At 38.3% G+C, this 144,179-nt stretch overlaps 2 protein-coding genes and 1 long non-coding RNA gene across 15 annotated transcripts; 2 read left to right on the forward strand and 1 right to left on the reverse strand.

Moving 5' to 3' along the window:
- Nucleotides 1-216: 216 nt before the first annotated feature.
- On the forward strand, nt 217-33,834 carry CEP78 (centrosomal protein 78). 12 transcript variants are annotated; one of them, XM_032212792.1, is made up of 17 exons: nt 217-300; nt 696-806; nt 4,036-4,097; nt 6,436-6,719; nt 7,220-7,549; nt 8,742-8,845; nt 10,240-10,414; nt 11,334-11,447; nt 13,653-13,717; nt 15,317-15,422; nt 18,357-18,492; nt 19,773-19,818; nt 20,015-20,155; nt 24,201-24,281; nt 24,996-25,162; nt 25,717-25,867; nt 28,430-29,840. In XM_032212792.1, exons 4-17 carry the CDS (start codon nt 6,467-6,469, stop codon nt 28,922-28,924), a joined length of 2,364 nt encoding a protein of 787 aa, XP_032068683.1. In that variant the 5' UTR covers nt 217-300; nt 696-806; nt 4,036-4,097; nt 6,436-6,466; the 3' UTR covers nt 28,925-29,840. The 12 variants fall into 12 exon arrangements, with proteins under 12 accessions (XP_032068683.1, XP_032068684.1, XP_032068682.1 ...); XM_032212793.1 differs by lacking the exon at nt 217-300 and adding an exon at nt 456-537; XM_032212791.1 differs by lacking the exon at nt 217-300 and adding an exon at nt 533-586.
- Nucleotides 13,727-35,131, reverse strand: LOC116505528. 2 transcript variants are annotated; one of them, XR_004254954.1, is made up of 4 exons: nt 34,770-35,131; nt 33,750-33,891; nt 28,512-28,583; nt 13,727-14,759 (listed from the first exon to the last, which is right to left on the reverse strand). It is a non-coding gene; the product is annotated as an uncharacterized LOC116505528 (long non-coding RNA). The 2 variants fall into 2 exon arrangements; XR_004254953.1 differs by lacking the exon at nt 13,727-14,759 and adding an exon at nt 25,126-25,211.
- Nucleotides 35,132-35,230: 99 nt separating this feature from the next.
- On the forward strand, nt 35,231-62,363 carry PSAT1 (phosphoserine aminotransferase 1). The gene is given in 13 exon segments (XM_032212803.1): nt 35,231-35,382; nt 42,784-42,844; nt 44,754-44,823; nt 46,440-46,645; nt 50,169-50,246; nt 50,249-50,294; nt 50,296-50,338; nt 50,561-50,730; nt 55,263-55,291; nt 55,294-55,347; nt 55,350-55,389; nt 58,192-58,329; nt 60,190-62,363. Coding segments are annotated over 13 exon segments (1,098 nt in total). The 5' UTR covers nt 35,231-35,322; the 3' UTR covers nt 60,293-62,363.
- Nucleotides 62,364-144,179: the final 81,816 nt, after the last annotated feature.

Below are 144,179 nucleotides of genomic sequence, written 5' to 3' on the forward strand. Positions count from 1 at the left end.
TACGCTTTTCCTATTTCCTCAAGTCGTAAAACAAAACAAAAAAGACTAGGGTTAAATACAGTCCCGAGAAAAACACCCTCTGGAAAGAAGAAGAGAGGAACCGACCCCTGAACGGGAAAAGATTGCCTTCTCTTCTGAGAACGAAACCAGGAACTGCGGCTGCGCGCGAAGTATTGTGCAGGCGGAGGAAGGCCACGCGAAGGCCTTAAAAGAAGGGGGGGGGGCGTGTTTCACGGAAGAGTAGGATTGCTCGGCGTTAAGAAGAGCGGCGGGTTAGGACTAGGATACTCGCAGGCGTGGGTGAACGCTAGGAGAAAGAGTGAGCTCGGCAACCTTTATCCACCTTCCCGGGTATCGATACCCCGCATTGCCCGAAAAAAATCTGTAACTAAAACGCCCAGAGAGAACGTTAATATGGAAAGAGGGGCGACGTTGACAACTACCGCTGCTTGAGCTGTTGGGCCAATAAGCGAGCTCGCTGATGGGGCCACGTGAGGGAAGTTTATGTGGAAAGACGGTTGGGAAACCAAGGAAACGGTTAGCGGGAGTGCAGCGGGGAGAGGGCGGGGCCGAGCGCGCGCGGCAGGTGAGGGGCTTTGTGTGAGAGTGTAGACTTGGCTTTCTTGCTTCCCTTCGCGCGTCGTCCCGCCGCTCAGTTTCTTGTCAGGACGTATCAACCTTTCCCTTTTTCTTAGGTGCCTAATACCTAACAACTGGCTTCCTCCTGAGCCTCTGTTTTTTCTGAAGTGAATGACCGACTTTTGAGCGTAGATCTTCGTTTCGGATATGTGTGTGGTGAGTCCAAGGTAAATAGGAAGGCGAGTGAAAGCGGGGAGGGAGGTGGAGTCCTGGGTTGTACAGAGCGCTGAAACCCCAAAGGCCAACGAAGGGGGTGGTTTAATCTGCATATGTTTGCTTTCATGACTATTTTAATGTCTTAATTGTTAATTGCTTGTATGCCGCCCAAAGCCACGTTCAGTATGTTTACATTTGCTCAGAGATCTTTCTTTTAGTCTTGGCTTTTAAACGTCACGGGTTAAAGAGTGGGTGGTGGATGGGTGGCAGTCTTTAGCCCTCAATCAAATTTTTATTTTTTATATTCTTTATACATATCAAAGCGTGAATGGTGTGGCATCTGGGTATCGTACATTTCAGTACACGTAAACATAGTCTTATTACTCCTAAATATTACATTTTATTTCCATTATTTTATATTATTTATACATGCCTTTCATTATCGCCCTTCATTTCTAAACCTTCATTCTGTCCTTTTATATATCTTAACATATTAATATATAATTACTATCATTCCCCTCTATTTTCTATCCCCATTTTAACTTTTCTCCCCCCTCATATCGCCATAATATTCAAAGATATGTTTTTCACCTATTTTGTTATTCATATTTCCTTAATTAAATCAAAATTTCATCCTTCATTATTCCATTATTCAATATCTCCATCTACAGTGTGTGTGTGTGTGTGTGTGTGTGTGTGTGTGTGTATGTATGTATGTATGTATGTATGTATGTATGTATGCAGGTCTTGGCGTATTCGGGTCTTTTCCTGTGTAAGATTGACAGTATCTTGGCGACGTTTTGACAAGGTCACACTCGTCATCTTCAGGCTGGTGCCTTTGGCTTTGTGCTTGTGCGAGCAAAGCATGATCGGAGCTGCTGTTTTTCTATAAATATAGGTGTGTGTGTTTGTGTGGAATGTTGGCTTTGTTACTTTAAACGGATTGGTTGGCTGTGTTATCACATCTTGATTGGTTGATGGAATTGATGTTTGGTGAGGGTGATTAGTGATGGTGTCCTGTGTTGTTCTGGGTCCTGTGTTGGTTTTTGTGGCTGGGACTTGTTTATTGACTAGAGCCAGTTTCCAGATGTCTGGTAGGCGGGAGATATCGTCATGTTTATTCATGTTGTGGGTGTGTTTCTCTATTTTGATAGCTTCCATAATTATTCTCTTGTTGAAGTGTTCAGTTTTGGAGATTAATTTGGAAAAGGGAGGAAGTTTTTCCTTTTTTTCTTACTGCAGAAATGTTCTGCAACATACATAGGACAAACGAATAGGAGAATAAATGCACGCATCACAGAACACAAGAGCACAAGAACGCAGTAAGAAAAAAGGAAAAAGCTTCCTCCCTTTTCCAGCACCTTAAAGCTACAGGACACGAAATTAATTTTGAAGGAACCAAATTAATCTCCAAAACGGAACACTTTAACAAGAGAATAATTATGGAAGCTATCGAAATAGAGAAACACACGCACAACATGAATAAACGTGATACCTCCCGCCTGGTTTCCAGACATCTGGAAACCAGCTTTAGTCAACAAATGAGCCCCACTCACCACCCAGGACGTTGCAACACAAAACAACAATGGGGACACAGCCAGCACCAATCTACCAATCATGATACAGCCACACAGCCAATCAATCCACTTACTGAAATAACGCCAGCACTCCACACCCACCCACCAAGATTTATAGAAAGACGGCAGCTCCGATCACACTTTAAGCCGAAAACACCAGCCTGAGGATGGAAAATCTCAATCTTACACGGGAAAAGACCCGAATACAACAAGACCATTATACCTACACCCGTGAAAATCTACGAGTGTGTGTCTGTGTGTCTGTGTGTTTCTGTGTCTGTGTGTATGTATGTATGTGTATACATACACCCATCCACACACACACACTCACCCATTGTTTAATTCTAACATTTCACTGCTATTCATATTTTTATACATATTTAGTACAATCATTCAAAGTCTGATTTTCTTGGGTTGGCTTTTAAATGCCATGGGTTAAAGAGTGGGTGGTGTATGGGCGGCATTCTTACATATACATAACGATAACTGCAGGTAGGGGGTAAGAAACAATGATATCTGAGCATCTTATCTCAGGCTGTGGTGCTGGCAAATATACATTTTGTGCATGGTGGGCATGGGTATTTGTTATTGGTAGAAAAAGGATTTTGCTGGAAAAGCTTGATTAGTTCTCTACTAAACGCAATGGTAGGTTATATAAAAATCATATAAGTTCTAAAATAGGCACAATATTAAAATGTATAATAAATGAGAAATATATTTTGCACAATTTTTGCATAAATAGTGCAAACGATATTGTTACAAAATAATATATTTTGCAATATGTTGTTATTGCAAAATATAATGCCGTATGGTGGAATTTTTCTTTGGGAAATTTGGTGACCCCATGTAGTCTCTGCCATTTGATAGGAATAGCTTTTAATATAGATTTTCTATGTTGCTGAATTGCCTGGGAACCTCAAAGGTGCTTTTTCAAAAGACAGCTGCACTGTTTTTTTTTCTTGAAGATGTTGTTTTGCTTTCATCCCAAAGCTTAATGACTTGAAGAATGAGTTGAAGCTTCTTGGATGAGAAGTAAAATGTATTTTTCTTTCTCAGGGAAAAAATAGTCCAGTTGCCTTTTGAAAAATACTTTTGAGAAAACTATGACATGGATGTCTGAGAATCTCCACAGACAATTGCCTTGGAAAGTCTATTATTGGTATTAGCCTCAACAGTTCCTTAAAATGTCTAAATAATGTGGAGCAGCTGTTAGAAGATAAGATGATTCTGTCTGCAAGGTCAAGTGGATTCAAAGCAAAAGCAAAATAAATGGATGTTAGGAAAGAGGAGAGGAATTAAACTCAGATACTAATTCTTCCATAATCTTGTCAACATCATCTAATTGGCGGCCTGTTGCTTTGAAAATGTATATTTACTAACAGTTTTTACATTTCTAGCTGATGAATAGAAATTAAGACTTAATATTTCTAATTTAAAAACAGAATAGCTCCAAAACGCATTGTTAAAATAAGCACAATAATTTTTTAGTACATTTGATGGTCACAGTTGCAGGCATGCATGCCACTTGCACAAATGCACTTTCGTGTGCTCATCCTGTGGTATTATTAATAATAATATTGGTATTCTCTGATGCTACAGTTTCTCTGGATGTTGTTTCTAATCACTTGGCTTAATCCCTTTTATCCTTATTTTTTGTTTTCAGAAAACCTGAATATTTACACATAGTTCTCACTTTTATTACAGCTAGAAGACTTCCTTCCTACCATAAGTTTCTTTCTTATTCATAAAATATTTTTATTCATGATCGTATTAGAAATAAACATTTTTGGTTGTAACATTCAATTTCTATTTTAGGATGGTTCTGATAAAAGAAACATAGCCAATATAAAAGAAAAATGATTTATCATCTCTTTATTACTGCTTCCAAATCTTGGTTCTGTCTCTGTCCAACTATGTACTAATAGTTGGTAGTATAGTGATTGATAAAGATTTAAATATCTTTGGTAGCAATTCAGTTATAAACAATAGCAGAATGTTATGAAGAGCAAAAAGTCTAAATAGTATCTTATATAAAGACGATAATTAGATATCAAAAAAGGAGAATATTTGTAGCTCAGGGTTGAAATGAGGGGTCCTTGGTGCTCTTTGATCTTGCTTGTTTTCTTCTAGACGTTTTCATTACCCTAACTAGTAACATCATCAATGCTAATAAGGAGAACTGTTTTGCTGTCAGTTTATATTGTGGTGATTTGTCTGTCTGTGGGTGTGGGTGTGGGTGTGGATACCAAAGAATCTCTAAGACCAGCCCCACCCACACTGATAGCACTGATGATGTTACCTTGCAGAAATGTCTGCAAGAAAACATGCAAGCTCAGAGAGCACCAATAAAGACCCTCATGATAATTAGATTTTTATCCTAACATTTTACTTTTATTTATTTATATATATATATATATATATATATATATATATATATATATATATATATATATATATATATATATATATATATATATATATATATAAAAACTCAAAGTGGTGAACATATCTAATACTGCTGCCTTCTATTTTCTCTACAACTACCCCAGTGAAGTTTTTGGGCTGAAAAATATGTTCAAAGGCCTAGAATTCGGTCTTAGATTTCTAGGCCACTTCTTGTAATAGTTATAGGCCACTTCTTGTAATAGTTAAGGAATATAGTTTGGTTAGATTTCAGATTTCTGTTTAAAGTTTTCTTTCTTTCTTTATATTATATTATATTATATTATATTATATTATATTATATTATATTATATATATATATATATATATATATAGATAGATAGATAGATAGATAGATAGATAGATAGATAGATATAGATATAGATATAGATATAGATATAGATATAGATATAGATTAGATATAGATATAGATATAGATATAGATATATAAAATTCCTTAATGAATAATAAACATTTTCTTTTTGACAACTTTATAAACTAAAGGAATAAAATGTCATATATTTGCTTTTATAGTAACATATATGAATACCTTGTACTTTTATTGGGCAAAGCAGTATCTTTAAAAGATAAATGAGAATATTACATCTTTTAGAAAGAAATAGTCCACTTAAAGAAATAGAATCAGCTTTAAAGAAGTTGTTTTTTGATGGTTAATAAGCTAGGAACACTTGAGTATTTGCTTTATTGTCTGCTTCCAAATATTTAATTTTTCATTTAAGTATAAAATGAATTAACAGAAGAAAATGCATGTGTATATCACAGTATTGATAATACTTCAAATTAAGAAACATAGTCATAATATTCTAAAATTATACTTTAAAAACTGCAAAAAGAAAATAATTGATTGGTTAAACATAGAAATTCTAAAACTGAGCTGCAAGTTTCAAAGGATTGCTGTTCTGCCTTTAAAATATGTATATTTATGGTAATATCGAATCTATTCTTTGAGTGATCTAAGAAACTAGTTACTAAGTCTATATTTGTAATCACCCAAAATGAATAGTTACTGGATGTTTTTTTTTTTTAACTTTTCAGGCTAAATTTCTAAAAATGATCCATTATACAAAAACTAAATATAGAAAAACTCTCTGTAGAATAACAGAATTGGAAGGTCATCTAGTCCAACCCATCGTTGAGCATTTCTATGCATTTAGAAGTCACTTTTCCATATATCATTTTAGTTTGTCCTTTGAAATGATTACTTTTCAAAAAATATAATATTTAGGACAGTAGTTTTGTAAAACATCTTTTATATATGTATACCTATTCATTAAATTATTGTATTTAAAGACAAAGAGTCACAACCTATTCAATGTTTGTAGGATTTCCTAAAGAAAATTGTGAGTAGATTCTGTAATCTATTTTGCATTTATTTCAGCTGTCTATCCATTGAGATTATCTGTAGTTTAATCCATTCTGCAAGGTAGAATGTATATTGGCTTCTGCAGGAACATAGCATTGGAAGCCAAGTCCTCTTTACAGTCTGGGTTTTGATCTTGAAAGAAAAAATAGGCATAATAGGGCTATGGTTTTGATAAATTTTAATTGGTTAGATTATGTGTAGCTGTTAACAAAAATTTTATATTTTTTCTTTTTGTAGCTCTGGATCATAGCTCAGTACATAACTGAAAATGATTGATTCTGTTAAAGTAAGGAGACAGTGCAGTATGGATTTTTATGCTCATTATGAGCAGCTCTGTGCTTTAGAAGGCTCTGCCCCTTTAACATCTGTGAAAGCCAAAAAACTTTATAATATTCTTGATATTAATGCGGATCGTATTAAAGCTGCTGATTGGATACCTCTACTACGTGCAGTCAGACATAACAAGACTTTAACTTTTATTGCAATAAAGAGCTGTCACCATCAGGGTCCTGGGGACTCAGGTAATTAGCCTTTCAAAATGCTATTATATTCTTAAAACTTGAAAAAATGTCAGTTTTTATCACAAATGTGGAATGTAAAATGGTTTTCTTAGCTTTGGTAAACAATGTTAAAATATATTAAGCATTGTCTTGTTTTGTTAAAAAAACAATTGAGCTTAAGAATGTGGTTGTTTCTTTTGTTTTTAATTTTCTAATTGCATTTCTTTTATAACTGCATCATTTCCCTACTCAACATTTCAGCTGGAATTTGTTCTTAGTTTTTATGTTATCTAAAGAGGGAGAACAATGTCTTTTTGACTTCTACTTAATTTGAAATGTCTTTATTATTATCTAATACAGAGGAAATCCGATTTAATTATAAAGTTAACAAGTAGCACATAGTTAACATAGTATATGAATAGTTTGTCTCCTGACACATGTGTTTACTAATACTAAAGCTGTTTTTGTATCTATTTATTAATTTTCTGTTTACTGATATTTAAGCTATTTTTGTTTGTTAGGTCTTGAAAAACAGGGAACAGGTATAAGAAGAAGAATTCCAGCAATTCGATCCAAAGACTTAACTGGACAATTGTCTAAAGCTATCAAAGGTTGTCTGATGGTATCAAAGGCCCTGGGAAAGCTAGAACTACATGGGTTGCTTTTGAGGGAAAAGGACTTAATATTATTGACAAAAGTAAGATTATTAAATTGCAACATATTTTTGATTTCAAGATGTACTTGCTTTAAAAGATTATTAATATTCTTTTTTTTAAAGGGGTTGGCTAATACATCATCTTTGGAGAGACTATCTTTAGCCCACTCACCAATAGGTGATGGAGGTTTAGAAAGTAAGTATTGCTTTTTCTAAAGAAAAATATATGTCTGAAAAATATATTCTCAAAATAGCACAGTTTGGGGTAAATCCCATATATTTGTTAAGTGTCTATTTATTTGTTCATTTTACATGGCCACCTGCTAGCAAGACAACTCTGTTAACTGTTAAAAAACTGTAAGATGTATATTTAATTTAATACTTTGTTTTAATCTTGTTTTATTTCATTGGCAGAATAAGGCCTTTTACATATTTTTTTGGTAACATTTCACATGATCTGTTGATAGTTAATTAAAATATTATATTGGTTGAAATAGTAAATACTGAGATATACAATAAACTAATATGTAAGGAATAAATGTTTCTTTGACAGCATCTTGCTAGTGGCTGATGCTAACTTAATTTCTCTATAATATTTGATGCTATCAGGTGCTATCCCCTTGCATGTTTAGAGATATTAAGGGAACAGGGTTATCATATGTAGAAAATCTATTGGTGCTGTTAAAAATTCACCAATTTCATCATTCTCTTCCTCTTGTGGCAGTAAATTTTCTATTCATAACTAAGTTGTCTGTGATTTGAACCATATGCTTGAGATCAATTTTGCCTAGGTAAACATGAGAGTGATCAGTTGATTTTTGTCTTGATTGTAAACTCTCCTATTTATTTATAAGCTTAATTTTAGTAACAGATTTGCCACCAATATTTGCCATATACTGCTAAATACTATTTCTTTAAGGGATGGAGAAATATTATTTTATAGGGAATAAAAAAGACATGATTGATGTAGAAGAGATACTTTAATTTCCCCATTTTTCATGATATGCATGTTGTCTGGCATATGTGGTTCATTTAAATTGGATTCATTTTTTATATGCAAGAACAAAAGTTGCTGTACAATAGGGTTTTAAAATTCCAGTTTACTATATGATGTGAAATATATGTAGCTAAGTCTGAGATGATAAGTGTAAGCCAAATATAATGTTTTTATGTAGAAGTACTTTCTTCCCACTTGTACCACCACCCATCCTGCCAGACTAGACGTTAAAGGCATGGGTGGAGATACTGGAGGAGGGAGCTTCTGTCTTCCAGTGATAGAAGAATGTTCCATCAGCAAACATGAACTATTAGAGCCTTTAAATGAAGTACTGTCATTTTACTTTTAAAAACTACATTTAAGATGAATAATGGAGTTTGTTTGTTTTCAGTAATTTGTCAGAGTGTGAAGAATTCGGCTTGCATCAAATCTATAGATTTTACAGGATGCAGTTTAACCTGGCGAGGAACAGAACACATGGCCAGCATCCTGAAAGTAAAAAAAAAAAAACTTTGTATAAAACTTACTTAAAGTTTGATTACAGGTAGTCCATGACTTACAACCACAATTAGGACTAGAATTTACATGGTAAGTCAGTGTGGTTGTAAAGTGAGTCATCATATGATGACTCAGTTTTACAACCATTTGTATTGTAAATCAAATCACTGAGTTTTTTAAGTGAATAATGAGATCATTAAGTGAATCTAACTTCCCCAATTGACTTTCCTTATTGGAAGACGGCTAGGAAGGTTACAAATTGTGATCGTGTGACCACAAGACTGCAACCATTATAAATGTGAACTAATTGCCAAGCCTCTGAATGGCAAGTACCTATTGAGTGCGTGGTATAATGTTGTAACTTTAAGAAAAGTCTTAAATCACTTGTGAGGGCAACGTAATTTTGAATTGTTGTTAAAAGAATGGTTGTAAGTCAAGGAACACCTCTACTATTTGAGTGATCTATTTCTACTTGTTTTCAATTTGTGAAGATAACACTAATAATTTCTCTGTCTAAGATGTTCATGGGTTGTAGTTTTTTCAAATTGTTTAAAAAAATGTAGTTTACTACTTAACAGTTCTTTTTTTCTGCAGCTCATAAGTTTGAATGTATTGTAACCTCCCTAGAAAGCCTTTGAACTGGTTAGAAATTTTTAAACAGCAGTAAATCTGGGCCTAATATGGAGTCTGTTTCCATTCCAAGCAGTTGTTGAAACAATTCTTAAATTTTCAGATTTGTTTATTTGCTTGCTTGCTTGTCTTGTCCTGTACTCTCTTCTTTTCTGTGCCATATGTTCATAGATGTTTTAGCTTGTTTGTAGATATGTTGAATTTTGTTCTATCTGCATGCTTCTTAAATTTCAGAAGATTTCCCCATCGTCTCTTTCCGACCACACTTATCCATTTTAGTCATTTTGAATGATAGTTATAATGAGATAGATCCAAAACAGTCCCAAAAATATGGAGGATACTGGGTTGGAAAGAGATGGTTAAAGTATTTAGAATTGCAACATTTATTTTTGGACAACAAAACATTTTTTAAATAAATAGTATTTATGAAGGTTATAAAATATTTATGCTGGCAATATAGTCTTACGCTGCAGTCTTTTTTGTCAATGAGTCTATTAGCCAAATTATACTACTTCTGAGGATGTGGTATAGGATTGCATAGTTTATGAATGTACTTATAAGCACTCATCTATCTTTCTCAAGTTCATAATGGGATAAAATTCATATAAGATAAACTGTATTTCAGAGGAAATAATTTGAAATAAAATACTTTATGTCTGTTTTTAATAACTTATTTTCATTTCCATTTTTATTTTTCCTAAAAAGCTAATTAACTTCTAACTTACCTTTTCAATAGCTATGTTTATTATGGTCTTTTACAGCACCAGGCAATGAAAAGACACGGTGAAGCTTGGGCTGAAAGTCTCCGCTATAGGAGACCTGATTTTGATTGTATGGCTGGCTTGAGGCGCATCACTCTCAACTGCAATGCGCTTATTGGTGATCGAGGTGCTGCTGTTTTAGCTGATTGCCTTGCCGAAGATCTGTGGCTAAAAGGTATGTTTTGCAGATTTAGTTCTGAATGTGTTTATTTTTCTATTTTACTGATCAGTAATTCAATTTTTAAAATGTCAAACTGCTGTTTTTCCAAGTTATTTAAAGATCTAATACTATTCTTTTAATATAGTTCAAGTTTATTATACACTTTTTAATGACATGTTCTAGCTCTCAGATTTATGTGGACTGCTTTTTAAAATGTATCTTAACACAATTACTATCTTTTCTAATTTTTATTTTTTTAAGACTGTATGTAAAAACTGAATTCTAAAGGGTTTATCCTCACCTGCAAGTAACATGTTATGTGTGTAAGATTGTAAGTCCAAAGAATTTTGCTTCTGAGGTGGGTTATGCACATACGTATGGATTTATGTACTGTTACAACAAGACGTGAATGGAAAGTAATGTCTTGAGTGTTACAAGTTGCCAACTGATGGCACTATTGATATGCTTGAAGCTCTGATGTGTGTTTTTAGCATCTGTTCTTACACTACACTTGGTGAAATTGCTGTGAGGAAAAGTTGTGCTTCTATTGTTCGTGAAATGGAAACATATAGTGAGTTCTTGTCAGTGCTTTAACCTATGCACCATCATAAAATCCATGTGGAGATCAATACTGACCATTCTGGCTTGTATCATTATAAAGAGTGCATTATCAATCTTAAGAGAGCCTTAAATAAAATTAATCAGGAAATTATTATCAAACAATGCTAAGTGAAAGTCATATGCAACCATAAAACTGACAAATTATCGATGTGATGGAGACTGCAGATTATAGTATTAAAGTAATTTATTTTTTCTTTGAATTGTAATTGTGTTGATAGATGATGGCAGAAATAATCTATTTGTTTTATAGACATTGGTGCTTAAATATTCATAGAACATGTGGTGTATTAATGTCAGCTCTCTATTATTCAAGCACTTGATTTGCAGCAATGTGGAATTAGCAGTGAAGGGGCAAAATCACTTTTGGATTCATTTAAAACTAACAGAACATTGGTGGTTCTGGACATCAGAAAAAATCCATTAGTAGGTATGTCTGCTTCTATTTCTTTTTTCTGAAGGTTTAAAATGATTAAAATTGAAATTCCGTTTTATCTGGAATTTATAACGCACACAGCATTTTCTTTATTATAAAATAATGTTGTTCGGGATGTGCAAATCATTCCATGCATAAACAGTTTCATACACAGTTGGTTTTGGGTAGTCTGGCACACATAGAAAATTGTTCTACACCATTTATTCTCAGAATATACTAAAACTTGTTCTGAAGAGGAGTGATTAGATAAGGGGGAAAGAAGGAAAAAGTCAAGTGAGGATTTCCTTGGCAGTTTCATATATAGACATTCCCAGTGGCAGCAGGAAAAGACGGAATTGAAATAATGGGGGATAGGCAGATTTATGAGATATACAGTAACCTCACTTCCACATTGGTAATGGTGAAGGTAGGGGAACTGAAGAAGAAGATGGCTTGGAAAGAGAAGGTACTGAGAATATGGGGTTGGGGGGGAAAGGAACAATGCACAGATTGTGTGGAGAAGGAAGAGGGAGAAATGCATTCTACACTTACTGCACTCACACTATTGAGTTCCTCCTAGCTTTTAGTTTGCCTGGTTCTGCCAAGCTACAGTTATTTTAGAACTTTCAGAATATAATGGTTTCTTTCAGGTTCAGAACAAAGATTTTTATTTTCGTATACTCTTATTTTTATTTTTTACACTTTCCTTCAATTTCAGAGTAATAAAAATCAGGGCTTAGTTTATAACTTTCCTTTTGAAAAGCAACACCAGAAGATTACTTCAAATATGCCTAGAAAAAAATATTGCCAAAAAAAGCCCAAAATTTAGTAGAGGATTTAAAATTTAAACATGTTGAAGAAGTGTAATTACTACTTTTAACGACAACCCATTCTCATTAGGCTTTCAAATCTTTTCTCCCAAGGTACTTTCTTATGGATTTCTGTTGCTAGTTTCTGTAGAGCTGTACTGTATAGTGTTTCAGACGTAAATGCAAAATGCAGTATTGCTTTTTAGTGCCTGTCTGCAATGCATAAATTCACCAGAATCATTTCCTGAGGTCACTTGGCTACAGCGCAATTCTGGGAGAAGATAACATTTGATTTGAGGAATTGCAGTCAACATTATATGTTTATAACCCTCATATGCTGCACAGCTATCTAGAGAAAGATATGAAGAGCCCACATCTGACTTGTCTGTCATAATAAATTTATGCTATGTGTTTTCTGGCAGCAAGAATTGATTGTCATCATAATTGGTTGTGAAAAATTGGTTCAAAACCAGTATGTGGGTTAACCTCTTTTCTTTAGATAGCAAGAACAGCATTGAACTCAAGTATATGCATGATATTCTACCTACTGTAAAAAAAAAGTAGGAAATAAACATTTAATAATGAGAGTAGAATAAACAAACATTACCTTAACGAACCCTGGAATTTTCTTCAATACTAAACTACTGAGGGCAGTAAATAAGGCTTATCTTTTCTTGCACTGTTGTTTAAAAAGTAGTTTCTTTTGAAATTTAAGCATTAATATATTACATTTTGAATCTAAACTATATATAAGAATTAACTAATTATGTATGAATAGTTCTCTCACAATAATACAGGTAATCCTTGACATACGACTGGTCACTTAGTGACTGATGTTACAACAGATCCTGAATAGCTATTTATAAGGTTTAAAAGCTTTAAAAGTTATGGCTTCTGCAATGCCCCATGATCGCATGAAGAAAATTTGTCCTTACCACTTAGGGATGCTGCAATGGCCCCTTCACCTATTGTATCTCTCCCTCATCCTGCCCTGCTAAGTTCTTGTAGGCCTTTTGCCTGCTTCCCGCTCTACTGAGTCTCACAACCTCCTCCACCTTCTTGCCACCAATTGTTCACTTACCTTTTGTAGAGCTCTGGTACTTGTGTGGAGGAAGGAAAACAGGCCACTTTGTCCCTAAGTATGCCTAGGCCATGTGGCTTTGTCCCAGAAGTGGGCACCATTTTTGGAGAAGCTGCAATGAATTGTAGCTTCTCTAAAAGTTGTGCCCATTTGGCGGTGGCGGTGGAGTGGGGATCATAAAGCGAGGTGTTCATGTAGGTGCTTCACTTAACAACCATCCATGACTTGCAACCATAGTGAGTAAGCTCTGTTCTGGTTGTAATTTAGTTGTAACTAAGAGCAGAAAGTATATGATGCAAGCATTAACTTTTTATTATTCTATCTTTGTAGATCATGCTTTAATGAAGAAAATAATTGAAAAGGTTCTCATGAATGCCAATGGCACTAACTTGGAGGTATAAGCTAAATATTTTTCATTATTACATTATTAATATAATGAACATAAAATAATGCAACGTGTTTCTACTAGCCTTTGCTCTTGCTTAAATTGTAGTAGGTTCCTCTGTATTTTTTACATTGGAACTCTTACATGTAGTCTTCAATTTCTGACCAGAATTGAGCCAGAATTATGGTTGTAATTTGTTGCAGTCCTTAAGTGAGTCACCATGAGACTGCCCAATTTTACTACCTTTTTTTGCAGCAGTCATTAAGCAAATCTGTTTTATCCACTGAGCATTCTTTGTCAGAAATAAAGGCCAGCAACTTGCAACAAACATTGAAAATTGCAGTCACATGATCATGGAACACTGCAAATGGCTATAAAGGCAAGCTGAATGCCAAGCAACGAAAATGCAATCATGTGATTGCAGGGTGGATTATGGCTGTTGTAACTTCAAAATTGGGTTGGAAGTATCTTTTGGGGGTCTATTGTAACTTTGAATTGCCATTAAATGAGGATCTCCTGTATAAGAACTTTATTTTTCAGTTTGTTCAAGGGTGCATTTTTCCTGATCTTGAGACAGTTACTTCTATTCAAGTAAATTTTGCATAGTTATTGATTATTTTCTATCAATATCAATTCTGTTATCTACTTCCTAATTTTTCAGTCTGTAATTCAAGATTGAGACTCAAAGTTGTTCCAGTCCTAAAGCACAGCATGATGCCATCCATTTGTTTCAATATAGATTTATATAATATTGGTGCTGTAGGAAACCTGTGAATTTCATAGTACAGAAATAATATTCTCAGCAACTTGCTATTTACAAAACTGAACATAACAGAATTGCATCTGGCATTTGACATGATTTTTCCACCTGCTATCTTAGTGGTTCGTGTTTGTCAGTAAGCAAAAGAGCTGTTGTGGGTCAGACTAAAATTCAAATTATGTGATGACAGTATAACAAGAAGGTTAGAGTTTGACCAAATTTATTATTACTGTTTTTTCTGCAAAGTAGTAGCCATGGAAATCAGTAGGTGAAGGAACCTCTTGTGGATTGTCTGCAAAGTAATCAAAATAGGTCAGATATTAATGCATGTATTTAGACAACTGTTTAGTCTAAATGTATTTGATTGTGCTTAAATGGATAATTTACCAGTAGAGAATGTTTTGTAGAAAAGGATACTGTCCTTGAATTGAGTATAACTACAATGCAAATTGTAGAAGTACTATTTTCTATAATCTATTATTAATGTAGCCTAAAATTGCATTTGACTGTCCTTGAACTTCTGATCAACTATAAGATCCTTTTTATCAGCCAGAGATCCCCTACTCTACAATTGTATAATTTTTTACCTAAATGAAGAACTTTTGGTTCTTTTACATTTAATTCTGGATCGGCATGCTGCTTTTATCTATCAAAATTATTTTGATTTTTTGTCTGTTTTTTATAGCCATCCCACCCAAACTATTAAAGGAACAAATTTATTAATAGAGAAGAAGGTGTTTTTTAATTAGTTCTATCCTAAAGCCTCTTTAGTAATTGCATATTACTTATAGTTTGAAGTAACTATTACTAAAACAAAATATCTGCTGTTTCCTCTGCCTGCTATTCTAGTACAAGTGGCTTCCTTCTCCAGTCTCAAAAGATGTTAAAAACAAACCCAAAAAAAGAACAGTTGTCTTGGGAAATGGCAGAAAAGGAAAAGCTACTATACGTATTGGTAATTATTTTATTTATTTTTATATGAGTTAATATATAAATTCTTTTATTATATCAGCGAGTTGCTATTCTCTTATACCAGGGTTCCCCAAACCCTGGTCCATGGACCAGCACCAGGCCACAGCATGCCAGAAACAAGCACAAACAAGCGAAGCCCCACCCACAGAATACACATGAACCCATGCCCCCTCCGGTCCAAGGAAAAAACACTCTCCACAGAACTGGTCCCTGGTGCCAAAAGGTGGGCGCTGCTGTCTTATACCAGTAGAAGAAAATAGTTGAACTGTGGGGTCCTTGGTGCTCTCTGAGGTTGGTTCTTTATTTGCAGACATTTCATTAACAAACTAGGTAATATCACCACTGTTCTTATTCTCTTATACATTTATAACAATTTAAAAACAGTGAAATTAAACAAATTGTTAGTAGTTTCTTAATGAATGCCCAAATAAACTGACAATAATTATTTGATACATGTAATTTGTTTACCTGATTTTTTTAACATTTAGAAATCACAAGAAAACATGATCTAATTTTGTTGTGATTAATCTCATTAGTCAGTGTGTTTCAACCAAATAAAAAGTCAGCTCTGATAGCTCTCTGTGAAGGTACAAAACTATGTCAACAACTAAGAGAGCTAATGTATTTCTAAAGCTCCAAAATTTACAAAATACAATTTAAAGTATTTAAATTTGTATTTGTTCTATCGTATGATAATTGTGGTCAACCTGAATAGAAATATGAATACTTTTCATATATGCTACATAGGAACAAACAATCCAGTTATAGGCTGATAGTGGCATTTCTACTCATACATTAAAGTAAGGAAATTGTACTTTTATACAGTTAATAAATTTTACTAGATTTTAAATATGCAGTGAATGCTTGCTTTACTCAATTTACCAATGATTGTCGAAGCCTATTCTTGGCTATTTCTGGAAATTTAGATAAAACATATCTTATTTTTTTATTACTACTATGCTACTCCTTCCCCTCTGTATAAGAATGTGCAAATTTACTGAGAAATAAGTCCAGCTATGTTGTTGTTCTATCTGGCCTTGGCCTTTTCATTCTGTAGAGTAGATGAAGCTGTCTTTTAAATTGGAGACTAGATCTCTGGCATTTCAGAGTGAATTCCAAAAAGAAAGTCCAAAGTATGTAGGAGTCTGATTGTAATATTTGTGGTAACTTTTTAAAGCAGCTACCTGTTTTCTTGGGATAGCATGGTTGCCCTCACCAGCTGCAAATGATTTTGAGAAAAGAAATACTTTAAAACTGTGTGGGAAGATACTACATTTGTGTTCCTGTCAACCACAAAGCACCTTTTTGTGTATGAATCTCAAATGCTACCTATTCTTAATTAAGAATTTTATAAAATGTTCTCTGTTTTAAGCCTAGTTTGGATATATGTTGAATTACATGTATATTAAATATCAACTTGGAATAATGGAAGCATTTCAATATTATTCGGAAGCCCAAGTATCTATATACATTGATAAACATTAATACATATAGCTCTCATTGTGTATATGTATCTATATTGGTTCTGTAATTTAAAATTCTAAATATAAGACAAGATTGATTCTAATGTACAAAGGAAAAACAAACCTTGCAATACCCTACTCTCTACTGAAAGTACTGAGTATTAGCTTCATTCAAGAAGTCTTAGCAAGTTAGTCACTGAAATTTCATGTTATAAATGGAAAGTATCTAGACTATGCTTTCATGGTTGATTTTTCCTGTTTGGCTATTTTTTTCTGCTTTCGCTTCAGTAATTTGGAGACACAGAGGTAAGCATACAAAATGAGATTTTTGGAGCTAAAACTGCAGTCCTGTATTCAGTTTGGAATGAAACTAATTGGACACATTTCTTCTGTAACTCTGCATATTATTTATTATATTGTCACTATCAAGTGTGAAAATATTGTCCTGTGCATCAAAGAGAGTGTTTTAAGCTCATAACATTTGCATAATGCTTCAAATGTCCCACTTCATGAAGTTTCACACCTGAAAAAGTTTGAAATGAAACATTTTGCACATTCTGATTATAATAGGCTGAACGTATGTACACTGTGCATTGTTTTTATTGGGAATTTAGAATCACATTACCATGTTCTAATGACTATAATATATATTGCATCTGTATTTAAAACATGTAGCTAATGTAGAGGAAGGTCATTAGTCATATGACGGCAAAAAAATGAAGTACTCTGCCCTTTTATAAAAATGTTAGGAAAATGTGTTAGAAAATTGTTATGCTTTCTAATAATATTCGTTAGACTATGGATAAAATATTGTTTATAGTTGCTATAGGGTGTGATATTAGTTGTTCCTTGGTATTTTAATGTTTTATAGTGTATCTTAACTGTATATTCGTATTCCACTTCAAATCACCTTAGAAAATTTCCTTTTCTTTTGCAATATACAAGATGCATGAAAAATCAGGCTCCCTAAACTTTATTATATAAATTAATTAATATTCAAATTGGTTATCATTTTCTTCTAAAATATACCTTACTCATTTGACATATGATCTTGAGTGTTCCTCAGTATGTCTGATTAGAAGCATGAAAGAAAACCTCAAGCAAATTAATAGTAAATTCTGCAAAATCAAATTGCTTTTCAGCCTTGTCCAATCTGGCATCTTCCAGATGTATTGACTCTAGAGAGTATCAGTTTGGGTCACTGGGAAGAATTATGTATCAAGAAGATAATTCCATTATCATTTCTATGGCTCTTGTTAAAGGTGGTAGCTTCCAATTGTTGAATATTAAATCTAGAGTTTGTGGAATGAAATAGTTTCTTGGTAGATTGAATAGCATTTTAGACGACCGGGTTTACAGTAGAAACTCAATGCTATCCATATTCTCCAATCTAAAAGTTCAACACCTGTTTATGATGGGTTATTTGAAAGTATCCTTTCTTTTGCTTGGTGCAGGATTTTCATCAAAAAAATCACTCAGTTCTAGTAAGACAACTTTATGGGATCAAGACAACTATGCTCCAAAGCCATTACCCCCAGGGACACATGGTTTCCTGCCCTGGCGTACTGCTGAACGTGCAAAGCACCATAGGTAATATATACTGAAAGTGCTGTGTGTGTGTGTGTGTGTGTGTGTGTGCATGTATGCATGCATGTATATATATTATATGTATATATGCATATGTACAGTATATGTGTGTGTGCGTGTGTCTGTGTGAACAGAAAAATATAGTTTTGAAAATAGTTCTTCAGGCTGTCTCTGCTGCCACATGTATAGTTGTGGTTTTGAAAAACTGAATTCACAAAATACATCTAAGAAATAGTTTCATAGAATGATTGTAACTAGACTCTAACCTTCAGTCCAATATTGAGAGTACATGCACTCAATCAAAGAAATTAAAAATAATAATCCTACCACTGAAATATAGTTCGGCTAGAATAAAAAATTAACAGATAAGAATTAAACATTTATTAAAATCACACCAAAGGAATAACATCAGTATAAACCACAATATTTTTACAAATACAATATAAACTTATACAATTATAAAAAGCCTAAATCCTATCTGCTAGACAAGATTTTATTGCAGTCATTTGCCAGAGTTCCTCTAAAAGCAAAATAAAAGTTTATACCATACAAAAAAACCCAAAAGCTATATAGTTGTCATTAGATCATTGTGAATTTAATAGACAATGAAACAGACTTTGGCCATATTCAAAGAAATGGTCAGTTAAGAAAATGGATCTGAATTGCTTGAAAAAGAAGTTAATGATACGCAATTGTAGGTCTTTATAAAATACATAAATCATCTTCTGTATGTCACATCTCTGTTAAAATTGAACCTCTTATGTTAAATCTTAAAAGTCTTAATTCTTTCACCCAAATCCACTCAGTCACTTCTCTTTCTCCACCGGAACAATAGAGCACCCAATTCTGGTACAGTAAATTTGGCATTGAGTCATTTGACATTCAGTTGATAAGGTTGTTGCTTCTCTGATTCTGGCTGGAAATAATACGGATAAAAGGCAGTCTGCTGAAGACAAAAATAATCTTTCATGATCCATACCTCATCGTCCTTACCAAATTTTTGACAATCTGATGTTTAAGAAATATGGCTTCTTGTTTACATTGCATTCTATAGCTAAGGTTTTTTTTTAAAAAAATCTTTACGTGGAGATCTGCATTTATAATAGATAGTGATGGGCTGATGATCCTAAAGGTGAGAGATTCTTATAGGTATTGAGATATATCCATGATCAAAGTCTTCTGACAAAATGGGATTTACTTTAGTGTATTGATAGATTTAAATCTTTGGCTACTGCAAATGTATTTTGTTTTTAAATCTTTTAAAAACATTTATCTTGTTTTAGGGCTTCATCTACAAAAAATGCCCATGAATTTCCATTGCAGATACAGGTAAGTAAAATGAATCCTAATCAACAAATTAAACCTTTTAATTGAATTTTTGAAGAGCATTTCATTTTAACAACTGTTACATTATTGACTGTTTATTATCAACTTTGCCAATATTGCCAAATATTATATAATTTATTGATAAAGTGGGACTTTTAGAATTAGAACTAATACAGTTATATTTGCTTTATATACTCAGACGGGTATTCCTGTGACAGTGACTGTAGAAAGTGCTTCTGCATCTGAAACTGAAACAGAGGGTGCCATGGACAATGTCATTTGCAGAAAGGATACAGAATCCTCCAAATTAACCAATTTAAAACATTGGCATCAGTTACAGGTATGGTTATGCAATCAAGTTTGGCTTAAAAATTTACAAAGCAATTACTAAATAAATAGCAATATTATGGAAATTATCCCAGTAAGATTGCAGTAACCTTTAAAAAAATATAGATCTTAGATGAGATGTAGAAGTTTAATAAATAGTAATATCTTCATTTCATTTAATCTTGGAATGGAGTTACAAAATTACACAATTTGGAATAGTGAGTTTTCTTTCCTGTGATATTTTAAGTGAAAGAATACACATATAAATACTGCTTAATTGCTAGGCAAAGACACGTGGTTCTTTTTCCTCCTGGACTGTCAAAACTCATTGTAATGGAACTTGTGGGTGACTTTGGGGGGAAAGGGGAAGAGATGCTGCCTAGGAAGGGGAAAGAAGGCCTGGGTAGGCCACGAATGGAGGCTTTGGTTCTATCTGCACGCGCGCGCGCACGCACACACACACATACACACACACACAAAGTGACATGAAAGAAGACCCACACCACTACAATAGTGGCATACAAGCAGAACCAGATAGCAGGAGCAGCTGGCAGCAGTGGTAAGCAAGTGGCGAAAAGGCAGTGGTAAATGTGGGTGGGCCCGAACTTTGTTAATATAACTTTAAGGGTGCTCTATAGGTGGAACTCTGAGGACCGCTCATAAGCCATTCAAACTTTGAATAGTTGCTGAATGAATGGACATTAAGGGGGTACTGTAGAGATACCCATAGAAGAATGTGTTGAGGACCAGCATTGTTTTATCTTCACCCTTTTTATGTTTTCTATAACATCACACGCATAAATAAAACAGGCAGGATGCAGCCTTGCTTTTGTCATTTTGATGAAAGTCTCTGATCTGTAGTCCCTTTTGTTTATGCATATCCCGTTTAGAATCTATGTCTTGATATTTAAATACACACTTATAGTCTTTAAAATTACCTTTTATTAAATTATTGATCTATTTAGTTTTCTCTGCTGACAGTCAATCTCCTTCGTGTGGGACGTTTTAAATCAATACTTGTAATATTTTCAAGGTTGCACCTGGGACCTCTGTACAAGTAAAGTATATGGACTTTACCACTGAACTTCTTTTTTCTGAGATAATTGGTTCACAATTAACACTACTTTTTAAAATATGCATTTAGTTTTAGCTTGCATAACATGTCGTATTCAACAAATTATGGTTAAAATCATGACTTAGTATATTATTATTATTATTATTATTATTATTTTGAAAATATTTTTTATTTTTGGTTAAGAAGACAAATAACACACAAAAAAAATCATCTTTCATTACATATTGTAGAAGTGTGTCGATTGGTTGCAAATAACTTTCATGCATCTCTTCCACAATCATTACTTAGATTTCATATCACATTGTATATTTTAAATAAAAAATCTTTATATATCTTACTATCAACATCCCACAATTCTCATTTGACTATTTGTTTTAACGTCCTTTTGCATGAAATAATCCAAAATTAAAAACACAACCATATAATGACATTTCATTAATTATTTCTAATATCATCCAATAACATTGCACCTTTATAACATGTTCTAAGTAAGAATTAATTATGTTTGATAACAAAATTTCTAATCCTCTTTTCCAAGTCGCTGTTTATTATTTGTATCCCAATACCTTTTATTGAGCCAGTACATATATATATTGTTAACTATATCCCTTGTCATTTCATTGTTATTATTATAATTGTTATTTATTAATAGAAATTCATTCGCTAATTATATCAGGTTTCCCCTCATCAAACCAACACGTGTGTACCTTGTTATCATCAATTATTTATTTAACATAATCTAAAGATTGCTAAATTACTAATCACTAATCATATTGTAGAATGTGTCAATTGGTTACAAATAAATTTCATGCATCTCTTCCACAGTCATTACTTATAATTCAAATCACATTATATATTTTAAATCAAAAATCTTTATATATCTTACTATCAACATACCACGCTTGACAGTGGTTGTTTTAATATCCTTTTGCATGAAATAGTTCAAAGTTAAAAAAACAACCCCATAGTAGCATTTCTTTAATTATTTCTAATATCCAATAACATTACCCCTTTATAGCATGTTCTAAGTAAAAATTAATTATGTTTGATAACAAGGTTTCTAATCCTCCTTTCCAAATTGCTGTTTACAATTTATATCCCAATTCCTTTTATTAAACCAGTACACATATATATTGTTAACTATATCCCTTGTCATTTCATTGTTATTGTTATAATTATTATTTATTAACAGAAATTCATTTGCTAATTATATCAAATTTCCTCTCATCAAACCAACACATGTATGTACTTTATTATCCTTATCAATTATTTATTTAACATAGCACTCTAGAGATTACTAAATTACTAATCATTAATTACTAAAATTAACTAATTTTTTATTATCAACTTTCATATATCAGCCTGTATCCTTCCAGTAATAATACAGTCTTATTTCTTTTGTCATTGGTGGAATTGATCTTCTATTGATTTCCTTAATAAGATTTTTGTGGACTTCTCTCCGCACTTTATTGCTTGTAGCATCACTTAAATAATCTCTATGCCCTCCATCTGCTATTTTAATCAGCTTATCTTTGATTATCAATCTTGCTTCTGAGAAGTTCTCTCTCCTTAAATCCATCGTTTTTCTCTTTTTTCTTCTTCCATGCCTTAAAATCCGGGGTAGAGTTCCTGTTGTTCTAATTCCCTTCTCCATACTCCCCTTTTCCCACTTTCAACCACGTTCACTCCACTGGTAAAATAATTAGTTGTCTTGTCTTTGTAATCATTTTCCCCTTCAATTTTGGGGACTCTGACCCCATCATTTTTTGCTGTTATAAACTCTATTTTTTCAAACTTCTTCTCAATTCTCTCTGTTATTTCTAATAAATTTTGAATTCCAGCCAGGATGTTTTGCAAAGTTAATGTTTCTTTTGAATATTGTGCCATTTTGGCAAGCTGATAGATACTGCCACTCTGGCTTTCAAGGCTTCTTATATTAAATTAGCTTAAACGCAAATTCATTTATGATCTTCAAAGAAGAAAGTTCTGTTTCTTTTTCTCTCCCACTGCCAGTAAGACTCTCAAAGTGCACCTGTATAAACAATTCGTGCCCTTGCTTCTTATCACTTTCTATAAACAAACTGCAAAGCCTCAAAATACAAAGTCAGTGAGATCAAAAGGAAAAGGGAAAGTGCATTGTTTCAAAAACTCAAGCCTCCAAGTGGCAGTATTGCTTCCCACTCTAATGTTATTTCAAACTCAAGAGAAACAAAGTTCTTAAATGGAATTCATAGCAAGAAATAAAAGTCCTTGTTGAAATAAAGAAGACTTTAATCCATAGATTAAAAAATAAAAATAAAAAATAGAAGAAAAACTGATCCGTTCTCTTTAAAAAGAAAAAAAAAGTTGCGAGCACTTCAATCCACAAAGTAGAATTACAAAGAAAAAGAAACACACTATCCAAAGCAATCCAATATAGGTTAATTTTGCAGCTTGTTTTCTTCTGCTTTTGGATTTAATTTAACTTAAAAAAAAAATGGGGGGGCAATTTTTCCAAAACAGTAAAGTTTCCTCACCAGATGGACACACTTTCTCTTTCCACTTCCCTTCTGTTCTGGAGCCATCCCAACTTCATCAGCCTGGGGCTGGACTTTTTGTCGCTGGTTTGAAGAACTTTTCTTGGATCGATCAGGGACTTTGTGGTGTCCCTGAGATCAGCAAGACGTAGTCTTGCTGTTCACCATTTCTACGGGATGGTTTAGGTCCGATTGGACCATCCAGCGGCAAAAGTATTGGCAGCGGTCTCGGAGCATCGAGACTGCACATCCATATCATCGCAATGTTGGCTTCTCCCTCTCGCTTAGTATATTATTTTTAATTTGACTTTTAAAAATGTTAAAATCTTTCACTTTAAGATCAGAATGTATGCTTCAACCGAGGAAATTTAGAAATTTCAAAATTCTAAAATAAGACCGTTTTAAGTGCATTGTCTTTAAAATAGCATTGTAAATACTTCAGAGGATCACAGTCTGCATTTTGACAGATGGAGTATGAAGAATGTCACTTAAGACTAAAAGAAGAACGAAAAGCAAGGATGATTGCTGAAGAACGGATAATGGAGGTAGCAGTCATTTTCTTTCTTGGATACCAATATGCAATAAGATACAATGTTTTTCTTCAAGATGTTTGACCTCCACTTTATAAAAAAATAGTTTCCATGCTATGTAATATTGTTGGGTAAGAATTGGCAAGAGCCCAAATTTACCTGGCATGAGGGCCAAATATGAAACCTATAGGAACATAATACATTATATAGTCACTGAATTGTCAGGTAACACCATTGCAGTATCTGCTGGGATACTCCTTCCTTTGATTTTTCTCTCTTCCCCCCTTTTATTATAGCATCTAGATATATTTGGTTTCAGAGACTGATAATCTGTATAAACAAATGGGCGATTTAAAGTTTTCATAGTGCACCAAGTGATTTCTGATAAGCTGCATGCTTTTGATACCATAGTAGCAAAACGATTTTCTTCCGCAAATGAGAAGTAGAAGAACATTAGTTTTTATCTCTTTGTCCTTTTCCTTATGGAATTGCAAATTGCAGATGAATTCTCAACCTAGTTGATGAATATTTATTTATGTGGCCATTATTGCTGCATTTCTTTATTACTGCACTAAGAAACAAGGCTGTTGTTTCTTATTTCATCTTTAAACGGATACCAGAAAGGAAGGGGAGCATCTAAGGGAAATAATGATAGCATTTCATTTCAAAAATCTTTATTGGAGAAAAGGTATTTCCAGTATTAATACAATTTTGTTTCATTATTTATTATAGTTGGAATTGGAAAACACTCAATTACGGAATATAAATTGCTCCCTCTCAGAAGTTGTCCATGCACAGTCAGTAGCCAGCACAATACTAGAAGATGAAGGAGTGCTTGGTAGCATTGAGAATTCTTTCCAAAAGTTTCATGCTTTTTTAGATCTTCTTAGAGATGCTGGGTAAGAGAAGCCATTGATTGCCTTTTGAATGATCCTTGATGCTGTATGTCTGTGTATAACGGGTTTAAAGAATAGCAGTGCTTTATATTTTAAAATATCAAAATTACCTAATCATTCTTGAAAAGCAAAAACTGATTTGTTAAAGGTCCCTCCCCAACCCCCGTGGTTTTAAAGAAATTGCTGGGCAGAACTAGTCCAGTTCAGAACAACTGAACAAAAGCATACCCTTTTATTGGAATGAGATTATGGGGCAAAAATAAGAAAGAAATTACGTATTTCATAATTGGTATCTCTGTCCTTTTTCTGGAGTTTTTATTGTATTGTATTTATTTTTCTTCCAGTTGTGATATATTAAAAAATATATTTAAAATATATCTGAAGACAACTTTTCTTATAATTTTAGAGGATGGCTGGTCCATGGGATTCTCTTGTTTGCAATAAAATAGTAATTTAGTATCTTCTACTATTTCAAAGCTTAATTATATAAATAATTAAATTAAAAATTTATAGTTTCACTATTTTTTGTGCATTTGTCATATTTTCATATTTTGCAGCCTTGGACAGCTTGCATCAATGGCTGGTATAGATCAATCAGATTTTGGTGTATTACATCTTCCCCAAATGACTACTACTGCAAAGCCAACTGTGATAGAAAGGGAGAAGTCATTTGAAGAAGAAAGACAAGAACACATGCAGAATTTTAAAGTAAGCTTGTTAACTCTCTGCCAAAAATACACAATGTATTTTTTTAAAAAACTATTTGCTTGCTTTTACCCACAAATTTTTCACAGTTCTCTTCTGCATTTCTGTCTTTCCTCTTTCCTTTGCTACTCTTGAACAGCCTTGTAAATAATAATGAAAATAATAGAAATAACAGCTATTCATTCAATGAAGATCATAGTTGGGTTTTAACTAAGGGCATAGGATTCATATGTAGGAAATTTTAAGCAATTTTTTTTGCAAAGTTAATGGTATCAAGTCTTATTAAATTTTCAGATATTTAGTGAATATTTTTGTGCGGCTGTTAATAAAAATAGGATTGCCAACATGATCGCCGATGTCCAATGACGGATATGGAACAACAACAACAACAACAAGTGAATCTATTAATTTTATAACTTTGTTGATTGATTAAGAGGCCACCAATTCCAATATAATTCCAGGTATAGTCAGTCCTTGACTTGTGACCACAATTGAGCACAAAAATTCTGTCGCTAAGTGAGACAGTTAAGTGACCTTTGCCCCATTTTGTGACTGTTCTTGTCACAGTTATTAAGTGAATTATTGCAGTCATTAAGTTAGTAACATGGTTATTAAGTGAATTTGGTTTCCCCATGGACTTTGCTTGTTAGAACATCACAAAAGATGATCACATGACTCCAGAACAATGCAACTGTCATAAATATGAACAGTTTACCAAGCATCCATTTTGATATGAACTGCATATCAAGCATCCAATTTGATCATGTGACCACAGGGATATTGCAATGGTCGTAAGTGTGAAAATGGTCATAAGTCATTCTTTTCAGTGTTGTGGTAACTTCTAATGGTCATCAAACAAATGGTTGTAAGTTAAGGATTCCCTGTAGTTTAAGAAATAGAAAATGGCATGGCTTCAAGAGCTCCAATTACTAAATTTTTCCAGACCTATTTTGGAAGAAATGAGAAACCAATATTGTAATAATTCAGCTGGGGGGGGGGGATAATATGGTTTATATGTGTGTCGGATTCCTCCCCCCCTTTTTATTACATATTTTTTTCCAATGTTGTTTGTTTTGAGGTGCAATTACTTGTTAGTATTGTAGTGAACTTTCTTCCAAAGTCCTTCAAGTTCAAAACTCAATACTTTGTTACTTTTCCTATTTGTTTTTTTGTCAATTTTATTGTTTTTTGGTATTGCTGTCTCTATGAACCACATTTTACTCATTTTGATCATGATGAGGCTTAACATTGCTGTGTTGGATTCAGGTATCTGTTGGGTCTTTATTACTGTGTAAATTCAAAGATGAAACCATAGATGTTCTCATTAATGACTATATCAAAATTATTAAAAGCACTGCCATGATAAAACTTATGAACTGGAATTTATACAGAAAGTTTTGCTTTACTATTAACAAAAGCTACTGTGACTGCATATTTGAAAAAAATGAAGCACATTGTACCAGATATCGTTATTACTACTAGTATGTCTATAACATGTATTCAAATAATTCTGTTACTAATTTTTTACTAGCCTGTTATGGGCTCACAGAGAGGAACATGCTCTCTGTCCTTTTATCCTTTGTTGCATTTCTGTGCAGCAAATTGAAGAGCAAGCCCACCAATTGGCCTGTGTCATTTCCTCATAATTTGTAGCTACCACTGATAACTAAACATTTAGTACAAGAATTTGTGTTTCAAGCACTTTACATAGAGTGACTTCATTCAGTTTCTTAAAACACCTGCTAATGAAAGAACCATTGACATATAGCATTTTGAAAAAGAAATCACATCATCTTCTAAATGTAATAAATCAAATAATATAATATATGCATATTTATTTATCAGCACAAATGCAACACACATACACTTTACATCTTCATACTGAGATAGTTCTGAAACAGGAACCATGGAGTGAACGTATTTACATCCTAACTGAACTGAGTTATGGTAGTATTTCAATATTCTGAATCTGGGTTAAACTAATACTTCAGACATATGAAGTGGCACTGTTAAATTGTGAAATGACTTATTCGGTTTATACGAATTGTCATTCTTGTGACTGATGGTAGCATATGCCATTAGCAGCATAGCTAACTGACTAAACCATTACAAAAAGTAAGCTATTGTAAGCAATTATTAACTACACTTTTGGAAGGTTTTGTAAGATTTCCCTGTCCTTTCCTTTCCTTTGGATAGGATAGGAAAGAATGGGATAGGATAAGATAGAATACAAGCTGGAAGGGACCTTGGAGGTCTTCTAGTCCAGCCCCCTGCTCAAGCAAGAGAACCTATATTATTTCAGATAAGTAACTGCCTAGTCTCTTCTTAAAACCTCCAGTGATGGAGCACCCATGATTTCTGAAGGCAAGCTATTCCACTGGCTAATTACCCTCACTGTTAAGTTTCTCCTTTATGCAGCAAACAACAACAATAGTCAGTGTATCATGACATACTTTATCAGTGGAATTCCTTGCCAAAATACCTGCTAGGTTTGCAAATAGATTATACTTAGATATGCACAATTATTTCAGAGACATGTTTAATTGTTTAATTTTTTCTTCCTAGAATGCTGGCACTACCTCTTTTCTGAGTCCTCTCACTTTCCAGAAAGACTTTGATTCATCTCAAGCAGTAAATAATGACCTACCTGCATCAGCAAAAACTCAAGACCTTCAAGGTGTTGGTCCATCCCAGCAAAGTTTGTGGCAAGACATTGAAGCTAAAATAGATAGTTGGAAAATAGAAGATCATGAATCAAAACCTGCCCAGACAGCATCTGAGAAGAACAGCCAGCCTCTAGAATTGGAAACAAGGGATTCCTCTGTGAGGCAAATACTTACCGCTCGACATTCAGTCTCTGAACCTGTTATCAATGTGCTTGGTAACAAATTTGGTGCTCCTATTGTTGAAAATAGTAAAGTTTCCTCAAAAAAACTTTCTTACACCACGGGCTTTACTACAGAAGATAAAAATCTACAAGAAGCTGACCTTTCTAGAAATGACAGAGAGGACTCTGATTCTGAAATACAAGAAAGCATCCATTCTGTAGGAAGTGCTTGAGGAATCCACTGGATTGTTCACTGAAATCAATTTACTGCATAAATCTTTGGTGTTATCCAAAATTATTATGCAATAATTTATATATGGTGGCAAAAGTAGAGAAGCAGTGACCAGATGCTGGTGAATAACAATTCCCATATGATTGGTCATATTGGTTGGAACCGCTGAGAGTTATAACTTGCAACAATCTGGAACATCAGAACTTCTTCACTTTTGCATGTAAGGATTTGCTTTTTTATATCTAACTTTTTTGCAATGTGAATCTTTAAGAACGTTGTTGCCAGTATTCCAAAAGATTTATTGTGCATTTTGGTTTTTATTTGGTTTTATAAAGAATCTGGTGTGATTCAAATTCTCATTTATAATTATAATGTGAATAAAGTTTGTACATGGTTCTAAGTAAAAAAGGATTTTTGTTTGTTATTTTTATTCAATTTGGTGATCTGTTTAATGCCAAATTTTATTTATTCTTAAATTGAGTTTCACTACGGTTGTGAAGCAACTAAAATTAAAAGGATTTAAAAAAAGCTTTCATGCTTTTTTGTCAGAAATATAACTTGTTTTAAATGATAGCTTGCATACTTTAAGTTTTTTTTTTTTAAAAATGGCTATTAAAAACAATTTGTTTCACATAAACAATTTTCTTCTAACAAGGAACCCATATATCCAGTTTGTATGTGGAACAGGTTTGCATTAATAACTAAATTTTATATCCCTGCAGTTCATTAAGCCATTACTAAATGCAAACTTTAAACAAGATACACTCCAACACAACCTGAGACAACACACAACCACTGGTTATGCCAAATCCCAAATACATTAAAAAACAAACATCAATCTCAACTTATCCACTTCCTGGTCATAATAAAAATACATAACTAAAACTTATTTAAATTTGTATAAAATAGAAATTACAAATAGTCCTTGATTTAATGATCACAATTGAGCCCAAAATTTATGTTGTTAAGCAGCATAATTGTTAAGTGAGTCATGCTCTATTTATGACCTTTTTGCCCCTGTTATGCACATCACTGTAGTTAAGTGAATCAAGCAATCATTAAGCGAATCTGACTTCTCCCATTGACACTGCTTGTTGGAAACTCCATAGGAAGGTTGCAAATGACAATTCCAGGGTTCTGGGATGCTGCAGCCATTGAAAATACCTGCCAGTTACCAAGCACCCAAAGTTTGATCACCTGTCTGAGGAAAACTGGTCATAAGTCACTATTTTTCCAGTGCCACTGAATGGTCATAATGTATAGAGGGATTAATTGGTATAGGGTTTTCTGCTTAAGCAGCGGGGTGGACTAAAGGAACCAAGGTCCCTTCCTGTTCTGTTCTGATCCATTCCATCTCATCCCACCCCACCCCACTCTATACTCTACTTCTGACAGAATGGGGCAGGCTTAGAAGGATTATATTTATTTGCAATCATCTGATCTTAGTACTCTCCCCGAGAGCTGTTGAGGCCACTTGGGGGTTATGTATGCCCTCAGGGTCACCTATATCAGACTGCATATGGGGTAGAATCTTCTTGGAACTGCCGAAAGGACTGTGTTGTAGATAAGAGGTAGGTATCCCTCCCCCTTGGTTGAGAGAGGGATGCTCAGTGTTAATATAAATGGCCTCTTACACCCCTTTCAAACCAATGGTCCTCTATCCAGAATGTGGACTTTGCTGTTTTAAAAAAAGAGTGACTTTTGCCTTTCAAAGGCTGATAGACTACTGAATCTTGTCCTGATGTATTTACTATGTCACTCCCTCAGGCTTCCCAGGACTTTTTGGCCACTCTACCCCATACTCCTTACTTGGGACTCCTACTGCTTTTTGCTTAATGACTTTATTTTTGGGTTACCTCTCTTTTGTTTCTAATTCCCAATGACTGAGTTGGTATAAATAGTTTATTTATTTACAGTTTATTTTGAAATGAAAAGTCATTGAGTTCCCTATTTATTATTGATATACCTGTTTTGTTTTTCTCCCACACACAGATTTATTACATTAATCCTAATCAGTCTCAATGTAAAGTGTTAAGCAAAAATCTAATCACTTGGGTTAAAATTGCTCTTTTCTTGATGCTGAAATGACGCAATTGATATAGGAGGGAGAGGGAGAGAAAGTTCTGTTGGAAGAAAAATCCAGTCTGGTTTCAAGCTGGGAGAAAAAAAAATTAATGGAGGCTGACTACAAGGAAAGAAGGTTTCTCTTTGGTTTCCAGAAACCAGTGACAGCAGCATGTTTCTGAGGTGGCTGACAAAATAGCTGAGTGAATGGATGGATCTTTATAGGGTTCTGGGGTTTTGTGATTGAGATACTCTAGGGCAGCTGTTATCAACCTTCCTAACCCTTTAATAAAGTTCCTCATGTTGTAGCGACCCCCAACCATACAATTATTTTCATTGCTACTCTATAAATGTAAAAATCTTGATACACATACAAAAACCTAAAAAAATGAAAAGGCCCACATCGCCAAGCGAAACCGGTAATAATAATTTAAAAAATATCTTTACCCAAAGAACTCGTAATTAGAGGGATCAAGAGTTATTTCTATGATTGTTCAGTGGCTGCTAAGGAATTAGCTGGGGGTAAAAAGCCCCGCTCGTGCAACCGAGTAGCATTAATAACCGGGTGTCTTCCCAATAGAAAAAACTGACTGGTGCAGTAAATGTATAGAGTCCCATCTTGCTCGCCTGTAGATGCACAGCCCCCCCCCCCCCACAAGGAAAGAAACATGTACAAATTACAGACTTGACCTCTTCCCCCGCCTCACTACACACACTTTCTCTTGCTGCAGCTTAGAGCGGTGCTCAATTCCGTATCGTGCGGCTTTATCTTTCCTTGGCTCTTTTCTAAGCCAATCACAGGTTGTATCCAACACTCTGTTGTGACAAAACCCCGCCCCTCAGCTCCGATTGGCTTGGAACCCAATAACTGCAATGAGTAGCTCCAAATTTGACCTCATTCCAATTTACACAATTTTTTTTAAAGGGCCAGAAGTGCAACTGAGATTTCTCTCCCCTCCCCACACACATATGTAGACTCCCTATTTTTTTTTACATTTGCATTTCTACTTCCCTGTGCCTCCGTGTGTATTTGTGGGTGTGCATGTGCATGCGCACACGTGCAAGAGAGCGACACATCACGCTTAGAGTCTAAAGAGTTAAAGAGTTCCAATGGTCTTAGGCGACCTCTGTGAAAAGGCCATTCGACCTCCAAAGGGGTCGCGACCCACAGGTTGAGAACCGCTGCTCCAGGGGGATGTGCAATGTATTACTATTTCAATGGTGGTGGGTTAATCCTATTGTGGGAAGCCTCCCTCCCCCCGAAGAATGAAATATTTGGGGAAATATTAAAAGAGGCAGAATATTATATTTCCCCAAAGGTGGAATGGACAAACATGCTCTTAAAGGCAGAAAGCTGACTCAGTCTTAATAGGCCCAGCAGATATTTTGTGCCGATTAAGAAATCCGGGCCAATCTATTCATAAACAAAAGACTTTCATCTCCAGCGATGGGATTAAAATTTACATTCTCCTACACCCAAATTTTAAAAACAGGACATGATCCTTAAGGACATAATAGGATTAACCCGCTACCATTTAGCAAAAGACACAGAGCTCACTACATTGCACACCCTCCTAAGGGCATTTCAGACATTGCAAAACCCGCAGCAGCATTTCAGAAATTATATAAAATCTTGCACTCATCAAGATAATTTGTCAGCTCTCCTAAAACTGCACACTGTCCTAAAACTGCACACTGTCCTAAAACTGCACACTGTGTATGTGTTGGTTCTGCTCATCAATAAACAGACCTTTCTTAAGCAGCCTCCATTTTATTTTCAGTTTGGATTTTTCTTCCAACATTGTTATGTCCTAAAGGTCATGTCCTATCCATAGAATTTGGGTGGGGAGTGTAAATTCTTAATACCATCAGCTCCAGCCTGGGGGAGCTGTGGCTGAAGGTGTTTTGTTTATGAATAGGATGGCTTAGTTCCGTGATGGTGAACCTATTGAATACATGGCAGAGGTGACACGTAGAGCCTCCTCTGTGGACACACACACTGTGGCCAGCTGGTCTTTGGATATCCGGTGCTCCAGCATGCGTAAAGACCAACTAGCCGGTGTGCATGTGCACACCGGAAACCTGAAAACCAGATGGCCGGTGCACGTTGGCCATCTTCAGGTTTTCAGCGCTCTGGCGCGTGTGTTCCAGTTTAGGAACTCGGTGGCTAAAAGGTTTGCCATCACTGACCTTTATGAATGGATACAAAATCTGCATTCTAAAGGCAGCCTCTTCAAGCTTCTAAGTTTGAAATGTTTTTTTTTTTCCTATGGCAGGAAAACTGGCCCTGCTTTCTGCCTTTGTTAAGACTTTTCTCCATTTCTTCTTTTGGGGAAATATTTTATTCTACCTCTTTTTAATATTAAGAATAAAGAATATTTTAATCTGGAGAGGAGGGGGCTTCCTACAGTTCCATAAACAGACTATTAAAAGTGGCCACTAAAAAAAACAACCCAAAAGCATTCCTTGTTTTCCACAAGTATATTAGTAAAGCTACTTTTTATCAATTTTAAAACATCAAAATGAATCAAGTTTCTATGAAGTGCTTTGCATTGTAATAGTTTAGGCTTTTATTTTAAATCTTTCTTATAAAATCAGTATTTAATTTGCTGTCAGCATATGTCATTTATAACAAAAAAAACATAATGTGACTTTTCATTATCATTGCACTGGAGGGGAAAAAAAGACACACACAATGGTTAACGTTTTACTCTTGGGTGCTTTATGCTTGAGGGTCAAAGAGTTTAAATCAATATACTGACCTTTTTTGTTGCATAACTAATCAGGAGATAAGGAACACTCATTTAGATTTTTCATTTTCAGCTTCTCTTCTGATTTGCTTAGATTGGTTCTTGGACAATTTTTACATGCAACTTTTCTGTAGTGTACTTTCTGGAAGGTCATCTGCAACAATTTGATAAAGTTTTTGCCAGATTCCTTTATCACAAATGAGAACATTTGTTCTTTCAGTATGACATCAGTTTGTCCATTTTGTAATCATGAAATATGCTGTGAATGCAATACACATAGCTCAAAAATCAGTGGCTTTCCTGATCCTTATACCTCATCATTTTTAGTGGGTTGAGAATTGCACCACATATATCCTTGTGTAATTGGACCTTAACCTGAATAAAATATTTTTTTAAAATTCCCAGCTTTACGCTGAAATTCCCAGATTCTTTCTTGAAAGATAATTTGCAATGAGTTAAGTTTGTGAAACAGGATGAACATAGATGCTCAACACTGAATTGAATCATTGGTCTTACTATCGTCCCTATTGTTTTACTCCAATGTTTCAGATAAAGATATCTTTATATTTAGGATAAGGACCCATATCATATATATAGTAAGACTAAACTATTCTCCAAAGCACCTGATGGTAGAACAAGAAGCAAAGGGTGGAAACTAATCAAGGAGAGAAGCAACTTAGAACTGAGGAGAAATTTCCTGACAGAACAATTAATAAGTGGAACAGCTTGCCTCCAGAAGTTGTGAATGCTCCAACACTGGAAGTTTTAAAGAAGATGTTGGATAACCATTTGTCTGAAATGGTATAGAGTTTCCTGTCTAGGCAGGGGGTTGGATTAGAAGACCTCCAAGGTCCCTGCTAACTCTGTTATTCTATTCTATTCATCAGGCATATATAACAAATTGGGCAGTATGCTGGAAGTGATTCAGGGTATAATAATGTTAGCAAAAGGCACTGATTGTGTCCCATCAAGTTCGTGTCAACTCTTAGCGCCCACACAAGACAGGCATCATCCCACCCAAATTTGCTGAACTGAAATTAAAGACGGCTGGTAGAAAACCGGGAACGATTTCATCCCTCCCGTCCAATACTCCAAGGGCGTCCCGCCTTGTTGTGAATCATCCTCTTTCTAGTCGTGCCATAGGATCGTGCTCATAAGACATCTCCAGTGGAAGTCAGCCCTTCCGAACGGAGGTTGTTATTCTTCGCAGCAAGATCCAACAACTCAGCTCTCGGCACCCAACGCTGCCGGAGGGGAGGAGAGGGGAGAGGCCGCTGACTCGGCAAGCTCGGTCGCCTCTCCGGCTCGCTGGAACGGATGTTGCAATCTCTCTCCTGCTTTGCACTGAAGGACGGGACAATCACGCCGCCTGCTCGTGGCCACTGGTCAATAACTGGCCCGGCTGCGAAGCGCCGACCAATCGGATCGTGGGCAATTGCCATACCCCCTGCGAAAGAAACCAATAGAAAAGCAGAGCCTCGGAGGAGCCCTGCCGTTTAGGGAGCTTCTGAGTTCGAGTAGAGCTAAGAAGAAGAAAGAGAGGCGCGCAATCGAGGCAGGCAGAGGAGCTCCGCCGCTGGCAACCATGGACGCTAAGAAACACGTAGCCAATTTCGGCGCCGGACCGGCGAAACTCCCGCGATCGGTAGGTGCTCCGAATTGTCATCCGGGAGGATGTCCTATAAACGGAGCGGGAGGGATGCTCTGCACTGTTTAATTGAGGAAGATTGCCCTGAGGCTGTGGTGCCGCTATGCCGGGAGAGTAAGCGTTGCTACCGAGTAAACCTGGGTTTAAATAGGGATTACTTTAAAACTTGGAAGGCCGAACGTTGCTTTCTTAAGTGCCCATGTTAAGAGAGCAACTTTTGGAAGGATGCTTGGAAACTTTGCGTCGCAGTGCTTGGAAAGAAACGATGGGGAAGATACTTCTATCCTTTGCATCGGGCCAATTTATTTTCGTTTTTAACTAATACTTTGGATGCAAAAAAAAAAGTGTCAGGAAACGGTGTTGATATGGTTGTCCAGGAAACTCGGTGTTAGGGATCTCAGTTATACTCTTCAAGCATGCTGATTTTACTCGATTCACTAAGTTTCCTAGTATGCTTAGCACAGTATTACTTTATCTTTTAATCCTAGTTTAAAATAATAGAAACTTGGCATTTTGATGTTTTACTTTTCTAAATCTGATGCCATCCAAAAGACTGGTTTTTTTCTTTTTGTAAAAAAACCAAACCTAGAACATTAACACTTGCAAATCAGACATTGCTAAATGAAAAATAATACTTTTTCTTTCAAAGGTATATTTGCAAAGCAACTGCCCACATTGTAGGATTGCTGGATATTTTGTCTTTGTATTTCCCCACTCTTTAATTCCTAACATTAATGTGATCCAATCCAATCAGATCTCCAACTTGTTTGGCATTTTCATTTCATTTTATTTCAATCGTGGTAGGGATAACACGTTGTATTTCTGTCATAGCAGCCAAAGCATATTGCTAATTGACACACCTCATGACTTTAAGAATAGTGCATGTTCAAGCTATTGTTGTGCCCCAGAGCACAAATTCTGACATAGCAATAGCAATAGCAATAGCAGTAGACTTATATACCGCTTCATAGGCCTTTCAGGCCTCTCTAAGCGGTTTACAGAGAGTCAGCATATTGCCCCCAACAATCTGGGTCCTCATTTTACCCACCTCGGAAGGATGGAAGGCTGAGTCAACCCTGAGCCGGTGAGATTTGAACCGCTGACCTGCTGATCTAGCAGTAGCCTGCAGTGCTGCATTTAACCACTGCGCCACCTTGGCTCTACATATGCAAAAAAGTAGGTTCTCTTGTTTTCCATTTGGGAAAACTGGAGTATCTAATTCCTAACCATTTTGTTTGTGCATTCAAGAGAGGAAAGTATTTGAAAAGTTATTTGTCTTCTCTTGCTGAATAAATCCTTTATGAATGTGTAGGGCAGACATAATTGTAGATACACAGGGTACAATTTTAGGCAGCTTCATGCTTAACTGAATAATTTTCCAAGTATGTAACTCAATTTAATCCAAAATGTTGCATCAGCAGCTGTCTTGATTCAATTACATTTGGAAGGTGTGGCTTTTTATATCTGGTTTTTCTCCTTTCCAGCAGAACTGCATGTCTAAACAGTTTCAAAAATAACTGTGTTTCTCACTGAGGCCTAGAAAAAAGTGGCATTGCTATCTATTTGAGTTAGTTAACATTTTTTCTGGGACATGCCCCCCTCTCTTTTAAAAGAAACAATTTTCTATGTGGAGCAGCTTGTAAGGAGTGTCTGTGGAGATTCTCAATCATCCAGGTCATGGTTGTCCCAAAGTGCTTTTCAAAAGGCAACTGTACTTTATTGTTTCCTCTCCCCCTTGGCAAAGTTTCATTTCTCATCCACAAAGCTTCTTGAGTTCTGACTGAATGGTGGGGAATGGAAGGATTTATATTCCTTGTAGTCAACTGCAAAGCACTCTTAGAATTGTTAAGGCCACTTGGGAATTTATCTGTACCTGAGGGTAACCTGAATCATCTTTTAAAGACATCAAATTCCACGTTCTGGACAGAGAGAACCATTGGTTTGAATGAGGTCAAAGAGCCCACCAATGTTAAAATTGAACAGCCCTCTCTTAACAGAGGGGGAGGGATACAATACCACTTATCTCTTGTCTACAACATAGTCCTTTCAGCACTACCAAGTCCACACCCACTCATCCACTCAGGTGACCTTGAGGGTACAGATAAAACCCCAAGTGGCCTCAACAACTCTCAACAATGAACACAGCACCCAGAGTGCTAACGATGCAAGGAATCTAAATCCTTCCATTTCCCAGGGCTAAACTTCCAAAACCAAAGATGTGCTGCGTGGCCCCCAGAGAACTAGAGGAACTCAGAGCGTTTATTGACAAAAATCTAAAAAGAGTCAGAACTGAAGAAGCCGAGCAAAATATTTTCAAGGGAAAAAAATCTAAGAAAGTGCAGTTGCCTTTTGAAAAATACCTTAGGGATAGCTAGTAAGAATTACTGTATCAGAGCCTTATTTCTGAAATGGAGTAGGACTAGCTGAACTTTTTATCAGATTTAATGTTTAGTAAGATTTACACCTGAAGGCACTGGTGTAATTGGTTGTATAAAGTCATCTTTATTTCTCAATTAGGTTTGGATGGATGGATGGATGGATGGATGGGTGGATGGATGGATAATACATAATTTTCTGAAAATGGCAGCTTACATGGTTAATTTAGTAGGTTGACCCAATGGATAATATCTTTAGGAAGCCCAAATCTATAACTGATGATCCCATTATCAGAGCCAGCAAATCACAGTAACTCAAAAGAATATGCAAAGTTTGAAGATCTAGAAAACCCTTTACAGTTTAATGAAACAAAACAGAGAATGGTTTTTTAAATATTCTAAAAGAGAAGGATGAATGATAAAAGTTGTTTTGTGAGTAACTTATCCAAGATAAAAGTGGTGTAAATGAGGTCTGCTGAACTTAACTGTGGTCTGCTAAATGTTAGAACATGGATCTGTTTGAGCTGCTAGACACTCATGGAATTTTTGTTCACATGTTTGAACTCTTGCAGCGTGTCAATTGCAATTGTGGACTTGTCCAATTGCAGAATAATTGTTGCAGAAGTCCTCATCAGTTATAAAACACTGGTTTATACAAACTCCTGGCCACTTCTCGCTCTTGTTTTGTTTGTTGTTCTATTATTTATTTATTATGGTATTTATATACTACCTTTCTTTCTATTGGACAAAGGTAGCTTACAATAGTAAATGAAATGTAAATTATAAGCAGAACAGCATCAATACAACTACAATCCAAATATAAAAACTGTTAGGGGGGGAAGTGTGGGGGGAAAGATGTGTTTTTATCAGTTTCCTTAGTACTAGGAGATTGAGGGACAAGTCCATCTGCTTTATTTCTTGAAATCATTTTTTTTTTCTGGCAGTATGGCTACTTTAAAAATAATTGCTGGGTTGCAGCTGCTTATTTCTTTGTACTTCTTAAGAAAATGTGTAACAAAAATAATGTTATTTCTAGAAATAATCTTGGAAATAAAGATGGTGAAAGCTGATGCTTTACTTTGCAGGATGCCAGTTTCCTATTATTGTACAATTGTATCACAGCGGCCAGTTGTTTCGCCGGATTTGGCATTGGTTACTAGTCGGGCCCCACCCAGGGGCCTAGGACGTCGTAACGTATTTTCGTAATATGCGTGCAGATCCAAGCAGTGCAGCTTTTTGCATTGACTGATGGTGATTTTGTCAATTTTTAACTGTTTTAAATGTAATTCCAGTGCTTTTGGAATAGCACCCAGTGTGCCAATTACCACTGGAATTACCACTGCTGGTTTGTGCCATAGTCGTTGAATTTCGATTTTTAAGTCCTGGTATTTTGCGATTTTTTCATGTTCCTTCTCGGCGACCCTGCTATCACCTGGTATTGCGATGTCTATGATTGTGACCTTATTTTTCTCAACCAGTGTGATGTCTGGTGTATTATGCGCCAGTATTTTGTCGGTTTGTATACGGAAATCCCACAAGATCTTGACCATCTGATTTTCTGTGACTTTTTCAGGCTGATGTTCCACCAGTTTGTTGCTGTTTTAATATTATAATTTTTGCACAAATTCCAATGGATCATTTGTGCTACTGAATTGTGCCGCAATTTATAATCAGTCTGCGCGATTTTTTTACAGCAGCTGAGTATGTGATCAACAGTTTCGTCAGCTTCTTTGCAAAGTCTGCATTTGGCATCATCAGAGGATTTTTCGATTTTGGCCTTAATGGCATTTGTGCGGATAGCTTGTTCTTGCGCAGCCAGGATTAGTGACTCTGTTTCTTTCTTTAATGTACCTGTTTTTAACCATAACCAAGTTTGTTCCCTGTCCACTTTATCTTTATTTTTTCCAGAAATTGGCCATGCAGTGCTTTGTTCTGCCAACTCTCCATTCTTGATTTTATCACATCTTTTCTGTATTCTTGTTTTGTCTGTTGGGCCTTCAGTAGATTTTGTTCTTTACTTCGATTAATAGATGTTCTTGACTTTCTTTTAAATAATCAGCCAGTGCACGTTTTTCTTCTTCAACTGTTTGCTTCACTTGTAATAATCCTCTGCCACCTGATTTTCGGGGCAGATATAGTCTATCAGTATCACCACGTGGATGTAAACTGTAGTGCATTGTCATTAGTTTCCTGGTTTTTCGGTCCAAAAGGTCCAAATCAGCTTGTGTCCAGTTAACTATGCCAGCTGTGTATCTTATAACTGGTATTGCCCAGGTATTTATGGCCTTGATTGTATTTCCACCATTCAATTTAGATTTCAAAATTTTCCTAACTCTGTTGGTGTACTCTCACCTGACAATAGTTTTACTTCTCCATGCTTGATGTTATCCAACTGCAGAATGCCTAAGTATTTGTAGGCTTCATTTTCTTTGCATTTAATTAGTTGGCCATTGGCATTTCAATTCCCTCAGATGCAGTGATTTGTCCCTTTTTATGGATACAGTGGCGCATTTTTCCATGCCAAACTGCATTGAAATATCAGTGCTGAATACTCGGACTGTATTTGTCAATGATTGGATTTCTATTTCTGACTTTCCATAGAGTTTCAAATCATCCATATATAGTAAATGCGAAATTTTTCAGCTTTTTTGGCTGTTTGGTAGCCTAATTTCATTTTTTTTAAGATTACTGATAGTGGGATCATTGCGATGATGAAGAGAAGAGGTGAAAGTGAATCACCCTGGAAAATTCCTCGCTTGATATTAACCATTCCATAGCTCTCATTCCCTACTGCCAACTCAGTTCTCCATTGTTTCATTGCCTTTTCAGTAAAGGATGTAATATTTTTGCTAATGCCAGTTGTTTCTAAGCATTTTATGATCCAACTATGTGGCAGTGAGTCAAATGCCTTTTTGTAATCAATCCAGACCATATTCAAGTTCGTTTTTCTGTTCTTACAATTTTCTAATATCATTTTATCAATTAGAAGCTGATCTTTTGTGCCCCTGCTCCTTCTTTTGTTGCCTTTTTGCTCTACTGGCAAGATGTTGTTTGTTTCCAAATAATCCATCATGTATCTGCAATAATGCCTGTGAGTAATTGAAGGTTGTTGGCAAGCATGTTATTGGTCTATAGTTTTCAGGGTGTTGTTCCTTTAGTTGCATCTTTCTGAATCAAGTATGTTTTTCCAGTTGTCAACCATTCATCAATTTGGCCCTTTTGTAAAATTTCATTCCGTTGCCTGGCTATATTGCATGTAAACTGGTCAGATATTTGAGCCAGAAACCATGTATTGGTCCTTTCCAGGTGATGTCCAATTCTTTACCTTTTTAACTCGATTTTTGATCATCTCAGTTGTTATTTCTAATACTTGCATTTGTTTGTTGCCAATGCTTTCTCAAAGTCATGTATCCACTTTGCTTCCTTGTTGTAGTCCTTTGCATTTTCCCACAATTCTTTCCAGAATTCAACTGTGGCCTGCTTTTCTGGTTTTTCACTTTTGGTGTCATGATTCACATTAAGACTTTGATAAAAACACCGTTGGTCTGATCGAAATTGCTGATTTTGTTTATATTGGATGATTCGTGCCTCATATCTTTCAATTTTTCTAGCTGTTGCTGTTATCTGCTGTTTACAATCTCTACAGCTTCATTGATGTTTCTTGTATCCAATCTATATCTTCTGATTAGCCGATCTATGATTTTGTTGTTTTTAAGCCGTTGCTCATGCATGTTCTTTAAGTTACTAGCATCTGCCCTTAATTTTTTGATTTTTTGTTCTAAACGGATTTTCCACTTTGGCTTTGATGCTTTTTCTGTTGTGTGACTAGGTACTTTAATTTTAATGCCTAGTTCATTAGTGACTATTACAGCTGCGCTGTACATTAACTGGTTTGTTTCCAAGATGGATCCCGGTTCAATTGTTGAAAACACTGCATTAACCATTTTCATGATAGGGGCCAAAATTTCTTAGGCACAGTTTTTAGTGATGGTAAACGTTGCCTTTCCTCATAATTCCTAATAATAATAATAATAATAATAATATTATTATTATTATTATTATTATTATTATTATTATTATTATTATTATAAAAGTATAAAATGTCATCCGGGAATGGAAACCTGGCAAAGTCCTCCAGAAAGTATATACAGCACACTGGCATTTCTTGGCATCTTGTTGGAAATTCCAGCTTTCAAAACAGATTTTATATTTTATATATTTATATTTAAATAGTTACAGATGGCCTACGATTCAATAGGGTAATAAATCCCTGTGTTACTAAAATCTAAATGACATTTTTGTGTTGGCGAGTCTTCCAAGCAAAGATTTCCCAAAGTGACCCTCATTTAAAATAATAAGAAATTTAATAATCTAGAACAGCTGAGAAACGAATAGATATTGGAATGGGAAAAGGAGACAAAGTAATCCAATTTTGACGAAGAGGTGGATTGTGTAGGTAATCCTAGGAAATTACAATGTTCCATTTGATTTAAGTTGATTAAATGCCTCCTTCAAATTATTTTTCCTCTTAGAATCCATACTATTGTACAGTTATACTATAGTAGGCTTACCATGGCAGACTGTAAAACCTCAGATGATCAGTAGTTGGCAATAAAGATCAAGAGTTTTTGCTATCTCCTCATTGCCCTCTAGCGGTCCTCTGAATTTTTGCAGTCCAGATAAAATAAGCCTAGATTACTTAGTAGTACAAAGCACATACTTCACAACAATGTGTGCGTTCACTCATATTTGTGAACCGGTAGGGAAGGTAAGTGAATACAACCCCTGCATAGAAGCTCTTGGGACCAAATTTTGGCAGCTGATAGAAACATCCAGAGCTATTAACACTCAAATCAGGCAATACCTGGATAGGATCTTGGTGGAATTATACCACTTACTTTTGGATAAATGTTAAAGCATACATGTAAAGATGCAAATAATAATGAATCTAAGTGACTTTGTCTCTATAGAATATATGATTTGCCTTTGACATGAACATAATTATATCAAATATTTTTTGCAGGTATTATTGGAAGCCCAGAAAGAATTGGTGGATTACAAAGGCCTTGGTATTAGCGTCCTTGGTAAGGAACTCATTTTTGTGTTACCAAAAATGAAAATGTAGGGAAACAACTGCTACAAAGAACAGGGGGTCAACCCAGCAGTATAATCCTTTGAAGTCTGCTACTGGTTTGGTGAGCCTGCTACCGAGCGCCCGCTTTGCACGCATGTGCACCTGAGGCGTGCCCACACAATGATTAAAAAGGAACATTTTGAAGCCTTCTGAGTCTGTAAAGGTAATTAGAACAGTGGGGGGGGGGGGAATCTGCTGTGCCAAGTGATTTAGATTAGCTAGATAGCAGGAAAGCCGAAGATTCTAGCTAATATAAATCATGCATCACAGCTGATCATCGCTCAGCTGATCGTCGGAAATACTGCTTCACCTGAACTGGTAGCATTTTTTTACTATTGGTTCGAGCAAACTGAGAAGACAAGATAAGAAACAATGAATGGAAACTAAGCAAGGAGAGAAATAACCTAGAATTAAGGGGAAATATCTTAACAGTGACAACAATTAACCGGTGGAACAGTTTGCCTTCAGACGTTGTGGGTGCTCCATCACTGGAGGCTTTTAAAAAGACTGGATAGCTACTTGCCTAGAATGGTATAGGCTGTGATGGCGAACCTATGGCACGCGTACCACAGGTGGCACGAGGAGCCATTTGTCAAGGCACGTGAGGTGATACCCTTTTAGCTGGCCACCGTGCATGTGCGTGCTGGCCAGCTGACTTTGGCCTTCTTTTGAGGCAATTTTCTGCCTCCAGAGCCTTGAGGGAAGCCTCCTGAAGGCCCCTGAAGGCTCTGGAGGTCGAAAATCGGTCCTGCGGGGAAACCAGAAATTCAGAAATGGTGAGTTCTGGTTTGTCTGTAGGGCCGATTTTCGACCTCTGGAGCCTTCAGGGGCTTTCAGGAGGCTTCCCTCAAGGCTCTGGAAGGCGAAAACTGGCCCTATGGACAAACCGGAAGTCACCATTCCCGAACTTTCGGGTTCCCCTTAGGTCCGTATTTTGCCCTCCGGAGGCTTCCGGAAAGCTCCTGAGGCCTCTGGAGGGCATGGGGGGGGGGGACAGGAAGACTATTTTAGCCCTCCCAATGATCCTAGGAAGCCTCTGGAGCCTGGGGAAGGTGAAAAAAATGTGGCAAAAGTGGTGTGTGTGTGTCACTGATCGCGCTCATGCACCCACGCTGAGGGTGCATGTGCACATAGCATTATGGGTGTGGCATGCCGGTGCACAACCCCCCTATGCTCCCCCCGCTTTTGGCACAGCAGCCAAAAAAGGTTTGCCATCATAATATAGGGTATCCTGCTTGAGCATGTGGGATGGACTAGAACACCTCCCAGGTTCCTTCCAACTCTTTTATTCATATATATTTTATCATTAGAGGGAGACCGAGCAGTATTAAAATTTTGGTCCTGTTGTAGCTTTCCCACAGTATTATGTAATGCCAACCCTTGTTAACTATTCCCCATTTATGTTCTCTAATGAAATGAACTAAGGTTCCAACTGCTTCAGCTCTTTCTTCTGAACCAAGAAAATTATTGTATTTCACTTTATTATTCTTATTCTTTATCACTTCGATGGGCATGGGAATGTTCCTGCATTCTTGTGTCTGAAAGTCATTTCAGTGGCAGGAGCTGATCTATGTGCCCCATTTTTACAGCCTTAGTTCTTTTGCCTCTATTGAGTATACGAAACATAATACGTATGTAGAATGTGCTCACTGGTGCATGTGATAGATAATTCCTCATTGGGCCTAAGCTCCATTATCCATGACATCCTTGCAGTTTAGCAAATTAATTTGTCTGCTCGGTTTACAGTTTCTTAGGTGCTTTTTAAGCTGCCTGAAGAAAGCCAAGTTAAAATGCAACCATTTGAAATGCTACAGTATGTTTGCTTCTATAACATAATGTCTTTGATTTCCTTTCTCTAGAAATGAGTCACAGAACATCTGATTTTTCAAAAATCCTCAAAGCCGCTGAAAACTGCTTACGTGAACTCCTGTGAGTTTTCCTGTTTATTCACACCATTAAATGCTTGACTTCTGAAAATACTGTACTTGCAATATAAGTTTTCCCTTTGGATGTGTAATATATTTATGATGTTTCAATGAAACATTATCTGTATATGGCTTATTGCTATAGAAATAAAATGGGATGCTTTGTGATTTGTTTTTGGCAGGGATTGTTATACATTTTTTTTCAGGAAGGTTTTTTTTATCATTTCTGTTTTATGATAGCTTGTAACAGCCATGTGTTACATCTAATGTCTATAATAATACTTAACATTAATGGTTGGATCTCAACTAAGTTCTTTGCATTTAGTAATTGTTAAAATCAGGTTGACATTTTTCACACTGATCTAAACAGGATTTAAATTTAACTAATTAGATCCAATGCAGTCTTTTAAACAAATATATTAACTATTGGGAAAAGGGTAATCTAAAGAAGAGAATTGGTGAGTGGATTTTAAAATCCTTTTTTCTGCTAGGGGTGCATAGAGGATGTAGCTGTCAATTTTCCTGAGAATTGTTGTAATGGGTACTTTCATAGAAAGGGAGATCCTCTTTGCTATGTGACATTATTCTGCCAATCAGTATAACTTGACTCTTTTTCATTGAAGTGTATTATTAAATACTTATGATGGGCTGAAGCACAATATTGCTCTGCAAAAGTTGTTACAACTATTTGATAATGTTTAGTATGCATAGGAAAATTTATTGGGGGGGGAATCAAGAGTTTCACACTGTTTGTTTTTTGGACTGCTTTATAACATGATTGGGAGTATCTTCACTTTCCATTATGCCTCATTATGGCGCTCCTGAGTGCTAATAAGGACAGAATATATACTTTTTAATAAGGCCTCAATCTCTGGTATATACTGTACTGGGTTTTGATTCATTCTCAACACAGTTGCTGCCAATAATTGAGCATGCCACTCAGAATATATTCCAGAGATGGAATGCTCATACTTTAATTTCAACAGAGGCTAAAAAATAGAGGTCTTGAAGTTTTAGGAGCATTCTTCTACCTTTTTTCAGTCCAATAAGTGCTGCTTTTGCCAGTTTTTGCCTTTTGTAGAGGCCAAATTCTACCAAACATGTCTGCATGTGGCATCTCCTTGGAGGCTGGCATGATTTCAAAATTGTTGCCTTCCATATTCCAAACTGGATGTCATGTGATGTATCTAGATTGGAGTGATTGATAAAATTAGTTCTGATTTCTTGGGGATCTTTCGTAGAGAGCTAATTCAATCTTATTAATCCAATATTGAGCATTTTTTAAACTTCAATCTGGCATTTTGAAAGCAGAATAGTTATGCATTCTGCCAACAAAAAATAAAACAGTGTAAAGATTATCAAGATTCTTCAAGTTTTAAAATATGTGTAAATATATGCATTGTACTTTACAAATAATATTTGTCACTCTGGCAAAAGAAGATTATGAATTGAGCCACCATTTGGTGTGATTATTTCTAAATAAGCATTAATATATTGTAATGTAATGTATTGTATGTGTCATGTAATGCATTGTAAAGTTTTCTCTACTTGGATGCAGTCTTCTGTTTTCACCAGGCATAATTAATGAATTATTGCTCTCCCTTTCTTCTGTTTTGCCAGCAATATACCAGACAATTACAAAGTGATATTTCTCCAAGGTGGTGGATCTGGCCAATTCAGTGCCATTCCACTTAATCTCATTGGGCTTAAAGAAGCCAGGTGTGCCGATTACGTGGTTACGGGAGGTTGGTCAGCCAAAGCAGCAAAGGAGGCAGAGAAATATGCAAAGGTGAACCTTGTGCATCCCAAGCTTTCAAGTTACACAAGTAAGTTAACTTACTTGTATGAAAATGTATACTAGATTATTTTCTTTCTATTGTTTGATATTCTTCACATTATATAAGCGTGTATGTATGCAATTTTTCTATGCCTGGGTCTCTCTGCATTTATTCCTCCCTACTACAGTTCCCTTCAACTGATCCAAAAGGATGCTATGATTGATGGCATTAAAAATCACTGAGAGGTCAAGGAAGGCTAGGTTAGCTGCATCCCTTTTCTGGCACTGCTGCATATCCCTGAGAAGTGCCATCAATGTTCGTGAAATACTGTGCCCAGGCATAAAATCTATTTACAAAAGATCCAGATAATTTGTTTTTTCCAGGATCCTTACAACTGCAACCTTTTTAATAAACTTCCACAGAAAGGGGAGGTTGGAGGCTGGACAAAAATTGTCTGGAGCAATTGGGTTTAGTGACGGCCTCTTAAAGAGGTAGCACACCAGTGGAAGCACACATATACCCAAAGAAACTGATACCACTTCATGGAACTAACCACATGCAATCTCCTGGGAGGACTTCAGCACTCAGGATAGACAAGAATCTAACAAACCAGTGGCCAGGTAACAGTCTCAAAGATGCTGTCTACTTCATCAGGAGTTATAGGATCAGGCTACTTCCACTAACCAAGTATGATGTTGCCTCCATCACATCTAGATCAGCTCATTTGGAGTTCAACTTTGTAAAACTGCTAAATGCCTAGCATATTCTTCACAGCAGCCCAGTACATGGTTCTCTGTCTGTCCCTCTCCCAAAATGATCATGTCACTTTATTAAAGGCAGCTGGATGGCTATCAGCAGACATAATAAGAATGGAGAAATAATTATGTTCTTCTGTTATATAATCTCTAATATGGGCTTTTACATATGTTTGGTTAGGTTCATTTTTCAGTTTTCTCCAGTGGTGCTTTTGGGTCCTGTTCTTGATATTTTATCACCCAGAAGTCCTCAGAAAACCAATGGACACCCCCCCCCCCCACATTGAAATACTATACAACAAGAAGCTACGTAGGAGCAATCCAGTCAAAGTCTCTTGTCACCTTCCTATTTCCAGGCAGAAAGTAAGAGCTCAGACATATAATCCCACCAGATCCTTGGAAACCCCTCTGACCCATGCCCCTTGAAACAATTCTGTATCATCAGTCTTGGGTGGACTGAACTAATAGATCCCACCTTTCTGTAGGGAAAGGATAATGGGAGAGATAGTATTCATGCGTGTGGGTCTTTAATCTTCTTACAAAAGAAGATAAAGATCTCTTCATTTTATATATAGCAGGCAAATGTGTGCAATGGAGATCTTCTCTGCAGATCAAGCAACTATTTGTTTGGAGAGCTAGTTAGATGAATGGATGGAAGAACAAAAAAGAAACTGCAGATACTATTCCATTGTACATGGAAGAGGAGGACTTTAAGTACCTAGAGCATTGATTTCTCCCCCTGCCCTTCTTTGTTATGGCTTAGACCTCCTGCCCATTAAATGGCTTTCAGTATCTTCTTTTGATGTATTCTCAGATATCGAAAGTATCCTGGATCTCTTTGAAGAGACAATAGCAGCTTCTCATTCATTTCAGCCACTTGCATTCATTGTGTGCAGATCCTCTGATTTGCTTATCGTTGACTGTTGGTTACTTGGTAAACTCGCTAAAGTCAGATCTACTTTGGAAAAATAATTATCTGTCAGGCAAGCATGGTAACTGGTTGAAATCCAGAAACTAATGTATAAGAGAAAGGGAACAATTCTGCAGGCGAGCACAAAAGAAACATATTAAGAATCCAGATATTCTTGGCTGAATCTCCTTGGCTTTCCATAGTTAATTGGAATTTTCCTGCAGGAACTCAAGAACTTCCCTCCTAAACATTACAGGCTTGGGCATAGATGCTGCAAATTTCTTTAACTTGAATACACTTTGGCCATAATTAATATGGACTTAACACTTATACATTTCTTTAAAAGGGTCTTTGAAGTTCTGAAATACGACCAGTGTGATCTCTTGTGTACCAAATTACCTTTAAAATAAATGTCACGTTATAGCAAGACTGATAAGTACAAGGGTAGGCAACTTAGTGTCTGCCAACTAATTTGGGCTACAATTCCTTTATCTCGTAACCGTATTGACTGTGGCTGATAGGAATGTATAATATCTGAAAGGTCTTTAGTTTCCTGTCACTGAGCTAGGGGACACATACCATCATCTTTCCATTCTGAAAAATGTATTGCATTACTCTGGATTTGCTGCAGTGTTTCAAAGTTGGTTTCTCTAGGTACTGCAATATTAGGTATTGAATGTTTGCTTCTGTCTCTGCTTCTGATGCAAACCAGCAACCTTTGCTCAGTCCCTGACTGAAATGGCAGGTTCCTAATCATGAGGAATTCATGGATTTCAAGTAAATAGGTGAACAATTTTGGTGTATGTGAGAGAGAATGACAGAGAAAGTATAAAGTTGTAATTCTCATATTTTATGATTATTTATAAAGATTATGCTGATATTCCGGAGCATCAATAGTCTATGTTTAGAGAAATAATTGAGGATTAATTTACTTGCATCAAAAATAATTTAGAAGAAATTTTCAGCAGAGCATTTCTCTACTGTTCATTAAAGCAGCCCACCTTTTTCCCCCCCGACTACTGTGTGAGCTTTAAAAAGTGTGACTGCTTGACACAAACCCGCCTACCGTGTATGCAGTGGCAAAATTCTGTGTTGCTGCAATGTCCCAAAAGAAAAAAAAAAAGGTCACTGAATTATAGTTGTCATCTTGTACCAATTATTTGGACATATCTCTAATAATTTCTGGACCATTGTATTTACTCCCATACTTATCGGCTTTTCACCCACATAAACTAGGAAGTGGCCCAAACAGTTTGAGAACATGTATGTCATTATCCACTTTTAATGTCAATACTTTTAAAATATATTTTAATGTCAACACTTTTTTACTATATTGTAAAAAATAATTTGTATTGCTGGTCTTTGACCGTAATAAAGATTTATATTACTGCTTTAAAAAGTTGACTCAAGTTACAGCATTCTTGCAGTAGTGGCAATCTTTTTTCAGGATAATGCAGAGGCTTGAAAAAATTAGGCTACTTTAATGAGTAGCAGAGATGCTCTATCCATGTAAAGTTTGAAAAATGTCTTCTGAATGATTTTCTAAATAAAAATTAACATTCAAAGTAGAGTGAAATACCAGGTAAATTACACACATGGAGCTTTTGTATTTTAAAAAAAAGTATGTTCCTTTAAATGCTCTATTTTGATTGCTAGTCAATTACTTTCTTTCTATATCAAGTGGATTTTCCTCTCCCAGTTTATCACACTCTGCTTTCTCCAATAGTTGCGTAAGGTTGTGGAGGCTTACGTATTTTTAAAAAAAACACGTTCCTTGCTGAAGTAGGAGATTAACTTTGCTGGCAGTGCATTTGACCTTTGACAGTCATTCCTGGCATATCAATGCAATCAACAGGCTGAAATTAAAAAAAAAAAACCATTGTTTTCCATCATCTTATCTTTTCAGAAATTCCTGACCCAAGCACCTGGAACCTTAATCCAGATTCCTCTTATATCTATTATTGTGCTAATGAGACTGTTCATGGGTGGAGTTTGACTTTGCACCTGATGTTGGGAAAGCAGTTTTAGTTGTGATATGTCATCAACTTTCTCTCCAGACCAGTGGACGTTTCAAAGGTAACTTTCCAAAAGGCATTTTGCAATATATAATGATCTCAAATTTAAGGTCACTGGGGTGAGCCTCTGCTCTTCTTAATGAGGGCTGATCATATTCAATTTACAAGCTTGAATATGTTCTATGCATTAATGAAGCAGTCAGAAGTATATAAATGTTTTGCAAATGGACTCATGAATGTAATGGATCTTTCTTTTTATTTCCCCCCCCCCCCAAATGATAAGTTTGGTGTCATTTTTGCTGGTGCCCAAAAAAATATTGGTTGTGCTGGAGTCACAGTGGTAATAGTGCGTGAAGATTTACTCGGGTATGCTCTGAAAGAGTGCCCCATTGTGTTGGACTACAAAGTGCAAGTAGAAAACTCTTCGTTATACAACACACCTCCATGCTACAGGTACTTTTGCTAAAGTTAATATTAATTTCATTCTACTAATTACTTAGAAGTTTCTCTACAATTGACATACTTTTGATCATTAGGGGAAAGGAGGGGAAAGTTGGGAGGGCTTCTAAAATAGAACAGATTCTTTAGTCTTCAGAGGTCCCAAGAAAATCTTGAACTAGTTGTTATGTATCCTCTTTCTCATGTTGTTGTGATTATATGAGGACAATTAATATCTGAATAGGAATGCAACGATTGCAAACAGAATCTTAAATGAAGCTTATTTGTGGTGGTTCCCTTTTTGCTATTGCCTAACAATACATTGGAAGGGACCAAGAGGTATTTGGAACCAACCCAGGCATTTCTTTGACTGTCTTCTTCCACACTGTACTATATGTCACCTGCAAACACCTGGTTGAAATAGATGCTCATGGAGTGAACTTTGAGCCAGTCACTTTCTATCTCACAGGATTGGCTGTGGTGATGTAAAGCAGGTGGCAGTACTACCGTATATATCTGAACTTGAGCTCCTGAATAAAATGTTGAGATACAAATCCAGCAAGCAAACCAATATGACAGTGGCTGCCTGTTCCATTAACTCTAGATCCAATGGCATTATGAGTAGAGCTCCGCTTTAACTAACCACAGATCAAGTAACTTGGTAACCTCAAAGAATTGGACTATAATCTTTCTGAGTATATGCATACAGTAGCTTTATACTTTATGGTGCCAGATTGCTATTCCTCATCTAGACTTATCAGAAATGGAGGGAAGGGAAGTAATTGTTCCCAGTGGCACCAAATTTAAGTAAAGCCTGGCTTAGTGTTCCCTTTTGGCCATTGGTGAATGTTGGATGCGTTGTCCTATCTAGTCCATTTAGTATCAACACACAAAACCTATTGTGCTAAGCTTACTCTTGGGGGAAACTCTTAAACCCTTTGAAGAACATTTCAGAAAATTTGAGTGATGCAAGAAATGTTAACCCTAGAACAGTCAGTTCTTTGTGCTACATAATACAGTAGGACAGTACAACCCTCTCTTTCTTCTGGGGCTGATGAGCTGCAAATTTCTAAGCTCAGCATGTTTGGTAAAGATTTTGGTCACAGATATATAATAGTACTAGCATATTTGCAGAACATACTGTGTTCTCGTATGATAATTATTAACCTGTAAATTGGCTGGGGATGTGCCTTCTGAGTTTATTTTTAAAATCAAACTCGCCGTGCTGTGTATGTTGCTAGAGATTGGCTAAATTTTAAATTCTGCCTACTACATTTCTTCCTTTTTAGTGACAGCATGGGTTGCCAAGATCCTGAATTAAATGTTCAAGAGTTGGCAGACTGATGCGCTGAATTAAATTCCTGGAGTGTGGATCATTTTAACTTCCTGTCAATAGCGGACTTGCCTTCCTGACATTAATCTTCTGGGTAGATATTAATAACCTCCCCCCCAGAAGAAATCTCATTTCCTAGCTACAAGGATTTGCCTGATATTTAAATCTATGACTAAACCTGCTTTAGGGACAGCACTGAAACTGGCAGTGTGGCTTTAAAGTGGGTCATTCAGTTATACTTCTACCCCCCCTCTTCCTCCTCCTCCCTCCCATCTGCTTAGGGAATAGGGAAGCTTAGTTGAAATTCAGCTCAATGTGGAGAAAGAATTCTGCATTGGCCAACAGGGATAAGCAAATCTGACTTAGCAAGAGTGCACAGGGAGGCGGGGGGGGGGGGAGACTCATGAACGGAATGCTGTCATCATTATTGGCAGATTATATTCTGCCAATAAAAAGCCAAAAGGCCACAAAATCTTAGGGAGTGGCAATATTTCTCTTCTTGTAAGTTTTTACATCGTTTCAGCTATTCAGAGTTGTTGGGAGTTGGGCAGCATGCAAGTTTAATAAACAATAATAAACTATTATTGCTGGTCACATAATAAACCACATGTTTAGGACCGTATATGGCATTTATATCTACCTATCGAGCCTTCCCCAAGAACCTGGGATAGGCAGATATTGTATGATGGTATAAAAGGTGTCCTTGCAGGATGTAAGCTGCTCCAAATAAAGCTGCCTTTTGCAATTGACTGATAGTGATTTTGTCAATGCCGTTGGTGTTCAAGTGGTACTCCAGATGTTTTGGAATTGCACCCAAGGCACTTATTACTGTTGCTTTCTTTTTCCTTGTTGTAATGTTTTTAAAGAAAAAAATGTTCAGTTTAAACATTGTTTCACAAAGCTTTTCTTTGGAGCATTCACCTGAAAAAGGCCACATTCTCTGAGACTTGTTTTACAGGGACTAGTGTGCACCAGGTCTGTGAAGATTGTAACTTTTGAGCATATAGCTTCTAAAGACTGGACCAGTGGTAAGACTATACTGGCCACTGAAAGTCTGAAGACACTGTTGGCTTTAATACCGTTAAGTGCTGGGACAATAGTTTGGTCCCAAGACTGTGATTTATAATAATATCCCTCAAATTCAGTGAACATAGTTCTTCTCATAGTAGCTAAGAAGCTGGAGTATTTTGGTTCAAAGCCTTCTTTGGCTCTGAATGTATTAGAGGCTTTGAATACCGTTAACCTTGGCAAGAGGATAATAAATATTTTTCAAAGTGGGTTGAAAGGATTGTTGAGAGATTTTGTGAGTAAAGGCACTTGAAATTGTTTGAAACTCTAGTGTAGAGTATTCATACTAGTTATTGTGGTAAATATTTAGTTCCAGCCTCTTGCATTGTTGTTCAGAAATGTACAAAGGTTTACCTGCAAACGAATTAAAAGCATTTAGGATGGAGATTTCTTGTGCTTTTTAAAGACAAATTCAAAGGTCACATTGTATAAAAATTCTGAGACTGGGCTAATACCTGAAGGCAATCTAATCTTTGAAGGACCCAAGGTGGAGAATGCTGGTCTAATACCTTTGAAGTATTTATTAAACACTATAACAAAAGAAAACCTTTTAGAAATATTGCAAACGTACACACAATTTATTATTGTGCAAAACAGAGTCCATAAGAAAGGCCCCTGCTTCAGCAATTTCGTAGCTAAAATTGCACTCAGTGAATTGCTTGCGTTTTGTGCTTTCATTTCCATGGAATAACTTTCTTTGAAAATGGTAGCTAACAAATGCATGAAAGCTACTGAGTTGTAGTAATTGTTGTTGGCAAGTAGCTTTGCAAACATTATGCTACAGTATAGGCATGAAAGAAACAGATGGATAGTTAGTTCAATGGATAGGTGAGGATATTACGTGCATAACACCAGTATTATTTTTGACAAATTCCTTTTCCTTTCTTTTGTTTGAACTGAGATTAAATGTTCCACCCTTGCAGAAAATTTATTTTCCTTGCAATTTTGCCAGGAGCATGCAGTTTCCATTTACTTAAAGATCACGTCAGGTTTTCTGTTGCATGTAAAGGGTCTTCTCCAAAAATGAGTTGGTCAAAGTGTATCTGAGGAGCCTGTTCAGGAGTTTTGAAAAGTGAATTGGATGTCTGTAAGTTTTAGATGTTTTCAAAATGCAACAGCAACTAAATGGACAAAGATTTTCATTTTATGCACTTTTCTATTTTCAAATGTTTTATTCATTTTCATTTTCAATTTTGTACATTCACTTATATACTGAATATTTGCAATAATAATAATATAAAAAATAAAACAAACCTAAACACAACTCATCATCCAACATATAAAACCAACCTGTCCTCCATACACCCCTTCTTCTCCCCCTCCAACTTTCGTTTCTCCCTCCAACAATCACCCCTCCTACTTCCCTTTCCCCTCCTATCTTCCTTTCTCGCCTTCCTCACCCTCCTTCCCCTCTCATCCTCCTTACATTCCCCTCTTCCTCCCTCCTTACTTCTCCCTCTTCTTTTCCTCTACTTCTCACTTGGTGCATTTCTCTATTCATTAATCTATTCAGTTACTAAAAATTGCACTAAAAGAAAAAAGAAGAAAAAAGAAGAAGAAAAAAAAGAGAAAAATAAAAAGAAAAGATAAGGAACAACAGTATACAAGTGTATTCTTCTTATTCTATATATTGAGACTATATCTCCACCCACCCACCCACCCCCAATGAACCCCCCTCCCTAATCCCCTCCGACTTCCCAGGTCCCACACCCGGCACAGTTCACTACCATTCACCTTCTAGAATATCTTATAGTCAAATAGATTAAAAATAATAATGAAAATAAAATAAAAAGAACACTCTGAAAAAAAAAGAAAAAAAGAAAAAAAGAAAGAATAAAAATCTTTTGCATTATGCTCAGCCTCCCATCATTATCATTTTATGCACTTTGGGGGCCCTAAAAGGGACTAATATTCCGCATAGATGTTTGCACAATAATTTCTACAGCTATGACAGAAAATTATCCAATAAGGTTGTTGCTCTGATGGAAATTTCTTTTGATATACAGTTACAGAGTTTCTTTTTCCTGCTCTTTCAATCTCCATAGTTTTGAGTCAATTCTATGCTAGATTTCCTGAGCCTAATATTTTATATTGGAAAAGCAGAATTTGTTGAATAAGTAATTGGTGCTTTTCTTCTTGATTCCAGTATCTACATCATGTGCTTGGTCTTGGAGTGGATAAAAACAATGGCGGTGTTATGGCTATGGATAAACTAAGCCAAAAGAAATCACAATGATTTATGATATTATCGACAAATCTAAAGGATTCTATGCGTAAGTATGATTACTGTAAAGAAAGGGCTTATAATAAGGCATGGCTTGATGCCTGAATATATCTGTTCATGTCAAGAAAGAGGGAATTAACTCCCTTAACATTGCCATTGAAGCAAATCCACATGTTAGAGGCAGCAAAGAAGTTAATGATCACATCAGAGGCCTTTTGCGTCCTTTTCGATAAACACAAAAGAAGGACTATGAATCTATAGCAAACAGAAGAACATGTCACATGAAACATTACTGTTGAAAGCAGAAATATTTTGGAAACATATTTAAACTTTTCTCTGTAGGAAGGGGCAGAAAAACATAATCTTTTAAAGTAAAGAAATGTGTCCTAATATCAAGATTGGTCAGTTTTATAGTTTGATTTAGCGTTTGGCAAAAGAAGGGAATTCAGTTCAAAAATAAAATAACAAGTTGCCAATTAACAACTGCTTCACCATACAGCTGCCTCTTTCCTTTAAGTAATATGCAAAGTATGTGTGGAATAGCTACTGTATAATATGGAGGTGGGTTAACAGGTTTCACTTAACCATGATTGAAGAATCACAATTGGCTGGATGCCCAGAACATACTAAGTCATAAATAGAAAGTTTCTGCAGAAATCCAGATTTTAAAGGAAAGAAATGATTGGAGTAAATGGGGTGTTTATTCCATAAGGCTTGTATAACTCAGGAAACTTATTTCATTTAAGGAGAGGCCGACAGATGTGATGTATGTACCTTGAATCACCTTTCCCCTTCAAATCTGGGTCTCTTCTCAATCCTAATAGACTTTCTTGAATTTTTAATAAACTATCCTGAAACATTTCTTGAAATGGTTTTGCAAACAACATATTAAAATTTACGATGCTTAGTGCAATGTATGAGCCCAGGCAGTATGTTCAAGTACAGGCAAAAGGTCACCAAGGATCTGCTCTGCCAGGTGTAGAGGAACAGCAGAACAGCTTCCACTTCCAGTTCTACTTATTATCAGTTGAAGAAACACACTGTCTAGGGAATTATTATTTCTCTAGGGACACTTCAACTTTCATCCCAGTGTCAGGCTATGGTATCTGGCAGGTAAAATATTATTTCCCCAAGTTTCCAATCAAAAGTAAAATTAAAGACTAAATTTACACTAAATAAACCGCCCATGTTCAAGTATATTAATACTGAATACTAATATTCAAACACATTTCAAAATTGGCCCTGTTCAAATGAAATTTGTTTGTTGTTGCCCCATCTTGGAGTCAGTTTATTTTCCAATGGGAGCCTCTTTCCCATCTCATTTTTTAAGCATCTTTATTCTGAAATGTGGTTAAAGGAACAGTTTAACAACAGTTTCATACAGATTGTCTAGGGATAAACTTCAGAGTCTTGGACTTAACACATCGCACTAACTGTAGGGATATTTTATTTATTTATAAAGTGTATTGGCCACCCATCTTACCATAGGGTAACTCTACATATCTTACAGTTACCAGTTCGATGCTTGGTTTGTTGGTTACTTGTGGTACAAATATTTTTAAAATTCCTTCTAAATTGAGCGCAATGAACTGAAGACAAAGCATAATCATGTCTCAAGAAAGTATTATAGCTTAAGCCATTTGGCCTTGTCCTTCTACCTATACCAGTGATGGCTAACCATTTTGTCATTGTGTGCCGAAAGCGTGCATAATGCAATGCATGTGCTACCGCCCCCCCCCCACGTGCTCCACCCCGTTTTGGCCTGGAAGGCCCTTGCAACCAACCTGCAAGCAAAAGCGGGGCATGGGGATGCTGTGCGAGGCCCCAGAATGCAATGCAAGCACCCTCGTGCATACAACCCGCCCCCATGCATGTGCACGTGCATCCCCACATGCCCCCTGCCCCCCCGCTCTGCATGTGTGGCAGAGACCTGAAGACCAGCTGGCCGGCGGGAGGCACGCGTGCATGCATGGGGGAGCCAGGCTGGGGTGATGGCTGGCATGCCCACAGAGAGGTTCATGCCTTAGGTTCACCATCACGGATCTATACAGTGCCTCCTTCTTTTTGTTTAGGTGAGGAAGTCTAGTTGAAGCTTATGTTTGGAAGAACTAGAGAGATTACAGTTTTTCGAATAACTGTTGCTAGCCTTTTAAAATGTTACCTCCTTTAATTTAGTTACTAATTACTCTTTGGTGCTTATAAAACAATTATCTCTTTAAGAGCATGCGTGAATCCAAGAATTTATGGCAATTGCCATGACTTTTATATATACTGCTCTTGGAGCCAGAGGTGATATGCTTCTTCAAATTAGACACTGGGGAAAATCAGTAGGATTCAGCCTAGTCTCTCTCTTCTGGTCTCTCAGGGCTCTTACATTAACTAATGAGAATTATGCTTTAGTTCAAGAAAAGCTTCAAAGGCTTAATGATTTTTTAAAAGAAAAATTAAGGACTGTTCACATTAATTAGCCTTTGACTTTGATTCGCAACATGTTAAGTGTTCAGTGCAATGCAAGCTGGTGTGCATAATAATCACGTATGTCCTCTGCATGAGAAGTGCTTATCTGGTTGGGCTGGGTAAGAATAATGAAAGTTGACCCCCAGCATATCAAGTGGACTCCAAATGGAGAAAACTGCTGGAAAAAATTCCTTTGTTGAACAGAATTTTCAAATGCCATGTCATTATCTCTCGAATAGATCTTTGCAGAGGAAAGCAGCTACTGTGACTGAACAAATACCATGCTATTTAGAAGTATAACTAGCTCACTAATAATTCAATACATCAGCTAATATATAATAACAAATCAATAAAAGTGAGGCAGTAATTGCGTCTATGTATGTGACATTTACAGATGCCCCGTGGAATTGAAGAGCAGAAGCAGAATGAATGTGCCTTTCCGGATTGGCAGTATTAAGGGTGACGAAGCTCTAGAAAAAGAATTCCTTGAAAAAGCTGTAGAAAACAACATGATATCCCTGAAAGGTCACAGGTAGGACAGAGATCTGGGGCGGTGGGTGGGGGACCCTTTGTCTCAGGTCTTTCTAGGATATGTCTGGATAAAATGAGTTTTGAGCTTGTGGTTTACAATATATGTGTGGATACATCCACATATACTCATTCAAGAATGACAAATACCTTCTGTTTTCAGAATTAATGGACAAAAATGTAACACATAGTAGACAACCTGAAACCTGTTGGGTGATTGTTTCAGCTGTGTCATTGTTCAGATCAACAGAATGATCACAGATGGAAAAAACTAATGGGAACAGAAGTGATTTCTGACTTTCTGCTGGCTTCCCCACTGAATTTGCTTGTGATAAGCTTGCAGGGAGAATAGTCAGTGGAGAAGCCATCAGGGAAGGCTGCAAGTTGCTTGAATAAGTCCTTCCCAGCCACTTGCTTTCCGTTAATCCCTGTGCGCTTATGCCAGCCACTTACACATCCACACACACCCTCTCTTCATGCAACACCTTTGTGCACTGTCTCCAACTTCACTACATCTTTACATCCTCACATCCTCCATGACCCTTGTCCCACCTCTTGTGCATCCCCTTGCTCCCTCCCCATGCAGCAGCAGCAGTTTTCCTGCCTGCTGGGCTTGGATTTTCAATTTCCTGCTGGCTTCTCCAATGAATTTGCCAGTGAGAAGCAAGCAGGGAGCTTGAAAATCATAACCATGTTTAAACTTCCTCCTGCCTTCCCCATTGACTTATAGGAAGCTGTTAGGGAGTATTGGAAATGACAGTCATATGACTGCAGCTGAACATGGTAGTGTGGTAGAGCTGAAACAGCCACAACCCCATAGAAGTAATGGTCCTGGATTTAGGATACATTCTATAAGTTAGCCCATTTGAGTTACATTGATTCAAAAACAATTGACCTATGATGCACTGTTTCGTCCAGTTGAAAGTTACAAAAAGATGAATAGGCACAAGAGTTTTAGTAGTATATAAATAAGGTGCAAATGTTTGCTCATGTATCTTTTTAAAAATATAACCTTTTCACTCAAGCAATATTTCTGGTTCCCAGAGCAGTTTTGGCAGTCTTGAAACATGTGAATGTGATAATTTCAAGATGAAATATGGATACTGAAGACATACTGTACATACTGGGTGATTCAGGATCCTTTCAGGATCCATTTAGTGATATTCAGAAGGGGAAAAACATAATTTAGTCTCTTTCATTGATACTAATCTGAAAGGGCAAATTGTTTGGTTCTGAGCCTCATGAAAAACACCCTCTTCTGGTTCTGACCTCATGATCGTGTAATGTCGACCACTGGAAATTTTTCACAATTACTTTAGGATTTAGGATGCAGATGCATTCTCCAATAGAGCCCAAGTTTTTCCAGTGTTCAGCTGATCCTTGTTGAAATATATACTCATCTATAAACATAGTCCTTACATGTAGATTCTCCATTCTTTTGTTTCTGTGTTGCATCTATGGAGATTCTCAATCATCCAGGTCATTATTGTCCAAAGGTGCTTTTCCAAAAAGGAACTGGATTTTCTCGGTTTTTTCCTTGAAAATTTTTGCTTCTCATCCAAAAAGCTTCTTCGGGTTTCAAGGGAAAAAATCCCCAAGAACCCCAAGAAAGTTCCAATTTTCTTTTGGAAAAGTACCTTTGGGGCATTCTTGTATGTGTTTTTCTTCCCAGTTCATATTGCTGGAAGGTTATATTCTTGCAGAACAGTAAAAAGTCATTGTGGATGAATAAAGTATAAAGAAATTTATATACTTTCAGTATAAAGAAATTAGTTTGGCATTTGCCAAGAAATAAATGTTTTTGTGAAACGGAGTCACCATGTACCCCCTCTCTTCTCCCTTCCCCATTTCCTTCGTATTTCAGATCTGTGGGAGGAATTCGGGCATCTTTGTATAACGCGGTGACGATTGAAGATGTTGAGAAGCTGGCAACATTGATGAAAAGCTTCATGAAGCTGCATTCATAACAAACTAAAGTAGATGGTGTTGTGGTGAACCGCTTTTGAAATAAACCAGCAAAGAATTAGTAACTAGAAAACAGTTAATACAAAATATTCCATGACATTATATTTTTGAAACAAAGATGTTGGTATTTTTCTGGCCAGTCAAATAGACATAGCAGTTTTGGCTGACTTGAAGACAGCCAAGCTGCACATTTCACCCTGAAACCAATGCTTGTTTCTGTGACTGTTCAGTGGTCCATAAAAGGATTGGTAAGATTTAATTTTTAAACAGATTATATTGATCATAGGATACCAAGATTCTCTGAAACATTCAGTCTCAGTGACGCCCACAATCCAATCTTGTATAAAACATATTTAAATATACTTTGTTACATTTCCCCCGACATTTGTTTTCTGCCTTGATTTATTTAATTTAAAGTCTAAATCTTCAGAAAGACTGCCATAAGCTTGAGCTGGCCACTTTTTCAATGCTGATCATTCCAAGTACATATCACTAAAAGTGCCTAAGAAAATTGCTGCCAGTTGTGCAGACCGCAGGCCTCAATCTGGCAAATATTTTGAAACAATACACCTAATGAATTGAAGGCCTGGCTCTATTGTTATTTTCTAACTGTTAGCATATAGTTAACTATACCAAGGTGGAGGATTTTTTTTACTTTTAAAATAGTACATTTTAAATCATTTTGGCAATTTATGTTCTCAGCACGAAAGTAAAAAAAAAATTCCTATCCATTTCCCTTTTGAAGTCAACATTACTTTCATGTTTTATAAAACTGAGTGACCCCAAGGTTCCCCTTATTGATTACTTTTGGTCAGATGTATAATTTGTTTTTTTAGAAAAGGCAGCAGCAGTAAACTGAGATTAAGTGTGTGCTACACACTTAATTTATAAAATCAAACTTAAAAGATTGGAAGGATCCATGGAGATCATCTAGTCCAACTTCTTTCCCACTGCATTGTTCCTCTCCTCAGCCTTGGATGGTCTCCATCTAGGAGAATTGGCTCCTGTGAAGCAACTCATATTCTTTAATTTTGAATGCCATCTTCATATATTGTGATCTTCATACATTCTCTATATTTACATTCCCAATCCAATTCTTTCACTTGTCTAATAATGTTTCTCTTAAAAAAAGTAAAACAATAAGACCCTTATAATTAACTATATTTCTAATTTATAACATTGATCATCTCCCCAGCTGTTTTTTTAAATAGCACATTATAAGTAGGATTATAAATTGGTTGTTTGATCAGTTTTCATCTCCTTAAAATGGAAGTTTTATCGAACAAGGAACAAAATTTCCAACTGAATGCAGAATTTTATTGCATTCAATATGGGGGCAGAATTATATTTGGGTAGAAGACCACCTGTTGTGTCCTGCGAGAAGCATTGAGGATTATACCATTTTTAATCAGATGTTATATCTCTCCAATCACATCTGGATTTAAAAGGATTACATTTGAGGGATGTTCTGTCTTCCACAGTATCTGCCTGTCCTATGATGACAGTTGATATACTTTGGGTCTTTCTATTACAAAGTGTCGTCTGATATCATGGTGCTTGCTGCCTGGAACAATCCTATATGAGATTTGTATATGTCTTGTTAAAACCTGGTTCTTCAAATGTGGCATTTAAAACAAGCTTTGAATTAAATTTAGTAGCAGTCTCCTTTGATGAAGTGTTGGTTTTACTTTCCAGACACATGCAATTTTATTTTCCCAGTGTTGTTCATTTGCTTTTAATATTGTATGTTGCTCAGAGTCACTATGAAATCAGTCAACTTCATAAGTGGGATAAATACATTTTAAATAAGAATTGGCTACTTGAGTTTAAGACTAAAACTGCACAGCATTCCTTTAGAACTGCATTGCGCACCATTCTGTACAGTATTAACATTATTTAAACATCTTACTATACTTAATAATATCTCTTGTTTATTTCTTGGCATAAGGTCTGAAGTAGATGTCCATGTACCCATTTAAAGGTGTGCATGCTGATTTTAAAATAGCAATGCTTTATTTTTTGTATTCTACTATTAATTGAAAATAATAATAATAATAATAAAACTTAAAATAGCTTCTTGTGATTTGATTTTCTTTAATATAAAACATGGTGAATATAACTTTGTAAAACTTGTAGTATCATTAGCATTGGTTATAAAACTTCTTATAGATCATGGAAAAATATTTTTTATTAATCTCATAAAGTTGAACTTTATTAGGATGAGAATCTCAACCTTTTTTTTAGGAGAAACAGCACATTTTGGTGCCCAAATACCAGAGGGCCATGATTGGGATCTAGCATTTAGTTTTCCCTCAGCCAAAGATTACAATATCAAGATCGCATCTCCTCCTCCTCCTCCTCCTCCTCCTCCTCCTCCTCCTCCTCCTCCTCCTCCTCCTCCTCCTCCTCCTCTTCCTCCTCCTCCTATTCCCTTCCTCCTTCCTCCACCACCCTCCCTTTCTCATCTTACTCAACCTAGTCCAACCTAGACGTTATTCTTGGCTGGCATGCTTGTCACGTTGTTCCAAGAAAAGAGCATTGCAACACAGAGGCAGTGAAAGGACACTTTCTAGTATAAAATACATACATTTTTAAATCCTGCATGATAGTAAGTTCTCATTGGTGCTGAAAGTAGGATGAACTATTTCTTCTTCAGAATTGTCATAGTTCTTTTTTAGTCAAATCCTAGTACTATGTGATGCTGCTTATCACACATAAAGGGTACAGGACAATGTTATTATATGATTGTGATTTATTTATTTATTTATTAGACTTATATAGGGCTTTCAGCCCTCTCTAAGCGTTTACAGATTTTTAGCAAATGAGACAGCAAATTGCCCCCACAGTCTGGGTCCTCATTTCACCCACCTTGGAAGGATGGAAGGCTGAGTCAACCTTGAGCCGGTGAGATTTGAACCGCTGAACTGCAGATAACAGTCAGCTGAAGTAGCCTGCAGTACTACACCCTAACCACTGCGCCACCTCAGCAGTTCATTTGACCTACTGGCCAAAATCAAATACTTAGAAGCTTATCTGAAGTAATCCTCTCCTCAGGATTAAATCATAGCAACAAAAAAGTTTAGGTTGAAATGGAAAGCACCAGTTTTGAAAGTTGGCTTGAGTCTCTGGATGAAAGCTATGTATTGAATTTTGCTAAGAGCTGCATTTTTGACATGAATTGGTACATGGAAGAAATTTGGTCTTGTCTTAATTGATGTTGGAAAGCATATTGGAACCTATGAATAAATCATCTCTTGGCTTCTAAAGCCAAATATTGATAGCAAAGCGTAACAGGAATGTCTGAAAAGCATTGGTATAGATACCAATGTAGCAGGATGAAAGTTTACATCTTATTCCATATTTTTCACTAATTAGGTAATTAACTACCCTTCATCTCCAGTGTTTTGACTTAACAATTTTCATAATTGGTTATTTTTGTTGAGTCTGATGCAATTTAAAATTCAACTGTATTAAGAAGATACTATCCCTGATTGATTGATTGTACCATCAAGTTGGTTTTGGCTCTTGGCAACCACATAGATAGTTTGGAGTTTGGAGTTTATTCAATTTGTAGGCCGCCCTATTCCCCGAAGGGACTCAGGACGGCTGAACAAAGCCAAGGGAGGGGAAATTACAAAAAGTAAGACAAAGACAATCAGACAATACAAACAATTTAAAAGCACAACAGACACAGCAAATTTGAGTAGGGGGGGGGGACTCAACCCCAGGCTTGCTGGGACAGCCAGGTCTTCACGGCCGTCCGGAAGGCCTGAAGGGTGGAGAGAGTCCGAATCTCCATGGGGAGCTCGTTCCAAAGGGCCGGGGCAGCCACAGAGAAGGCCCTCCTCCGAGTAGTCGCCAGCTGACATTGGCTGGCAGATGGAATATGGAGGAGGCCTAATCTGTGGGATCGAATGGGTCTGTGGGAGGTAATCGGCAGAAGGCGGTCTCTCAAGTACCCAGGTCCAATACCATGTAGGGCTTTATAGTAATAACTAGCACCCTGAAGCGTATCCGGAGACCAATAGGTAGCCAGTGCAGCTCGCGGAGGATAGGTGTAATGTGGGTGTACCGGGGTGCACCCACAATCGCTCGCGCAGCTGCATTCTGGACCAGCTGGAGTCTCCGAACACTGTTCAAGGGCTGCCCATGTAGAGCGCATTGCAGTAGTTCAGTCTTGAGGTCACGAGGGCATGAGTGACTGTTGTAAGATCCTCCTGGTTCAGGTAGGGACCGCAATTGGTGCACCAGGCGGACCTGGGCAAATGCCCCCCTGGTCACAGCCGACAAATGGTGATCTAAAGTCAGCTGTGGGTCCAGGAGGACTCCCAAATTGCAAACCCTGTCTGAGGGGCGTATAATTTCACCCCCCAGCCTGAGAGATGGAATACTAAGCCAATTGTGGGAGGAAAAAACACAAGCCACTCGGTCTTGTCAGGATTGAGAGCCAGTCTGTTCACCCCCATCCAGACCCTCACATCCTCCAGGCACTGGCACATCATGTCAACTGCTTCACTGAGTTGGCACGGGGCGGACAGATACAATTGAGTACCATCCGCATATTGCATAATACAATTGAGTACCATCCTATCCCGTGCCATCGATGATCTCTCCCAGCAGCTTCATATAATGTTGAACAGGAGGGGGACAGGACCGACCCCTGCGGCACCCATAATTAAGGGGCCTAGGGGTCGACCTCTGTCCTCCAACCAACACCGACTGCGACCTGCCCGAGAGGTAGGAGAAGAACCACCGAAAAACGGTACTTCCCACCCCCACCTCTCGCAACTGCCGCAGCAGGATACCATGGTCGATGGTATCGAAGGCCGCTGAGAGTTCCAGGAGAACCTGAACGGAGGCACGGCCCCCGTCTCTGGCTCTCCAGAGATCATCGGTCAGTGCGACCAAAGCAGTTTCTGTGCTGTAAGCCAGGCCTGAAACCAGATTGGAAGGCGTCTAGATAATCGGTTTCCCTCCAAGGACCGACGGAGCTGAGAGGCCACCACTTTCTCAACAACCTTCCCAACAAAGGGGAGGTGGAGACTGGAAGATAGTTATTTAAAACGGCTGGATCCAGGGACGGTCTCTTCAGTAGGGGTCTCACCACCGCCTCCTTTAAAGGAGATAGATTTTCTTCATGACAATCTGTCACTAACCTGGTCTTTCAGGTCCCATTGCCACTGTAATTCAGTTCATCCATCTTACTGGTGGTTCTCTTGTTCTCTTTTCTTCCATGTTTCTCCATATTGGAGCCTTTCCAGAGGTCTTCACATAATGTATGTGACATAGAATAATTTGAGTCTGGCCATTTGTACTTTGAAGAACTCTGGGTTGATTTGTTCAGTAATCCATCATTTTTTCTTTGCTGCTCAGAGTATTCTCCGGAGTCTTCTCCAACACCAAATTTCAAAAATGTCAATACTCTTCCTATCTTGCTTCTTCAAACTCAACTTTCATTTCCATAGAGTGTCACAGGAAATACCATGGCTCATATGATTCTGATCTTAGTATATATAGACACATTATGGCATTTGAATATTTTTTTTCTCATCTCATGGCTACTCTGGCAAATGCTAATCTGTGACATATTTCTTGGGAGGCTGGTTCCTTTACTATCCATCACTTTAATACCTTCATTGTCAGTTTTAAGTTGGTGGTTCTATCTGCTGGCATTAGTTTGGTCTTTTGTATATAATTTTAGCACCATGTTTTTCACATTGACTCTTGGTTTTTATCACTAGCGCTTTCAAATCTTTTGAATTTCTGGCTATCAGGCTGGAATCATCAACATAATTATTGTTTCCTCCTTCAATTTCAAACTATGTCTATATGTGCATGTATATATATGTATATGTATGTACAGTATATAGTGTACATATATGTATATATTCATATGTTCCCTCCGTCCAACAATGCACATAATTATGGCTTCTCATATGTATGTATGTATGTATGTATGTATGTATGTATGTATGTATGAATGAATGAATGTATGGTATATATATTGAATATATCAAGGGAAAATTATACAGATTATGATCCATTATATTGCCTTGCCAATCTGTTAAACATTCCTACTCACTTACACTGGTTCCTCTTTTTGGAGACTTGATCACAACAAACTTGTTTATTTGAAGTTTTGCAAGCAAGATTTCCTTTTCTGTGCCAACTGAAGATGTGACTGCTGTGTCATCTTGGCCAATGATATTGACTAGTGGAATAAGAAGTGATCAAAAGTGTCTCTTGTCTATCAAATCAAAGGAAAGTGGTTCCATTAGAGTCAAAGGGACTGATTTTGTGTCTCATGATGTGTGTGTCAGTTCTCTGTTCTGAGGAGACTGAAGGTATGTAGTTTCATTTCTTTGAAACACAAGTTCCTATGTGAACCTTATTTTGCATTATTTTAAAAGGTTATATCCATTTATCTGAAATGCGTAATCTCATTCCTGAGTATGAACAGGTTTGATATTAAACTGTCTTCCAAGAGATAGCTTTATTTTTTAACAGACATGACAGCATAGATCTTTAATCTTGTCTGCCAGCCCAAGATTCACTGACATTAAATTAATCTGAGAGGTGAATTTAATATCACCTTAAGGTGGCTGAACATGGCAAGAAAACAGATTTCTTATTTTGTGCCTCCAAATTATTAAATGTTAGAAGTAACATTAAGGATGGTAGGATATTTTGATGGATTAGTTTCTGTCAAATTAAGGTGAAAACATTATTAGGCTTGGTATTATATCAGCATATGATTAATGTTTGTTATATTACACTCTTCGAATGTTAAATAAAATGTGTTGAAAAAAATCTCTTCACATTTGATAAGGATGTGCATAATTAAAAACTGAAATGTTACTTTGTTTTTAAGTGAAATCAATCATTTTAATTGGAAAGAAATATCCCTTATTTCTGTTAGTAATTGGACTCTCGATAATTTTAAATGGAGATTCATAACAGTTGTGATAAATTGGCTCCTTTTAGGCTAAAAGAAGCTCAGAATTATAATTAGCCCTGGATTATTCCTGGATGACTAGATCAAAGAGATTGAAGGAGATAGGAAAAAAAGCTGTTTAATACATGAAGATTTATTAGGTTTTAAAGCAGCTCAAGAATATACGTATGTTAGTAGAGAAAAACAAAAGCTCCACAATTCCAAGAGAGAAAAAAACATCTCAAAGAGCATGAAAGGAAATGAGTATTTTAGTCTGTGCCACATTTGAGCTGAAGAATTTATGTGTCAGGGAACTATGATAGCAGGAATTGTTACTAAAATTGTTAGAAACCATAATTTGAACAAATATAATTACCTCAATCTGAAATCAATTCATTCTCTCTCTCCTTTTGTCTGTCTCTCTTTCCTTCTATTTCTCTCTCTCACTCCACCCCAAAAACTAGGAATTTAAAAAAAAAACACTAGACAACCTATGCCCCATTGGATCTTTCCTTCTTTCTTTCCTTCCTCCCTTCTTTCCTACAATACAACATCATTATGGCATCTCATGAATGCTGTGGTTGTGTCTATTCAGGTTTCTTTCCTGTTTTGCTACTCATAGTAGTTATTTCTACCCCCAAATGTAAATCCAGATGGTTGTTTTCTTCTCTTTCATTTCTTACTAGAAGTTCCAGAAAGAAAAGGAGAGATAAAAGTCATCCATATGTGGCAGTAGGTTCTAAGACATAAAATGGTAGATATATGCAGATGGTGATAACTTAATATTGTGAGTGGAATACAGTACACAATTTATTTTAATTGGTTAATTCATATATATACGCACACGTGTGTACACACACACACACACACACACACACACACACACACACACACACACACAGCAGCCAGACACATATCTCCAAGACATGACATTCTGATGTTGACAAGTTGGTGTTGAGAAGGTAGACGCTGAAAAGAATTTGGACTGAAATTATGATTTTTTTTCAGTTCCCCTTTTTGTCAGGAAACAAGCATCATGTTACATTCAAGATTACCTTCCTTTCAAGCGAGTGCAGTAAGTAATATGTCAGCATGTATCACCTTGTATCAGCTTTATTATACTGCTGTTATCAGAACTCTTCCAGAGTTGAAGGTGACATGCAAACAGAAAGCCTTTGTAATGTCAGCAGCAAGGTGAAAAGTTACAGTAAATTAAACTGGAAAGTCTGTAAAGCAATCTGCTTGCTTGCAGAGTGTGTCTAATAACGCTGGAACATTTTCTGAAAATAAAGAGGAAAAAAAATCTAAATTTTGCTGAGCTTTCAGAAGGTGATACAGTCTCGGAAAATGTATGTGAAGCAACTGAAATGTTCTCGGAGTCAGTCAACCTATTTTGAAACACAATCCTTATGTTCGGTCATGGTATCTACATGGACCTCTTCTTCAGATTGATGAAAAATCTTTGGGCCAATTAAATTTAGTTTAAGTGAGATGGGGCAAAATCAATTAGAGGGGAAGTTAGAAACTATTTACCTGTAATATTTTCAGTCAGTCAGTAAGTTTATAATTGTATGTGCCATAAAATATAATAAAATGACAATTAAAGAGTAAGATTGTAAAAAAAAAAGAATATTGACTGTAAAAAGGTTTCAGCAAAACAAAGGCAAAGCTGTAACTAAAAATTAAATATTTCCAAGTTTAAATGACAGCAGAGCAAAAGCAGCAGCTCGGGTGCTAACAATTGGGACTACTGTAAGAAGATAGTTCAATTTGAGGTTGTAGTCCTTACATTTACATTCGCCAGTAATTTGGCCCTGATCTCATTCTACATGCAGAAAAAGGATTTTTTTTTCTTTTGTATTTTTAAGTGGCACTTAGCTCAGAGATGCAAAAAATATATTTTCTTATTGTTAAAATAACCCATTGTATTCTGGTTTTTTAATGATTAATTCTCTATCAATGATGTTCTGAATGCTACTTGTACAACTTTGGTAACTTACTTGTCCATTCACTGTTATTTTATTGCATCAATTATTTTTATTTCCTTGATTGTTTTTTCCTTCTCCCCTGCCCCAAACCCCCCCTGAATAAACGAATATAATAATAATGAATGCTGGGAAGGGAAGATGAGAAAAGCCTTCAATTTCTGAACAATCTATGTCCTATCTATTTTTGACCAAAGTTTATCCCTAACCCTAAGAAAGGAAATGGTCAGCCAGCAATATATTTTGATATTACTACAATATTCACTTTTATTCTCTCAGTGGCTCTTTTGGTATTGATATAAAGATGTTCCTGTGATTCTAGTTTTTCATTTTGAAAAACAGTATTGAGTGACATAAGGGAAAGACTTTTCTATAGTTGGCCAAAGGTGCAGAATTCCCAGCTTCAAATGTTTCTTATGCAGACGGTCTTTTCCCAGCATATGAAGTTGTATTCTAAAAGCAGGTGGTTTTTCAAGATTGAGCGTTCATTTTAGTTTTCTTATTTTCTAAAAAGATTTTAAAGTGGGTTGTTATCTGCCGCTGCCTTTAAAATAGCTTATTTTGAATTACCATTTATTTTGTTTTATGCTTATTAGATATTAATCAGAAATCAAACTGAAGTGGGACATTCAGGCTGAAATCCTATATAACTATCTAGAGAACTTAAATGCAATCACCATCTTCAGTGAATAACTCAGTGGGATACTTCATAATGGTATAAAGTATTTATACTGATTAAGCCTCAGGGTTTTTTTTAGTAAGGGAAGGTGGCTGGCTTTGATGGCAATTTTTACTCTCTACCCATTATGGACTCCAAGATAAATATGCTTACATAAATCTGCATTTAATCTATTAGCTCAGGAAAAAAAACGCATCCCTGCTGTTATAACTTCTTTGCTACTTCCAAGGAAAAGAGTGGAAAGCTTCCATCTGTTGTCATTTGTCATTTCATTCACCACACATGTAGCAATACCAAATGTACACCCGGTTCCTAAGTTCAGATTTTTTAAAGTTTGCTGTATGTATTATACAGTAGGTAGTCCTAGACTTACAACAACTCATTTAGTGACTGCTTGAAGTTAGAATGTCACTGAAAAATGTGACTTGTGAGCATTTTTCACACTTATGTCTGTTGCAGTATCTCCATGGTCACATGATCAAAATTCAGATACTTGGCAACTGGCATGTATTTATGAGAGTTGCAGTTATTATTTAGAGTATGATGCATACATGACGGAAGAGAAGCAAAACATATGTACACAGTCCATGTAATTATAAGGAAAACTTCTATGGGGATATGGCAATGGCCTCATAAATGGCTATGCAGTCCAGCTATCCAGGCGATTGCCTCTGGCATTTCTTCATGCAGATCTTCTAGGGAACCAGAGAATGTGGTTTGCAAACTTGCACAATATATTTAATAGTTTGTATATCAGCACCACAATCACAAGGGAAATCTTTCCATCCCCACTGATACAGGGCAGAGGCACTTCTTCCAGATTACATCTAATTCTGTTGAATTTCAACCAGACAAAACAAAACCAGGTAGTTTCGTAGAGGGATCACTAATGGTCAGGTCACAAGAAGGTACCTTAGACCATTCCTTTCTTCAGGACTTCTTGGGGTTATGTTGAGTAGATGTTAATGAATAGCTGTTTTCCAATCTGGCCTACAGGATTTCAGTCTTGTGATGGGCTGTGCATAGGGAGGGCCTTGTTGTACAGCATCCTTGACCAAAGCTGAATAAGAGCTTGTTGTCTTCTAATGTCAGGCAATGTCAGGCAATGTATGATATTGCTAAGTACTGCTAACCAGTGCATAGGTGTGGGATGCAATATGCCAGAAATGAAACACATTGTCTGGCATCTACCACTTGGGTGTGGGTGTAAGTTGAGGAGTATTTGCATACAAAAGTATAAAACTTCTATTTTAGATAATTGCACATTAAAACTGATTTGGCACCAGGTTTTTGTTTGTTTTTAATGTTTTAACTGGTTGAGTTTTATAGTTTTAATATGCTTTTATGTGTATTTTAATTTTTGATGGGGAGCTGCCCACAGTTGGTTGAAAGATGGGCTGCTGTATCAATGTTTTATAATAAACTAAAATAAAACAATAAAAATAAAATAAAATAAAACGATGCTTCTATCCATTGCAGCATCAGCTGGATATTCTGATGCAACCTTTAACCGCCTCTATATTCAGACTTGGATGCTTTAGAACAAGGTGTCCAACCTTGTAACTTTAAGACCTGTAGATTTCAAGTTCCAGAATTCCCCAGCCAGCCAGTTGAAGTGCACAATTTTTAAAGTTGCCAAGGTCGGATCCCCCTGCTTTAGAATATTCGGTCTTTTTAATATTATTCTTCCCACTCTCACACAAGACCTGATGCAGCTATGGTTATCCATGATGACAGAGTGAAAGTTGAAGAATTCCTAAAACTGCAGTCTCTCCCAAGTCCATGAGATTCTAGATTTTGAGTTACTGCCAAAATAGCAGACCGACATTGTGGTAATATATAGGTATCAGGCTAAAGGAAGTTGCACCCTCCCTCTCTATGTCTTCCACCTAATGCTCTGCACAGCTTGGCAACCTACAATGCCATAAATCTCAAAGAAACTGCTAAGACATAAGCAAAATAATAGCACTTAAAAGTGAACACTTAACATGCTGTCAAAAGATAAACAGGTTCCTAGGTAGGCTGGGGAAACTGCTGTCATTCAACATTAATAACTGGATAATTTCTGTTAGATTTACACAGATGGGTTTCTTCCATTTGCTTCTGCTTTGCAATATTTTATCACTTGGGTTATGCAACCTTCTCCGAATGATCAGCCCTTCAAATATTACTGAAGCAGAAGCCGGCCAATTCTTGATGAGTTTGCTGTGCATGGTGCATGGTGCATGGGTTGCTCTAAGTAATCCATTTGATGAAGACCCTCGGGATGTACCCCTGGTCTTTCTCTCTGACAATAGCAGTTCTAACAAAGTGGTAAAGTTGGAGGGTCAGCAGACAAAAGAGAGAAACCGGTGTGCTAGAAGAGTCTCTCTGTGGCAAATTCTATCTTCTGAGATCGAAAGTAGAACTGATTTTTGAGCCCCAGATTTTTGAAACTGACAGGCCTGCTTTCTATATATCAATTTAATTCAGCTTTTTTTCAACCTGGTCTCCTTCCTATGTGCCAGATTATCACACCCTTCATCTCAGCTGTTGTGAGACCTAGCTCTTGTACAGTGAGAGGAACACTATGTGAATCAGTGGTGGGATTCACATTTTTTTACTACAGGTTCTGTGGGCGTGCTGTGACTTGGTGGGCATGGCAGGGGAAGGATACTGTAAAATCTCCATTCCCTTCCCACTCTAGGGGAAGGATACTATAAAATCTCCATTTTCTCCAGATCAGCTGGGTCTCGGGAGGCAGAAAATAGATAGGGTCAGGGCCAGTCAGAGGTGGTATTTACCAGTTCTCCAGATTACTCAAACTTTCCACTACCAGTTCTCCAGAACTGGTCAGAACCTGCTGAATATCACCTCTGTATGTGATAGGGCATCATGTGGCTCTTTACAAAACAAGAGAGGTAGAAATGGATTTGCTACCTAAAAGACAAACCAAATGTAGAGAAGGAAGTAGAAGAAAGCACAACAACTGACCACTGATTTCATGAACTATAGACCTTATTTTTATTAAAACACACACACACACACACACACACACACACACACAAACACGTCACTGGAATTCTCTCATAATGGCTTCAGTAGCTTTTCCACAGTGAAATTCCTTTGTAGAAATTGCTGGATTCTATGTAATTGTTTTCAATTTAACATGCTAGGGAGAGGTTCAACAGCTACCATGGCCATGTACCCTGAAGATGACAGAAACTTTAATTTTGTAGGGGTTGAGCTGGAGAAAGCTGTTATAAATGGGTATGTAGAAAATACAAGCGTTGTTGTAATATGTGTTGGTTTGTATATGTGTGTGTGTATTAAAAGCACTGCAAAATTCAGAAGCAAAACAGAAGTGACAAATTATTTATTGCTGAAATTATCTGGACAGGACAAAGAAAAGAAAGAAAACTGGACTAATCATGAAGCTAGATAAGGAATAGTAGCATTCTTTTATTTATTGTATTTATATCGCACTTCCTTCCATTAGGCAGTTCCCAAGAGCATAGATAATGGTTCCAAATGTAGCTTCCTATCATAACCATTGACCCAAACTGACTTAGTTTCATCCATTTTAGGAATGATGTGTTTTCACACCAGAGCCCTCACTTTGTGCATAAAGCAATAATTTGCACTGACCCATCTTCTTAAACAGAGGGAAAATATCCTATGGAAACAAGAGAAGCACATCTAAGTGGGGGAAACTGTTAAATCCAAATATTTGCTGCCAGGTGCTATTGAGGAATGCTTGTGCATTTTACAGATGTTCATTCCAGTTTTCCTCTCCTAATTGTCATTAGGAGTAGGAAAAAAATTAAATGGTCTGATTCCACAAACACTTAATTTGATCAGTGGAGATAGTATTAGAATAAAGCCAGTTGATATAGACGACATCTGAAAAAGTTAAACTGCCCCACTCAATTAACTGCTTTAAGAGAACATGAAGATCCAGCTGGTTGTCTGGATTGCTTACCTGGCCCTCCAAGTAAACAAATCTCAGTGGCCAATCTCCCCTTAGTGATGTCATGAAAACTTGTTGGTGTCTCTGAGTGCAAAAGATCATGAAGTAGGCAGTTCTTGAAAAAAGTGAGTGAGGCATCACGATGACAACCTTTGATCAAATTAATTTGTGCTGCTGGGAAAAAAAACAAGGGAAAGACTGAGTTGAGTCAGTGGTTGATTAGGCTAAATCAGGGCTGTCAAACTCCCGGTCCATGTGCTCGATGCATCATGGGCTGACCATTCCCACATCTGGTTTAGTAAAGGGGGAAAAAGTCCTGATATGTCATGTGATGCTGCCGTGATGACATGAGTTTGATACCCTGGGCTAAATAAGGTAAATGTTCCCCTCACACATATGTGCTAGTCATTCCCTACTCTAGGAGGCAGTACTCATCTCTGTTTCAAAGCCAGCCTGTCCAAAGATGTCTCCATGGTGATGTGGCTGGCATGACTAAATGCCGAAGGTGCAAGGAACGCTATTACTTTCCCACCAAAGGTGGTTCCTATTTTTCTACTTGCATTTTTACATGCTTTCGAACTACTAGGTTGGCAGAAGCTGGGACAAGTAACGGAAGCTCCCTCAGTTATGCGGCACTGGGGATTTGAACTGCTGAACTGCCAGCCTTCTGGTTGACAAACTCAGCATCTTACCTGCTGAGCCACTGCATCCCATCCTGGACTAAAGAGATTGTGGTAAAAATTCAGTAAGTAGGGTAACTTCCAACCCGATGTATTTCTTTCTTTCTTTCTGAAGAAATATTAAGGGGAGGGGAAGGCTAGGGAACAAACAAACATCAGGCCTCACCAGATTCATCCCAGCATTATCAACCTTCTAGCAAAGTATTAATAGCATGGGCATCTGAGATTTCTATGCAGATAGTCCTCGACCCCGCAGAGATTCGGACCCTCACCTCTCTCCAGGCCTTCCAAAAAGCCGTTAAAACCTGGCTGTGTCGGCAGGCCTGGGGTCGATGAGTTCCCTTCCCCTCTCGAATCGTGTGGCTGTTGGTCATTTTAAATTCCCTGTACTTTTTGCTGTAGTTCTTGTGTTTCCCTTCCCCTCCTTGGGTTTGTGCGCCGCCCTGAGTCCCGCTGGGAATAGGGCGGCATATAAATAAAATGAACCTTGAACCTTGAACCTTACAATCATTCATTAGCAACTGTTCAAACAGCACTGAAAAAAAGCGACTGATGATTGTTTTTCACAGTTAAGACCATTGCAGCATTCCCATGGTCATGTGATCAAAATTTGGGTGTTTGGCACCTGGCATTTATTTATGCCAGTTAGGGTGTCCTGGGATCATTTGATAACCATTTGTAGTAAGTTGAGGACTACCTGTAATGAAGTTTGCCAGGCTTAACTTACTCATTGGCCTTTCTGCAATATTCTAGGGATGCTGAAATTTTGCCTTTGGATTCATAGAACTTAACTTCCAGAGAATGGTGATGTTAATGTAAAGCTATCAGAATTATTCATATTTTTATGAATTATTTTATTTTAGTATTTCAGTCAACTTTGTATCGTGTGCCAAGTTAGTTAATGGTTTTATCTACCAGCAGTCTCTAAGAACTGAAATATTAATTGTATTGTATCAGTTTTGTATAATACTGGCATGGGGTATTCCCACATTTGAGCTGAGCAAGCATGTGAGAGAATTCACTCTAAGTGGACTCTATTCAGGAAGTTATTATGCAATTTCCGAGCTCTATAGCAGTGTCCCTCAATCTTTTAAGATGTGTGGATTTCAATTCCCACATCTTAAAGTTCCATGGTTGGGTCAAATTGTTCTGTCCAGTCCAGCAGACAAAAGACACACCAAAGACCTTCAGAGTTTCATGGGATTTAAGATGATTGAAATGCTCCATTACATATTTAATGCAACATTTTACCATTGCTGTTCTTCATGGCAGTATATTCTAAAACATCGTTAATATCTAACCAAGTAAAATAAGCAAACAATAATGGTGCTAACATAATTAGGTTGGGATGACCTCTTCTGCCCCAAATTAAATAAAACTGCAGGGGGAAGGCTAGTTACTAATGGAGTCATAATTTGTAAAACAGTAAATACTTTTAAAATGATTTCTCTCTTTCTCTCCAGGACATACAGTAGTTATATGGACTGGAGGAAAAATGTATTCTTTTCTTTCAGAAGAAAGAAAGAATCTGCCCAGGAAAGATAAATTACATAATTTTCACAGAAAGAATGCTTACTAATTTAAAAAGGGTCTATTAAAATACATTTTTTTAAAAGAAGCCATAATGCAGATTATTTAGTTTTACAAATTTTAATCTAAACATGCCCTAAGCTTAATAATGTTAGCTTTGCTGTCCTTTAGTTTCTTATGTAAAGTAGAATAATCTTAGCGAATAAAAAACAAAACAAAATGCTACTCGTGTATTTGGATTTGGAGTAATTGAATTTGATCATTTGAAACTGAACAAAAATCCCAATATCCATTGTAAGACCAAAATGGCACCAAACAGAATGCAGGTTTTAAAATTCTTTTGAAAACTTCGTCAGGCACAATTTTCCTAAAACATGATTTTAATAAATCTCCCTACTTTTCCTCTCTCTACCATTTCAGACTGGACAACCATTTGTCTGAAATGGTCTAGGGTCTCCTGCTCGAGCAGCGGGTAGGACTAGAAGACCTCTGAGGTCCCTTCCAACTATATTACTCTATATTCTATGTTCTAATTCCAATATATTTGCAGGCCAACCCCCTTTTAAGTTTCAAACTAGATAGTAATGATTAAGACAGCGATAGCTTCCCCATTTTGATTCCTTCAAGAAACCTAGGTACAGCCCTTCTGTAGATAAAACTGGAAAATTGCTATATATTTTGTTCATACAGTCTTAGGTTCAATATTAGACACTGAAAATATAGATGCCAAAAATAATTCTATTATGAAAGGCTCTTTTTTTCCCCTGTTCCAGATTAGTTTGCGGTAGCAAAGATAAATGTTATGACAATGTTCAACATTTCATTTTACTTGCACACACACACAAACACACACACACACACATGCGTGTGTATGTGCATATATATGTATTTGTATGTATGTATACTCACCCACCCACCCACCCACACACACACATGTTGCATTTGTGCTGATAAATAAATAAATAAATAAATAAATAAATAAAGGGAGTCTAGTATAGATCTATTTCAAGCTATTTAGCTCTCATCAGCTAGCCATACCGTTACTGGGAGTCGAACCTGTGCTGTATTACATATTAGGCAGTTGTGTTAGCTACTAAGCCACAGGCTCTCCTCCTTTATCAGCTAAGCCAGGGAAATAGGTATGTATTGTGTCACAACCCATGGTATGCCCAACTATGGGAGAAAGCATACTGCTTCCTTTCTCTGTCTATCGGCTCACCCCAGGAGACCATCCAGACAGAAAGCCATTATTTTTACTGTTGCCTTTGTTACATTTCTGTTGCATTTGTGCTGATAAATAAATAAATAAATAAATAAATAAATAAATAAATAAATAAATAGAGACTAGTATAGATCTATTTCAAGCTATTTAGCTTTCATCAGCTAGCCTTACCCTTACTGGGATTTGAACCTGTGCTGTATTACATATTAGGCAGTTGTGTTAACCACTAAGCCATAGCCTCTCCTCCTTTATCAGCTAAGCCAGGGAAATAGGTATGTATTGTGTCACAGCCCAAATATGGGAGGAAGCATAACCAGTGCGCGCGCGCGCACACACACACACACACACACACACACACACACACACACACACAGGTTTTGGTGTATTCAGATCTTTTCCCATGTAAGATTGAGAGTATCTTGGTGACATTTCGACGAGGTCCCACTCGTCATCCTCAGGCTGGTGTCTTTGGCTTCGTGCCTAAACCGTCCCTCTATAAATACTGGTGGGGGTGTGTGGAGTACTGGCTCTGTTGCTGCAAGCAGATTGGTTGACTGTGTTGTACCAACTTGATTAGTTGATGGAGTTGATGTTTGCAGATTAGTCAGCTGTTTTGTAACATTCTGTGTGGCTGAGGTACTGGCTGTGCGTCTATTGTTCTTTTTTGTTGTAACAACCTGGGTAATGGGCTGTGTGATGAGTTCTATTGTAGTGATATCCTGAGTCCTGGAGGGTTGGCTGGATTGTAACATCCTGAGCCTTTGTGTTGTTACCTCCTGAGTTCTGTGATGTAATATCCTGAGCAGATGGCTGAGGTGAAACATCCCGGGCTTTGGTTTGGCTCCGAGTTTGCGGTCTGGCCATATGTTCATGGTGTGTGTCAGTTTGCTTTGTTTTGGGGTTGGAGCGGGGTGCAGCAGTTGGTGATGCTGCCGTGGTTTGGCTTCTGGATGGTGGTTGTATTTGGTCTATGGGATGGGTTTGGGTTTGAGTCTGGTGAGGGTGATTGGTGGTTGCATCCTGTGTTGTTCTGGGTCCGGTGTCGGTTTTCGTGGCTGGGACTCGTTTGTTGACTAGGGCAGGTTTCCAGATGTCTGGTAGGTGGGAGGTATCATCACGTTTATTCATGTAGTGGGGGTGTTTCTCTATTTCTATGGCTTCCATAATTATTCTCTTGTTGAACTGAATTAATCTTCAGTTTTGAAGATTAATTTGGTTCTTTCAAAATCAATTTCATGTCCTGTAGCTTTAAGGTGCTGGAAAAGGGAGGAAGTTTTTTCTTCTTTTCTGACTGCGTTCTTGTGTTCTGTGATGCGTGCATTTATTCTCCTATTAGTTTGTCCAATGTATGTGGCTGGGCAGATTTTGCATTGTATTTGATAGACTCCTTGGTTTTCTAGCTGGATCTTGTCTTTGGGGTTTCTTAAGATGTTGGCTATTTTTTGGTCAGTGCTGAAGGCTGTCTTGATATTATGTTTGTGAAGAATTTTGTTGATTTTATCTGTGGTGCCTTTGATGTAAGGGAGGAGGGCAATGCCGTTGTCCTGTTCTGTATCTCGGTTCTTGGGGGGGGGTCTCCTTTTGGATTAGGTTGGTAATTGTGTTTCTTTGGAATCCATTGGCAATTAATACATCTGTGAGAGTGTGTAATTCAGTTTTCAGGTGGTCTTTGTCAGCTAGGCATTTGGTTCTAGAGATGAGGGTCTTGGCTACGGAGTTGATCTGTGCAGGGTGGTGATGGGATTGTGCATTTAAGTAGCGGTTGGTGTGTGTTTTTTTCTTGGTATGTCCTAGGGAGCCATTGGGTTTTTTGTAGATTAGGATGTCCAGAAAGGGAAGTTGGTTGTTAGCTTCTATTTCCATAGTAAATTGTATTTTGGGGTATAGGCTGTTGAGATGTGTGAGGAAGTTGTCCAGTTTTTCCTTCCCATGTGGCCAAATTACGAAAGTGCCATCTACATATCTAAGCCAGAGTTTGGGTTTGTGTTCAGATTTATCTAAGGCGTTGGTTTCAAAATATTCCATGTATAGGTTTGCAATGACGGATGAGAGCGGTGATCTCATAGGTGCTCCTTCTATCTGTTTGTATCTTTGTCCATTGTGGATGAAGTATGTGTTGGTTAGGCAGTAGTTGGTCAGATCTAAGATGTGCTTGGGGGGGTTGTATTTGTTTTTGATAGCTGTCAAGGCTTCTTTAATAGGCACTTGGGTGAAGAAGGATATGGCATCGAAGCTCACAAGTAGGTCGCTGGATTGTAGGTTTTGTTTCTTTATTGTTTCGATGAAGTGGAGTGAGTTTTGTACATGTGAGGTGATGGAGTCTGCATAGGGTTGGAGCTGTTTGGTGAGGAATTTGGCAAGATTCTATAGAGGTGAGCCTATGGAGCTGATTATGGGTCTGAGTGGTGTTTCTTCTTTGTGTATCTTGGGGAGGCCATAGAGCTTAGGGCATCTGGATGATTTCTCTCTGGGAATGATTCTTTGCTGGATCTCTTCACTGATGGGAGAGGCTTTTATTTTGGATTTGGTGGTTTTTTCCAGGTAGGTGGTACGGTCTATGTTTAGAGGTTTGTAAGCGGGGTCTTGGAGTAGGTTGGAGAGTTTGGCTTGGTAGTCAGACGTGTTCATCACCACAGTGAGAAATTTATGAAGTGCGTTTTGCCCCATTTTACAACTTTTCTTAACACATTTATTAAGTGAATCACTGCAGTTGTTAAATTAGTTCACACCATTTGAAAGAATGGTTTCCCCATTGAATTTTCTTGTCAGAAGATCGCAAATCATAAATATGAGTCAATTGCCAAGCATCTGAATTGTATTCCCGTGACCATGGGGATGTTGCTACAGTCATAACTATGAAAAAATGGTCATAATCACTTTTTTCAGTGCCGTTGTAGCTTCGAATGGTCACTGAATGAACTGTTGTAAGTCAAGAACTACCTGCAATTTGATAATTTACTTCATGAATGCATATAAGATAGTTATCTAAAAAAGGAGCAAAAACCAGAAATATTTATTAGGCATTTATTAGGCATATTTGCTTAGGATTTTTTTTTTTTTTTGCAAATCACTCATGGCTTCCAGGAAGTACAGAGCGATCACAATAATTTTCTAGAATAAGTTCAATATTGCTCCATGTAATCAGATTTAACTTAAATATGATTTCTTAATATTACGTGTGTGTAATTTGTTTCAAACATTGTAATTTATAATGAAGCTTCAATTCCTTTTTCACAAGTTGGTTTTTATCATCTGTTCTTCAAAGTATGAACACATGAGGGAGACAAAGACATGTTAATAATGGAAGTAAATAGCTGCTGTTCCCTGAAGCTTGACCACTCCGTTACTTATATTTTAGCTAGGAAATTATGAGACCTTCTCATCAGTACATATGTCATGAAGAAAAAAATAGCTTTTGATCATTTACATGCTCCCATAACAAGTTGTCCGTAAGTATGCACACGGACACATACACATACACACACATACACACACACACACACACACACACAAACACACACACATACAGGTAGTTTAGCAACCCCAATTGGGACCATTAACTTGGTTGTTAAGTGAAACTGCCACTCAGCTTAGGATCTTCCTTCAACTTTGCTTTACGGATCTGCAAAAGTTGTAAATGTGAGGATTGGTCATAAAGCTACTTTTTCATCACAGTTTTACCTGCGAATGGTCACTAAACAAAGCAGCCACTAAATGAAAAGCAGTTCTTATATTTGAAATAAATATCACTCTAGAATGACAGTGAGAAAAAAAAATTCTGATTCTGAGCAATGGCTCATGATCTCTCTCCGTATTGCAGCTAACAATTGTATAGCATTCCAAGGCTGCATTTCAATGACAAAAACGTTGCAAGACTGTTTATGTGTCTCTCATGGCATGTCTTAATTTACCCCCTTGAACTATAATCCAGCAAAAGAAAAGCAGTTTCATGTCTCATTGATTTCTGTTGAAAGCACAAGCACTTAAAGATATTTAACTCTGGAGGATCCTATAATCATTGCTTGGAATTAAGTACTAGCTGGAAAACAATGGTTTGGATATTACATATAGTAAAACCATGCCAGAATAGTACCAATTGGAGTATCTATAGGGGGCTCCACAAAGTCAAGACAGTACCCATAAATATGTGCATGTACAAAACAGGCAGGGCATTGATCATGGCTGCCATCTTGATCTTTATGAGCCTCTCCCTACTGACACCCCTAAACAACAAGATTGTGTTTTTGAGGGATAATATGCAAGTTGATGTCTTGCCAGGAAATGTAAGGAAACATCAATTATTTGATACGCTCCTTCATTTCAAATTATAGCCTACAAAGCCTATCTGCCTTTGTTCTAGATTTGATAAACTGTAATCACAAAGCAAATTTTACCTCACTTAATGGCAATAATATTATAAGCTTATTTATTACTCCAGAGCTATACTTGTTGATTGCATCCTTCTGCTCAATAAACAGTCATTAAAAAGATACTTGAAGCAATTTCGTATCAAATTATGTTATATAAAACATGCCTACCCCTAACTGGGTCCTGCAAATGGGTTGGATTTTTAATTTTAATACTTCTGGAAATTCAGGATTCCTTGGGATAATTTTATCTATTATTCATGCTTCCCTTTGTTCAACCATCTAAGTAAATCCCTATGGCAAATGTCTCTTTGATATTAACTGGATGACACTGGAATTCCATTGAACAGGGAAGTCCACAGGGGGCTCAAAAAAAGGTCAAGAGATACCACAACTGTACAATCAAAACTCTAACTCTATTTTATGTGAACTGCAGGACTTTGTTGTGTATCAAGCCTCTAGGATAAGGGTGTCAAACTCGCGGTCTGTGGGCCAGAAGCATCACGTCCTGGCCACGCCCATGCCCAGTTTAGCAAAGGGGAAAAAGTCACTACATGTCATGTGACACCACTGTGACAACGTGAGTTTGACACCTCTGCTCTAGGAAATCCCAGGTCAAGAAACGGACAAGGACTGCAGAATGCTATTTAATTGTTCTGGATATAGCAGCAGAATCCTGAAGCCTATCCAAAAACTCCAGTGCCATTTTATGGAATGTACAGAATATTTGCTTATATATATTATGAATTAGTGCTGGAGACTGTCTTTTGCTATTCTTGTACTTCTTTTTTATTTCCACATTTGTTAGTTTTAAAAAAAGAATATTTATACATTTTATTTATATGTTTGTGCATGTTTTCATCAAACATGCATTTTCAATATTTTCTTTATAAATAGGCATTCATCTTAAAATACACATGTATGAGTCTATGATTCTATGTTTATATGTATTTAAGTACATTTCTATCATAACTCTCTCTAATCTATCATCTCTATTTATCTCTATCTCTCTAACTATCATCTATCTATCAGTTATCTGTCTGTCTGTTTGTCTGTCTATCTATCATCTATCTATTTATCATCTATTATCTATTTAAATCACAGGATTTACCTTCTCATTTTGTATACTAGTACATGGCATACTGTTATGTTTAGCTGTGTTTTTTATAAGCATGTTCCTTACTAGTTGTACATGCATATATGCATGTATAAGTCAGCTTGGGAAGCTATAAGCTAATGATGTACCCTTTCTGTATTGACACCAAGGTGGCGCAGTGGTTAAATGCAGCACTGCAGGCTACTTCAGCTGACTGTAGTTCCACAGTTCGGCTGTTCAAATCTCACCGGCTCAGGGTTGACTCAGCCTTCCATCCTTCCGAGGTGGGTAAAATGAGAACCCGGATTGTTGTTGGGGGCAATATGCTGACTCTGTAAACCGCTTAGAGAGGGCTGACAGCCCTATGAAGCGGTATATAAGGCTAACTGCTGTATGTCTTTGTCTATTAATGAATATGATTTTATGGAATTCATTTTTTTCTAGATGCATAGCATTAATTGCATACTGACTACATACAAATGGGCAGCAAAAAAATCAGATCTCTTATTCAGATTTGTTTATCCATTTAATTTAAGATTTACTCTTCTCTAATGAGTACTGACCAAATGAGAAGAGCAAAGTCCCAAAAGCTAAAAACCCAACAGTAAGACCAAGTCTAAAATCAATTAATTAGCTTAGTGTCTGTTTGAAGAGTCTCTAAATGCCAAGATAATTGTTTGTGTGTGCGTGTGTGTGTGTGCGCATGCACGCATGGACAGATGTTATTATGAAGTGGTGCATTTGTGCCTGGAATTAGCCCAGAAGAAGACTTCTCTCACACACCAGAAAGTAACAAGGGGAAGAAGGACTTTTTTGGTCCAGGTTTTTAGGCATTTAAAGATGAATACACTACAAATATACACTCAGGATGCTAAGTAGTTAAGGAATGAGGCTTAGACTAGGAACATCCAAGTTCAAATTCACCTTTAGTCCTTGTAGTTCCCTGAATGAATTCAGTCCACATTATTTTCAGCCTAGCCCATCTCACAAGGTTGTTGAGGAGAAATATTGGAGGATGGAGAACTGAAATGAAGAAAAGGTGAGATATAAATTCAATAAATTAAAAACCAAGAGCTTAAACCATGCCTGACCAGCCCTTTGCAATCAATATTTTTTTTTTTCCAGTATAGTCATCAAATACCTTTGCACCATGTGCCAATTGCAAAATCTGGACACTTCTCAAGGATAACTTCAGGTAAAACACGTCGTAAGTTTTAAAGTAATCAATGGTTACCCACACCTTAGGACCAAGTAGGACAACCTGAAGGTTTGCAGATAATTTTCAGGTAATTTGCAGCTGATGGTTTGCAGGTAATTTGCATCTGGTCCTCCAGACATAATTGCTCCTTGCCTCTCTTTGCTATGGGAATCCGCTGAAGTGTTCTTGAACTTGTTATTTCATAAGGAAAGCAAATCTCAGTTTAGGTTGAATCTTAATTCCTGAACCCACTTTCCAGTTTATCCATAGCACCTCTACCTTGTCTAGTTTTGATTTCATGTTATTCTCCTTTACCTAGTTCATTATCACTTAGACCTCTCTCAGGGATACCAACTTGGAGTACTATAATCTCAATAATTACTGGAAAAGATGGTTGGTTGATAAATGTGTCAATAAACTTCAAATTTGCTTTGTATATTTGATTAATGTAAAAGATTATTATTTTATAAACAATGTGAGGAGTATAACATCTTCCTACTCTTCAACAGAGTATACACAGGCTGTTCTTTTCATAAATTGTACTCTTGTATATATTTTTATACAATGCTTTAGGGTAGTTCCCAAATATATGTAAGATTTCATAAATACAGGCCTTCCTGTTCATACTGGCCAGATTGAATTTTCACTTTCAGTCATTTTATCAAATGATCCCCATCTGAAGTTAATGAAACAAAGAGATTGAGTGCAGGGAAGAGATTGACTTAATATAACAGAGCTGAATTAGATAAAAAGGGAGGAAGGAGATCTGCAATTACAGATTGACAAGTTGTTTTAATATCCACTAATGCAAGTCTGGAGCAGCTGGATTAATTAAGTAATATGGTGAAAGCAACCCGGGTTGTTATGAATTTCAACATACCTCGGGAGTTCAGTGAGGCTGGTGGGCTTAAAGTGCAACTTCTGACCATACAAAAGTGCTGGGATTGATAATTATCAATTATTGCAGGTCTCTTGCAGTGATTTGAAAGGGCCGGCTTAAAAATGAGGGGTGAAAATAGGCTTTAAGATTAGCAGGACTGTAAAATCCTGTAAAAATCGGTCGTTGAGAATATTACACAGAACAGGACTGAATCTCTTGCTACTGGCAATTGTTTAGTTCCTGGGCACATATATTAAGGCTAACCAGAGAGTCTACTTCAAGGTTGAAAAAAGATGGGGGTGTACCATTATTCATTTTCTAGAAAACAAAAGCCAGGGCATTTTTAAAAGGTTGCTTCAGAAAAACTAGTTCAGAATAATAAACAACTGAAAAGAAAAAAAGATAAAAAGTAAAGGAGAGGAGAAAGGAGGGATGGATCTGATGACAACATGCAATTGTTTGAGTTCCACTGAAGCTTATGTTCAAATATGGCATGTAGAATGCAGTTTTATGCTTGTATAAATAAATAGGGTTTCTATGCTTTGATCTACGTGTAAAAGCCTATATGTTCAGGGTCTTGATTTGTATTCTCAAATTTCCAGATTGGTAATTTCCAGAATTTCCAATTCTACCAATTCTGGAATAATCTATTTGAAAGTGAAAGCAGTTTTGCCCTGATAAGCCTCTTCTTAGTGTTTTAACCTTGCATTAAAACACACATTTTGTTTAGTTTATTAATTCAAATTGAAATCTGAAAGTAAAAGAGGTATGGATATTTTCTTTCCTCCTTTGCATTTACAATTCCAGTTCTAAAAGCTGTGGAATCTGATCTGGGCCTGCAGCAGTTAAAAAATGTTACAATTCATATCAACAGCCCCAAAAAGGCTAATGTTCTATGCCTTCAGGAGATTTGAATAATTAACAGCTTAAACATAATATTGTAAGCATACATTTATAATAATCCTACCCTGCTTAAATAAGACATTTAAGAAAAGCAATTTGATCTTATTCTTGATCACTTACCCTGTGGGAAAGGTATCCCAATGTTAACTGTATTGGGGAGCAATTTCTAATTCCTATTGGTTTTATTGGCTTCGAAATGATTGTCTTCATTTAGGTTTATGCTTAAGCAAAGCAGTCTAGCACATCTACAAAAACACATCAGAGCAAAAGAAGAGCAGCAGATGGGCAGAACCAACATATTCATAAGAAAGATATTAAACAGACAGAGATTTGTAATGCTGTGGGATGAATAAATTAAGGAAGTCATAAAACATAACAAGCAACTGCATAATATATTTCCAAGAGTTATAGCAACTGTAAACTGACGATGAGAAAGACAACTGGCAAAAACATATGTTTTCCTTCAAGACCAATAAGAGAACGGTAATTACTGATAGAATTGGGAAACTTTAGAGATATTTATCATCTCGCTGCAAAAGTAACATTTTCCATGCTAGAGTTCATAATACAATAATTTTCCAAAATTGCCACTTCATTTAAAGAAAGAGTTGGAGAATTCAGTGACAAAATGGTAGGGCGGATGGCATTGTAAAAGTAGACTTAAATTTAGTCCTGGTTTGTTTGAATAATACACCATAGTTCTCTATTTACTTATTTTCTTTATATGCTACCCATTTACAGAGGCTCCAGGCAGCTGACAGTAAAAAAACATCATAAATAGAACCTTCTTAACAATAATGAAGTCCACTAAAGACATAGATCAGGGGTGTCAAACTGGTGGCCTGCGGGCCAGATGCAGCATGCGCAGGCCATGCCCACCCCAGCTCCGCGAATGGGAAAAAATCGTGATGTGGCGAATTTGACACTCGTGATATATCAATATCAAAATTATGTAGAAAGGTGATAATATATGATATACAAAAAACCCGCATCTGCTACATTAAAATATTCAGTTGCAACATGCCTCTTCCTGTGCTTGATGGAAAAGCGAGATCTTAACTGCTCTCTCTTGGAGCCCAGGAAGGAAGAAACAGAGCAGATTATTGTGGAGAGGGAATTCCAGAGTAGCAGAGTGCAGTGGTGAAATTCATTTTTTTTTTACTACCGGTTCTATGGGTGTGGCAGGGGAAGGATACTGCAAAATCCCCATTCCCTCCCCACTCCTGGGGCCAGCCAGAGGTGATATTTGCTGGTTTTCCGAACTACTCAAAATTTCCGCTACTGGTTCTCCTGAACCTGTCAGAACCTGCTGAATTTCATCCCTAGCAGAGTGGTAATCAAAAATGTTTATTTCTGCGGTCTCATCAGATGGCATTCCTGGATAGATGGGACCCAGCGGGAGTTGTTCCTATTTAATCTGATCAGACAAGCAGATGAATATGGGAGAAGGCAGTCCTACAGATAACCTGTTCCAGAACCATATAAAGTCTTAACGGTGACAACAGCACCTTGAATTGCACCCAAAAGCAGACTGACAGCCATACAGCTTTCAAAGTCACTGATTTATCCTGTGAGAAAGAAAGAATGAAATAGGAGTGAAGGAGCTGCATGGTGACTCGTGATGCTTATTATTAGAATTACTGGGCTTGAATAAGTCAGAATTCTGATCTGAGACTTGCTAACGACTTTTAGAATATTTTGTGCTATTTTAAGTCAATTCAATGTTTGAATTCATAGTTGTCTGTTATGTTTATATTAGGAAGAAAATGATCCATTTGTGTGAAGAGCTAGGAGACATTAAGCAGAGGTCTTCATCTGGTTGTAACTTATCCCTGTGTCTTCAATTGATTCTGCATGTAGCATTAGCACTAACAATAGCACTTATATACCATTTCACAGTGCTTAATAGCCTTCCCTAAGCAGTTTACAGAGTTAGCATATTGCCCGCAAAAATTTGAATCCTTATTTTACCGACCTCGGAAGGATGGAAGGCTGAGTCAACCTTGAGCTGATCAGGGTTGAGGAATCGAACTCCTGGCAATGCGAGCAGAGCCTGCAATACTGAACTCTAACCACTGTGCCATCATGTCTCATGTATCTGTGTATGTATGCTTGTACTGTTTTATGCAATGACTGGGAAATGTTATATCCAGCAGACACAGTGAATATGAAAATGCAGTCATGGAACCGAAAAGACCAAAAGCTCAAATTTGCTAGTTTTTCCAAGCCATAAAATATTCCCAAATTATATCCTGAGATGTAGTCCTGTTTTCCTCTTGCAAAAGTTATCTTGCCTGGGAGGTAGTTTAAAAACTTCCAAGAGATCCAAGTTTAATTGCTTTTGACACAATGTGGTAGTAGAGTTAAACAGATTTGCAACTTTATCAGCTTTGCTCAAGACTACTTAGGCTAGAGCAATGGTACGGTGATTGTCATCTGAAATGATTCAGCTGCACATTGCTTTGGCTGTGATTGACTTCAGGCAAAACAAAGTCTTTGTGGAGGGACAGGTCCCATTTTTGAAGAGAGGAATTCAGAACTGGCCCTACTTTTAGGCAAAGTAAATCAGACACTTCTGGCAACAGCTGCTACAGGGGAGAAAGATAATAGCAAAAGTGCAGCAGTGTAGAACTGGCAGCTCCAGAAGGACTGTTTCCTACTTTCTTCCATGATTAAACCTATTTCTGGATGCAGTGGACACATTGTTCAATTCCGAGAATTTTAAGACTCCATTATCAGTCCAGTAGACTTCTGTAAATGTCATGGAGAGGAAACCATACTGGAGTTTGTCTCAGGTAGCAACAGTGGTGGGTTTCAAAAATGGTTCGAACCTACTCTGTGGGTGTGGCCTCCTTTGTGGGAGTGGTTTGCTGCCCATGTGACCGGATGGGAGTGGCTTGCTGCCCATGTGACCGGATATGAAGATGCCGATGACACTTGTCAGAACCACCTTAAATTACCTCACACACAGTGCTGGCATGCATAAGAATATGATGTAAACTTGTTTTTTAAAAGGCATCTTTGGTTTGCATTAAAACAACTTCAATATACGCAATGTTCTGATTGCACCACAAACGCAGTAGTCATCCTTACCTTTCACAGAGGCACTGAGTTTTATAAATATGAGCATGATAGTGTAGAATAATCATATCCAAGGACCAGTGGTGGGTTTCAAAAAATTTTGGAACCTCTTCTGTAGGTGTGGCCTGCTTTCTGGGTCCACTGGTGGAACCTCTTCTAACCGGTTCGGTAGATTTGATGAACCGGTTCTACCGAATAGGTGCGAACTGGCAGGAACCCACCTCTGGGTAGCAAACTATCTCAGGCCAAACATCACAAAATTGTGTAGCTGGTGCTGAGATTGAATTGACTGATTTCAAGGAATGTTAAGACATGGGTGCATCACACCACAAGCTTTTTAAAAGAATGGAGTGGGTTTGAAGCTAAGTTAGGTTACATAGCTTCCACTTATAGTTAAATACTGGAAAGGAATTAGCTATTCCAAAAAAAAAACGCTTCTTCTATTTTCAGATCAAAATGTACTTTTATCACTGTGGTAAAAAGTCTTTTTTGTTATCTCTAGAGAACCCAGCCTTTTAATGGGGCACTTGTGGCAGAATGTTATTTTTCCAGCACTCATATTTTATTGTACAATTGTAGGCTTAGTCTCATTGATGTAACGCAACTAAAATATTTTTTCCATGTTCTCATTCCCCCTGGTCCACTTCTGTGCACAAGGAAATCAGATGGAAGATATCAACAGATTGCTAGGATTTGAAGCATCACTTTTTCAATGAACTGAGCACAGTGCCTGTCCAGGCTATTGATTCGCCAAGCAGGTTTTACTTATAGTTGCATGCATGATATAACTTCCCATCGGTGGGATTTTTCAGAAAAAAGAAATACAACTTTCCCTACAGAAGTAAATGAAGCAAATATTGTTCCCTGGAGGAAATAGAACGACATGTATCCACAAGTCCCTTTGGGTATTAAAAAAAAAGCGAGTATGTTATTGCTACCTATACCAGAAAATATAGGGATGCTGACAAATAATTTTAGATACTTTTGCTGAGTAGCAAATAGTATATGAACAAAGCCGAAGTCTTATAATATCTGTTTTAAAATGGGCAATAATGCCAGAAGTGATGTTTGTTGAGCTGGAATAATATTTTATTTTTTTCTTCTGCAAAGATTTTATATCACTTACCTATTATAATATATTTATATAACTTTGCATAGAACACTTAACCTTGGTGACCCCAACATCACACTCATATTCGTCCATCGGGTTCGAAGAGGACCTTGACATCTAACAGATTGTGAGGGGCTGTCCACAATGTGTCTGCAGGTGGCTGGTAAAGTCTATATGGGCATGAAATGTTCTACCACATGTTGGGCAGACATGTGTGGGCACCATTGTTGCAGAAATTGAAACTCTGGCTTTACGGAGTGCTCGCTTCTCTTGTGCTATGCTTGTTCTTCTGTCCTCAGATGTCTGGCAGCCATAGTGGATCAGCGTGCACCATGTCAATCGATCTTATGCCAGAGTTTCCCAGGAGGTGGTGTCAATATCCAGGGACTTGAAGGAGTCAGTTGAAGCCTCTTTCATGATCTCTTATATGTTTTCTGTATACTATTGTAATTTATGATCTCCAACCAAGATCTCATTGTTATCAAACAGTGGTGCAAATGGATAAATCATTTTACTTTTGCAAATCCCATAAACCAAATTAATGAGTTAACAAATTACGTACTGAATATTGTGCTGTATGTCTGTATACCAATGTGTGTGTTTGTAAAATTCATTAAAAAATTGAAATATCAGAGGATCATAAATTTGGAGATATTTAAAATTAAGAATGAAAGTAGAAGACCTTCTTCTATAATAGAAATCCTTGAATGAGCTATTTATCAATAGTTTCTTTCAGTGTAACTAAAACTGAAAGAAAGTCATCATTCTTGTCTTAATAATAATAATCATCATTAATGAACACATTATACCAGGGTTGTCAAACTCGCATCATCATGGCGTTATGGTGGTTTTCCCCCCCTTCACTAAACCAGCCATGGGTGTGGCCATTGTGTGATGCATCCGGCCTGCAGGGCGTGAGTTTGACAGCCCTGGATTATACCTTAAGCATAAACATTCCTCTGACTCAATGTACTATGGAATTGCTTCTGCTATGTGAGATCTGCTCCATGAGATCTTGGGAGATATTGAAATATTTTCAGCATTATCTCTACCTTATCTCATAAAACGGGCTCATGGGAATGCTCCTCACCACCAGTATCCTTTAAGTTCTGATAAAGGTCTATTATTATTTGCGGAACATACATTGATTCTCACACCTTCTGTAAAAGATGATTTTCTTTTGTCACCACATTCCATATTCCTTTATTTGCGGAAAAGAAAATGTAGGTCAGTATATGCTACAATACTATACTTCCTGGTGGAATTAGGCTTCTAGCATATTGACTTGCAAAATAATCTCTGAATTTGAAACCTACATTACATAGAATGCTTGGGACAAAGTTTTGTATGCATAGGTTGCATACAACCAGGGGTGACATCCTACTGGTTTAACAACTGGTTCGCTTCACGTGCGCTTTGCGAATGCACGCTTGCTTCGCTCGTGCGCAGTTGACAACTGAGGTGCAGCAATCCACTCTGCTGTGCCAATCAGTTGGGCTCAAAAACCAGGAAATAAAGTTAAGTATAACCTGGGGGTGGGTGGGTAGGCTCACCTGAAGGACGGAGCAAACTGGTTCACTCTCAGCAGATCTTTGGAGCTACTGTTACGCCTGAACCAGACCGAATCAGTACAATCCCACCTCTACATACAGCCAAAATATTCCATAACTGATTATTACTTTGCTTTCCATTCACTCACATGTTTTTGTCAGAGGCACAAATGGATGCAAAAACTGATTAAGTGCAGAACATCCTTGGTTCAAAACAGAGTAAAAACTTCCAACTAATCTACAATGGGACCATGTCAGTGGAATTCTGAAAAGCAAATTTCTGATTAATTCTTCATCCAGGCGAATATGTAATTGGTTTGATTTGTAGAGGTTCCAAAGGAGGTGGTTTTTGACTGGTCTGTCTTTGAAACACACAGCTGATTTCAGGTAAGACTTGTACTTTTACTGGATGTTGGTTAATTAAGAGCTGTTTTGTTTTGGTGTGATGTAAAATCAGGCTTTGTTAAATTTCAGACTCTCTTCTTTATTCTTAAAGTTGTTGGGATGTTAATAGATCTCAATACCTTCTCTACACAGTTGTATATGATGATTTGCATGATTGCTAGTACTTGTCTGGTTTTAAATTGAATCCTGTGCTATTATGTAGCAGCGCATGTTCACGGATTTTCCAAGTTATCTTAGTCAGCAATAACTTTTTATGTTATTTTACTCAAGTGTTAATTCTGTTTTAAAGTTCCAATATATACAGTATCTGTCTGTAGATGCAAGACATGCAGTAAACCCTTGATGGTGATAGTGGATTTTTACCATGCTTAGGTGATTGAATAATTTTCTTTTTTCTCCATTGGTTTGTAGATAGCCTTAAAATTGTGTTTCTCCAGTAATTTTCCAATTTGGACTGTAACTTTCCTAATATAAGACAGAAACATCTTTCCTACTGAGAGCGGTCTTAACCTTAGATGTATATATGCCTTTAAAAAAAACAGGCTACCAGATAATTAGATCATGGTCTATTAACCCATCTGTATTGGAAAGTTGAGATTTGGTCATATAAAGATAATGAATAAGGATGAAATCATTGGCTTCATTCACTCATTCTGGATGCAGTTGTTGAGCTCACTGGCGGGGGAGGGGGGGGGACAGGAATAGTGAATCCGGCAAAAGAAAAGGGGAAGGTTTAAGCCTTTATGTGAAGAAAAGGTTGTACAGTGAAGACGGCATTTAATTTTGTTGTACCATGTGCAATGACAATAAACTAAACTAAAAAAATAAATCAGAAAACCAGTACAGTAAGGAAGAAGTAATGGGTTGAGGTGAAGACTGGGAAAATGAGGATTGAAGGTACTTGATGAGATCCTAATAAAGAACAAGAAGTTTAACAAGCAAAGGCAATATAACACGGATGTCAAACTTGATCATGTCATGTGATGCATTGTGACATTTTTTGCCTTTGCAGAGCTGGGATGGGCGTGGCCTGTGTGTGACACACCCGGCCCATGGGCCACCAGTTTAACACCCCTGCAATATAAGAATCAGTGTAGGGATGCAGTGGAAGAATGGATGATTTGTGACAATAGAAAGCGAAAGAGAAGTAGTGATCAGTGTAGGTGTAAATTACATTAAGCTGATGTTTATTTCTTTCCATTCTTTGCTTTTTCTGCTTGCCCCTCTTATAGTTTGTATAAAGAGTGTATTTCAAAACGAATAGTATGCTAGATCTATAATATGTGCATGTTTGTGTATGTTTCATAATTAGCTTTTATTCTAAGGAATATAAATATGAAGAAACATTAAAAAAAATAGGAAACCGGTGGCTCAGTACTAGGAAGGAGCAGGCAAGATGTGTATGATGTTGTTATTTTAAAGGCAACAATTTCTGTGTTGAGAGAACCAACAGGGGACAGGATATTATTTACCTTTTTTCTCCCTTCCTTGGCCCTGGGACTCTGTTAAATACAAAAGCAAGCAAACAAAATTCCCTAAGGAAGCCCAATAAACCACAAGTCATGCCTAACCCTTTCTCAGCCCTGTGTTGTAAACAGCAGGTGGAACTTATGGCTAGTTTTTGTCTGCAAATGCTAACAATTATAGGTAATTTTTCATTTTGATGGAGAAAGCAGGTATTAAGGCAGAGAGAAAAAGGAAAGAAAAAAAAAGATGGGCAGGGAGAATAAAAACTAGCCACAATGAGAGAAAGAGAGAGATTTCCCAAGTGTCTTATTCAATCCCAGGTCGACAACCTAACATGAATGTAGAGTGCTAGGTAGCTCCTTTTCATCCCCTTGAGTAAGATCTAATTGTCTCTGTACTGTCTGTTGGCAGATGCAGTTTCTACATAACAACAGCCCCGAGACAGAGCTGCTTGATTAATGCCTCCAGCTGTCATATGCCCCATTATCTGTGCATTTGCATAACTTAATGGTTTAGGACAGGGGAGAAAGGATGCTTAATTTAATGTTTAGCAGGCCCTTGATAGCTGAATAATTTAAGAACTGTCAAGGGAGGTCAGTCCTACAGCAATACAGCAAGACAGCTATAATTTCTGCATAATATTATTCTCCGGCTTAGGAGAAGAGAAGTGGGAGACGATGGTGAAGGAGTCTCTCTCTCCCCCCCCTCTCTCTCAGTGTGTGTGTGTGTGTGTGTGTGTGTGTGTGTGTGTGAGAGAGAGAGAGAGAGAGAGAGCATGCCTGTGTACACAAAAGAACAAGAGTGCCTGAAAGGAAGTATTATTTTTCTGATACATAAACTCTCCCGATGTAACAGTTAGACAAGCATATACTATAAGCTTATGTATGAAAACAGCCTTTAGGGAAAGGGTTAATAGCTTGCAACTACCTCCCTCTCCCTCCCCCATCACCAATTTGCTGAAGGGGAGAAATACAGAATTTACTCAAATTCAACTAACAGCTCAACATGCTTTGAACAGGAAACGCTCTCAGTTTCATTAGATACTAATGAATATTATTAAGCTAATCTGCCATTTGTTTTCTAATTATGCATCACAAGGCACCACGGTGGCAGCTGAGGCAGCTGCCAGAATACATTTATTTTTATTCCTACATTGCATTTCCTGACTGAATCGAGCAGGAAATGATTAGGATGACTTGAAAAAGGATAACGGGGGAAACGCTCTCTAAGAGTCTCCTTTCAAATCAGTTAAGTGGTACCCTGGTCTCATCAGGCTGTTTCATTTGTCCGCTTCAGTGAATGTGCCTGTGAAATGGGAATAGATATAGTTAATGAACACAAGTGATCTTGGGTGAGTTTTCTGATGAATTTCATGGATTTCTCTTCAAAGATTCCCATCTTTCGTATAGGTAAAGGTTCCTCTCGCACATACGTGCTAGTCGTTCCCAACTCTAGGGGTTGGTGCTCATCTCCGTTTCAAAGCCGAAGAGCCAGTGCTGTCCGAAGATGTCTCTGTGGTCATGTGGCCAGCATGACTAAATGCCGAAGGTGCAAGGAACGCTATTATCTTCCCACCAAAGGTGGTTCCTATTTTTCTACTTGCATTTTTACGTGCTTTCAAACTGCTAGGTTGACAGAAGCTGGGACAAGTAACGGGAGATCACTCCGTTATGCGGCGCTAGGGATTCGAACTGCCAACCTTTCTGATTGACAAGCTCAGCATCTTAGCCACTGAGCCACTGCATCCCTCTTCCATATAGACATATACAAAAAGAGATGAGGCCAATGCTATCTCTTGCATGTTACATGTAAAGAAGCATAAATTTTGAAAACTCTGATAATTGTCCTGCCACATGCATGGTTTATGGAACATTCAACCTCTCTTTAATCTCTTTTTGGGGAAAGTTATTGAGAAGAGAGTCAGGCTCCAGTTACAAGGCTACAAGGTTTGGGAGTTAGGGTTTTGCTAGTTCCACTCCTCCTTGAACAAGTAGCCCCAAAGGTAAATTGTTGTTGGGGATGGAGATGCTGGGCACTAAAGTATTTCACTATGCAGTATTTTGGTGTTCACTCTTTTATTTCATTCAACATCCACATGAAACCACAGAGAGAAATCATCTGCCAGTTTGGGCTACTGATAATATACCTAAAATGTTTCCCTAATAGTTTCTGCTCATTCTGTATAAGATAACCAGGAAGCACTTGCTAAGGGTTCTTATCTACCAGGAAGTACAGTGATATCTGGGGCAATGGCAGAAGTTCTCTATAGCAGTTCTTTATAGACGTTTTCTATAGAAGTTCTCTATAGCAGCTCCCCTCTTCTGAAAATGGGTCATCCCCTGAAATGTGGCACCCCCCCACCTTTATGTCTTCTTGAAGCAGATGGAAACATAGCTCTTCCAGGTGGCCTTTGGGAATTGTATTAGCAGTGCTATTTATTTATTTTATAAATTCTATGATTTCTAACCTTTTTATTATTAGTATATTAATCATTTTATTCTGATATGTATCCTCTTTCTAAGAAATAAAATCTCAGCATCAAGGGTCTGGCAAGGTATCTTTTTAGACAGGATAGATTATAAAAAGAAGAAATATCATTTTAGAGAGAGAAGTTAAAATATATTGATACTGATAACAGCTGTGAAAAATATCAGAAGGCCCTTCTTTAACCCCCCCCCCATTATTTACCCTCAACATTTTTCCTTTTCTTGAATCTTTTGCTTCCCCCCACCCTCTTTTACTTTCTGTTAGTTTGTGTTAGCTTTAATCTTGGCAGTTTCAAGTTGCACGGACTTCAACTCCCAGAATTTCGCAGCCAGCATCTTGTCTTTATTTATAGACCTATTAACTCTATTCCTTCCCTCCTTCTTTCCTCCTTCCCTTCCTCCCTCCCTTCTCTCAGCAAAGCCAGCCTGATTTTCTTCTAGCTGAGATTGAAGTTGTGCTCTATTGGTAACATTTTGAAATGCACCTTCACTCTTCCTTGCTTTGTGTCTTCACTTTTTCTTTGCCTTTTATTGCTTAATTATTCAATAGATTGTTATTTTTATATTTGATTTTTTAAAATTTAATTGAATGTGAACTGCCCTGAGCACTGTTGCATGTAGATTTGGGTAAAGACATTCTTCAGCGATGGAGAAATTAAGTAATGCATTTTTCATGAAGTATAATTATAGCGACAGTGCATCCTCCAGATTCAGGGATAGGCTATCACTAAATAGGAATTCTAGGAAACAGCTAGTGCTCCCCAAATCCTCCACTTGGGCTACTCACTTTGGAAAGCAGGATCCTGGATCATGTAAACCAGGAGTCTCCACACTTGGCAACTTTAAGACTTGTGGACTTCAAGTCCCAGAATTCCCCAGCCAGCCAGCCAGCCTGGTTGGGGAATTCTGGGACTTGAAGTCCACAAGTCTTAAAATTGCCAAGTTTGGAGACCCCTGATGGAAACCATTGGATAGGTCCACCTGGCAACTTCTTTTGTTCTTAAAAGATCATAGGCCAAATGCTTCTGCTGTTGGGGAAAAGTCAGGACATGACAAGTCCCATTTTTAGGGAACATTTGTGGGTCATATATTTCAATCAGCTACATTCCAGAATGTTGGCCAATTGGTTTATTGATAATAGAATAAAATAGAATTCTTTATTGCCCAAGTGTGATTGAACACACAAGGGATTGGTCTTAGGTGCATATGCTCTCAGTGTAAATAGAAAGACAAGATACATTTGTCAAGAATCATAAGGTATGCACTTAATGATAGTCATAGGATACAAATAAGCAATCAGGAAACAATCAGTATCAATATAAATAGTAAGGATATAAGCAGCAAAGTTACAGTCCTGCAGTCATAAGTTGGAGGAGATGGGTGATAGGAACTATGAAAAGACTGATAGTAATAGTAATGTAGCCTTAGTGTAATAAGTGTTGCTATTAAATTAATAGATTAAGATTTTTTTTGGGGGGGTGTCTTATGCTCTAGGGATCTTATGGAATTCTAATAGGTTGAGTAGCAATCTTTGTAATTATGTTGTTTTACAATTATCTTCTCTTTAGCTTAGATTGCTAAACTGTGACATGAATCATTCAGATTCCTGGCTCACAAACCTATTTTCCCACAGTTTTCAACAGCTTTTTTTAAAAAAAATATTTCAATGGTTCTTTACTGTAATGGAATATGACATTTACCATTGACTAGGTTTTGATAATGACCAGTGACCATTTCACTGAATTCGAAGAGGGCTGAGGCTTGCACACAAATAAGATTGTCAATCCACATGCTAGCCTAATTATTTTTAAGGCTGACATTGATGATGCTGTTTCTGTGTGTTCCAAACCAACAGATTGGAACAACAGCTGGCACAAGGACATTAAGGTTTTCTCCAAGGTAACACTCCAGGGAAATGGTAAGAATAAGAAAGGAGGAGGAAGTAATTACATGCGATGGCTTTCTCCAACTGGATACCTCCAGATGTGCTGGACTACAGCTCTCATTAACTGCAGCCAGTGTGATTACTAGAGTTAGTAGGAGTTATAATCCAACACATCAGTAAAACATCAGCCTTCTGTATTAGAAAAGTAAGATGGCTTTGACAGACAGATTAATACAAGAACAAGAAGTGTCCACGATATATTCTGCCTTTTGTAGAGAAGGCGGGCAGGTTTTATTTTGGTCTACTTGCATTTCTAAATAACTTCTTAAGCCCTTTAAGTAAATGTTGTAAGAGAAAGCAGGTAAATGCATAAAAATCATTGTTTTCTTTCATAGGAACCGCATCTGTTCCATTTAAAGGAATAGCTTCCTTTAGCTCATAGCTTGAAAATAGCCCAGGACTGTCAAACTGGTGGTCTGCAGGCTGGATACATCACAACAGGCACACCCGCCCTAGCTCCTTAAAGGCAAAAAGCGTCATAATACGACACAATCTGGCTTGTGACGTGATCGAGTTTGACACCCATGATCTAGCCTCACAGTGGCTAATGTGGAAAGCAATAAAATGCAAATCTTTAGAGTAACAAGGGAATTATATTTAAAATAATAATTCCTTATAATAATCATAGATCGAGCATTCTCAGGGTACAAAGCTATTTGAAAGATCAAGTCAACTTCTATCGTAGAGATATTTGGGGGCTACTATCATTTGAATTGAGGTCCATAGGGCTCAATAGTAACTCTCTGATGATATTTGTTTTCATATCAATCATTAGACAGGTGTCAGAAGAAAGTTCTCAGTTACTTGATAGCAGTGGTGGGATTCCATTTTTTTTACTACTGGTTCTGTGGGCGTGGCTTTGTGGGTGTGGTATGGCTTTGTGGGCATTGCTTTGTGGGCGTGGCTTTGTGGGCGTGGCAGGGGAAGGTTATTGCAAGGTCCCCATTCCCTCTCCACCTCACTAACCTGTTTTCCAGCTCCGTTCTCCTGTTCAGGGCAACAGAAGAAGATCAGCTGGAAGGCAGCGAGGGTGGGGCCAGTCTATTTGCTGGTTCTCCGAACTACTCAAAATTTCCGCTACCGGTTCTCCAGAACCTATCTGAATACCGCCTCTGCTTGATAGTCCTCAGGCTATCCTGAGATTAGATCAAGAACAATAAATATGAAAATTGCAACTTAACATAAAGAGAACTATAATCAAGATGAATATTGTGGGAATGACTCCTATTCACAAATTCTCTGAAACCTGCACAAAGAAAAAAATAACTGAAAAGCTGAAAAGAAGCACAAATCAACTCAGACTTTACCTGGAAATGTAAGACTGCGCCTTAAATGTACATAGCGCATAAAAGCAGGCATTCCACTCCATTGCATGATCATGCACATGATATTACTCATATCAGTTCAGTTCAGTTACTATCACCCCTATAAGCTGGACCAGGCAAAGAAGCTACAGGTAGTTCTTGACTTACAACAGTTCTTTTAGTGGCCATTCAAAGTTGCAATGGCACTAGAAAAAATGACTTATGGCCACTTTTCACACTTATGACCATTGCAGTATCCCCGTGGTCATGTGATCAAAATGCGGATGCTTGGCAACTGACTCACATTTATGACCATTGCAGTGTCCCAGGTGGTGTGATCCCTCTTTGGCAACCTTCTGACAAGCAAAGTCAATGCTGAAGCCGGATTCACTGAACAATCATGTTATTAATTGAACAATTGCAGCGATTCACTTAACAAATAGGGCAAGAAAAGTCATAAAATGGGGCAAAACTCACTTAACCAATGTCTCACTTAGAAACTTAAATTTTGGGCTCTGTTGTGGTCCTAAGTCAAGGACTGCCTGTAAGTCTCGATTTATAGGCAGGTAAAGTTGAAAAGTAAATTATCCTTCCAAGGTGCTGGTTCTAATAACTTCTCAAAAAGCAGAGCGGGTAGCAGGTTGGACATCCTCAAATATCTTTCTTGACTATGTATCACAAACCTATTCCAGATGAGAAAAAGACCGTAGCTCAGAAGGACATAAAACCCTTTGAATTCAGAAAATACCTATTTCATTCTTAGAGACCTCCCGTTATTGCTGAGAATATGTCCTGTCTCAGGCCCTTGAGAACACTATCAGTCACTGCAGGCAACTCTGAAATAGATCAGGGGTGGACAAATTCCCTCAGTGGTAATCTTGCAGTGGCCATCTATCAGTGCCCTGGCTGTTTAAGCTGCTCCTGTATTGTGCTCGTGTCAGCCTGACCCTTCCGCCGACTTAAGAAAATCTTGTCTTAAGAATGTCAGAATCTTTGATAACAGTTTGTAAGGCATTCAGCTTGGACTGCAGGTTATCATGCATTCCATTGAGCATTTTTCCTGTCACTGCGCCCTGTCACTTTATGTTCCTGGATCAATAGTTTTTGCTTCTGAACATATCTACTTTGATATGTAGGAATTCATGCAAATGTGTGTAAGCACACACACATTTTAAATTGAATATATAGAAACTAAAATCTTCAAAACATACATACGTGCATGCAGAAAAAACTCTCTATTTTTAAAAACAAAACCCTCTTTCTTATTACTCTGTTTCTTTCTAATGCCTTTTTGGCTTCATTGGATCATGAGTGCTATTCTAGCATAATAGTGGCATTATAAAGGAAGGATGCTGGTTTCACACGACATATTTTCCACCCCCTCCCTCCCTCCCTCCCTTCCTCCCTTCCTCCCTCCCTTCCTTTCTTTCTCTTCCTTTCATGCCGTTTAGAGAGGTCTGTGAAGCACTGTGAAGCAGTATATAAGTGCAAGTGCTATTGCTATTCATGCAAACCCCAAGACTACTCTCAATTCTTAACCCTGTAAAACATTTCCCTCCCCCCAAAAAAGCTGCCTGGAGCACCTATTATAAACACAGGGAGAGACTGTGTGAATTTTCTTGTAATCAATATTAAAACTAGAGGTAAACTAGAATTTAATACAAACTGGAGAGATCTCCTTAATATTTTAGTAGGAGTGCAAAAAATGCAAAAGTGCAGCAGCAACATGGAGATATATTGTACCTCTTCCCCCATATAAATTACCATAAATCAGCTCCGTGGTTGATATCAGCGCATATGCTTCAGTCACAGGGCTCACAGCTTAGAGGCCCACTAAGGAAAAACCATATGTGCTCTTGTAATATTAGAACTGAATGGGCTGCAATTTAGGAGTTCGGCTGCATTTTTGGATCAAAGCTCCCCTTGCTTGGATTGGAATTTGGGTATCTTCCTGGAACAACGTAACACTTTGCACAGCTGTTATTTATTGTTCTTATTATATCTTAATCATTTCAGCTTACAAGCACAATATCTGAAAACATAAGGATTTTGTTGCTGGATCAGACCAGTGCTGTTGTAGGATGTTCCCATGGGGCTAGAATTTATTCAAAACTCAAAACAGAAGAAAAGGTTGGGGCACTAGCTGAAGAAGTACACAAAACGAAGAAATTCTTATGATGTGCCAGAAAAAGGTTCTAGAACTTTTGCTCCGTGTGTTTCAGGATTATTTCCTTCATCAAAGATAGCTTTATTTCTCTGAAGCTAGGCTGCCCCTGATGAAGGAGTAATTCAAAACAAATTGATCAGCATGCAAGAATTCAGATACAGGTAGTCCTTGACTTAAACCATTCATTTAGCGACTGTTTGAACGTACAACAAAGCTGGACAAAGTAACTTATGTCTGGTTTTCATATTTACAATCATTGCAGTATCTCTATGGTCATGTAGCCATAAGTCAAAGACTATACCTGTATCAGAGATGGTATTCAGCCAGTTCTGACAGACTCTGGAGAACCTGTAGCAGAAATTTTGAGAGTGGGGAGGGAATGGGGATTTTGCAGTATCCTTCCCCTGCCACACTCACAAGCCATGCCCACAGAACCGGTAGTAAAAAAAAACTGAATCCCACCACTGACCTGTATGCAGTCATCTTCCTGGAGATATCTCTGGTTGTTTATACTCTTATTACATGAAATCATGAAATGGCTTCTTTACAACCATCAATGCTACACCCATACTTCTCAACACACTTGCCCCCATAAATTCAAGCACATTACAGCTCTTGCTTGAGATCCCCACTTACACATTGACTTTCCACTTCAGAAGGCCATCCGCTGCCACTAAGAAAATTTACATTCTTTCATGAGGTGTCTCTTGCCATTTATTCACAGCAATCAAGCTAGACAAACTTACAATATGCTAAGATGACCTATTCATACAATATTTCTCCATCTCCATAACAATTACAACACCTACTCACCTATACAATTTATTTTGATGTTGAAAGGCCATCTAAAGATTCTATTTGTTGCAACAGGATTCAAAGACATTTTCACAGGAAGCTTTGGGCACAATGTTCTGAGATGCTGCACTCCTTTTTTCCCATGATAGGCTTATCCTTAGACATGAAAGTCTATTTTCTTGTACCTCTACTGTCCCAAAATCTCTGAACAGAATGATCTTTATGATTTGAGATGCTTTTGTCATATGGAGCTTAGGAGGATACAGGTTTTTTCCATTGTTGGAAGCTGCTACCAATGCCTGCCTCGTGGTCCTGTGGCTTCTGCCTCTTCTCTTGACTGTAATACCTTAACATTAGGGGTGAAATGCTACCGGTTTGGGCTGGTTCGCCCGAACTGGTAGTTAAAAATGCTACTGGTTCGCCTGAACTGGTAGTAAAAAAAAGTTCAGACGATTGTGTGGCACAGCTGATTGTCACATAGCTGATCGTCGGAACTTAAAAAAAACTTTTAAAAGCATTTTTTTTACTACCAGTTCAGGCGAACTGGTAGTAAAAAAAAATGCTAAAAAATGTTTTAAAAATGTTCTGAAGATTGCGTGGCACAGCTGTTTGTTGTACAGCTGATCTTTGGAACTTTTTTCCTACTTTTTAAAGCATTTTTTGGCGCAGTGGTTAAATGCAGCACTGCAGGCTACTTCAGCTGACTGCAGTTCTGCAGTTCAGCTGTTCAAATCTCACCGGCTCAGGGTTGACTCAGCCTTCCATCCTTCCGAGGTGGGTAAAATGAGGACCCGGATTGTTGTTGGGGGCAATATGCTGACTCTGTAAACCGCTTAGAGAAGGCTGAAAGCCCTATGAAGCGGTATATAAGTCTAACTGCTATTGCTATTTTTTTTTTACTACTGGTTTGAATTTTTTAAATGCTTCAAAAAGTTTTTTAAAAGTACCCACAATCATCTGTGCGACAATCAGCTGTGCCGCATGATTTATATTTGCTAGAAAGCAAATATAAATCCTGATTTCTAGCAAATCTAAATCGTGCGGCACAGCTGTTCTTTCTCTTGCTGTTCTACTTACCTTTGCAGACTCAGAAAAGGCTTCTGTGGTGCGTACACGAAGCAAACCGGTAGCAGACGTCAGAGCATTTCACCCCTGCTAAACATGGCACCTTTGCACCAGACTCTGAGAATTTTTAGTTATTGATTTCCTTTGTATTTTTATTTTCTTTCATTGCAACCTTACATGACTTGAACACATGCAAGGGCAGGGTTTTTTTTTTTTTTTGGACTTCCTTATTGATTAGCTAGAGCGATCAATTGTTAGCTGTGGACGTTCCTGCACAAAACATGGTGATGGTGGCTATGAAGGTTTGTGGGATGTTGATAGTTGGGCATGTGGAAAAGCCACAAGATTTTAAAAGAAAAAAAATACCTTGTGGTGAAATTAAGTTAAGCCATTAAGTTGGATGTGTTCTTGAAACACGCTAGGAATCCTGTATCTGCTTATAGGGAGAAGATAGACAATACTTGCAAGAGATTATCTTTTTTCTCTATATGGCTGTTCATTTACATCATTTCCTAACACTATGCTTATAGCCCATATCCTCAACAGACTTGGTGATTATAGTTCATGATCCTAGAAGTGAACTTTGTAATTTTGTGGGGCTCAAATGAAAACAAACAGAATTGCTTTTTTATGAGGAAAATCTTACATATTAATTATTCTATATACTTGGTGAAGCTTTTTAAAAAGTCAGGTTTTTTTTGCTTCGCATTTGTTCTTCTCTGAATTCTGAAGACAAAGTTCAGCACAGAATGGAACAGTCATCTGTCACATTGGGAAACTGAACACTCTGTCATCTGTTCGAGTTCAAGCTTAGAACTGGCTCTGAAAATGTGGGGGAAAGTATTACCGAAGGCCACATTGTCCTCGTTCATAAAAGCAAAATCCATTTGCAAATGGATATTGGATATATCCATTTGCTTTACCTGATTTGCAAAATTGGACTGCAGAACTCTCTCTGTAAACAATATGATATCTAGATTTATATATACCTCGGTGAGTAGTGCCAAGTTGGTATTTCTAATTGTAGAGGTCAAGGTTGGGCATAATTTTGGTGGTTGCTGGCTACATATACTTTTTAGATGAGATCAGGGTCTTAGCTGGCAGAGCTAAGTGATGCAAAGTGATCAGAGCTTTAGCCAGTGTTTGTACAAGGACCAGGATTTATTTATTTATTTTCTCTCATTTTGGGAGAGAAATTTGGGGAGGTCTTTGCGGGGGAGGGGAACTCTCCTGATTCTGGAGGTTTCAGAAAAGGAATTTCCAGGATGGGTCTAGTTGTCTAGTCCTTAATTGAAGGAATGAAAAATGATTATAATACATATCTGACTGGGCAGGGGTTGGCTTCAAAATTTTTAGCAAGGGGTTCTCTGCCCAGTTGCTCTGTGGGCATAGCCATGGTAGGTGTGGCATAGTTGGCCTCCTGCACCACGGTGGGGCAGTGTTTTTACCCTCCCTGGGCTCCGAGGCTTTCCTCAACCCTTCAGGAGGGAGAAAATGGCCTCCCCAGGATTTGAAGGCCCTCTGGAGGCCAGAAATGGGCCCATATCCAGCCTTCCTGAACTTTTGGTAGGCCCATTTTTTGCCCTCTCTGAGCCTCGATGCACGCCATGCACCTATCTCTATCCAAAACGGGCCATGTGGGGACTCCTGGGAGAGGTGGGGTGGGCAGGGCCAACTAGGAGTGGGATTTGGGGTTCTCCAAACTGCACAGAATCTTAGCTAGAGGTTCTTCTGAATGCCGTGAACCCCCAGCAGTTCACCCCTGTGACTGGAACAACATTTGGCTCTGATTTTATTGAGCTTTTTGCTCTGCTCGGGATGGAAGCGGAATAAAATAGCAGCCTTGGCTGGATCATGGAAGCCCTACTCTTTTTAACGTAGCAGTAGCCCTCACTTACCAGCCACTTATTCAGCAACTGTTTGAACTTACAATGGGGCTGAAAACAGAGACTTATGGCTTGTCCTTGAAGTTGCAGCTGTTACAACGTCTCCACAGTCATCTGATTGCAATTTGGTAACCAGCAAGCATTGAGAACAGTTGTAGCATCCTGCAGTCTTCTGATCACCTTTTCCAGCCTTCAAAGCCAGCTTCTGACTAGCAAAGTCAAGGAGGAAGCTGGTACGAAGTTGTAAGTTGTGGTCACATGATGCCACTCTCAACAACTGCCGCCAGAATTGCCATCCTAAATCAACTCAGTTCCATGACATCCTTCTTCACAACTGTGCTGCATTAGCCACAGAGTTGCCAGTCTCTATTTCAGTCAGTAAATGAGGACTGCATGTAAAAAAAAGGACTGGATTTCAGCTGCACGTTCACAGCTGCCATCTTGCCATAATGTTCGCTACCTATGGGTAACCACTCTCTACCAGAAGGTACTTCCATGTCAGAAGTGGTGAACGTATCAACCAGTGACATCAAAGTTGTCTTAGGGACACCCAGTTGGGAGCTCTTCTCATGTCCCCATTAGGTTGCCCACCAAAGTGATACCCATTTTTCTATGGCCAGTTGCCCTCTTTCAAACTGCTGGGTCGACAGGAGCTGGAGTGGGTGACAGGAGCTCACCCTGTCACATGGCAGCAACTGGGATTTGAATGCAAGCTTGCTGATTGTCAGATTGATGTTCTGACCATGTGAGCCACTGTCCTCCTTTCGGCTCAGATAGTGACAATTTATGACAATTTTATGTAAGAAAAGATAAGTTTAGATAGAGGCTTTTTATTTAAGAACTCCAAATAAGGATAGATTGAAAAACTTTTTTTAAAAAAACCCAACATATTAGACATGCCAGAAAATGAGCATCACTTTATTTGAATATAGTGCAAAGTATTAGATTTAATTAATTAGGATATTGATTATTTTTAAAAGGAATTTGCTTCTAAGATTCATGGGTTAGCTTTCAGATTAAGATTGTTAGTCATATCTGATTGTCTCATTAATTTCTCTGGTGTTTTTATGAGAATTATAGCTGAATGCTCCCCCTTCAGAATGATAACAATTTCTAAATGCAGTATCAAAAGAAAGCAGGCGAGGAAACAAAAAAAAATTCAAGTAACTTAGCAGATTCAATCTAGGCTGCTTTGTGCACTGATGATCAATTTTATTTCAAGGCCAAAAAAGAAATTATGTGTTCTTATTAACCTGAAAACATGCGGTGCATTTAAATCTAAAAAAGGAAAAGTTCCTTGAAAGATAAAACAGGTAGCATATCTATATAATAGATGTAGTCAATATTTTAATTTGGCTTTTCTTATTGTACTGCCACCTCAGGGGTGGGTTCCTGCCAGTTCTAACCTCTTCTATAGAAGAGGTTCCACAAATCTACAATGCCATTTAGAACTGGTTCCAGCTCCCTCCTCCCATCCGTCCGCACATCATCAAGATGAAAAGCAGGAGGAGGAATTCTGGGAGTTGAAATCCACAAGTCTTAAAGCTGTCAAGTTTGAACGCCCCTTTTCTAAAGGATTAGGGGCACAAGGGTCTTATAACTTGACAGCTTTAAGACTTGCGTGCTTCAAATGCCAGAGTTTCTGAGCCAACATTTTGGTTGCTAAGCAAGAGTGTTGTTAAGTGAGTTTCACCACATTTTACAAGTTGGCCACGCCCACCCGATCACATGGTGAGCAAACCACTCCCACCCAGTCACATGGCCAGCAAGCCACTCCCACAAAGCAGGCCACACCTACAGAAGAGGTTCTAAAATTTTTTGAAACCCATCACTGTGCCACCTGCTTCTTTCTAAGTGTCCTTACAGGTATCTTTTATTGCAGTGCTACTGATATTTGAAATATATCTTATACAGGTAGCTCTCGCTTACAACCATTCATTTAGAGATTGTTGAAAATTACAACAGCACTGATAAAAGGGACTTACGGCCATTTTTTGCACTTACAATTGCTGCAGCATCTCCATGGTCACATAATAAAAATTCAGATGCTTGGCAATTGGTTCATATTTATGACGGATGCTGTGTCCTGGGGTCATGTGATCATCTTTTGCCACCATCTGACAAGGAAAGTCAATAGGGAAGCCAGATTCACTTAACAACCATGTTACTAACTTAACAATTGCTGTGATTCACTTAACAACTGTGGTAAGAAAAGTCATAAAATGGATCCAAGTTCACTTAACAACTGTCTTGCTTAGCAATGGAAATTTTGGGCTCAATTATGATCGTAAATCAAGGACTACATGTAGTAGCATTCTCAAATCTAGTCAACATGTTGATCTATTTATTGTATGATTCAGATATATCTGAGGTTAGTACTACAAATCCTGGGGAAGCAAGCGTGATCCTTGTTCCCTCTTCTCCAAAATATATAGTGATCAATAGTTTTAATGTCATATTTTCTGCAGATTTGGGCTGAGATACAGATAGAATGTAGTAATTTAGTTTTAATCCATTTAAAGTTCTTCCTATGAAATCACTGTATCACATAATATTTTGTATTGTTGACAAAAATTGAGGACCTTTTCTTTGAGCTCAGCCTAGATAAAGCAGAATGTTTGGATCGTTTTCATTCTGGACTCAGAACCAGGCTTGGGAATGGAAATAGCATTGGTTGCTCTGGTGATGTCCATTGAGACTTTGAGGGTGGGATGTTCACACTCCTCATCCTTTTAGATATTGCCATGATTTTTCAATAACATTAAGCATGATGTCCTACTGAGCTCCCCAGGATGGTTGAGATTGCAGGTGTCATTCTACAGTGGTTTCATTCCTACCTTAGGGAATGGTTCCAGTCAAGAATGGTAGAGGAGCAATTGCTGTAACATGAGGTATGGCGTGATTTGATTTTCTCCCACTAATGTTTAACATCTATATGAAGCTGCTGGTGAAGCTTAGCTCAGTTGTTGGTTTGGGATCATGTATAAGATGATGATACAATACAATAGCAGAGTTGGGAGGCACCTTGGAGGTCTTCTAGTCCAACCCCCTGCCTAGGCAGGAAACCCTATACCATTTCAGACAAATGGCTATCCAACATCTTCTTAAAGACTTCCAGTGTTGGGGCATTCACAACTTCTGGAGGCAAGCTGTTCCACTGATTATTTGTTCTAACTGTCATGAATTTTCTCATCAGTTCTAAGTTGCTTCTCTCCTTAATTAGTTTCCACCCATTGCTTCTTGTTCTACCCTCAGGTGCTTTGGAGAATAGTTTGACTCCCTCTTCTTTGTGGCAACTCCTGAGATACTGGAACACTGCTATCATGTCTTCCCTAGTCCTTCTTTTAAGAGCCGAGATGGCGCAGTGGTTAGGGTGCAGTACTGCAGGCCACTTCAGCTGACTGTTATCTGCAGTTCAGTGGTTCTAATCTCACCGGCTCAAGGTTGACTCAGCCTTCCATCCTTCCGAGGTGGGTGAAATGAGGACCCAGACTGTGGGGGCGATATGCTGACTCTGTAAACGGCTTAGAGAGGGCTGAAAGCCCCATGAAGCGGTATATAAGTCTAACTGCTATTGCTATTGCTATGATGTTTATAACATCACCCTGGCCTGAACCAGAGATGCAGTGGAAGTTGTAGACTGATTGTGAGAATCTGGATGAGAATTTGTCCCAGGAAGAAGAAATGGCTATTGATGCAGAAACATTCTGGCTCTGAGATGATCACAGTGTTGGCTCTAGACAGGAATATCCTCTCCTTAATCCTCTCGGAAGAGCTGAGGTGGCGCAGTGGTTAGGGTGCAGTACTGCAGGCCACTTCAGCTGACTGTTATCTGCAGTTCAGCGGTTCTAATCTCACCGGCTCAAAGTTGACTCAGCCTTCCATCCTTCCAAGGTGGGTGAAATGAGGACCCAGACTGTGGGGGCGATATGCTGACTCTGTAAACCGCTTAGAGAGGGCTGAAAGCCCTATGAAGTGGTATATAAGTCTAACTGCTATTGCTATTGCTATTGCTATAATTCCTTACACGACCACCTAATGCAACGTATGAGCCTTGAAATAGCAAAATCCATGACACGGGTCCTAGAAAAGGAAAAGCTTTTCTTATAAACTATCATAACACCTCTCATTCAAACAAGTCTTCATCATTCCTGTATGTGACTCCTGATTATTTTATATAAGCCACATCTTGCCAGGTTTCCAGAATAGGTTACAAGGCTGGAACTTGTATTTCAATATTGCGTATGCATTATTTCCATTTGAGACTGTCTTGTGCTCAACAGGAGTAACTCCTGGGGTGTCTTTACTTGACTTGCTAGACTATCTAAGCAGGTAGAAGTAAAAATAGGAACCTATGTCCAAACAGATCTGTCTTTTCTTCCCCATATTTCCATCTACCCTATACTTCTTGAAAGACGTCTTAAATACATGATCTAACCATTGCTCATACATATGCAGATAAATATGATTACCACAGATTCATATGGGCTCTTTCCCCAATCTACCAACTTTCAGCCGATGGATGATCAATATAGTTTGCCACGTATCCATGTTTTCACCCTGAGATAGCTCAGGAGTTCTCCATCTATCAGATCCATACTAAAACAAGATAGGCTCTCACTCTTGTAACTCTCCAATTGAAGGACTCAAATAATATGAATTATCTCTTAGAGTTAACCTATTGACGATGATTTGCTATGCCAATGTCAACCCTAGGTCTAACCCTAACATCCTTTGCATCATTGATATTTAGCAGAAGGGACTCAAGCTGACAGAAGGCAAGTTGAATATTTAGATCTGCCTCACTCCCTAACTTTTCCTACACCAGAAGTGCTCCAGTCACTGTGATTTCCATAGGAAGCTTGGCTAATGGGGTTCCTACAGCTTGGTTCTGAGAATGCAGATAACAAATATACCTCTAATACTGGTTCAACTCTATGTTACCTTAGTTATTTCTAAAGCTCAATGAAAAGAGACAAAAGCACACAGTAAGTAGGTGAATAAGCAAAGGGACTACTAATTCAATACAAACTACTCATTTCTATGATCTTTATGAAACACCAATCATGCATTATCACTGAAAGATATATAATGCACAATACAATAAGACACTTTGGGATCACCTATTGGTTTATTTCCAGTGATCATTCCAAGTGTTAACAATTATTTCTATTGCCATTGATAACTTAAATGCTTATAGTAGGATGGAAATTTTTGTAAAAGAACTGGCAACCATATCCCTTCACAAATAAGACAGGTTCAAAGATGAGTGAGATATCCTTTTATTCCAACTTCCCCTTTTCTCTTTTTGGTCCTCCTTGTTCCCCGCGGGTTGCAGAGAAGGGACAAGTGCATCTCACAAGTCTGAACTGATGCCTCACATACAGAGTTCACATAGTGTTGAAATTAGGATAAGGGACACATAGTGTTTGGCTCAGAGACACACATTGCCCTAGGGCTACTGGTTGTCCACCTTTGAATTCACTGATTGCTTCCTAAGAAATGAGCCAGCCTCTCTATTGGGGTGAGTTGGAGATAAATTTTCCAGGTTCCAAAGCCATCCACCTTAAGTTTGATGGGAAAACAGAAGAGGGTCTCCTTCAGATTTTATTGAATTGTCTCCCTGCTGGCATTCTGTCATCTTTTGAAAGCATTTGTGTTTTATTGTCCTTCCACATCAGCCAGTATCTTTTTTCTGACTGGGTCGCTGAGCTTAAATGTTAGCATTTTGCACCTCTGCTCTGGCTTTTTTTTTTACAAAAAAATATGTTTCTGTCTGGTGCAATTTATGATTGCATTTTCGTCTTCCTCTTAACCACTTTGCACGGTTGACTTCTGAATTGGGAAGTGTAATGGAAATGAACTTGCAAATTGATCAAATAAGTAATGATAATAGTTCTGTAAATTATACCTTGTTAGTGATTATAAATGCTTTTGTTGAGGGCTTAGATCAGCACCGAAAGAAATATTTGTGTCCATTGCCATCATTTTAGGGATGGGCTTCAAAATTTTTAGCAAGGGGTTCTCTGCCTGGTTGCTGGGTGGATGTAGCTATGGTGGGTGTGGCCTAGTAGGCCTCATGCACCATGGTGGCAGGGGGGCTTTTGCTATCCCCAGGTTCTGGAGGCTTTCCTCGAGCCTCTGAGAGGGTAAAAACGGCCTCCCCAGGCTTTGGAGATCCTCTTCCCAAACTTCTGATAGGCCCGTTTTTTGCTCTCCCCGAGCCTTCCCGTGTGCCCTGTACTTACCTGCATTCAAAACAGACCACATGGGGACCCCTGAGAGGGGAGGAGTGGGGTAGGTGGGCCAGCCAGGAGTGGGATTTGGGGGTTTTCTGAACTGTACAGAATCTTAGCTAGAGGTTCTCCTGAACCTCTGCGAATCCCCAACAGCCCACTCCTGCATCATTCCCAGAAAGCCAATGAAATACTTATCTTCTATTAGATAGAGAAAAACACCTTCCACCTTTCCTTGATTCAGGATATAATGACTTGAAGGACTTTGAAACATTATGTTGGAACACTTACTGGCTCATGAAGTGGCTTTTCATGTCACAGTTATTTATAACAACTTTTACAAGCCTAGCACCCATCAGATCATTATATTCAAACTCCAAGAACTCCTGACTATGTTGGCGGAGAATTTGTAGTCTTAGCACATCAAGGATGTGCCAGTTTCAGAAGGGACAATTTTATGACACTGAAAAACTCTTAGATGTGTTTAAAAATAAAAAGACATTAGACATCTATAAAATCCCAGTTTGGATCACAAAGATAAAAACTAAGCCACAAATCATACATCTACGAACACATATATCACACTCTCCATATTTACTTTTGGAGATTTTAAGTGAATATTAGGAAAACTCCCCAAAATGTCATTTTAAATTATATCTAGAAAACTCTGATCTTCTTGAGTTGCTTGCGCCCAATTTTTCATACTAAACACATACAGAAGAATTCACTCTATTCAAAGGAGTATTTTCATTTTGCATGACACAATGAAGTTTCAAATGTGCCTTGCTTTAAAACTTAAATGTTTTGATCACACATATTTGACTCTTGCTGAAATGGTTTGATCTTGATGCACAGAACAAAACTCTCTATGTCATTACAATGTATTAATTCTAATTATTATTTTTAAACCAGTACAGGGTAGTGGTGAGCTTCTCTAGCTTTTTTTCTTTATTTTTCACCCAGCCCCAGGTTAATTTATTTATTGTATACAATGTTGGGAAAATCTACACACTCACATATAATGTAGTCCTGAGAGCCTAGAATGCTAGTTCATTGTGTTCAATGCTTATGCAATTATCCTTGGGAGAAAACTAGCTTTACACCAATTAACAAGTGGCACTTGGGTTGCTGGCTCTTCCAGGCTCCTTACTCCATCTCATCTTCCCTTGTCACATGATGCACCATGTCCAGTGCTGGCTTCCACTCTTTACACACACAAAAACAGCTAGGTTTCCCCCACTGAAATGGTACCCATTTATCTATTCACAATATTGCATGGTTTTGAACTGCTGGGTGGGCAGGAGCTAGGGATCAAGTGATGGGAGCTCAGTCCATCTCACAGAGCCCGGCTCAAACTGTAGGAGTGCAAACCATTTCTGCAATTCCAGCATCATTAAGCCTCTGCATCACCACATCCCCTCCAGCTTAGGGAAATACAATGATAATTCCTTTACAGTACTTATTGGGATATTTGGGAGCTGGGTGCCAAGTACTTTAGGTACTTGAGAAGAATAGCCATTAAAAGAAGGATTTCTTGGGGTTTTCAAGCAGACGTGATCCTCTGCATTTTGGATATAGGTTATAACCACTATATTACAGAAACACCAACATAACAGTATCTACAGCAGAGTATATGGAGCCAAACCTATAGAAGTGCAAGAAAGGAAAAACAATTGTGTACATGAGAATATGTATTTTAATGCTTTAGTTTTACTGACTAAAGTTTTCGCAAAAAAAAATAATGCATACCCAGTAAAACCACTCAGAAGAAAACGTTAGACAAGGGCTTTCCTTGCTCAAAAAAATTGGAGGACACAACATCAGGGGAACTGGAGTCCACAACATTTGGAAGCTCATACTGAACATCCCAAACCGAACAGAATTTCCTTAAGGCAGCATCAGCACAGGATAAATTGTGTGTGGGCAAGAACATAGAAGTATGTTTAGGACAGTAAATGAAGGAAAATAGGGCTCTCACTGGTCCTTCTCATACACTGTGAAGTGTGAATTAGGTCACTTCCTTTTAAAAACTGGTCTAAACAATTCTTTTCCAACATTCCTAGCACCATTTCCATTATCAGCAGTGGCACTGCTATTTCTGGATAAATTTCTCGGAATTGGGTGGCTGGCATTCTGCAGTTGTCTTCATATCCACTTTCAGGTAAATCTGTCAAAATGAAGAGACTTTTGGCAACAGCTACATGGAGAGGGAGACGAGAAGGATTGGCGGGGTGATTGGTATATGAGGCTGATGGGGTAAAATTGGTGCTTACACCCTGGGGGTGCAATAATTGGCAGAAGTAGTCTATGTGAGATGGGTAACAGCCCCAGAATGCATTAGAAATACTGCCATTCACACAAAGACACAGAAGTTACAAACAGAAAGCAATCCATTTTCTCATTGAAATGGATGTGATGCTGACCTTTTTAATGATGTAAAAATTAAGATCCTTTTCCAATAAGAATCGGACATATTTAATATTGGTGTAAGTAAACTGCTAGAAAATTAATACCACTTGGGTGGAAACAAGGGTGCTCTGGCTGTTCCAATGCATGAAAAATATAGTCTGAGTGAGCAAGATGCGAAAGAAAATAAACTTTTAGCAAATAAAGGTAAAAAATATTTTTCTTCCTTTGGATTTACCTACCTTGACAAAATACTTCATAATATTCATTGCCAGAAAGCTTCATTTGTTCTCAACTCTGGGTTCTACACCTTTATAGATAATTGTCTCTTCATTGTATACATTCTATTCATTATTTTTCCCAGTAGAATTTTATTTTAAAATGAAATTTAGAAGACAGGGATCTTTAAAATAGGGCATAATTGGAAATACGGGATGATCATTGTGAAAATGAAGGACCTTGCTGCTTATAATTCTGAATATATCATAAATCTGTTTGTAGAGTAACTGTGATAAATTAATTAGTAGACAATTCACATATTGAAGACTTGACCAAAGTTGTTTGTGTAACATCCAGCTTTTCATCTCTGAATTCCAATTTTAGCACAAATGATGTACATATTAGTCTCTTTTTCTCTTCCACACACCAACATACCAGTGAGTAAAGAGTAGAAGAGGTCAGCTTGGCATTAGTTTTTCCTAAGTTTTGTAAAAGAAGTTTTTATCTGTCTGTTTTGTTGTGGCCTCATTTCAGAAATAATGAAGTGATCCTTTCTAACGTTTGCGACTGCAGGTAGAAATGTCACAATAAGCATGCACTCTAAAAGCAATGTAGAAGAGAAATGGGACTGAATTCTGTCTCATTTCCTTTTCTATAGCACTTCAGAGCAAGAGGACAGCTGGACTCATTCTTTTTCCCCTTATTAACTCTGAATCCTTGCAATAATTAGACAAAGTAAAATGAATATTAACTTATGCTTAACTGCCTTTCCAGCACGTTACTCTGTTTTGACCTTGTGCTGCTGAAACCGTTTTTTTTTTAAAGTTATGGATTTAAATAATCCTTTGCTGTAAAACACCCTCTACCCCTTCAGCTACTTAACCACAAGCCTGACTGCCCTAAATCCTTTTCTTATACGTTGTAGCTTTTTACACAAGCCCACTCTTTAAGTAGACATAATCCTTTCTCTGAAGAAAACATGAAAGACCTTGAACAAATCAAGATTTCTCCATGGAGAATTCAGCTAATCCTGTGCTTAGCTCCTAACAAGGAAATCCATCTCCCCACCAAGCAGCCCATTACTAAGGCTAGGGTCTGCCTGGAATAACAAGCAAATTATTGTGCTTTAATTGCGGCATGGCTGTGTCACATGGAAAACTTGAGGCAGGAATGTGACTAGGCTTTCCCAAGAGTGACAGGTCACGCCTTTTCATTACTGTTAAGGGTTTTTTTTAATGATTTAAAAGCAAGCTAAATTAACTATTAATAGGGACTGCAGACATGCTTATGATTAGATGACATAGCCAAGCTGTAGCTCTGTTTGGTTAATTGCCAATAGATGAGATTCAACGGCTCTTTTTGTTTTTTAACATCATCTTCTGGAAATGTCTTCAATTTGGAGAGGGGGCTGCAGATTTTGGGTTGAGGAGATGAAACCTCCTTGATTCGTAATCCTAAAGAGAAGAAGGATGGTGCAATGGGATTTCCGAATGTGAGGTAAAAGGTACCTCCAACATGTCTGAATCTGATTTTCAGTATTACCAGATTTGCAAAGTAGCCGGTTCTTGGGCGAGGAGAAAGAAAACCCAGCATATGCTTTATTCTGAGAATTCATAACAGACATCTCGGTGGCATCAATCAATATTTCAAGACCTACCCGTCATCTCCAATGCTACTTCTAAACAGGCAACTTTAGAAAAATAAAATGTCAGGTATTGTTAATCTAGCCATGACATTTAGGCTGTGGAACTTTAGCAATGTATGTCTGGTATTTTCAGTCAGCATCTTTTCTCTTATTCTGAAGGACAAATGTATCATCGCCTTTGTTAGTTTTAGGGACATAGAAAGTCATTTATGGGTAGTCCTCGACTTACAACAGTTTGCTTAATGACCGTTCGTAGTTACAATGGTACTGGGAAAAAAGTGAGATGACTGTTTTTCACGCTTGTGACCATTGCAACAATCCCCTACGGTCATGTGATCAGACACTTGGCAACTGACTCATGTTTATGACAGTTGCAGTGTCCCTGGGTTATGGGATCAACTTTTGCAAGCTTTTGACAAGCAAAGTCAATGGGGAAGCCACATTTATTCAATCGCTGAGTTACTAATGTAACAGCTGCAGGGATTCACTTAATAACAGAAAATGTTGTAAAATGGGGCAAAAGTCACTTAACTCACTGTCTCTCTTAGCAACAGAAATTCTGGGCTCAATTGTAATTGTATTAGTACACTAGAACTTCTGGTCACGACCATAATTCATTCCATAACTTTGGTCACAACCCGATTTAGTCATGACCCGAACCTAATTTTGGAAATTTGGCACTTGCAAAAAAAATGGTGTGGAAGGGGAAATCGGCCGTGAAAAAAAAAAGTGAATTTTTTGGTGGGAACCCGATTTGATTGTGGTCAGAAGTGTTCACGATCAGAGGTTCTACCTATATGTAAATTTGATTGGAGATAAGATTGGCGCCTGCCTTGATACTCTTCCGAAGGGCCCTGAAGGCATAATTTTTCCAGTGGGCCTGAGGAGCCCAGACTGACATGGAGCCCATCAAGTGGTTTGTTTGATTGTTGTCTCAATGGATGGTAGAAGTGGTGATAAGGTTTTATTGGGGTTTGTATTGAGGGTTTTACTTCTAAGCTGCCTCCAGTCACCATGAGTGTGTGGAGCAGCCATAAAATTTTTCTTAAAAAATAAAAAAACATTTCTTTTCCTTGTTCCTGTCTGTACTTGACACAGCAAATTGTTTCTCTTTCTGCCTGTCATTTCTTGGAGTCTACAGCACTCTAATGCAAGACAGCTAGAAAGTAATACGTTAAGAGCACTATGTTAATTGGGTTTGTAGGCAAATAGTCTAAAACTGTCAGGTGTCATACTGCATTTCTGTTATGGATTTCTTTCACCCCATCCTATTTCCCTATATGATAGGATTACTGACTTTGCAGAATTGTTTACCTTAATTTTATCATAGTCATATGATTATTGCATCACTAAAAATTATAGACTCAATAAAAATCATTTCACTACTATGTGCAAGAGACATTTTGCAAAATATGACATGTTTGGGCTTGGAAATTACAGTACTGCATAAACTCTACCCCATATTCAATTTTAGTTTCAGATAGACACACACATCAGGGGTGGGTTGCTGCGGTTCAGTTTGCACGCACTTTGCTCGCGTGTGTTCCAGCCATGGGTTGCTCACTCATTCACAGTTCAATGTAAATTGTTCTGCATATGCGCAAGGACCATTAACAACTAATTAAAAACCTTGCTGGCAATGGCAGCAGCGATCGGGGAACCAGTTCGGGGACGTGGCCAGCCTGAGTCACTGCCGGTTCTGCAACCCAGGCCAAAATACCACTGTCAGTTCACCTGAACTGGTGCGAATCAGTGTGAACCGGTAGCAACCCACCTCTGACACACATACACACAAACACACACCTGATTTGAGCTTGTTTCTTGCTGAGTTCATGAAAAGTCCTTTCAGTCTTTGGGACAACCACATTTCCTTCTTTTGTTATCTTCCCAACGCAGCCTACAGTTTGGGATACCTTATATAAGGGTCCTCAATCCCCAGACCATGGCATGCCAGAAACTGGGCCATTTCCACAGTATGCAGGCAGTACATGAAACTACATCCTCTCTGTTCTTCGGATAAGCCTCCATGGAACTGGTCCCTGGTGCCCAAAAGGTTGGGGATCGCTGCCTTATAGTTTCCCATCCAAGTATTACCCAAGCCTGACTCGGCTTAGCTTCTGGACTCAGACAAAATTATAATTGTGCCCCAATTCACTGCTCAAGGTTAGAAAATAGCAGATTGTGAATTCAAGTCCCGCCTTAACCATGGAAGCCAGCTGGATGATTTTGGGACAGTCCAGCCCCCCTCACAAGTTTGTTGTGGGGAAAATAGGAGGAGGAAAGTATGTTGGATGTGTTCATCACATTGAGTTATTTGTAAAAATAATAAAGGTGGGATAATAAATAAATCACTCGGAGACAGCACTAAATGATAATGTGAAATTGCAATGTGATGCACCAACTGCAACCATGGTGTGAACTGAGCAGAAGCCAATCAATGTGCAAACGTATATGTGCATCAGCACGAACATTCCCAGGCTAAAAGGAAAGTAGCAAATCAGCTACAAATGGCTTTTCTTACGGCTATTTTTTACTTGAAGGCTTGTAGTGACTTTTAAACTTGTGATTTGTTTCATCATGAAATTGAGGGGCATTTTACCTTTTGGATTTCCTAGATAGCTAGCAGAGAAGCTGGTTCCCAGTGCCCTGATCTTATTTGCATAAAGGAGAATAAATTCTTGGTAAGAAAGTTGTGGCCAGGGGGTTTGGAATAATGTAGCTTGGTAGCAAAATAAATCAACTGAAGAATGAGTATAACTGCCTAGGACTGAGATGACTAAACTGCAGCTAAACAGTGGCATTACCAGATTTGTGCTATTCAGAAAGCCACAAAAAGAAATAAAGCCAGAGATGCTGTGTGTGCGTGCGTGTGTGTGTGTGTGAGTGAGAGAGAGAGAGAGAGAGAGATACAGAGAGATGAAAAATATGAAAAGTCATCTCTTCCATTGAAAAAGTGCTTATTGTGCAGTACAAAAGGCACTGATTGCATATTTTCTCCTTTGACCTTCTGCTTTGCCTGCCAAGAATTCTTCCGGCATAGGCTGCAAACTTGTTTTCTGCTAGAGGCTTTCCAGCGCCTGGAAAACAACATTAGAATGTGGAGTGAGATTGGAGAGGTGGCATTCAGATCAAGCGGCTAGAAATTATCTGTCTTAGGCTAATATATTGTACGATTTTTCATTCCTCTGTCTATAGAAATATTTCCCCAATTGTGGCAACCCTCCCCACCTTTCTGTTCATAATCTCTGTGCAAAGGACCTCATCAACTGTTCTTTCAGGTTTCTGGCGGTGATAAAAAGCACCTTCCAGATGAGAGGATTAATGGGTTGTAGTTTTACAGGAGTTCCACTAGATGATGGTATAAATCTTCATAATGAGCAAGCCAAAATCAGCAGCTTAAACAGGAGTTTGGGAGGCCTGGGATTCTACATGGGCATTGTTGACACTCTCAACCACATCCTCCCTACCCTGTTTCATTAAAAGGCTGGAGCACACAGCTACATCAACCGCAGAGACGTATGCAGCACACTTGGAAACATCATAATCTATGACAGAGGAAAGCCATAGAAAATGAACCTCCCAGACAACTTGCTTGATTTAAACATCAAATAAGAATCATGCTTGATTTATTCTGCAAATTAGGCTGGGCCAACGTCAACTCATTTGTTAAAATTGGCTTGCTAAATAGAGAGTAATTGTATAATTAGCAACAGATTCATTGCAGGATAACATAACCATTTGCATAACAGTGCAATGGGAAATTAGAACAGGGCTGTTAATGCACCTTCTGCTGGCGGGCATGGAGGCAAAAGCCAGGATCCAAGAGGAAGAAAAACAGAGCTCAGTGAAAAATATCCAGCACTTTGCCTGATGCCTGTATTATAGGGGAGAATACCAATGTTTTTAAAATTTTCATTCCTACGTTCCCTCAACCCGGAGAAGCAGGTTGGTCTCTCACTTCTGGAGATGCAGACTGCAACAGTACCATCACTAAACAAGGGGAAATTTGGTATCCTGATCTTCATTTCCTTTAAGGCCTTTAAATTGAATCTTGCTTCTACACTACAAATAAACAGAATGGGATTATTCTTAAAAAACATGCATCTAATCTATTATGACTACTTTGAGTAGTTATATGGTCAAATATAAAAATGATACACTCTCTAATAAAGACAAATCTAAATCTAGGGAACAGTGCTCATCTCCATTTTTTAGCCAAGAGAGCCAATGTTGTCCAAAGATATTTATGTGGTCAAGTGGCCAGAACAACTTTATTTGCCAAGGTGCATGGAACGCTGTCCTTTCCTACTAAAGTGGTACCTATTGATCTACTCACGTTAGCATGCTATCGAGCTGCTAGGTGGACAGTAGCCTGAGTAAGTAATGGGAGCTCACTCTGTCATGCAGCTCTTGGGTCTCAAACCTTTCCAGTGTCTTTAACTGCTGAATCGTCATGTCCCCTTCAGATCCTACCTTCCCATAAAAAGAAATTAACAGAAAATGGCATGGAATATCAAAGTCTAGAGGGGTTGAAGGAAAGTACTTTCAGTAATTTGCTTTCTGTTACTTAGTGATTAACCCCGGCTCCCATGAAGCCATCTTATGAATGACAACATCCCTTCTAGAAGTCATTCTATGAATGTTTACAATAAGTTCTTTACATGACCTTATTTTCTCAGGTTGATGAGCCACAATATGATCTCATTTCTAATGGGACAGAACTCGTCTAATATACATTTGATACATGCTACAAATAGCCTTTCTCCCTGTCCTAAGACTAACTCCCCCTCATAATGCTAACCTTCCAGCATCTGTTACACCATACTCTGCAACAAGAATGATTCTGCCTGGATAAAATGCTTGGTGAAAAACGCTCTGAAATACTTTAATGAGACCCAGAATAAATTAATAGTAATTTATATTTAATTATTTGCTTTTAAAAAAATACCATCTCATTTGTTTCAGGGGAAATGTTCAGTGATAAAGTTGACTTAAATATCTTTAAATAGCTGTAGTGGTTAGAATGCAGTATTGCAGGCTAACTCTGTCTGCCACTGTCAGGAGTTCGATCTGCCTGTTCAAGGTTTACTCAGCCTTCATTCCCTCCGAGTTTGGTAAAATGAGGACTCAGATTTCTGGGGGCAATATGTTGACTCTGTAAACCACGCGAAGTGGGCTGTAAAAACACTATATGTCTAGCAGTATATGTCTATACTGTATATCTAGCAGTATAAGCAGTATATGTCTAAGTGCTATTGCTAAATAAGGTTGACGGTAATTGTGATGATGAACAAAATAAAGCAAAGGCCAGATTAGCAATCTACAGAAGCGAAAAAAATTTCAAAGGATTTTGAAAGCCAATAATGACAAAGTTAAATGAATTCCCCATGCAGATGTCTGAGAAATGGAGTGTGTAAACAAAACAACCCTACATCTCTTCCTATTAGTCCTTTAATTGTGCTTCAGATAACCCAATTAAGATCCCAACAAGGTCAGAAACCCAAAATTTGTTCTAGATCATGGGTGCCAAACTCAATCATGTCATGTGACATCAATGGTGGGTTGTCAATTGTGTTACTACTGGTTTGGATGCACTTCCACACGTGCTCCTGTGCATGCTCGTGTTTGCATGCGATGCTTGGGTGAGCGGAGCCTCCTGCCACAGCTACTGCCACAACTACTACCAGTTCGGCCGATCCGGGCTGAACTGGCAGCAACCCACCTCTGTGTGACATCACATGACATATTATGACATTTTTTGCCTTTGCAGAGCTGGGGTGGGCATGATGCATCCGGTCTGCAGGCCGCCAGCTTGACACCCCTGTTTACAATGATGTGAGAGAAGATTGTACTTTTAATACCATTATCTGAACTATTTATGGCTTTAACTAGTACAGGTAGTCCTCAACTCATTTAGTGACAGTTTGAAGTTGCAACAGCACTGAAAAAAGTGACATACGATCATTTTTTCACATATATGACCGTTGCAACGTCCCCACAGTCCTGTGATCAAAATTAAGGTGCTTGGTAACTGGCATGTATTTACGACAGTTGCAGTGTCTGAGGGTCATGTGATCATCTTTTGCCACTTTCTCACAAGTAAAGTCAATGGGGAAGCCATTTAACAACAGAAAAGATTGTAAAATGGAGCAAAATCCACATAACAACTCTCTTGTTTAGCAACAGAAATTTCAGGCTCAATTGTGATTGTAAGCCGAGGACTACCTGAAATTTAAATTGTGCCCCCAAACAACTAGAAGAAATAGAAAAGAGAAGCGACATGTTCCAAAAAATTCACTCTTATCCTGAGTGCATTTTAGATCAGTTTGTGCTTCTGCATGGTCTGCCAGGATAGCCTGATATAAAAGCTCATTGCACTAATTAACTGCCCTCCTCCCACAAAGGCCCATTATGTGATTGACGGTGTATCTGCCGTATTCCTTTAACTGCTCCTATCCCTTCCTTGAAGGGATGTGGTGCTCAGTGGTTAAGATGCTCAGCTTATCAATCAGAAAGGTTGGAAGTTTGGAAATTCGGCAGTTTCTAATCCCTAGCGCTGCGTAACCGAGTGAGCTCACATTACTTGTCCCAGCTTCTTCCAACCTAGCAGTTCGAAAGCATGTTAACATGCAAGTAGAAAAATAGGGACCATCTTTGGTGGGAAGGTGACAGCGTTCCGTGCACCTTCAGCATTTAGCAATGCTGGCCACATGACCACAGAGATATCTTTGGACAGTGCTGGCTCTTTGGCTTTGAAATGGAGATAAGCACTACCCCTTAGAGTCGGGAACGACTAGCACATACACTATATTGCCAAAAGTATTCGCTCACCCATCCAAATAATCAGAATCAGGTGTTCCAATCATTTCCATGGCCACAGGTGTATAAAATCAAGTACCTAGGCATGCAGACTGTTTTTACAAACATTTGTGAAAGAATGGGTCGCTCTCAGGAGCTCAGTGAATTCCAGCATGGAACTGTGATAGGATGCCACCTGTGCAACCAATTCAGTCATGAAATTTCCTCGCTTCTAAATATTCCAGAGTCAACTGTCAGCTGTATTATAAGAACATGGAAGTGTTTGGGAATGACAGCAACTCAGCCACGAAGTGGTAGGCCACGTAAACTGATGGAGTGGGGTCAGCGGATGCTGAGGCGCATAGTGCGAAGAGGTCACCAACTTTCTGCAGAGTCAATTGCTACAGACCTCCAAACTTCATGTGGCCTTCAGATTAGCTCAAGAACAGTGCGCAGAGAGCTTCATGAAATGGGTTCCCATGGCTGAGCAGCTGCATCCAAGCCATACATCACCAAGTGCAATGCAAAGCGTTGGGTGCAGTGGTGTAAAGCACACCACTACTGGACTCTAGAGCAGTGGAGACGTATTCTCTGGAGTGACAAATAGCGCTTCTCCATCTGGCAATCTGATGGACGAGTCTGAGTTTGGCCGTTGCCAGGAGAACGGTACTTTTCGGAAAATGCGGCAAAGTGTGTACCTGCCTCTGTGAAGGCACACCAATGAAACGTGGAGCTGACCTTGTGCCAAGTGTAAAGTTTGGTGGAGGGGGGATTATGGTGTGAGGTTGTTTTTCAGGAGCTGGGCTTGGCCCCTTAGTTCCAGTGAAAGGAACTCTGAATGCTTCAGCATACCAAGACATTTTGGACAATTCCATGCTCCCAATTTTGTGGGAACTATTTGGAGCTGGCCCCTTCCTCTTCCAACATGACTGTGCACCAGTGCACAAAACAATGTCCATAAAGACATGGATGACAAAATCTGCTGAACTTGACTGGCCTGCACAGAGTCCTGACCTCAACCTGATAAAACACCTTTGGGATGAATTAGAGCGGAGACTGAGCCAGGCCTTCTCGTCCAACATCAGTGTGCAACCTCACAAATGCGCTTCTGGAAGAATGGTAAAAATTTCCCATAAACACACTCCTAAACCTTGTGGACAGCCTTCCCAGAAGAGTTGAAGCTGTTATAGCTACAAAGGGTGGACCAACGCCATATTGAACCCTAAGGATTAGGAATGGGATGTCACTTAATATCATATGCGAGTAAAGGCAGGTGAGCGAATACTTTTGGCAATATAGTGTATGTGTGAGGGGTACCTTTATCATTACCTTTTACCTTATCCCTTGTTTGGGCTGGTTTGACTCTAAATTGGATTATGAAAATCCGGCTTAAGTTGAGATGCTTTCGCATCAGCTTGCAAAGTCTAGACTTCAGGTTGCTGTGTCTTCCCCTTGCACAATTCTTTCGCTAATGTTCTCTCCCAATATTCTGTTCTGGAAGGCTGATTGCTAGTCACATTTCCTTCTGTGACAGGAATCTGCTATATACCTATATCTACATTTACATCTACACCTACATCTAATCTACATGCCTATATCTTCTTATACCGGAGATATATACTTTCACAGGTTTGTGTGAGTTTCCAACTCATTTACTTTCCTTTTCAGTGTTTTTTTTTGTGGGGGAAAAAGGCCCACCACTGAACCCGAGGGACTGGAAAAATGATGAAACAATGCACTGGTGAACTTATTAAAAAAAAAAGCAAACAGACAGACCAGCAAATTCAGAGGAAAAATATCCTGTTGGGTTTTGAACTAAGGACATTCTGCACGTAAGGGAAGTGTTATAACCAACATCCTAGCAAGGAAGACTTGTTATAGCAGACTTTTCAGCAATTGTTTATTTATTCATCACATTTCTACACTGCTGATCTCACCTAAGTGACTCTGGGAGGCTTACAATAAGTTATTCAAGAAAAGCAGGGAAAATTCAGCAAAGGGTGTACCTGCCTCTGTGAAGGCACACCAATCAAATGTGGAGCTGACCTGGAGAAACGTAAAACACGACAGGCAACTGGTACAGCAAGGGCTGAGCTGACAGGAGCAAGAAAGCAGTGCTATGAAACCAGAGCAGTCTGGAAAAAGATGTCCAGAGATTGCAAGAACGAATGCATGGCAACGCCATCTGTTCCTGTCCTCGAAAAATGGTTGCAGACCTATGTTGACAATAGCATAACCTAGCAGTGAAGATAAGCCCTGGACAAGCAGAATAAATCTGGGTCCTGTATTGGCCGCATTGGTGAAGAAGGGATTTTATTTAATTTGTTTCACAAGCCTGAATGTTTATAAAATGCGAATTGACACCAATGATTTGTCCCAGGTCGTCTTAGTATTATTTTAGTAGTTAAGCCTGACCCATTGCCCATAACTATGCTTAGTTCTTGACTAATCTAGATATGTGCTGATGAGCACCAGAAACATTAAGATTGTTAGGAACTATTGGTGGAAACACCTCCTGTCCCATGTGTCCTTGCCTGAAACTTGTAACTGGCTTACGAGGCTTAGCTCACTAATTGCTCGACATCTGTAGGACGTCTAGATCAAAAGACCCCTTAGTCTATTCAGCAGTGACCCCATTATTTTGGAATCTCTGCTTCATGAAATATAAGGCTATCATAGCTGCCCTTCATCTCCAGTCTGAGAGCTGATTTGGAATGAGAATGAATCCAAAATGTATGTATGCATATATGTGTTTGTGTGTGTATGAATAATAATAAATATATTTGGGAATACTAACAGTTGCATTCAGGTGATTGTTTACCTATTACCATCCATCAGAGGTGGGTGAACTGGTAGTGGTGGCGGTGGGAGGCTCCACCTACCCACCCAGATGTCATCACGGATGCTCTGTGCATGTGCAGAAGTGAGCGCGCACACACGCTCCCAGTTCCAAATTGGTGGCAAAGATAAGAGCATTTCATGCCTGCCATCCATCATAATGTGTCCATACATAGAAAATGAGTCAGGATTTATTATTTAGGTTCCTGTATGATTATGGAAAAGGCTACTTTCTGAAATTTACTCTAACTTGTCCAGGTTATTGCAGCCGACAACTAGTCTGGCTTTCTTAGCCATTAGTTGTCATAGTACAGTAACTGATTTCAATATTAGTTAGAAAAAAGAAATAGCAGCTGTTAGTGAAATGTAATAAATTATAGAAGAATGCAAATGATGATTTAACTAGTTAATAAATTATATTTGGCATTCAGGGCTGATTTGAGAAAGTTATACATACCACTGAAGCAACCTGTTCTTTTTTTTTTTTTATCAAAGATTCTTTTATTACATTTTCATTTTCCTTTATACAATCACTTAAATACTGTGCAGTTAAAAAAAGAAGAAGCAATAAACAACTCATAACACTTCTATCCTACATACACCCTTCCTTCTACCCCTCCAACTTTCATTTCTCCCTCCAACAATCCCCTCTTCTACTTCCCCTCCCCCTCAGCCATTCCTTTCTCCCCTTCCCACCATCTCACCCTCCTTACATTCCCTTCTCACTCCCTCTTAATTCCCCCCTCTTCTTTCCCTCTACACCTCGCTTCGGTGTATTTCTAGTATTCATTGGTCTATTTGTTTTGTACTAAAACAAAAGAAAAATAAAAGGAAAAGAAAGAAGAAAAGAAAAAAAGAAAAAAAAGCAACAGTATCCAAGTGCATTCATTGTTCTGAAAATTGAGTCTATATTTCCACCCTCCCCCCCACCCACCCCCTGAACCCCCCTCCCTGACCCCCTTCCGACTTCCCAGGTCCCATTCCCGGTATCGTTCTTTATCAAGCAAAGTCTGGAGTATATTGAAACCAAATAGATTAGAAGTTACAAAATAATAAAAAATAAAAAAAAAGAACAAAAAAGAAAAGAATAATAAAAAGAAAAAAAGGGGGGAACCCCCCCCCCAAGAAAGAGAAGTCAATATACTCTCTAACATTAAACTCAGCTTCTCATTATTTTTAAAATCTTAAACAATGTCTTTACCTGCTTCCGCATATAAATTCTATACCTCCCATCCTGCCTTTACCCTTGTCCGCATATATATTTTATCCTCATCCATTGCTCCTCTCATATTTACTCCACCCTCGTGTAGACTCTCCAGATAATCTTTCTTAACCTTGTATTCAAATAACAATTTATACAAAAATCAGCTTACATTCTGGATCAAGGTAATCTAATTGAACTTTCACTACCCTTCCATCTACCCCACGCACCCGACTCCATTCATCCCAAACCACAATCCAAGAAAACTATGATCTCCGCTCTCCTCGCCCCAAAGAATAGATCATGCGCAGTTTAAATTAAGATTCAAACAAGTCTTATATAAGTCCCATACAATATATGTCCAAATTCAGCACCGCTTCTTTCAGTCTCAATATCTCTTCATCGGTATACAGCTTTGTCATTTTATACCAGACAGGAGTCCTGAAATTTTATTCAAATTAAAAATTTAAGAAGTATTTTAAAGGCATAGCTGGATCTTTATTCTTTACTCTTCTGCCCTTCCGGAAGGGGAAAGCAACACCTTCCGCCTTGTAGCCACGTGTCCCGCTGCTTATCTTCTCCTTCTCCTTGTCTTTCTCCAAGTCCGGGTGAATCAGGAAGTCCCGCCTTCAGAGTTTTGTAGTAAAAATCTCGGGCTTCGCAAACAGAATTGAGACGATATTTTTGGTTCTCAAATGTGACTGTGATACCAGATGGCACTTCCCATTTATATTGTATCTGAGAATCTCTGAGTTTTTCAGTTAAGAAAGTGTAGTCTCTCCTTGCTCTTAATATTTGAGATGGTATTTCTTTAAAAACAATCAAGTCCTGTCCATCGATTCGCAGCCTGTTATTGTAGAACTTCTGTATTATCGCATTTCTGGATTCTCTTGTGGTGAAATATATAATTATGTCCCTCGGAAGCTGTCGTTGTTTTGCTACACACGAGTTCTGGCGATAAATTTTTTGAATCTGCCAATCAAAGTTAAATCCCGGACTTCCCACCGAACGTCTGAAAGCCTCAAAAAAGGTCTGTTTCAAATTCTCCTGTTCCTTTTCACGCAATCCTCTGACTCTTATTGCAAACGCAGTCTTATTGTAATTTATCATAACGAGTTGTTTTTTGAGCATTTTCAACTTCCTGTTGTAACGTTTGAATTTTAGATGTCAAATTAGAATTAGTTTTTTCCAAAAGTTCCAATTTGTCCTCCATTTCAGAAACATAGTCTGTCATAACAGTCATAACTCTGATCGTATCTTCCCTTGTTTGAGCAATCTTGGCGTCCAGTTTATCATATAAGTCCGATAAAAGTTGTTTAATTTCCTGTCTGAACTCTTTAAGGGTTTCACAAAGAAATTCTTGCGTTAAGAGATCTCCAGTAGAGGGCGTGGGAGGCAAGGGCAGCAATTTTGTAACAATTTCTTGAGATGTATTATTAAGGAAACGCTTAGACTGCTTCGATTTGGGAGCCATTATAAAAAACGCACAAACAAACAAAGTCTCTGCTCCCCTCAGTTTTAAATGGGATACTATTTATAGACTTTTAACAGTTAATAAGGAGAAGTCTTCAGGAGAATAGAGCTGATTGAGTGTGTCATATATCAAACGCAGAAGCTATAAAATTGCCATCTTGTAACGCAGCTGGATAAGAAAGCCTTTTACAAAATTGAAGCTGGTATTTTGAATAGTAATAAGAAAAAAATTTACAACTTCAAGTTAATATTTGGTTTTGAAGCCATTTCAAAATTTATCTGCCTGCAGTTAATAAAACTCTATTGCCTGAATATGCAGCTTTAAGTAAAGAGGCTGAGTTCCCCTTTTATTTTGAAGTTTAAGGCTTGGCAAAACTTTCAGTGAGTAAACATTGTAACAAGACCGTTCAGCAGATTCATCACCATTTAACTTCCAGATAAGCAAAGTTAATGAAGGAGTAAAATTCTTGTAGAAATGAAACTAATTAAAAAGCTTCTGCTGGCCTATTGTGAAACCAAAACATATGATAAGCAATCTCTTTTGTTTTGAATTCTTGTGAATTCTTGTGAGAATTAACAAAAAGTGTTCATTATTACCGGAGAAACCAGCCTGCTCGGCGCCATTTTAAAAGCCTCTAAGTAAATAATTTTTCGGAGGAGAAAAAGAAAAGAAGCTAAAATGTTGATAAACAATTATTGTCCACGGAAACGGATTCAGCTCGTGATAAGATTAAATCAAGCAAAACTTTGAACTGAGTGGGGGAGACCTACTTTGTCCTGCACAAGGCAGTTTGAAATTCCCAGCACGGACAGCCGTTCTGCCTTGGGCTAGCCCCCCTTTCCCTGCAAGCACAAAAGCTGCAAAAATCGAAGAGCATTTGCCAGCAAAACAATTTCTTCTTTCCTTCTTGCCTGAAGGATAAGAAAACCTGATAAGACGTCAGATGGAAGATCCTCTAAACAGGTACATAGCCAGGAATTCGGAGTATTCCTTATTCGCTGATTTTTTTGCTGCCACCACCAGCAGACTCCTCCCAGGAAGTCTGAAGCAACCTGTTCTTGAAAGAGCACCATGTAATTGTAAAATCCCATTGGCTTTAAGGGATCAAGCTTCACCTTTCTTTAAAAAGGGGCAAGAAATGAATAGAGGGTGAAAAAGCTAAGGAGATCAAGATGATGGCATAAGGGAAAAATAATGCAAGGATTTCAGAAGGATTTGAAGTATGTAATAGAAGGTAAGATAGATGGCAAGTCAGAATTTTGGGAGTAGACAGAAGAGTTACAGTTAAACATTCATGATATATTTAATTAATTTAAACTACTCCCACTCTTCTGGCTCCCTGCTGGAGGATGGGGTTAGAAGATCTCATCCCTGTCTGTCTCATTTGATCTAGTTTCGTATATAGATGTTTTAAAATTCTTTCTATATTTATCTTGCTATTGTTTGTTAAGTTGCCCAGAGTTGACTTACCAGTGAGTTGACATATAAAGTCAATAATTTTTTTAAAAATGACCAGTTTGACTTAACAGGAGGCTGGGCAATATTTATCCAAGATAAATGGTTATAGTTAAAAAGATAACTACGTATCATTAAAAAAAAGTAATACAGTTGGGGGGGGGGACAAAAAATGGAGCTGGAGTTATAAGTTCTGGAATGTTTGATTGTATTTACTTTTTTAAAAAAAATTAAATGTGCCTTCTCTTTTCTACAGCAAAATAGAGCTTCCTGCTAAGGTTTCGATTCAGCCTGTGCACGAAAGAGGGGGTTGAGAAGAAGGGCACATTTTTTTTGGCTTCCCAAAAGCTTTCCCACGCATTACATGGCTTGAACGTTCGCGGATCGCCACCAAATTGCACAGGTGGTTGTTCTACCAGATGGACATCCTTACTTTTTCTCAAAAACAGGAGAGAGGCTGCCTTTCCTAGTCTAGCCCCGTAACAACAACCCTACGAGGTAGGCTGGGTAAAAAAAGTGAGTGTCAGGGAATTCTGCGACTGCACCACCTCTTCGCTGCTCTCGCTTCCCAGGGAGCCCCCTTTCCTCTCGCCGAGCAGCCCGTTCTCAGAACAAAACGCCTCCCCACCACCGCTGTCCTTCCACCAAAATGGAGGGAGAGAGCTTGCATGGTCCGCCACATGCCACCCTTTCCCAGCGCAAGCCCCTCTCGGCACTGTCCCCACCGACTGCTAGGCGTATCCACCTCTGAGCCTCTCCGCGCAGTCACCCCCTTCCCCGTCACGCCCCCCCACCCCCAAAACAAACCACCAGTGCTCCTCCCGCTCCCCCACTCCCCAGGCCTGTAGCACCTTTTCTTCCCGTTCGGCTCCGAGCCACCATCACGGACCTCTTTTGGCTCCGCTCTAGGCACCGGCCGCTGCGCCGCCGTCCTCCCCTCCATCATTCCCCCTCCTCCCAGAGCACCACCGGAAACACCCCAACCTCAATACGGATGCAGGGAATCCACCCTCCTCGGGCAGCAGGAAACGCTGGGGCAGGGCTGAATGTGGCCCGCTCTAGCCACCGGGGTGGTTTTTATGGTTGCTTTTGTTGGCGGACGGGCGGGGTCAGCTTCGCTCCTCACGCTAAACCAAACAAAGAGGTCAGAGGATGAGCTGCTGATCTAGCGCGAAGCTGGGAGGGTTGCCTGCCTGCCTGCCGCCTATTGTGTTGCTGCCTCCTTTACGGGGATGCGGTGTAATTTCCCAGGCACTCTAAACAGGTGGCTCTTTTCGGCAGAGGCTTTCCCATACCTTGTCCGGAAGTGGGGCTGGAAAGGCGAGCTTGCTCCCCCACCCATCCACCCGCTCACTCGCTACACTACCCCGCCCATGCGAGCGGATGGGCGGGGGAGCGAGCGATCGAAGAAGGTGCCAAAATTAAAGTGGGATCTTTTAAGAACGGCCTGGAACGCGGGAAAAATTATGATAAAACATGCCTGTCCCGCCAAATGCGGGACATCTGATCACCTTATTTTAGGGAGACACTAGAGGAAAAAAAAGCAAGGCCTAAATCTTTCTCTATGACTTTAGCCCTTTGGGGAATAGTTAAAAAAATAAATCGTGCTGCATTGTTTTACTCCCATATCTTTGGTATATGTATACTAGCAAAAAATAAGCAAATGAAATAAAAAACCAAGTAGCATTAAAAATAATAATTACGTCTAATTCCTGTTACTCATATTATTATTTATCCATTTAGCCATAGGTGATCTGTCATTCTATCTAGACTAGGTATAGTCTAACTTATATAAATTGCATTTTGCTTTTAAAACAATTTGCCTTTAAAACATTTTTTTATACACAGACATCTATAGATTGTCTGCAAAAAATTCTCTACTATGCTGTTCTTTTCAATGTTGGTGTAAACCCAGAATATGCAGTATGGATTCTCAATTATGTAACTCAGGTCACAATCATATTACCTTAACATGATTTACTTGGGCTGTCCCAATTACTGGTTTTTGGAAAGCCACTATTGATGCCTTAGTGATGTACTTAATTTCAGGTCATTGTAGTTTACTCTACAAACAACAATAGTTAAATCTAACTTGGAGGGTGAAGCTAGTTGCTTATTTAATGCTCCTAGAAGAATATTACTATGCATTTATTTTAAACAATTCTCTCTCCTTTTTCATGCATGTGGAAATGTTGAGGGTTAGGGATCATGCTCAGGGAAGAATGGACTTTTCTTTGTTTACTCAAAAAAACATAGCATGATTTTATCTTTAGGGAATTATTGGCAATCTATCTATATATAAGTGTGTGTGTGTGTGTGTGTGTGTGTGTGTTCCAGCATAACTCTGGAACGCCTTGAGCAATCTCAACCAAACTTGGTACACAGATGACTTACTCTCTGGAAAAAAAATACTGTGGGGGTAAGACACCCCTAACAACCCTTGGAGTGTCTGTTCTGTTAAGATACAACCTGTTGTGCCTTAAAATGGTTTCCACTGTACTGCCGTACTGTAAAGCACAGTGGAGTTGTCATGATAACAGCTTCATAGTACTCTACAAGTGGGCTCCCTCTGGTAATGGGGAAAATTCAATATTAGGCATTACATTTGGTCTGGACATTTTCCCCCTAAAAATAAATACCTGGGCAATGCCAGGTTATCACCTAATATATTATATTTGTAATCATGCTGTGTGTTTTAAATTACATTGGTGAATTTTACTATCCGCTTTGCAGTTTTATTTCTACAAATCAGGATATAAAATAATCATTCTTTGAACCAAGAACCAAAGAACCAAAGAACCAACCCAAAATATCCACAGGACTTACTTAAGCCAACCTTTCCTTATTCTCTAGCTTTTAAAAGTGCAAGGATGAGGTCCAGGGCATCTGAAGGCCTTGCTAACATAAACAGGCTTTTATCATGCTAATGAATGTGAACATGCTTGTGATTCTTCTCTTTCCATGTTAAGATAAATTGGACTTAATCAATCAATCAATCAATCAATCAGCCCTTGTTAAGCACATTTGGTTTCCTTTATACATTCAGCCCCACTGATTTGTTTTGCTTTTTCACTTAGTCACTCACTACTAAGCATATGAATTGCCTAGGCAGAAGTGGGGAACTATGTCCCATTTATGACTTGTGGCCTTCAACTCCCACAATTCCTGCACCAGTTGAACTCTACAAGTCATAAAAGGCCATACTACCCCACCTCTGGCCTAGGATGAGTTCTGGGCGTACATGAGTGGTTGGAATAGTTATTGATTTTATGTCAATTTGGATTTTTTTGGATTTTATTGGGTTTGTATGCCGCCCTATTCCCGAGAGACTCAGGGCGGCTCACAATAAAAAAGGGGAAGGGATACAAAAAAATAAAATAAACAACAATTTAAAATTCTATAACAGCCGTAACCTTGAATGGGGCTGGATGGTTCAACAGCCCCAGGCCTGCCGGAACAGCCAGGTCTTAACTGCTTTGCAGAAGGCCAGGAGGGTAGTAAGGATCCGGATCTCCATGGGGAGATCGTTCCAGAGGGCTGGAGCAGCCACAGAGAAGGCCCTCCCCCGAGGAGTCGCCAGCCGACATTGCCTGGCAGATGGAATTCGGAGGAGGCCTAGTCTGTGGGATCTAATAGGTCTTTGGGAGGTGACTGGCAGGAGGCAGTCTCTCAAGTACTCAGGTCCGATACCATGTAAGGCTTTAAAAGAAATGACTAGCACCTTGAAGGGTGTCCGGAGACCAATAGGCAGCCACGGAGGATAGGATTATGCACCCACAATCGCTCGCACGGCTGCATTCTGGACAAGCTGAAGTTTTGAACACTCTTCAAGGGCAGCCCCATGTAGAGCGCGTTACAGTAGTCCAGTCTTGAGGTGATGAGGGCATGAGTGACTATCCGAAGGGCCTCCCGGTCCAGGTAGGGTCGCAATTGGTGCACCAAGGCCCCCCTGGTCACAGCCGACAGATGATGTTCTAGAGTCAGCTGCGGATCCAGGAGGACTCCCAAATTGCGAACCCTCTCTGAGGGGCGTATAATTTCACCCCCCAGGCTGAGAGATGGAATAACTGGACCATCTTTGGGAGGGAGCATCAATAGCCACTCGGTCTTGTCGGGATTGAGTGCAAGCTTGTTCGTTCCCATCCAGATCCTAACAGCCTCCAGGCACTGGCACATCACTTCTACCGCTTCACTGAGTTGGCACGGGGCGGACAGATACAGCTGTGTATCGTCCGCATTTTGATGATATTTAATCCCGTGCCGGCGTATGATCTCACCAGTGGCTTCATGTAGTTGTTAAATAGGAGGGGGGACATGACTGAACCCTGCGGCACCCCATAATTGAGGGGCCTAGGGGTCAACCTGTACCCTCTGACCAACACCGACTGCGACCTGTCTGAGAGGTAGGAGGAGAACCACCAAAGAATGGTGCCTCCCACTCCCACCTCCTGCAACCATCGCAGAAGAATACCATGGTCGATGGTATCAAAGGCCGCTGAGAAGTCAAGAAGCACAAGGATAGAGGAGTGACCCCTATCCCTGGTTCGCCAGAGATCATCGATCAGCATGACCAAAGCAGTTTCTGTGCTGTAACCAGGCCTGAAACCGGACTGAAAGGAATCCAGATAATCGGTTTCATCCAAGGACCTTCGGAGTTGAAAGGCCACCACCTTCTCGACAACCTGCCCAACAAAGGGGAGGTTGGAGACTGGACGATAGTTGCTCAAAATGGCTGGATCCAGAGAAGGCTTCTTCATGAGGGGTCTCACCACCGCTTCCTTTAGGAGGAGTGGGAATGATCCCTCCCGGAGAGAGGTGTTAACTATCGTCCGGATCCAGCCACGTGTCACCTCCCTGCTGGTCGAGACCAGCCAGGAGGGGCATGGGTCCAGTATACAGGTGGAGGTACTCACCGCTCCCATGGCCTTGTCCACTTCCTCAGGAGTGACAAGTTGAAACTCGCTTCATAAGCTCCGCTCAAGACCTTCCCCCGGTACCTTGGCTGGTACCGTGCAATTGGAGTCCAGGTCTGTCCGAATCCGAGCTACTTTATCCGCTAGAAACTGAACAAATTCCTCAGCTCTACCCTGTAAAGGGTCATCCGCAACCCTCCCTTTCAAGAGGGAGCGGGTTATTCTAAACAAGGTGGCTGGGCGCGATTTAGCGGATGCAATAAGAGCGGCAAAATGCGGACATTTCGCCGCCCGTATTGCCATGAGATAGGCTTTGATATAGGCTCTCATCAGTGCTCGGTCTGACTCAGAGTTACTGGCCCTCCAATGGTGCTCTAGGCGTCTCTTTTGGCGCTTCATCTCCCGGAGTTCCTCAGTAAACCAAGGAGCTCTCCTGGATCCACTACCTCGGAGAGGCCGTAAAGGCGCAATCCGGTTTAGAGCCCCCGCCGCCACTGCATTCCAAGCCGCGACTAAGGACTCTGCCGGATTGTGGACGAGAGTGTCAGGTATTTCTCCAAGCGCCGTCTGAAATCCCATAGGGTCCATCAGGTGCCTGGGGCAGAACCACCTAATTGGTTCCTCCTCCCTACAGTGGGGGATTGGTCTCTGAAAGTCAAGCCTCAGTAGGCAGTGATCAGACCATGACAAGGGCAAGATCTTAATGCTCCTTAAATCTAGATCACGTCTCCACTGCTCCGAGAGGAATACGAGGTCGAGCGTGTGCCCCGCTGAGTGAGTCGGACTCTGGATTACTTGGGTCAAGTCCATGGCTGTCATGGAAGCCATGAACTCCTGCGCCCCATCAGAGTGTCCACCGAGCGAAGGCAAGTTGAAATCCCCCAGCACTATAAGCCTGGGGAACTCTACTGCCACTCTCATGATGAATGAGAGAGAACAAACAGAATGTACTGTAAAGCTTGTCACATATATTTTACTAATTAAGGGGCTTTAATTTCCTTCTTTCCTCAGCTGCAATCTTGATCCCGCCCCAAAGGAGATAATATGATAATTTTGTGGTAATCTTGAGTGGTAGTTCACCAATTTCTACTGTCCCAATAGCAATGTAAAATAAAGAGGAAAAGTCTTGCAAACAGACACTGGAAACATTTCCAGACTTGAAACATATTACAGCTGTTCAGATGGCATCATTTCAATAAGCAACATAAGGAATATTTTAAGAAACTTAGGGAGTGAATGGCTTTCTTCACAGATAAAATCGAACTGCACAAATGCAGTAAAATCCCCCTGGATAATCTGGGGGTGAAATTGTCAAAGGAATGCAGCACTAGCATATGTGGACTTCATATTGCGTAGTGTATGTGTGTGTGCCCGTGTTCTCTCTCTCTCTACCCCGCCCCCCCTCTCTCTCACACACACTCTCACTCAGGAGCCAGGCAATTGGATTGCTGGGTGCTCCAGATTCAGGTTGATGTTACTGAATGACTGCTCTGTTTATTATAAAGCCAACAATTGTAGCTTGTGGACAGGGATAGATTTAGCTGTATTAGTAAGACCTGGCTGAATGAAGAGAGTATTCTCAACACAGCCACTTGTCTAGTTGGGTTTTATTGTTTACATCAGTCATTTGCAACCCTGGGACAGAGTAAGTGGGATGGCCAGATGTGATGCCTTGATTGTAATATGGGGCCAAAGGTACAAGCTAGAAATGCTGTATTTCAAATTGCATCGATACCAAACTCCTTGATGACATTGCAGGCATGGTTGTGAATTCAAGTTTGTGTTTAAGTTGAGATTATCTTTTGGGGATAAAATTGGCCATTTTCACTCTGAGTCAGAAGCTAGTTTGAGAAGAGATTTGTGCCTCAGGATTCAATCCTCTTTCTTATCCTGTTTTAACATCTATGTGAAGCAACTGGAAGTTTGTCTATTCAGGACAAAGTATTAACAATATGCAGATAATACCTTGTTATATATGTCTACTCTAAGCTATTGGAAAATGTGCTGGAAATCATGAACAAATATCTGGAGGCTGCCTAGATCTGGATGGGAAAAAATAGGTTCATTCTCAATCCAAAGCAGAAGAGTAGTTGTTGATTTAGAGGCCAACTGATTCCACAACTATATTTGGCTCTTGATGAAGTTGTGTTCACAAACTAGGAATCTTTCTGAACTCATGGATTCTCCAAATATCAGGTGGAAGAGGCTTTTGCGCCAATTGTGGCTTACCTGGAACTGAATTCACTGAAAGCTTCTTCCTGTGTCATCTGACAATTAGATCAGTGTAATTTGGTCTACAGAGATCAGCTATGATATTAACTTGTTACATCTCTGCTGCGGGAGCTGCAATGATTACTGGAAGTATTTTGAGTACAATTCAAGGTGCAGATTACCATATAAAGGTAAAGGTTCCCCTCACACATATGTGCTAGTCATTCCTGACTCTAGGGGGCGGCACTCATCTCTGTTTCAAAGCCGAAAAGTCAGCGCTGTCTGAAGATGTCTCTATGGTCATGTGGCAGGCATGATTAAACACCGAAGGCACATGGAATGCTGTTACCTTCCCTCCAAAGGTGGTTCCTATTTTTTTACTTGCATTTTTACATGCTTATGAGCTGCTAGGTTGGCAGAAGCTGGACAAGTAATGTGAGCTCACTCCGTTACGTGGCACTAAGGATTCGAACTGCAAAACTGCCAACCTTTCTGGTTGACAAGTTCAGCATCTTAGCCATTGAGCCACCGGGTCCTTAGATTACCATATATCAAACCTTATATGGTCTGAAGATGGCTGTTCCCCAACAGTATCAACCTGTCCTATTTGAACAAGTAGGGAGCACCCTGCCTATTAAGAGGTATGGCAGGAAAGACACTATTCATTCTAGCACTTCCTCTTCTCTGAGATAGCTTGTCCCCTTGAAGCAAGGATAGACAGGGTAACTGAAGGTTGATGGTAATCCCAGCTGCTTAGCTAAAGCAGGCAGGCAGCAGTAACATAGGAAGATGCTGTAGGCAAACGATCACTTTAGTGTCAATGGAAAAAATATGATTTCAAACTGTGTAGGAGAAGACAATATTTTATTTTACCAAGAGATAGATAATATAAAGTAATTGAAGTAATGGGTTCCTTGGATTGGATGACATTCAACATGCCATCAAGTAAGAGCTGAATATCTTTCAGACTATGGGTAGTGTTTATGATAGGGTTAGGCTAAAGCCTTTGAGATGTCTAGTTCCCGATGTTGCCATGTAAGAAAAGAAAATATAAAGCTGCAAAGACAGAATTATGGTGGGAACATGGAAAGTAACAAGCATAAATATAGGAAAGTACAACATTATGAAAAATAAATTGAATTGATAACACAGTGACATCTTAAGCATCAGGGAATTGAAATGGACTGAAATTGGACAAAAGTAATCAGAAGACCATACTCTTTACATATAAAGACACAAACAAGACAAAAACAAAAAGTTAGTGACAGACAGGAATATGACAATATACTCATATTACGTTCCAGATATGGAGACTAATTGCCAAAGTTAGAAATACTACGAAAGAAAATGCAATTAGACACAATGGCCTAGGAAACCAAAATGAAGTGGGAGAATGATTTACAGTTTTTGCCAATGTCTTCGTTGCTAACACATTCTTCCAAATGATGCCTATGTACATGGATGTCCCTAGGTAGTACACAGAAATCAATTTACTATTTTGTTGGTACAAAGAAATAGAAAAGTTCAATTATAACAGCAAAGATGTGGCCGGAATTGTGCAGAGAATAGATTTCCCTCTAATACTCTATGGAAGTGAAAGTAGGCCTTAACGAGGCATTACAGAAGGAGTATAGATTATTTCAATTTTGGTGTTGGAGAAGAATCCTAAAATAGATTCTAATTCTTATTCTAGTTAGAAGAATAAGCATATGGCTCACAGAACAATACATTTATGATACCAATGACTTGGCTCAATTAAACATATTTTGGATATATTTTGCAAAAATCTAACTCTCTGGTGATGTCTGTAAAGTTGAAAAAGATAGAAGGAAAGAGAAAAAACTGTACAGTAAGTTAGATGGACTCAGTTATATTGGTAATGGATACATCATTGGAAGTCCTTGAAAACCAGGTTGGGGAGAGATAGTACTGGAGAAAATCAGTCTATGTGGTTGTTAAGAGTGAAAAATGACTTGATGACACATAATCAATCATTACTGGGTTGTTGATGTATAACAGACAACTATGCTGAATTAGACCCAGAGAATAAGCAATTTGGAGGTTACATTGTAGTAATCCATTCCAAAATCACTTTAGAAGACAGAGGTAGGCAACTGATGGCTTAAAAGAAAATAAAACTTACAGAGCAACTCCAAATCATGACAACAGAGTTTGATAAGAATTTTGAAATTAATTTTTGAAAGTGATATTTTTCCTTCTTTTTTTTAATCCCAAAAAAGGCAAAACCAACATGTGGTGTTGTGCAAGGTATTAGTTTGACAAGTAAGATTGAGGTTAACAATTTTAAATCTCATATCATCTTCTCATGGAGGAGAAGGATTGACTACAACCAGGAAATAGCGGATAAAATGGGGAATAAAAATTTACAAAATCTATTGATGAAGGCTTTTTTGACTGAATTCAATCACGGGGACTCATGTGTTTGAAAGTTCTTTATATTTACTCTAATATAGAGTTAATAAAAGAGAAAACACACACACACACGCACACATACACACACAAACACACACACACACACCCCAATATCAGAGTACCAGGGTATTCAGCAAGTTCTGACCAGTTCTGGAGAACTGGTAGTGGAAATTTTGAGTCATTCAGAGAACCAGTAAAAACCATCTCTCACTGGCTCCACCCCCATCTATTCTCTGCTTCCCGAGTCCCAGCAGATCAGGAGGAAATAGGGATTTTGCAGTAACCTTCCCCTAGAGTGGGGAGGGAATGGAGATTTTACAGTATCCTTACCCTGCTACGCCCACCAAGCCACAGAACCAGTAGTAAAAAAATAATAATCCCACCATTGCAGAGTACACATTTTATATAAAACAATTGCAAATTGAATTCTTGACATCTTCATGTATGAAGCCTCCACATTTCCAGAAGCTTTACAGTTCAAATAAGCTTTACAATATAGATTTTTCTGTGAACTGGCCTTCAGGTAGATTCAAAAATGGATCTCATGGACTCAACGAGCATGGAAAGATTTCCTTCTCTTGAGAGATGAACTGTATTGACTTTACTAAACAGATTCCTGCCATTGGGTATTTCTTTAAACAAAATCAAACATCCTGCACCCTCTCCCTTTAGCCATGAAATGAACATATTGTTATAGTTTCAGTATGTTAGCCTTTGTGAACCTGGCTTATGGAATATTTGTACTCTTAAAAAAAACACCAGAAAAACTCAAAGAAATGGCAGCCTTATCAAGGCTACATGTGAACAAAATGCATACACATCACCAAACTTTGCCATCCATGATTTATTTAAAGAGTAAAAAAAAAAAGAATCAAAATCTGAAAACCACTCTTGTGGAACTGAAAGCTTAGAAGGACACACATACAAATAGCAAAGTAGTAAATGAAAATAACTTCAGAATGTTTGGAAATAGTCTATTATGTCAGTTCTGCATTGTCCTCTCATTCTTTCAGGGTTTAGTGAGCATGTTATTCTTACGCTGGTGCAGTTAACCCCTTTATATGAAACTGATAAGAAAGCTGTCTTTCCATCTGCAGCCTCACTCAGTAGCTCAAGGTCATCTGAAAATTGGAGATTTTGGATTTATAAATATATCTGATGGAGCTGCATATCTTTACAATAGAAGGTTAAGACATCAAACCCCAGGAGGGATTCAGTGCTTTGAAAATGACATGTGGCTCAAAGATTTGCTTGAATATCTTTCTAGTAACAACTTGGGATTTAACTATAGCATATTTCATAGAATTTCGTAGCACCAGAGATTACTTTATTTCATTGCATAAATAACACAGATCTTTTGTACATTTTCCATTTCTACCTTTAAGCTCTGAGAACTGTAGCAGATTTGAGACTGCTGAGTATATATACTTGATTAAAGGTGTATAGCACAATAAGAAGGCCTAAATTTCTTATACAACTCTCCCATTAAATGTCACACTTTAAAAACAACCATCTCGACTCCCTGGTTATAATCAAATGGCATCTCATATCCAGCTCACAATTTCTAATATTTCTTGAACTCTGTGATATTATGCTGAGGCTCAGAAGCTGTCAAAGGAGAAAAAAAACAACCCACCATCATATTTAAAAGCAGTTATTGGGACAGACTTTAAAGGCAGTGGACTAAGACAATTCAGAAACAATTGCTTATGTGATCGTTGGAGGATTTGTCCCTGTCAAACAGTTAATATTGCTCTAATACATGAAGTAGGCCATATAAGACCACAATAATGAAAAATGTCAGGAAAGACAATATCAATTGTTATTCAACATCCACATCAAAAGATTACTTTTTTGTCAGTAGCTTTCAAAAAAATGTATTTTCCATCAGATCTGATTGCGTTCCTCTTTGAAGTGCTCCATCCTCCCGGTAGATTTAATGTGACATCCAGGCACTTTTTAGTCTCTGGGCCTTTGAGGCGATTCAGAGAGGCACAACAAGTCATCACAGGTTTATCCTCAAAGGCTGACACTGTCTGTCTGATTTATTGTAACTTTAAGAATCATCTCCAGCAAAGCATGAGCCTTCCTTTCCCATCCCAGCTCCTGACTTTTATCAGTTCATTGGTATGCAGCCTGTATGTCCTAGAACAGAGAGCCCTATAGCCATTCATGGAAAATGCATTACCTGCTACTAATCCTTTTTATCTGTAAAGCCGGTATTTTTTATGTATAAGTCATTTTAGGTTATCATAAAATATACATAATTCTCTCTTCTCCCTCCTCTCTGGCCAAAAAGGAAAAAAAAGCTCAAAGAAAAAAAAACAAAGAAAAAGAAAAAAGGGACAAAAATGAAAAGGGAATTCATAATGTGATGCGCTGGTGGCAACCTTATCATGAAAGTTTCTAAATAAATAGCTCTTTAGGTAAACATGGAGGGATGTAAATCCATGATTACTTTCAGTTGGGAATTGGAGGGCTCCCTCCCTCCCCCTCTCTCCCTCCCCCTCTCTCTTCCCCACTCTCTCCCCTCTCTCTCCCTCCCTCCCCCTGTCTCTCAGAGGAAGGGAAAAATGAGAGAAAGAGAGAAAGATAAAGAGAAAAAATGAGAGAGAAAATGAGAAAGAGAGAAAAAGAGAAAGAAAAAAATGAGAGAAAATAGAGAGAGAAAATCAAAGAGAACAGAGGGAGAGAAATGTGTGTGTGTGTGTGTGTGTGTGTGAGAGAGAGAGAGAGAGAGAGAGGGAGGGAGGGAGGGAGGGAGGGAGAAGGAGTGAGGGAGAGGGAGAGAGAGAGAGAGAGAGGGAGAGAGAGAGGTCAAGGACAACTCGCCATGTTTAATTTGCCATGGAACAACTTTTTGCAGGACAATTCAGTGCTGTATTAATCATTTCATTCAGTTACCTTTATCATTGGTAACCACATTTTCATTGAAATTATTGTAATTCTTATATTTCTGGATTGACTTTCTTTATTTTATTATTATTGGTCATGGTCCCACTGAAATTAATTTAATTTTTCTATTTGTTAAATTGTCCCATGCTATGGTGAGTTGACCATGGCAAATGGTCCCATTCTGGAGAAGGTGAAGCAGATAATTTTAAGCAGGGATGGGTTTCAACTGGTATGGCCCGGTACAGCTGTACCGGATGGTGAAATTTAGTGTGCCTTCCCGTACCTGTTGGTCAGGAGGCCCCTTACTGGAAAGCTCCCTCCTCTTGTTCACTCTTTCACTCGCCCTGGCCATCCACACCATGCTGCCGAAAAGTTCTCGGAAGAAGAACCAGAAGAAGAAACAACTGGTGAGTGGCTCGGGTGGGGGGGAGGATGTTGGGGAAGAGGGAAGAGGCAGAGGGGCTGCTGGAAGAGTGTGTGCATGTGCACAGGCTGTGGATTTTAAAAATGTCAGAATGAATCCAGAAACAAGGAAGAGGCAGAGGGGCTGGAAGATACTATAGGAACACACACTTCCAGCCCCTCTGCCTCTTCCCTCTTCCTGGATTCACTCAGACATTTTTAAAACCCATAGCCTATGCACACACAAGACATTTTTAAAATTCACAGCCTGTGCACATGCACACACACTTCCAATCTTTTAAAAACGTCTGAGTGGATCCAGGAAGAGGGAAGAGGCAGAGGGGCTGGAAGCGTGTGTTTAAGATGGTCAGTAATGTTGAAGACTGACAAGGATAGCCATATTTCCTCTGTAAGTAGCAGTTTTATTGTTTTGTGTACTTATTTTATTCTTAATTAAGTAGTACATGCACAAAATAATAAATTCCCTTTTTTATATCTTCTTTTTGTAGGCCATTCTTTGGGGCAAAGAATTCAGTGACATCGACTTGGCCACTCCCACCCAGTCACATGACTACCAAGCTGCTCCCACCCAGTCACATGACCACCAAGCCACTCCCACCAAACAGGTCACACCTACAGATAGGTTCTAAAAGTTTTGAAACCCACCACTGATTTTAAGGTATAGTGGGAACAGCTTCATTTTACCCGTTATTGCTCTATGGAGTACTTACATTTTCTCTTCTACTCCAAGTCCAGAGAGTAGTAGAAGTACTTTAAAGGCCTGAATGAATTTGTAGCAATTTAAAATGAATGACCTCATTAATTGAAAGGAAAATAAGAATCTACAGTTTCTAATCTTTCTTTGTTTTGCTTTTTTACCAACATAGGGACCAAGAGTATTCTGAGTGTGTGCGTGGGTTAAAAAACAGTCAAGATGGCTGCCACTACAGGGCAATTGAAGCCGTACTCCTTTTTATGTGCTTTATGCATGTCACGGATGTCATCTGGACTTTCTTGGATGGCCCCAAAAGGCAGTAGATAGAGCTTTAATTACTATATTCCCTTAAAAATGAACAAAGCCATAATTATAATATAGGAAATCATTTCAATAGCTAAAACTGCCTGGGAGAGTTCCTGCATCTGTGTAAATTCTCGATAAGAGAAAGTCCCCTTCACTGGGTCTTCTTTCTTCTTTCAGTGGAATATCAATGCTGGTGGCAACATTACATCTATGCAACCTTTCAAGCTACAGGTTGCCTCTCCGAATCAAGAGTCAGGCTGACTCTTATTAGCACTATGGAGGGATAATAAAGTCTTTCAGGCTGCAGGTAGCAAGATGGCATGCTTTAAAACTGCCACTCCATCTCTTTTCTCTGAACATAAAATATCCCTGGTTCATTGGGGAGCAGGTCAGCCCGAAGCCATTTTCCTGTCAGGCTTAGTTGGAAGAATGTCTGCGACAGGGAAGAATTCAAATACACCCAGCCTTCCTCTGCTTACTGAAGTGACACTGACCAGCAATGGTCCTATTTATTTTTTATTCTTTCAGAACATGGATTCTTGTCTGTAGCTTATTTTCCCAAGGAATTCTTGAGGAATCTTAATGAAGTGATATATTCTTAAAATAAGTCAGACAAGAGAGGCAGAGGCTCGAAGTGGGTCATAGATTTAGGCATTTCTTTTACTTACTCATATTCAAATTATATTTCACTCTTCTTCAGTTTCTTTCTCTGTTTGGTCATGTTTTATTTTTATTATGGCTAGGGGCTTTAAAGGTTGGAAATGATCTAGGCCTAGAATATAAGGAACAACAAGCTGGGACTTCAGAAGGAGGCAGCAGAATTACTAAATTTGTTTTATATGAGTGGGAAATGGGAACACTACAGAATTATGACGTGCCTATGAATTATCTAGCTTCTGACTCTGGCTTGCTCTGAGGGAAACAAACCAGAATACCTGGTTTGTAATGGCATACTAAGCAAACCACAGATGGCAGGAGGTGGCAGCCACAGTAACTTCAGTATTGCAAATGAGATCTTTTGGATTTTCCTTTCTGTTTCTTCTGACTATGGTCTGGC

This window comes from Thamnophis elegans, chromosome 3, assembly GCF_009769535.1.
Source record: "Thamnophis elegans isolate rThaEle1 chromosome 3, rThaEle1.pri, whole genome shotgun sequence".
Lineage (NCBI taxonomy): Eukaryota > Metazoa > Chordata > Lepidosauria > Squamata > Colubridae > Thamnophis > Thamnophis elegans.

Excerpts from the sequence above, each read along its gene's own strand:
- CEP78 (XM_032212792.1), top strand. The coding sequence starts at position 6,467 with ATGATTGATTCTGTTAAAGTAAGGAGACAGTGCAGTATGGATTTTTAT. Across the intron at positions 7,550-8,741 it reads AGGTGATGGAGGTTTAGAAA|TAATTTGTCAGAGTGTGAAG; the intron begins GTAAGTATTGCT and ends GTTTGTTTTCAG. Across the intron at positions 15,423-18,356 it reads AAAAGCTACTATACGTATTG|GATTTTCATCAAAAAAATCA; the intron begins GTAATTATTTTA and ends TGCTTGGTGCAG.